General features: G+C 43.2%; 10 protein-coding genes and 1 pseudogene across 17 annotated transcripts; 7 read left to right on the top strand and 4 right to left on the bottom strand.

The window, feature by feature from the left end:
* Positions 1-46,553: 46,553 nt before the first annotated feature.
* Positions 46,554-48,275, bottom strand: LOC121998590 (myelin transcription factor 1-like protein). Of its 3 annotated transcripts, none has more exons than XM_042553574.1 (2): positions 48,161-48,275; positions 46,554-47,908 (listed from the first exon to the last, which is right to left on the bottom strand). In XM_042553574.1, exon 2 carries the CDS (start codon positions 47,821-47,823, stop codon positions 46,924-46,926), a length of 900 nt encoding a protein of 299 aa, XP_042409508.1. In that variant the 5' UTR covers positions 47,824-47,908; positions 48,161-48,275; the 3' UTR covers positions 46,554-46,923. The 3 variants fall into 3 exon arrangements, with proteins under 3 accessions (XP_042409508.1, XP_042409506.1, XP_042409507.1); XM_042553572.1 differs by having other exon boundaries at positions 48,094-48,223; XM_042553573.1 differs by having other exon boundaries at positions 48,072-48,223.
* A 136-nt stretch (positions 48,276-48,411) lies between these two features.
* On the bottom strand, positions 48,412-50,357 carry LOC121998594. Of its 2 annotated transcripts, XR_006116543.1 has the most exons (3): positions 49,563-50,357; positions 48,704-49,467; positions 48,412-48,511 (listed from the first exon to the last, which is right to left on the bottom strand). XR_006116543.1 is itself a non-coding variant. In XM_042553578.1 (2 exons), the coding sequence occupies exons 1-2, from the start codon at positions 50,228-50,230 to the stop codon at positions 48,819-48,821; spliced, it is 1,317 nt and encodes a 438-aa protein (XP_042409512.1). In that variant the 5' UTR covers positions 50,231-50,357; the 3' UTR covers positions 48,584-48,818. The 2 variants fall into 2 exon arrangements, 1 of the variants encoding a protein (XP_042409512.1); XM_042553578.1 differs by lacking the exon at positions 48,412-48,511 and having other exon boundaries at positions 48,584-49,467.
* Positions 50,358-64,642: 14,285 nt separating this feature from the next.
* On the bottom strand, positions 64,643-68,662 carry LOC121998592. 2 transcript variants are annotated; one of them, XM_042553577.1, is made up of 6 exons: positions 68,470-68,662; positions 68,215-68,325; positions 67,654-68,035; positions 66,148-67,557; positions 65,883-66,029; positions 64,643-65,416 (listed from the first exon to the last, which is right to left on the bottom strand). In XM_042553577.1, exons 4-6 carry the CDS (start codon positions 67,532-67,534, stop codon positions 64,851-64,853), a joined length of 2,100 nt encoding a protein of 699 aa, XP_042409511.1. In that variant the 5' UTR covers positions 67,535-67,557; positions 67,654-68,035; positions 68,215-68,325; positions 68,470-68,662; the 3' UTR covers positions 64,643-64,850. The 2 variants fall into 2 exon arrangements, with proteins under 2 accessions (XP_042409511.1, XP_042409510.1); XM_042553576.1 differs by having other exon boundaries at positions 66,148-67,561.
* A 409-nt stretch (positions 68,663-69,071) lies between these two features.
* LOC121998591 (G-type lectin S-receptor-like serine/threonine-protein kinase B120) lies at positions 69,072-72,557 on the top strand. Its single transcript, XM_042553575.1, has 7 exons — positions 69,072-70,645; positions 70,721-70,834; positions 70,912-71,102; positions 71,185-71,395; positions 71,465-71,699; positions 71,780-71,930; positions 72,022-72,557. The coding sequence occupies exons 1-7, from the start codon at positions 69,391-69,393 to the stop codon at positions 72,343-72,345; spliced, it is 2,481 nt and encodes an 826-aa protein (XP_042409509.1). The 5' UTR covers positions 69,072-69,390; the 3' UTR covers positions 72,346-72,557.
* Positions 72,558-80,063: 7,506 nt separating this feature from the next.
* LOC121998595 lies at positions 80,064-81,159 on the top strand. The gene is made up of 2 exons (XM_042553579.1): positions 80,064-80,642; positions 80,895-81,159. Exons 1-2 carry the CDS (start codon positions 80,157-80,159, stop codon positions 80,898-80,900), a joined length of 492 nt encoding a protein of 163 aa, XP_042409513.1. The 5' UTR covers positions 80,064-80,156; the 3' UTR covers positions 80,901-81,159.
* A 10,884-nt stretch (positions 81,160-92,043) lies between these two features.
* Positions 92,044-93,869, bottom strand: LOC121998596. The gene is made up of 2 exons (XM_042553581.1): positions 92,948-93,869; positions 92,044-92,866 (listed from the first exon to the last, which is right to left on the bottom strand). The coding sequence occupies exons 1-2, from the start codon at positions 93,666-93,668 to the stop codon at positions 92,214-92,216; spliced, it is 1,374 nt and encodes a 457-aa protein (XP_042409515.1). The 5' UTR covers positions 93,669-93,869; the 3' UTR covers positions 92,044-92,213.
* A 39-nt stretch (positions 93,870-93,908) lies between these two features.
* LOC121998597 (probable protein S-acyltransferase 7) lies at positions 93,909-95,850 on the top strand. The gene is made up of 5 exons (XM_042553582.1): positions 93,909-94,609; positions 94,679-94,843; positions 94,918-95,178; positions 95,250-95,483; positions 95,566-95,850. The coding sequence occupies exons 1-5, from the start codon at positions 94,364-94,366 to the stop codon at positions 95,776-95,778; spliced, it is 1,119 nt and encodes a 372-aa protein (XP_042409516.1). The 5' UTR covers positions 93,909-94,363; the 3' UTR covers positions 95,779-95,850.
* An 8,564-nt stretch (positions 95,851-104,414) lies between these two features.
* Positions 104,415-108,633, top strand: LOC121998598. Of its 4 annotated transcripts, none has more exons than XM_042553584.1 (8): positions 104,415-104,683; positions 104,768-104,920; positions 105,616-105,721; positions 106,390-106,572; positions 107,206-107,679; positions 107,759-107,842; positions 107,938-108,030; positions 108,484-108,633. In XM_042553584.1, the coding sequence occupies exons 2-7, from the start codon at positions 104,861-104,863 to the stop codon at positions 107,994-107,996; spliced, it is 966 nt and encodes a 321-aa protein (XP_042409518.1). In that variant the 5' UTR covers positions 104,415-104,683; positions 104,768-104,860; the 3' UTR covers positions 107,997-108,030; positions 108,484-108,633. The 4 variants fall into 4 exon arrangements, with proteins under 4 accessions (XP_042409518.1, XP_042409517.1, XP_042409520.1 ...); XM_042553583.1 differs by having other exon boundaries at positions 108,491-108,633; XM_042553586.1 differs by having other exon boundaries at positions 107,941-108,030.
* Positions 108,634-108,701: 68 nt separating this feature from the next.
* LOC121998599 (outer envelope pore protein 24, chloroplastic-like) lies at positions 108,702-113,076 on the top strand. The gene is made up of 3 exons (XM_042553587.1): positions 108,702-109,191; positions 109,265-109,630; positions 112,832-113,076. Exons 1-3 carry the CDS (start codon positions 108,841-108,843, stop codon positions 112,910-112,912), a joined length of 798 nt encoding a protein of 265 aa, XP_042409521.1. The 5' UTR covers positions 108,702-108,840; the 3' UTR covers positions 112,913-113,076.
* Positions 113,077-113,609: 533 nt separating this feature from the next.
* On the top strand, positions 113,610-116,473 carry LOC121998600 (phosphopantothenoylcysteine decarboxylase-like). The gene is made up of 3 exons (XM_042553588.1): positions 113,610-113,729; positions 115,558-115,909; positions 116,002-116,473. The coding sequence occupies exons 2-3, from the start codon at positions 115,601-115,603 to the stop codon at positions 116,290-116,292; spliced, it is 600 nt and encodes a 199-aa protein (XP_042409522.1). The 5' UTR covers positions 113,610-113,729; positions 115,558-115,600; the 3' UTR covers positions 116,293-116,473.
* A 15,445-nt stretch (positions 116,474-131,918) lies between these two features.
* Positions 131,919-136,660, top strand: LOC121998602 (annotated as a pseudogene).
* The last annotated feature ends 5,129 nt before the right edge of the window (positions 136,661-141,789 follow it).

Consider the following 141,789-nt stretch of genomic DNA (forward strand, 5'->3'; position numbering starts at 1 on the left):
CCCATCCACCAGGCCTTGTGTGAGGGCATTCATCATGGTTTCTGAGGTGGCCGTTGGAATGTCCATCGCCACTTGGTTGAACCGCTGGATGTAAGCTCGAAGCGATTCACGGGCTTCTTGCTTGATGGCGAACAGGCTCACGCTCGTTTTCTGGTAGCGTCGACTGCTCGCAAAATGGTGGAGGAAGGCCGTTCGGAAATCTTTGAAGCTCGTGATGGATCCGTCCGGCAGCCTCCGGAACCACAGTTGAGCCGATCCCGAGAGAGTGGTAAGAAAAACTCGGCACTTTACTCCATCTGTGTATTGATGGAGAGTAGCTGTGTTATCGAACTTACCCAGATGATCATCCGAGTCGGTTGTCCCATTGTACTCGCCGATCGTCGGAGGCGCGTAGTGCTTTGGCAGAGGGTCTCGTAGGATAGCCTCTGAAAACTAGCGATTGATCCGCTCGGGCGATGAGTCCGCTCGGGGGACTTTCCCCTTCCTGTCATCTCGCCTAGGCATTTCATCCGAAGAAGATCCCCTATCCCGGTGGGCTGCCACGGCTTCAGGGGTACGGAACAGAGCCCGATGAAAGGCGACGGTGGCAGGTGGTGCTTCCGCTCGGCCGCCAGACGCTGAAGTTGCTTGCTGCTCCGGCCGCTCAGCTGCTACCTTCTGTTTTTGCTCCACAAGCTTGGAGGCCCTTATCTCAATCAGAGCATCGAGTTCCTCAGTTGAAAGTGTCACCGCGTGTTGTCGTCCAGCCTCATCCATTGTTTCGGATCGGATACAGGAGCGTTCCCACAGACGGCGCCAAATTGATCCTGTCCGAACCGCTGAACCAAAGGACGCTGGGCACGTGGCGCGCTCCTATTCGCTGGTGTAGGTCTCCGTCTGGCCGCACGAATCTCCGGCGAACCTGCACTGAAGTCGGGCCGGGAAGGAGTTCCCGACGGCGACCCTCCGACGCTCAAGTCAGGTAAGTGGCGGAAAAAGGAGCTCCCAAGCTTGTACAATGCGTACCTCCGGCGAAGTCTACGGCTCTTTATATAGGGTGATGAAAAAGTTCCTACACTCCTATCGAGGTGCGTGCGTGTCCGCAGCCCACGCCTCGGTGTGTACCTGTCAGAGAGCTTACCTGACGCCATACTGCGACAGTCCCATTGCGCCTTCGATGGGACAACAGGACACCTCGTTGTCAGACTAGGAGTATGGCCTAGCCATATGATTCGACGGTTGTCAGAAGATGTTCCCCCCTCTTTACTGTTCATAATCCGGGGCGTCCGACCGGCTGGACAAGGAGTCCGGCCGGCCGGCCCTTCCTCCTTTTACGCGTTGGCCGGACGGCACTCACCTCGCGTTCGGTCCGCCGTTGACATTGGTGTGCTGGGGAGATTTCCAGTAGGCGCTATGTAGAGACTGTTAACAGTGTCATTGTTTCCTGGTCCTTCCGCTCGGCTCTTAACTACTGTTTCGACAGAGCGTCGGAACCCCGACCCGGTCAGGGCGCCTTTTACTACAGAATGTCCCTTAGTCGGCCGATCGGTCTGGTCCATTTCCAAGTCTGGTCGGCTCACCCTTCTTCGGCGGGCTGCTCGGCCATTTGACCTCTACGTGGCATTGACCCCCTCTTTGGAGGGTCCGGGCTCTTACCACCGGATCAATATCTAAGTCTATCTTGAGGTTATTGAGCCATTCAGCTTTTTATGACTACCTCAGAGGCTTGCTGATCCTGTCCGAACCAAGAGTCAGCGGACGCTGGGCACGTGGCGCTCTCTGCTGGATCCTCGAGTACTCCGGCGAACCTGCAACAAAACCGAGCCGGGAGGGGTGTCCCGGCGACGGTCCTCCGACGCTCAAGTCAGGCGAGGAATGACAAGAAGGTAGCCTCAAGATGAAGACGTGCATACCTCCGGTGAAGAAATGGAGGCCTTATATAGACCCCTCGAAGAAGCCTGGGCGCGCCAATCAAAGCAGCCACCTGCATTTGACCATGCCCAGGCATGAGTCTGTCAGAAGGGCCATGCCCAGATATGGACCCGTCAGAAAAGGCGTCCATGAGGCCATACTGCTACTGTATCAACCTTTCCATGATGTGACGGCAAGATCCTCCATCGTGCGATCTTATGTACGGCCTAATCATCAGACATGCTTCTGCCGATATTCCATATCCCGAGCCGAGCGCATAGGCCGCTCGGCCACCTTCTTCTCCCCTCGCCCTTATTTTGTCCGGGCGGGTTGCCCGCTCGGCTCTTTGGCCCCTGACGTTCGGGCTCCCGGTCGGCCCTTCGATCCTCCTGCCTTGGCGTCGGAAACCCAAACCCATGGATGGGTTATCTAACTCCGCTCGGACATACCCGGATGATCGGCTCGGCCATTAACCGCTTAGTCAGCCCTTCATCGGTTCTCAAGCTGAGACCCTTCAGGAAGTGGGTTCCCCATTCTTACTGCGGATCACTTGCCTTCCCTTCAAGTCTAGTCGAAGGAGGCCGTGAGTCCGACTGACTGGACTATATGTGTCCGAGCGGGCGGTCATCGCCTTACCGTCGCCTATAATATTCTTTGAGCCGTTCGGCCCTTATGGCGGATTCAGCCGCTCGGCTCTTCGTTTTGAATGCCTCGTCGGTCAATGTGGATGCTTGCTTGTCTAAATCTTCTCGAAAATTGCGCAAATCCTTCCCATTAAGTCGCAACACGCGCAGTATGACGCGCATTAATTGCGCCTAGTGGCAAGGCGCCACGTGGCTCTTCCCACGTGGCGGCGATGCTTAGTACGATGGGACGCGATTGCTTTGAAATGGACGGGCGGATGTTGGCCTCGCCTTTCGTGACCTGCATCCGACGGCGGAGGCCGACCAGCCTCGGCAGTATAAAATCTTCTTCTCCTCCCTTCACCGCATGCTTGCTTGCGCGTTGCCTTCTGCTTCGTTCTGTTGCTGCGGCCTCCGGCGATCTAGCGTCTGTTTTTAGGCGGCGATCACCTCATCGGTGATTCTTTCCACCCGTTTCCTTCCCAGTGAGTCTTCTTCCTTCACTTACTAGGTCTTCTCTGCTCATTTCGCCCCTTTCGTTTCCCTGCCTTCGATTTCTTGCTATTCTCTTGCCTCTCCGAGATGGCAAGTTCCTCTGGACCCGTCACTCACGTTCACGGTCCCTGGTATATGACCATGGAGAGTCGGTTTGATGAGGAGGGTGCCCGGCGCCTCGTTCGGACGTATGGGATCCCTGATGACCACGAAATAATTATAGCCAGCCCGTCCGATCGGCCCCATAACCCGCCGATCGGCACCATTTGCTTTTTTCTAGACCAATTCCAGGGCGGCCTTAGATTTCCTACCCATCCATTCATTTTGGAGGTTTGTAATTATTTCCGCATCCCTCTCGGCCAGCTTGTGCCGAACTCCTTTAGGTTGCTGAGCGGGGTGGTTGTCCTCTTTAAGCTGCATAGTATCCCACTTGACCCCAAAATATTCCACTTCTTCTTCTACCCCAAACAATCCGAGTTGGGCACTTTCATTTTCCAGAGTAGAATAGACTTTAAATTTTTTGATAATATGCTGACCTCCAACAAGCACTGGAAGGAATTTTTCTTCTACATCCGACTTCTCGAGCGGCCGGCATTTCGAACCAAATGGCAGACCGCTGTGCCGACTCAGCCGGAGCTCGGCAAGTTCAGAAGCAATCCAGCCTATCTTCATGCAGCGAATTGGTTGTCTGGTCAGCGATACAAGATCGACCAGTTGCTGCTCAAGGGGGTCTTATATATTTTTGGGTTATCTCCCGTTCGGGCCAATCTTCCCTACCGTATGGGTAAGAGACTCTTTACTCCTTTTACCTTTTTTATCTAATTGATTTTAATTTCTCCTATTGCAGTTGAAGTCATGTGGCGCTCCAAAGCTACCGCTCATCTGGCTGAAGGCCGTGGAGATCGAGGCGGCCACCAAAAGGAGCTCGCCCGGCGGGTCTCATCCCAGCCCGGCGGATCACGGGAGAGGGGCGCGGTCCGCCCACAAGCGGTCTTGCCCCATCGCTTCAGCGGAGGTTGAGGCGGATCCTGTTTCCTCGGCCCCCGCTGGATTCACCGCTAGAACTTCGGCGAAAACGTCGAAGAGACTCCGTCCTCCGCCACCCCAAGAGGAACCACGAGCCGATCGGCGTTGTCCGTCGCTTGCCGTCGCAGATCGGGACTCTGTGACATCGCCTCTGCGCCCAGCTCTCCTCCCGGACTCGTCGCGCTTACATCGGTTGGGCGAAACTTCCACCATAGGGAGTCCTCGCCAGGCGACTGCAGGTGAAGAAGCGCCGACCGGCCACCCAACCATCAAGACCACCCTCCGATTCCCATCGGAGGAATATTTATTGTCCGTCGATCGGCCCTCAAGTCCCGTTCACGAAATAACCTTGTGGGTCCGCTTGCCAAGCTTTTGAGGGCCTAGATTCAAGCGGCCTCATGGCGCCAAGCGACTCGGCGACAACAACATGCAACGAGCCACTCGGTATTCATTTTCTTCTGTTCCATGCCACTATTTGATTCTGATTTCGTTATTTCCTTTACACTTGGGCTGAGCAAATCGCCACTAGCTCGGCTGGCCGAGCTGGAGGGTCTCCTGGAAAAACTTCAATTGTCGGGGTCCGTCGAGCGGGGAAACAAACCCTCGAGGCCGAACAGCAGAAGGCTGCCGATCTGGCTGCGGAGGTGGCCCGACTCGAAGACTTGGTGAAGAAACGGGACGGGGACGTGAAGCGCGCCAGTGGCCGGAAGAGGCGAGCGATTGCTGATCTGGATAAAATGAAAGTCGAAGTCCGGGCCCTAGATCAGCAATCTAAGAAACTAGAGGCCGAGCTGAATGCCGAGCGGGAGATCCGTTCGGCAGAGCGCACAAAGGCCGAGGTGGACTTGAAGGCAGTACAAGACACCTTAACCGCTTCCCGAGCGGCCCTCAAAAAATATAAGGAGTCGACTAGCTGCAGCGCGCCAAGAATACCTCCACTCGGAGAGGTTCGGCGTAAAATTCGGTGACAACGTCTCTTCCACCTTCGCCGAAGCGGTCAAAGTCACGATGACATACTTGAAGAAAGGGGGCCACCTTCCCGAGGGAATGCATATTCCCGCCTCCGACCTGGCGGCCATGATTGATGATATTCCGGACGCCTTCTTCAACTTTGAAGACCCTGAGTGAGGCGGGTTATTTCAAGTACCTTCTGTATTTCATCCGCTCGGCGGATGTAAAATTTTTGTACCTGCCGTTCGGCATAATTCTTCTAATGAAACTCTGTTCCTTTGCTTGTTTTCCTACTCATCGTCCCTGATGTTCTTTGGTTTACTTATCGTTGATACTTAGAGTCAGTCCTGCTCGTAAGAGTTCTCCTTCACGCGTCCGATCGGCTTGGCATATTGCATAGAGCTCGAGCGAGGTGGCCTACTCTCTTTGCATGTATCCTGCCTTTGTGAAGTCCACAAACGCCGAGTATCGAAGGACTAACTCCCAATCGGGCCTGAACGTTTTAATATTTGTAGTTTCCACGATTTCTTACTCTGGCATTCGTTATTCCGCTCGGGATGTTTATAGCCGATCGGCGCGGCTCTCGATTTTTAACGACGGTGCTCGTCGGCGCGGATGTTTTTCGGCGCAGATGTTTATAACCGATCGGCGCAGCTCTCGATTTTTAACGACGGGGCTCGTCGATCTTTCCGCTCGGTTTTTATAGCCGGTCAGCGCGGCTCTCGATTTTTAACGACGGTGCTCGTCGGTCTTTCCGCTCGGTTTTTATAGCCGGTCGGCGCGGCTCTCGATCTTTAACGACGGTGCTCGTCGGTCTTCCGCTCGGAGGGTTTATAGACACCCGGCACGTCTCTTGATCTTTAACGACGGTGCTCGTCGGTCTTCCGCTCGGAGGGTTTATAGACGCCGGCTCGTCTCTTGATCTTTAACGACGGTGCTCGTCGGTCTTCCGCTCGGAGGGTTTATAGACGCCGGCTCGTCTCTTGATCTTTAACGACGGTGCTCGTCGGTATTCGGATTTATAGGCGGTCGGTAGCGGCTCTCGATCTTTAACGACGGTGCTCGTCGGCGCGGATATTTATAGCCGGTCGGCGCGGCTCTCGATCTTTAACGACGGTGCTCGTCGGCGCGGATATTTATAGCCGGTCGGCGTGGCTCTCGATTTTTAACGACGGGGCTCGTCGATCTTTCCGCTCGGTTTTTATAGTCGGTCGGCGCGGCTCTCGATTTTTAACGACGGTGCTCGTCGGTCTTTCCTTCGGTTTTATAGCGGTCGGTAGCGGCTCTCGATCTTTACGACGGTGCTCGTCGGTCTTCGCTCGGAGGGTTTATAGGCACCGTCTCTTGATCTTTAACGGCGGTGCTCGTCGGTCTTCCGCTCGGAGGGTTTAGAGTCGCCGGCTCGTCTCTTGATCTTTAACGACGGTGCTCGTCGGTCTTCCTTCGGAGGGTTTATAGGCGCCGGCTCGTCTCTTGATCTTTGCGGCGGTGCTCGTCGGCGCGGATATTTATAGCCGGTCGGTAGCGGCTCTCGATCTTTAACGACGGTGCTCGTCGGTAGCGGATATTTATAGCCGGTCGGCGGCTCTCGATCTTTAACGGCGGTGCTCGTCGGCGCGGATATTTATAGCCGGTCGGCGCGGCTCTCGATCTTAAACGGTGCTCGTCGGCGCGGATATTTATAGCCGGTCGGTAGCGCTCTCGATCTTAACGACGGTGCTCGTCGGCGCAGAATATTATAGCCGGTCGGCGCGGCTCATCGAGCTCGTCGGCCGGTAGCGGATATTTATAGCCGGTCGGTAGCGGCTCTCGATCTTTAACGGCGGTGCTCGTCGGTAGCGGATATTATAGCTGGTCGGTAGCGGCTCTCGATCTTCGCGGTGCTCGTCGGTAGCGGATATTATAGCGGTCGGCGGCTCTCTGGTTTCGTCTGGGCTGGGCGGTTAAAACTAATTTGACACTTCCGTTCGGCGTAGCTCTTTGCCTTTCACCCGGCTTGGATAATGCCCTCCGGCCGAAGGCTCAGGGTCTACCGTCGAGTATTTTGGCTCGGATAATATACCTCCGTCCGAATGGTGCGGGGCCTTCGATCCTCGGCGCTTGGCTCGACCCATTTACCTTCGTTCCTCGAGCGCTTGGCTCGACCAATTTACTTCCGGCCGAACAGCACGGGTTATTTGCTTACAAGTCTTAACCATATAAACCTCCCGGCCGATCGGCTCGGGGGCCTTCGCGCTACGATGATAATGCCTTATATTCGCTCCTTTGACTTTTCATCTCTGCATTTCAAGTATTTAGTCGAAAATGAAATACGGGGTGATTCTGGTGATACACCTTTCACCCTTGGTAAGGTGGAGGTGGTTCGCTCCACGGCCTATCTAGGCTGCCGTCCGTCCTCATCCTCGAGATAATACGAGCGGAGCCTTTCGATGATTTTGAAAGGGCGCCCATGGCGCTTCAAGCTTGCCGACGTCGCCGACCCTTTCTTCCGGACAAGATCGCCGACTTGGAACGATCTGGAATTACGCTGCGGTTGTAGTTTTGCTTCATCCGTGACGGTATGCCATCCGAACAGACGCCTTTGCCCTCTCCTCTTCTACCAAGTCCAGCTCCATGTTTCTTCGTTCGGTGTTGTCATCATCATAGCTCCGGATCTGACGCCGACTTCGACCGGTATGACGACCTCACCGCCATATACCAAATGGAGCAGTGTGACTCCCGTCCCTTCTTTTGGCGTCGTTCGGATAGCCCACAAGACGCTCGGCACTTCATCCGGCCAACTCCCTCCCAAATGGTCGAGCCGAGCGCGAATACGAAGAATCTCCCGGTTGGCGACTTCAGCTTGACCGTTGCTCTGAGGATAGGCTACGGACGTGAAATGTTGCTCAATGCCGTAGCTTTTGCACCAATCCTCTAACATCTTCCCTGTAAACTGCCGCCCGTTGTCGGACACTAGTCGGCGAGGGATGCCGAACCGACAAATGATGTGTTGCCAAATGAATTTTTTAACCATCTGTTCAGTGATCTTTGCCAGCGGCTCGGCCTCCACCCACTTGGAGAAATAATCTACCGCCACTAGTAAAAATTTCCTCTGCCCGGTCGCCATCGGAAATGGACCCACAATATCCATTCCCCATTGATCGAACGGACATGAGATGGTTGATGCCTTCATCTCCTCTGCCGGTCGGTGGGAGAAGTTGTGATACTTCTGGCATGAAAGGCATGTAGATACTGTCTGAGCGGCATCTGTTTGTAAAGTTGGCCAAAAGTATCCGGCCAAGAGGATCTTCTTGGCCAATGAGCGTCCGCCCGGATGACCCCCGCATGATCCTTGATGTACTTCCTGGAGGATGTAAGCTGAGTCCTCCGAGCTTACACATTTCAGCAAAGGGCGCGAGAAAGCTTTCTTGTAAAGCTGATAGGGGTGTCAAAAATGAACCCGACCCGACGACCCAACCCGAGTCGACCCGAAAAAAATCGGGTTCGGGTTGGGCATTTTCGGGTTCGGGTCGGGTTCGGGTTGGAGGGTTGGAGAGTAAAAAAATTTCGGGTTGGGTCGGGTTGGGTTCGGGTTGACCCGGGTTGACCCGGGTTGGCTTAAATATAGGGTTTTGTGGGTTTTTTTAGAGTTAAATCAAATTTTATTTTAAAAATTTAGATGTTTTTATGTATATTAATATCATGTTTGTATGATAATGATGGAATATTGAGATAAAAGTGAAGAATTATAGGGAAAATAGCCCAAAAAAGTCGTTTTGAATCGGATTTTCGGGTTATATGGGTCGGGTTCGGGTTGATCGGGTTGGTCGGGTTCGGGTTCGGGTTGAGGTGTTTTGGGTTGAACTCGGGTTCGGGTCGGGTTCGGGTTGGGTTAAAAAAAAAAAAACTCAACCTGACCCAACCCCACCCCACCTAAAGCTGATCTCCGATGAGTGTGAACCGACCGGCTCTGAGGAGCCGGGCTGCATATTCATCGGATGGTGTGGTGCCGAACGGAGGAATTCTATAATGGGTGTCCTCCAGTCACTTGAAATGTGAGGCCTTGCATCAGATAGACATGCGCCACGGTAGCGTTTTTCAATTGGTTCTTTGAGCGGCGGGCGTTATTGAGCTCGCTAGTTTGGCTAACTCGTCGGCTGCCTGGTTTTCGTTTCGGGGATCTTCTGAATAAGCACCTCTTGGAAAGTAGCTTTGAGTTTTCAAAGGCCTCGTAGTAGAGTTTGAGCCGAACACGAGTTGATTTCAAAGGTCTTGGGAAAGTTCTTTGACCAGCTGTGAATCGAATAGAGTGTCACTGGCTCCCACATCTGCGTCTTTGCAATCCGGCTATGAGGGCCTCATACTCTGCCGTTGTTAGTAGCTTTGTAATCTAGCCGGACGGATAGGTGCATCTTTTCTTCTGAGGTGAGTAGTAATATTCCGATCCCACTTCCAAGCCGAGTGGAGGATCCATCCACATATATTCTCCACATAGCTTCAGGCTCTGGCCTTTGCACTTGGTCACAAAATCGGCCAAGGCGCCGAGCGGGGCTGATATTGGATGTCAAATTCACTCAATTCGGTCGTCCACTTGATAAGCCGTCAGGACGCTTCCGGCTTCAACAGCACTCTTCCAAGTGGACTGTTCGTCCGGACAATAATGGTATGGGCCAAGAAATACGGTCGCAGGCGCCGAGCGGCAAGAACCAAAGCGAAAGCCAACTTCTCGAGCCCGGTGTAACGAGATTCAGCGTCTTTTAAAATATGGCTTAGAAAATACACCGGCTGCTCTTCGCCGTTCGCCCTCACAAGTGCTGAGCCCACAGCATGCTCAGTTGACGACAGATACATATAAAGTGACTCACCCCCGATCGGCTTGGCTAACACTGGCAGAGAATTAAGATATATCTTCAACTCTTCAAATGCTCGGTCACATTCTTCATCCCACTGGAACTTAGCAGCCTTGCGCAGAACCTTGAAGAATGGAAGGCTCCGGTCGGCGGTTCTGGAGATGAATCTGGATAAAGCAGTTATCCGACCGGTCAACCTTTGCACTTCTCTTGTATTTCTTGGGGGCGGCATGTCTTGCAGTGCTTTAATCTTGCTGGGATTTGCTTCAATTCCCCGCTCGGTCACTATATACCCCAGAAAATGCCCTCCTTTGGCTCCAAACAGGCACTTTTGGGGGTTTAGTTTGACTCCATATTTGCGCAGCGTTCGGAAGGTTTCTTCCATATCCTTGAAAAGAGCGGCCGCTCGAACGGATTTGATAAGAATGTCGTCCACAAAAACTTCCAGATTCCACCCGATCTGCTCCTTGAAAACCTTGTTCATCAAGCGTTGATAGGTGGCTCCGGCATTCTTCAATCCGAACGGCATCACATTGTAACAATATGTGCCGTCAGCCGTTACGAAGCTTACTTTTTCTTGGTCTTCTCGGGCGAGCGGTACTTGATGATATCCTTGGTAAGCATCAAGCATGCAAATTAGTTCGCAGTCGGCCGTGGAGTCCACCAGGCAGAGGATAAAAATCCTTGGGGCATGCCTTGTTTAAATCTCGAAAGTCGATGCAGACCCTCCACTTGCCGCCCGGCTTGGAGACCAAGACTACGTTGGCCAGCTCGGGAGCTGCACCTCGCGTATGTGGCGGCCTTGAAGTTTTTCTACTTCCGTCCGGATGATGGCATTCTGTTCGGTCCTTTTTTTCTGCTTTCCGGCCGGGCGTCCGGTCGGACATGCAATTCATGTTGCGCTAGGCGCGAAATCCCGGGTAATTCATGTGTCGACAGGCGAAGACATCATGATTTCGTTGGAGGCATTGGATCAACTCCTTCTGCTCTTTCCCCGGATCGAGGCGATAAAAGTCGTGGCCTCCGATCGGGTCGGATGGATCTGGACTTCCTCCTTTTCATCATAAATTAAGCGGGAGGTTTCTCGGTTATGGCATGTACCTCAATTCGGGGAGCCTTCCGAGCGGAACAAGCCTCTGCTTGGATCATCTCTATATAGCATCGTCGAGCTGATCTCCCCGCACTTCTCCTACTTTGTCCTCCACGGGAACTTTATCTTGATGGAAGGTTGAGACAAGCGCTCGGAATTCGCGGCCGTCAAATCCCAAAATGACGTTGTAGGATGAGGAGAGTCGACCACCACGAAGTTAAGCATCTGGTCCTCTGGCTCTTCTCCCGGTGAGGTGGCGGTAGGTTGTCAGGCCAGGTGAACTTCGTTACCCGTAAACCCGTAGAGCGGGGTTATCATGGGCAGCAGCTCGGCTCGATCAATTTGTAACTGATCGAACGCCTTCTTGAATATGATGTTGACCGAACTCCCTGTGTCAACAAATACGCGGTGAATGGTGTAATTTGCTATTACCGCTTTAATGAGCAGCGCGTCGTCGTGGGGCACTTCTACTCCTTCTAAGTCCTCGGGTCCGAAAGTGATATCCGGTCCACTCGCCCGCTCCTGGCTGCAACCGACCGCGTGGATCTGAAGTTGCCGGACGCCCGCCTTTCTGGCTCGATTGGAGTCTCCTCCGGTCGGCCCGCCAGCAATAACGTTGATCTCGCCCCGGGAAGTATTGCTCCTATTTTCCTCCTCCCGAGCGGACGGTCGTGACCGTTCTCTGGACGCCCGGCGATTCTCCTGCCTCGGGGATCGGTGCCGATCGGGTGTCTGCTGATGTCGCCTCTCGGTGCGGGTTCGGTCAGCTTCATGAGTCCTAAGTCTCCTGTCGATGGGAGGAGACCGTCGCTCGGCTTTCCTGGGAACAGGATTGGACACAAAGGGAAGGCTTCGGCAATCCCTCGTGTTATGCGTATCCGTCTGGTGGTAGGAGCAGAACATAGGGGTCCACCTCTTCTTTGGCTTGGGCCGAGTGGCAGCCACCTCTTGTACGTGAGATCTGGCGTGTGGGGATCGGATTGCTTCGGCCCTCGGTCCTCTAGGCGGCTGCTGAGCGGCTTGCTGTTTCCGCTCGGCATGAATAGGTGCCCGCTCGGCTGGAGCTTCCTTTTTCCGAGCGGCTTGCGCTTCTTCCACATTTATGTATTCGTTGGCCCGATGCAGCATGTGATCATAATCTCGGGGCGGCTTTCGGATGAGCGATCGGAAGAAGTCCCCATCCACAAGGCCTTGCGTGAAGGCATTCATCATTGTCTCCGATGTGGCCGTTGGGATATCCATCGCCACTTGGTTGAACCGCTGAATGTAAGCTCGAAGCGATTCTCTCGGCTCTTGCTTGATGGCAAACAAGCTGACACTTGTCTTCTGGTAACGCCGACTGCTGGCGAAGTGGTGGAGGAAGGCCGTTCGGAATTCCTTGAAGCTCGTGATGGATCCGTCCGGCAACCTTCGAAACCACCGTTGAGCCGATCCCGAGAGGGTGGTAAGGAAAACTCTACACTTTACTCCATCTGTGTACTGATGGAGCGTGGCTGTATTATCGAACTTACCCAGATGATCATCCGGGTCCGTTGTTCCATTGTATTCGCCGATCGTCGGAGGCACGTAGTGCTTGGGCAGAGGGTCTCGTAGGATAACCTCCGAATGACGATTGATCCGCTCGGGAGGAGTCCGCTCGGGAGCTTTCCCTTCTGTCATCCCGCCTTGGCATTTCATCGAGGAAGATCCTCTATCTCTTGAGCTAGTATGGCCGAGTGCGAAACAAGGCCGATGGAATGCGGCGGTGGTTGGAGGTGCTTAGCTCGGCCATGAGGCCAGAGATGTTGCTTCTGCTCCTTGCTCGGCGGATGCTTTTATTTTGCTCCATGAGTTTGGCCCTTATCTCGACCGGGCGTCGAGTTCCTCTGTTGAAAGCGTCACCGTGTGTTGTCGTCCACCTCGTCCATTGTCTCCGATCGGATGCGGAGCGTTCCCAGACGGCGCCAATTTGATCTGTCCGAACCAAGAGTCGGCGGACGCTGGCACGTGGCGCTCTCTTCTGGATCCTCGAGTACTCCAAACCGAGCCGGGAGGGGTGTCCCGGCGACGGTCCTCCGACGCTCAAGTCAGGCGAGGAATGATAAGAAGGTAGCCTCAAGATGAAGACGTGCATACCTCCGGTGAAGAAATGGAGGCCTTATATAGACCCCTCGAAGAAGCCTGGGCGCGCCAATCAAAGCGACCACCTGCATTTGACCATGCCCGGGCATGGGTCTGTCGAAGGGCCATGCCCAGATATGGACCCGTCAGAAAATGAGGCCATACTGCTACTGTATCAACCTTTCCATGATGTGACGGCAAGATCCTCTATCGTGCGATCTTATGTACGGCCTAATCATCAGACATGCTTCTGCCGATATTCCATATCCCGAGCCGAGCGCATAGGCCGCTCGGCCACCTTTTTCTCCCCTCGCCCTTATTTTGTCCGGGCGGGTTGCCCGCTCGGCTCTTTGGCCCCTGCCGTTCGGGCTCCCGGTCGGCCCTTCGATCCTCCTGCCTTGGCGTCGGAAACCCAAACCCATGGATGGGTTATCTAACTCCGCTCGGACATACCCGGATGATCGGCTCGGCCATTAACCGCTTAGTCAGCCCTTCATCGGTTCTCAAGCTGAGACCCTTCAGGAAGTGGGTTCCCCATTCTTACTGCCGGATCACTTGCCATATACTCAGCTTCTATGGTGGAGTCCAGAAAAACACCTATGCTTATCACTCTTCCATAGTTATGACTTTACCTCCTAAAGTAAACACAAAACCCCGAGGTTGACTTATTATTGTCCCTATCCGATTGGAAGTCAAAATCCGTGCAGCCCATAGGGACCAAATTAACTGCCTTGTAAGCTAGCATATAATCTCTAGTGCCTCTAAGGTACTTCAATATATGCTTTACTGCAGTCCAATGTCCTTGTCCAGGGTTACTTTGATATCTGCTAACTATGCCCTTTGTAAAACAGATTTCTCATCTCGTGCATAGCATACATTAGGCTTTCGACAGCCGAAGCATAAAGAACTGCCTTCATTTCCTCTATCTCCTTTGATGTCTACAGAGACATTTCTTTAGATAAAGTTACTCCATGCTAAAAAGGTAAGAAACCTTTCTTGGAGTTTTGCATGCTTAAAACGAGCAACGATTTTTTTGATATATGAAGCTTGGGATAAGTAAAATATTCTTTTCTTGCGATCCCTTATTACTTTGATCCCAAGAATATATACATTCTCCCAAGTCCTTCATATCGAATTATTTGGACAACCATACCCTTACTTCTGACAACACTTTGATATTGTTTCCAACTACCAAAAATGTTATCTACGTATAGTACAAGAAATACCACCACGTTTTCATCACACTTTTTGTATACACAAGACTTATCCGGTTACTAAATAAATCCATAGGTATGGATTATTTTGATAAATCGGATGTTCCAAGACCTTGAAGCTTTGCCTCAGTCCATAGACTGGTTGAGCTTGCACACAAGATGCTCTTTGCCCTTTGCAATGAACCCTTCTGGTTGCTTTATATGGATGCTTTCTTCAAGACTTCCATTAAGGAATGTTGTCTTGACATCCACTTGCCAAATAGATAAAAGAATCCGGATAGACTTAAGCATGGCTCCCAGTGAAAAAGTTTCCTTTTTCATCAAGCCTTGTTTTGAAAGTTTCCACCTTCCTGTCTATCCATCTTTTCCTATTGTAGACATATTTTTACCCAATGGCTTTTACACCATCTGGTGATTCTACAAGCTTCCAGATTTTATTAAAATACATATATTCTAATTCTGTATTCATTGCTCTTTGCCAAGATGCTGTATCTTTATCTTGGAGTGCTTCATCATATGTCCGGGATCAGACTCATGTTCATTTGGGATCAAGTCCAAAAACTCTCCCAAAACATGAATTTTTTAGGTTTGCTGGATAACCCTCCCACTACGATGAGCCACTGTCTGTGTATCATTTATGATACGTGTTACAGTTTCTTGTGATATTTCATCTTGTACAGTTGGTACTAGATTAGACATGTCCTTTATAATTTCTTTAAGAACAAATTTACTTATGGGCTTGTGGTTTATTACATAGTCCTTTTCTAAAAAATGGTCATTGATTCTAACAATGTCCTTCTGATTTTTAAGACTATAAACCTACTTTCGTTTCTTTAGGATAACTCACAAACAAGTGAACTCCTGCCCAACTTATCAGTGTCTCTCATGTGCTAGACCACCCAAATCTGAATATGCTTCAGACTAGGCTTACGCCCATTCTGCAATTCTATGGGAGTAGAGAGTTCTGACTTTAGAAAGTATTATGTTCACTTCTATTTCTAGTGTATATCCTTAAAACAAATTTGGTAATCATCAATCTACTTATTTCCATAAGAGTCTTATACCTTCTTTCTACTACACCATTTTGTTGGGGTGTTCTAGGTGCAGTTAGTTGGAATTGAGTCCCGATTTCTGATAAGTGACTCCTAAATTGTCCCAAGAGGTATTTGCTACTACGATCTTACCATAGTGACTTGATACTTTTACTTTAACATTTCTCCGCATCAGCCTTGTACTCTTTGAACTAATCAAAGCACTTAGTCTTGCGGCACATCAAGTAAATGTATTTGTATCTTGAATAGTTGCCTATAAAATAGATGAAATATTCGATACTACCTCTTGTCTGGATAGTCATAGGATCACACAAATCAGAATGAACCAATTCCAACATATCTTTGGCTCCATACCCCTTAGTCTTAAAAGCTTCTTGGTTATTTTTCCTTCCAAGTAAGACTCGCAGGTTGGAAAGATTTCCAATACTAATGAACCCAAAAGTTCATCAGCTACCAATGAATCCTACTCAAGTTAATATAACCTAGCCTTAGATGTCAAAGATATAAATGGTTCATTTCTGAAGGTTGCTTTCTCTTATTAAAGTTAGAAGATGTGTTATAATTTCCATTTATTGCATCGTGGGAGTTATTGGATTATAAATTGTCAACCAACATACCAGAATAGATAACTTCTCTATTTTTCTTGATAACAACTTTGTTATCACAATATCTATTCTATAATAGTTTAGAAACTGAAATCAGGTTCTTTCTAAACTTAGTATGTAAAGACAATTTCTAATAATCCATATTTTATTCCTATCAGAGGATAAGCATCTCCCACTGTAATAGCTACCACTTTTTACAGTAGTGCCCATGTAGACGGTGATTTACCTTTCATATAGTTATCGGGTTTCCTGGAACCCCTGCAATGAATTGCAGACATGCTCAGTGGCTCCTGTATCTACACACCAGGTACCGGTAGATAATACCACTAAACATGTATGAATAAAATACACCTATCTTGTTCTTAATTCTAAGAAGACAGTCTACCTTAATGTCCAAGTCCTATTTCCAATCATTACAATTGGGACTACTAAGTCTTTTCTATAGTATAACAACTAGGGGATTGACAAACATTTTAAATCCTAAGAGTCACAAAAATATTTGGTCAAGATCAACTCCTTAAAATTCCCATGAATTTTGTATGCCACGATAGTGTGGACGTATACAAAATCAAAGAGGAGATTTTATCCATTAATTTTATTATCTCATCAACTTTACTTTATGACGAATAAAATTAACAGTTGATCTGTCTTTGATCAAATATTTGGTCAAACTTTTGAATTTAAAATAACATTGATTCCTCAAACAATATTATTTAAATTCACCAACACCTCAAACACCGTAAATTTTGCATGCCACGATAGTGTGGACGTATACAAAATTTAAACATTTGTAAGAGGAGGGTTTTACCCATTAATTATCTTGTTAATAAATCTTTATGACAAATAAAATTATCTCAAACACCATGAATTTTGTATGCCACGATAGTTTAGACGTATACAAAATCAAACATTTGTAATAGGGGTTTTTAATTTTATTATCTTGTCAACTTATTTATTTGACAAATTAATAGTTGGTTTTCTTCGGTCACACAAATAATAGCAGTGACTCCGATGGGGAGGATACTATTAGACGTGCCTAAGTGTATACCATTATTTGACACTAAGTCCATTAATAAGATTGTGCCCCTTCCGATGGGGAAGATCACGCGCTCTTAATTAACTTCCTATAGTAATCCAAAATGGAAGTTTAATCTAGTGATCCGCAAACAAGCTCATCCGATATGGAGGAAGGCACTCAGAGTCAACGCGCAAGCTTGTTGCATCACTTATAAACCAGTTATTTAAAGTGAGGAATTTTGACTATGCTAGCCTACTTAATATGCATACTAACAAGCACACACAGCACAACATAAAAAGCAATAAATAGAAAAACTAATTTTCAACTATTATGGCTTTTATCTATTGCTGTCCTCCGTGTGTCGCCTACCCTAGCTGCTGCCATCTTTGGCCATCGCCACCGGGTCTAGTTGTCGCATCCATCTTGCTCCTTATTCCGCTGCGCCTCTGATCCTCAAAAGGTTCCAGGCCTTGCAAGATTCGATCCGCGACATAAATAGAATTTTACATTTTTCGATCCTATATTCCTCGAAGGAATGTACATGTATCTAGATCAAAAAATAAAATCCTAATAAAACTAAATACAGCTCCTGCTGTATTTTATAATACAATCATGCACATACAATAAAATGCCCTTAACATGTCCAAGGGTCCAATCACACACACAATATCTATAAGCCATAATAGTTGGATCCTGCATCCACAAAGTTAGCACATCCTACTATTATCCTGCCTAAATTATGTATGACATGTGCATAATTAAACTAATACCAAATACACAGAGGCAAAACCCTAGCTCTGATACCAATTGTTGGTTGCTACTCGGAAAGCCTAATAGTTCCATTGTACAAAAATTTTGTACAAAGGTCTTAACCTTTTCCTAGCTACCATGTGTTCTTTTAAATTAAACTTGGATCACCTGCGGAACTTAACACGTTTGATCCAAAGTTTAATTTATTTGTTCTTTTAGGTTTAGACTTGGATCTCCTGCGGAACTTAACACTTTCGATCCAAATCACCTAGGTTATTAATTCCATTAAATATTAATTTCCAAAATTGACTTCCAGGACTGCATGGCGAGGCACATGGCCTTCTTGGATATAGGAACAACCACCACCGCCTAGACAAAGCCCTTTAAGGAAAGCTAATATTTAATTTCCTTAAATAACTTTAGGTCAACCGAAAAGAACAATCAAATCACAAGAAAAAGAAAAACAAAAGAACACAACATCGAAAACAAATTCGAAATACTAGAATCGCATGCCTCTTGTATTTGGTATTTTTACATGGAGATAAAACTAACATGATGCGGAAAACTATATTAGTTATACCTTCCTTTGTGAACTTTTAATGACCTCTTGATCTTCTACCGTATTCCTCTTCTAATCCCGGACGTTGTGTGGGCAACGATCTTCCGAGACGAGAACCACCAAACACCTTCTTCTTCCTTGCAAGTTTCGGCCATCAAAACTTCTCCTAGGATGAAGAGGTTCGGCCACCACCACCATGCTCCAAGGGATGCTAGAAACAAAGCTTTCTTTCTCTCCTTCTTCTTCTTCTTCTTCTCTAAACTTGATTCGGCCACCATATGAATCTCCACAAGAAGGATGAGGTTCGGCCATCAAAGAGAAGAGAGGAGGAGAGGATGGCCGGCCACACCAAGGAGGAGAGGATGGCTGGCCACATCAACATGGCCAGCCACAATAATCTAAGCAAAGGAAATTTAATTCAATCAAGAATTAAAACCTTCCTAATTTGTTTTCGAAAATTTTTAAAAATAAAATTTCTCTAATAATTTTTATCCCTTCATAATTGGTTTATAAAAAGGAAATTTAATAAATTAAAATCTTTCTTTTAAACATGTGGATAAAAAGAAAGTTATCTCTAAAAATTAAAATCTCTTTTAATCTACAAATAAGGAAAGATATTAAATCTTTTCTTAATCTCTTGTAGAAACTTATAAAAGAGAATATTTAATTTTTAAACTCTCTTTTAGATCATGAACATGGTTAAAAAAGAAAGTTTTCTTAAAATTTAAAATCCACCTTTTAATCAACAAATAAGAAAAGATTTCAAATTTTAAACTCTCTTTTAAACATGTAGATGATTTACAAATAAGGAAAGTTTTTTTACCAAAAATTAAAACCATCCTTTTAATCTACAAATAAGGAAAGAGATTAATCTCTTCTCTTAATCTTTTGTAGAAAGCTATACAAGGGAATTTTTAATTTTTAAACTTTCTTTTAAAACCATGGTATCCACATAAAAAATAATTTTAATAAAAATCCTTTTTAATATTTTAGTGGTCGGCCACCTAAGCTTGGGACCCAAGCTTTGGCCGGCCACCAACTTGGCTCATCCACTTGGTCTTGGCCGGCCCTAGCTTGGGTTCTAAGCTAGCTTGGCCGGCCCCATTGGATGGGTAAGAAGGTGGGTATGTGGTGGGTATAAATCTCTATATACAAGAGGCTACGATAGTGACCGAGAGGAGGAATTGGTTTTGGTCTCCCGATAAAATTAAGCATCCCGTGTTCACCCCGAACACACAACTTAATTTTATCAATAATAATTCATTCCACTAAAAACTATTATTGAACTACCGCACCAATCCCAAATTATATTTTGGGCTCCTTCTTATTATGAGTGTGTTAGTCTCCCTGTGTTTAAGATGTCGAATATCCACTAATTAAGTGAGTTACTGACAACTCATTTAATTAATATCTTAGTCCAAGAGTAGTACCACTCAACCATATCGTCATGTCGGACTAAGTCCACCTGCAGGGTTTAACATGACAATTCTTATGAGCTCCTCTTGGGGACATTCTCAACCTAGATTACTAGGACACAGTTTCCTTCTATAATCAACAACACACACTATAAGTGATATCATTTCCCAACTTATCGGGCTTATTGATTTATCGAACTAAATCTCACCCATTGATAAATTAAAGAAATAAATATCAAATATATGTGCTTGTTATTATATTAGGATTAAGAGCACACACTTCCACAATAACTGAGGTCTTTGTCCCTTTATAAAGTCAGTATAAAAGAGACGACCTCTAATGGTCCTACTCAATACACTCTAAGTGTACTAGTATAATTATATAGTTAAGATAAACTAATACCTAATTACACTACGACCTTCCGATGGTTTGTTCCTTTCCATCTTGGTCGTGAGCTACTGTTTATAATTTATAAGGTACTGATAACATGATCCTCTGTGTGTGACACCACACACCATGTTATCTACAATATAAATTAATTGAACAACTATATTTATCATAAATGTAGACATTTGACCAATGTGATTCTTATTTCTAGATAAATGTTAATACCAAAATCTAGGCTTTTAGTATATATCCTAACAAGTAGTAGACTCCCCTTCTTCGTATAATGTTATTCTAGGGAGGCCCGCCCTGCACGAATTTAGGGCTGCTGTCTCGACCTTTCACCAAAAAATCAAGTTTCCTGTGGGCGAGCAAGTCGGGGAAGTTAAAGGAGAACCGAAGGTTTCTCGGCGGTGCTATATTGACATGGTCCGAGTGGAGTCTCGGAAACATCAAAGGATGCAGGACGGAGGTGTTCATGTTGTTCAAGAGGAGCCTCTTCCTACAGCTAAGGAACCCATCCCTTGGGAAGAAATACAACTACATGCTGATAGACCCGAGAGTCTGACCAGGGTGGCGAGTGACCTTCCCCCTTTCCTCAAAGAAGAACTGATTCAGTGTTTAATCCGCAATCGGGATGTCTTTGCTTGGTCTACTGAAGAACTTCCTGGGGTCAAACCAGAGGTGGCTGAGCACAAGTTGCATCTGTTACCTGACTCCCGGCCCGTGAAGCAAAAGAAAAGAAATTTCTCAGCTGATCAGAATAAAATAATAAGAGCCGAGGTAGATCAGCTCAAGAAAGCAGGACATGTTCGGGAGGTTCAGTTCCCATCCTGGCTCTCCAATGTCGTTTTGGTGAAGAAGCCCAACAATAAGTGGAGAGTATGTATCGACTTCCATGACCTCAATCGGGCCAGCCCCAAAGACTGCTATCCTCTACCCCGGATTGATCAAATGGTAGATTCCACAGCCGGATGTGAAAGAATATGTATGCTGGACGCCTAACAGGGGTATCATCAGATACCTCTAGCCCGGGAAGACCAAGAAAAGGTTAGTTTTATTACGGCTGACGGTACTTTCTGTTATACTCTCGTGCCCTTTGGCCTCAGGAACGCCGGAGCCACATACCAACGAATGATGGATAAAATCTTCCGGGAGCAGATCGGGCAAAATGTGGAGGTCTATGTAGACGACATACTCATCAAATCCCCGCTGGCCGAAAACTTGATCAAGGATGTGGAGGAAACATGCAGAACTCTCCGACAGTATGGGCTGAAACTCAATCCCTTGAAATGCTTATTCGGGGCTAAAGGAGGAAAATTCTTGGGTTACTTGGTGACTGAGCGAGGAATAGAGGCCAATCTTGAAAAAGTTCAAGTGCTCAAGGATATGTAGCCTCCTCAGAATTTAAAAGAAACACAGAAGCTGGTCGGTAGGATAACAACCCTATCAAGATTCATTTCTAGATCTGCAGATCGGGCCGCTCCTTTTTTCAAAGTGCTAAAGAAGGCCTCCAAGTTCCAGTGGGATGAAGAATGCACTAAGGCTTTTGAAGAGTTGAAGAAGTATCTGAAGACCCTGCCCTCTCTTTTTAAGCCTATAGTAGGAGAACCTTTATGGGTTTACTTGTCAGCCACCCCTGAGGCTGTAGGGGACGTGCTCGTTAAAGAGCATGACAATGTACAAAGACCAGTGTATTTCTTCATCCATTTATTGAAGGGAGCCGAGTCTCGATACACGACACTCGAGAAGTTGGTTTATGGATTGGTTCTTATGGCTCGGCGGTTACGACCTTACTTTTTATCGCATCCAATCACAGTTTTAACCAACAGCACCATGGGAAGAGCACTGACTAACGTGGAAGTTGCAGGTTGGCTTATTAAATGGGCCACAGAGTTGGGAGAATATGACATACAGTACCAACCGCGTACTGTTATTAAGGCATAGGCCTTGGCAGATTTTTTAACAGAAGTACATCAAATCAGCCCTGAAGAAACATGAAAGATCTATGTGGATGGGTCTGCTAATCATCATGGAAGCGGGGTCGGGGTCTTAGTAATATCTCCTCAAGGGGATATACTCCAGGTGACAGTGCGATTCAATTTCCGAGCCACGAACAATGAAGCAGAGTACGAGGCTTTATTGGCTGGATTGCAAGCAGCTCGGCATGTTGGGGCAGCTCGGGTAATCATCTATTCAGATTCCCAGTTGGAAACTGTGTCCTAGTGATCTAGGTTGAGAATGTCCCCAATAGGAGCTCATAAGGATTGTCATGTTAAACCCTGCAGGTGGACTTAGTCCGACATGACGATGAAGTTGAGTGGTACTACTTTTGGAGCTAGATATTAATTAAGTGAGTTTCAGTAACTTACTTAATTAGTGGGCATTTGCTATCTTAAACACAGGGAGACTAACACACTCATAATAAGAAGGAGCCCAAAATGTAATTTGGGATTGGTGCGATAGTTCAATAATAGTTCTTTAGTGGAATGAATTATTATTGATGAAATTAAGTTGTGTGTTCGGGGCGAACACGGGATGCTTAATTTCATCGGGAGACCAAAACTAATTCCTCCTCTCGGTCCCTATCGTAGCCTCTAGTATATAGAGATTTATACCCACTGCATACCCACCTTCTTACCCATCCAATGGGGCCGGCCAAGCTAGCTTGGAACCCAAGCTAGGGCCGACCAAGATCAAGTGGATGAGTCATGTAGGTGGCCGGCCAAAGCTTGGGTCCCAAGCTTAGGTGGTCGGCCACTAGAATATTAAAAAGAATTTTTATTAAAATTATTTCTTATGTGGATATCGTGATTTTAAAAGAGAGTTTAAAAAAATTAAAAATTTCCTTTTATAACTTTCTACAAAAGATTAAGAGAAGAGATTAATCTCTTTCCTTATTTGTAGTTTAAAAGGATGGTTTTAATTTTTGGTAAAAACTTTCCTTATTTGTAAATTATCTACATGTTTAAAAGAGAGTTTAAAATTTGAAATCTTTCCTTATTTGTTGATTAAAGGAGAATTTTAAATTTTAAGAAAACTTTCCTTTTTAACCATGTTCATGATTAAAAAGAGAGTTCAAAATTAAATATTCTCTTTTATAAGTTTCTACAAAAGATTAAGAAAAGATTTGATATCTTTCCTTATTTGTAGATTAAAAGAGATTTTAATTTTTAGAGAAAACTTTATTTTTATCCACATGTTTTAAAAGAAAGATTTTAATTTATTAAATTTCCTTTTTATAAACCAATCATGAAGGGATAAAAATTATTGGAGAAATTTTATAAATTTCCGGAAGCAAATAAGGAAGTTTTAATTTGTGTTTAAAATTTTATTTGCTTGGAAATTATATTGTGTGGCCGGCCAAATAAATTGGAGAAGAAATTTTATTTTTAATTAAATAAATATTTCCTTTTCATGGCAAAAGAATTAAGGAAGTTTTTATTAAAATTTCCTTATTTGCCAAGACCAAGGATTATAAAAGAGAGAGTAGAGGAGGCTTCAAGGAGAAGGACTCTATTCTATTTTTTTCTCTCTCTTTTCCTTGGTGGTGTGGCCGACCCTTTCTTCTTCTCTTCTTCTTCTCTTTGTGGCCGAACCTCTTCATGCTCATGGAGTTTTAATTGGTGGCCGGATCTAGCTTGAGGAAGAAGGAGAGAAAGTTTACATCCCTTGGAGCTTGGTTGGTGGAAAAGATCTTCATCTTTTGGAAGCTTTGTGCTTGGCCGAAATTTGAAGAAAGGAAAAGAAGGTGCTTTGGTGGTTTCTCATCTCGGAAGATCATTGCCCACACAACGTCCGAGGTTAGAAGAGGAATACGGTAGAAGATCAAGAGATCTTTCTAAAAGGTATAACTAGTAATTTTTCTTTCCGCATCATACTAGTTATTTTTGGAAATAATACCAAATACAAGAGACATGCGATTCTAGTATTTCGAATATGTTTTTCGATGTTGTGTTCTTTTGTTTTTTTCCCTTGTGATTTGATTGTTCTTTTCGGTTAACCTAAAGTTATTTTAGGAAATTAAATATTAGCTTTCCATAAAAGGTTTTGTCTAGTCGGTGGTGGTTGCTCCCATATCCAAGAAGGCCATGTGCCTCGCCACGTCAGTACTGGGAACCAATTATGGAAATTAATATTTAATGGAATTAATAACTTAAGGTGATTTGGGTCAAACGTGTTAAGTTCTGCAGGAGACCCAAGTCAAAACCTAAAAGAACGAATAGATTAAGTTTTGGATCAAACGTGTTAAGTTCCGCAGACGATCCAAAATTTAATTTAAAAGAACACATGGTAGCTAGGAAAAGGTTCAGACCTTTGTACAAAATTTTTGTACAGTGGAACCTCTAGGTTTTCCGAGTAGCAACCAACAATTGGTATCAGAGCTAGGGTTTTGCCTCTGTGTATTTGGTATTAGGTTAATTATGCACATGTCATGCATAATTTAGGCAGGTTAATAGTAGGATGTGCTAACTTTGTGGATGCAGGATCCAACTATTATGACTTTTAGTTATTATGTGTGTGATTGGACCCTTGGACATGTCAAGGGCATTTATATGTGTGTGCATGATTGTATTATAAAATACAGCAGGAGCTGTATTTAGTTTTATTAGGATTTTATTTTTGATCTAGATACATGTACATTCCTTTAATGGAATATAGGATCAAAAATGTAAAATTCTATTTATGTCGCGGATCGAATCTTGCAAAGCGTGGAACCTTCTAAGGATCAGAGGCACAGCGGAACTTGGAGCAAGATGGATGCGACAGCTAGACCCGGTGGCGGTGGCCAAATATGGCAGCAGCTTGGGATGACAACACACGGAGGACAAATAGAGATAAAAGCCATAATAGTTAAAAATTAGTTTTTCTATTTATTGCTTTTATATTGTGCTGTGTGTGCATGTTGGTTTACGTATTTAGTAGGCTAGCATAGTTAAAATTCCTCATTTATAAATAACTAAGTGGGAGAGGGATTTTTAAGTAAATCCCATGGTCTCCATTACTGGTTTGTAAGTGATGCAAACAAGCTTGCGCGTTGGCTCTGAGTGCCTTCCTCCATAACGGATGAGCTTGTTTGTGGATCACTAGAACAGACTTTCATTTTTGGATGACTATAGGAAGTTAATTAAGAGCGTGTGATCTTCCCCAACGGAAGGGGCATAATCTTATTAATGGACTTAGTGTCAAGTAATGGTATACACTTAGACACATCTAATAGTATCCTCCCCATCGGAGTCACTGCTATTATTTGTGTGACCAAATTAATCCAACTATTAATTTTATTTGTCAAAAAGTTAGGTTGATAAGATAATAAAATTAATGGGTTAAAACCCTCCTTTTACAAATGTTGAATTTGTATACGTCCACACTAACGTGGCATGCAAAATTCACGGTGTTTGAGGTGTTGGTGAATTTAAATAATATTGTTTGAGGAATCAATGTTATTTTAAATTCAAAAAGTTTTGACCAAATATTTGATCAAAGACAGATCAACTATTAATTTTATTCGTCATAAAGTAAAGTTGACGAGATAATAAAATTAAGGAATAAAATCTCCTCTTCGATTTTGTATACACAAAATTCATGGAGATTTTAAGAAGTTGATCTTGACCAAATATTTTTGTGATTCTTAGGATTGAAAATGTTTGTCAATCCCTAGTAGTCATACTATAGAAAAGACTTAGTAGTCCCAATTGTAATAATTGGAAATAGGACTTGGACATTAAGGTAGACTGTCTTCTTAGAACTAAGAACAATATAGGTGTATTTAATTCATTAGTTGAAACATGTTTAGTGGTGTTATCCACCAGAACCTGGAGTGTAGATACAGATGCCATCAATCATGTCCGCAATTCATTGCAGGGTTCCAGAAAACCCGGCAACTAAATGAAAATTAAAACACCGTCCACATGGGCACTACTATAAAAATGGTAGCTATTGCAGTGGGAGATGTTTATCTTTTGATAAGAATAAAACATGGATTTTTGAGTAATTGTCTTTACGCACCAAGTTTAGAAAGAACTAGTTTTTCAGTTTCTAAACTATTCAAAGAACTTGATATTCTGCCTCTTTTAATAACAAAGTTGTTATTAAGAAAAAGAGGGAAGTTATCTGTTCTGGTACGTTGGTTGGCAATTTATAAATCCAATAACTCTCACGATGCAACAAATGGAAATTAGTAACACATCTTCTAACTTTAAGAGAAAGTAACCTTCGGAAATGAACCAATTATATCTTTGGCATCTAAGGCTAGGTTATATTAACTTGAGTATGATTCATTGGTAGCTGATGAACTTTTGGATTCATTAGTAGTGGAAATCTTTCCAACCTGTGAGTCTTACTTGGAAGGAAAAATAACCAAGAAGCTTTCAAGTCTAAGGGGTATGTTGAAATTGGTTCATTCTGATTTGTATGATCCTATCCAGACAAGAGGTAGTATTGAATATTTCGTCTATTTTATAGACAACTATTCAAGATACAAATAAATTTACTTAATGTACCGCAAGACTAAGTACTTTGATTAGTTCAAAGAGTACTAGGCTGATGTGGAGAAACGACAAAGTAAAAAGACACTATGGTGAGATCATAGTGACAAGTACCTCTTGGGAGAATTTAGGAGTCACTTATCAGAAGTAGGGATTCAATCCAAACTAACTGCATCTGGTACACCTCTACAGAATGGTGTAGTAGAAAGAAGGTATAGGACTCTTATGGAAATAAGTAGATTGATGATGAGTTATTTTACCAAATTCATTTTAAGGATATACTCTGGAAACGGAAGTGAACATAGTACCTTCCAAAGTCAGAACTCTCTACTCATATAGAATTGCTGAATAGGCGTAAGCCTATTTTGAAGCATATTTGGATTCGGATAGTCCAGCACATATGCTGAAGAGAGACAATGATAAGTTGGACAGGAATTCACTTGTTTGTGGGTTATCATAGAGAAATGAAAGTAGGTTTATAGTCTTAAAAATCAGAAGGTCATTGTTAGCATCAATGACCGATTTTTAGTAAAGGACTATATAATGAACCACGTGCTCATAAGTAAATTTGTTCTTAAGGAAATAATAAAGGACATGTCTAACCTAGTACCAACTGTACAAGATGAGATACCACAAGAAAACTGCAACACGTATCACAAATAATACAGAATTACAGAAAGTGTCTTGTCGTAGTGGGAGGGTTGTTAGGCAACCTAAATAGGTTTATGTTTTGGGAGAGTTTTTGGACTCGATCCCTGGAGGACATGAACCTGATCTCTGGTCATATGATGAAGCACTCCAAGATAAATATGCAACATCATGGCAAAGAGTAATGAATAACAGAATTAGAATATATGTATTCTAATAAAATCTGGAAGCTTGTAGAATCACCAAATGGTGTAAAAGCCGTTGGGTGTAAAAAGATCTATAATAGGAAAAGAGGGATAGACAGGAAGGTAGTAACTTTCAAAGCAAGGCTTGATGAAAAAGGAAACTTTTTCACTGGTAGTCATGCTTAAGTCTATCCAGATTCTTTTATCTATTTGGCAAGTGGATGTCAATACAGCATTCCTTAATGGAAGTCTTGATGAAAGCATCCATATAAAGCAACCAGAAGGGTTCATTGCAAAGGGCTAAGAGCATCTTGTGTGCAAGCTCAATCAGTCTATGGACTGAGGCAAAGCTTCAAGGTCTTGGAACATCCGTTTTATCAAAGTAATCCAGACCTATGCATTTATTGAGTAAACGGATAAGTCTTGTGTACACAAAAGGTGTGATGGAAACATGGTGGTATTTCTTGTACTATACGTAGATAACATTTTTGGTAGTTAGAAACAATATCAAAATGTTGTCAGAAGTAAGGGTATGGTTGTCCAAATAATTCGATATAAAGGACTTGGGAGAATGTATATATTTTTGAGATCAAAGTAATAAGGGATCGAAAGAAAAAATATATTTTACTTATCCCAAGCTTGATACATCGGAAAATCCTTGCTCGTTTTAAGCATGCAAAACTCCTCGAAAGGTTTCTTACCTTTTAAGCATGGAGTGTCTTTATCTAAAGAAATGTCTCCGATGACATCAAAGGAGATTGAGGACATATAGGCAGTTCTTTATGCTTCGGCAGTTAGACAACCTAATGTATGCTATGCACGAGAATAGAAATCTGTTTTGCCAAGGGCATAGTTAGCAGATATCAAAGTAACCCTAGACAAGGACATTGGACTGCAGTAAAGCATATATTAAAGTACCTTAAAGGCACTAGAGATTATATGCTAGCTTACAAGGTAGTTAATTTGGTCCCTGTGGGTTACACAGATTTTGACTTCCAATCGGATAAGGACAATAATAAGTCGACCTCGGGGTTTTGTGTTTACTTTAGGAGGAAAAGTCATAACTATGGAAGAGTGATAAGCATAGGTGTTTTTCTGGACTCCACCATAGAAGCTGAGTATATGGCAAGCCTCTGAGGTAGCCATAAAAGCTGAATGACTTAATTACCTCAAGATAGACTTAGATATGATTTCTAGTTTGTCCAAAGATTATTACAATTTATTGTAATAATGGTGCAGTAACAAACTCGAAGAAACCATGAGTCTATAAGGCAAGTAAACACAATAGAGCGCAAGTACTACCCAATACGAGAAATTGTATAACGAGGAGAAGTTGTTGCTGCCTAGATTGCATCAGATGATAACCTAAGGTCCTTAAGGCAAGAGCTTTTTGAAAGGCATGGGAATTAGATGTATGATAGCAGATATGGCAGCTTAGTCTTTTAGTATAAGTGGGAGATTGTTAGAGTGTATACTAAAAGCCTAGCTTTTGGTATAAACATTTATCTAGAAATAATAATCACATTGGTCAAATGTCTACATTTATGATAAATGTAGTTGCTCAATTAATTTATATTGTAGATAACATGGTGTGTGGTGTCACACACAGAAGATTATGTTATCGGTTCCTTATAAATTATAAACAGTAGCTCACGACCAAGATGGAAAGGAACAAACCATTGGAAGGTCGTAGTGTAATTAGGTATTAGTTTATCTTAACTATATAATTACACTAGTACACTTAGAGTGTATTGAGTAGGACCATTTGAGGTCGTTCCTTTTATACTGGCTTTATGAAGGAACAAAGACCTCAGTTATTATGGAAGTGTGTGCTCTTAATCCTAATATAATAACAAGCACATATATTTGATATTTATTTCTTTAATTTATCAATGGGTGAGATTTAGTTCGATAAATCAATAAGCCTGATAAGTTGAGAAATGATATCACTTATAGCGTGTGTTGTTGATTATAGAAGGAAACTGTGTCCTAGTGATCTAGGTTGAGAATGTCCCCAATAGGAGCTCATAAGGATTGTCATGTTAAACCCTGCAGGTGGACTTAGTCCGACATGACGATGAAGTTGAGTGGTACTACTTTTGGAGCTAGATATTAATTAAGTGAGTTGTCAGTAACTTACTTAATTAGTGGACATTTGTTATCTTAAACACATGAAGACTAACACACTCATAATAAGAAGGAGCCCAAAATGTAATTTGGGATTGGTGCGGTAGTTCAATAATAGTTCTTTAGTGGAATGAATTATTATTGATGAAATTAAGTTGTGTGTTCGGGGCGAACACGGGATGCTTAATTTCATCGGGAGACCAAAACCAATTCCTCCTCTCGGTCCCTATCATAGCCTCTAGTATATAGAGATTTATACCCACCGCATACCCACCTTCTTACCCATCCAATGGGGCCGGCCAAGCTAGCTTGGAACCCAAGCTAGGGCCGGCCAAGATCAAGTGGATGAGTCATGTAGGTGGCCGGCCAAAGCTTGGGTCCCAAGCTTAGGTGGCCGGCCACTAGAATATTAAAAAGAATTTTTATTAAAATTATTTCTTATGTGGATATCATGATTTTAAAAGAGAGTTTAAAAAAATTAAAAATTTCCTTTTATAACTTTCTACAAAAGATTAAGAGAAGAGATTAATCTCTTTCCTTATTTGTAGTTTAAAAGGATGGTTTTAATTTTTGGTAAAAACTTTCCTTATTTGTAAATTATCTACATGTTTAAAAGAGAGTTTAAAATTTGAAATCTTTCCTTATTTGTTGATTAAAGGAGAATTTTAAATTTTAAGAAAACTTTCCTTTTTAACCATGTTCATGATTAAAAAGAGAGTTCAAAATTAAATATTCTCTTTTATAAGTTTCTACAAAAGATTAAGAAAAGATTTGATATCTTTCCTTATTGGTAGATTAAAAGAGATTTTAATTTTTAGAGAAAACTTTATTTTTATCCACATGTTTAAAAGAAAGATTTTAATTTATTAAATTTCCTTTTTATAAACCAATCATGAAGGGATAAAAATTATTGGAGAAATTTTATAAATTTCCGGAAGCAAATAAGGAAGTTTTAATTTGTGTTTAAAATTTTATTTGCTTGGAAATTATATTGTGTGGCCGGCCAAATAAATTGGAGAAGAAATTTTATTTTTAATTAAATAAATATTTCCTTTTCATGGCAAAAGAATTAAGGAAGTTTTTATTAAAATTTCCTTATTTGCCAAGACCAAGGATTATAAAAGAGGGAGTAGAGGAGGCTTCAAGGAGAAGGACTCTATTCTATTTTTTTCTCTCTCTTTTCCTTGGTGGTGTGGCCGACCCTTTCTTCTTCTCTTCTTCTTCTCTTTGTGGCCGAACCTCTTCATGCTCATGGAGTTTTAATTGGTGGCCGGATCTAGCTTGAGGAAGAAGGAGAGAAAGTTTACATCCCTTGGAGCTTGGTTGGTGGAAAAGATCTTCATCTTTTGGAAGCTTTGTGCTTGGCCGAAATTTGAAGAAAGGAAAAGAAGGTGCTTTGGTGGTTTCTCATCTCTGAAGATCGTTGCCCACACAACGTCCGAGGTTAGAAGAGGAATACGGTAGAAGATCAAGAGGTCTTTCTAAAAGGTATAACTAGTAATTTTTCTTTCCGCATCATACTAGTTATTTTTGGAAATAATACCAAATACAAGAGGCATGCGATTCTAGTATTTCGAATATGTTTTTCGATGTTGTGTTCTTTTATTTTTTTTCCCTTGTGATTTGATTGTTCTTTTCGGTTAACCTAAAGTTATTTTAGGAAATTAAATATTAGCTTTCCATAAAAGGTTTTGTCTAGTCGGTGGTGGTTGCTCCCATATCCAAGAAGGCCATGTGCCTCGCCACGTCAGTACTGGGAACCAATTATGGAAATTAATATTTAATGGAATTAATAACTTAAGGTGATTTGGGTCAAACGTGTTAAGTTCCGCAGGAGACCCAAGTCAAAACCTAAAAGAACGAATAGATTAAGTTTTGGATCAAACGTGTTAAGTTCCGCAGGCGATCCAAAATTTAATTTAAAAGAACACATGGTAGCTAGGAAAAGGTTCAGACCTTTGTACAAAATTTTTGTACAGTGGAACCTCTAGTTTTTCCGAGTAGCAACCAACAGCAAGGTGCTCCTAGCCGGGTATTTCTGGCCTACTTTACAGAGGGATGCTCACAAGTTGGTGAACACATGCTTGTCCTGCCAGAAATATCAAAACTTGACCCATCGACCTACGACCCTGTTGAGAACGTCTATAGTATCCTATCCTTTTGATCAATGGGGTATGGATATAGTAAGACCTTTTCCGATGGCACCAGGTCAAAGGCGATTCTTACTAGTGGTTGTGGACTATTTTTCCAAATGGATAGAAGCAGAAGCCCTGGCACGGATCACAGAAGATGCTGTCATTAAATTTTTGTGGAAAAACATCCTTTGCAGATTTGATATTCCTCATAAGCTGGTGTTTGACATTGGGAGGCAATTTCAAGGACAAAAAATACAAGCCTGGTGCAGGGGATTTGACATAACGCAAGCTTTCACTTCAGTAGCTTATCCTCAAAGCAATTGCCAAACCGAGGTTATTAACAGAGAAATAGTTCGAGGTTTGAAGGTCAAGTTAGATCATGTTGGTGGCAATTGGGTGGAAGAGCTGCCAAGCATTCTGTGGGCTTATCATACAACACCTCGGGAAAGCACAGGTCTGACGCCATTTCACTTGGTTTATGGCAATGAGGCAGTGGTACCCATAGAAATTGGAGTACCGTCGGTCAGAAGGACATTATACGATGAAGGAAATGCAGAACGGCGGTTAGCTGAGCTGGATTTTATTAGCGAGACCCGCGACCAAACGGTGGCTCGGCTGGAGGCTTATCGACAAAGAATGAGACAGAATTACAATAGAAGAGTAATTCCTCGATTCTTTGGAGAAGGAGATTTGGTCTGGAAGTAAATCAAGCCAGTAGGGGACGTGACCAAGCTAGCACCACAATGGGACGGACCTTATAAGATCATTAAAAAGTTGGCTTCCGGAGCCTATTATTTACAAGATGACCGAGACAAGAGGGTAGATCAACCCTGGAGCGCTAATTACCTACGACCTTATCAAACTTGAAGAGACAGGCCTATAAGTATAGATCGGGTGATAAGCCGAGCTGTGACTTATCGCAAAGATTGAGTTAGCAGACCGAGGAAGAGCAGATCGAAAAAAACGAGGAATATGAAAGAAGATTATATGTAAGACTTTATGGCAAAGCTAAGCAATTTAAAGCAAGCATTGGAAGATAAACAAAGAAACAACAAAGTAGTTTACGAGCAATTTTTGAATAATCATGTACAAAAAGTCAAAAAATGTCACTCGAAAGGAGCAAATATCTCATCCGGTATTTCTTGGATGATCCGATCATGGTCTAAGAATTTAGGAGGGGGAAGGGACTTTAAGTAGTCTTGCTCGTGAAGTTGTCGCAGAGCCCCGCCTGCCCCATAGATAGCAGATGTGGAAAAACGATGTCCCACCTGAGCACAAAATTCTGGGGAACGCAGATACATAGCACGATTTTGCAAGCAGCGATCGTTCTCCCCTTCTCTGTAAATTGCCAGAGCTGTCGACACGCCCTCTGTGGTGGCCCTAGCTTGAGCCAGCTCACTTCTGGCAGTGGCTAATTCTATTGCTTGGGAAGCCAATTGGGTCTCTTGAGATTTCAAAAGGACCTCTTGTGATTTCAACTTTTGAGCTTGATCCTGTACCAAAGCCTCGGCAGCACGTAACTTTTGAGCTAACTGGTCCATAGCTCTTTGATGCTCTGAAGCCTGCTGATTCATACTTTGTTGGTGTACATGATCAGCCTTACTTTGCTTTTCCTGGAGATCCTTAAATTCATGGTTGGTGCGGGCCAAGGATACTTCTAGGCTATTCTTCTTTTTGGTTAAGTCTTTTATCTTGGCCCTTAGAGCATGGCTAGCCTGAGCAGGATCATTCAGTTGTAATTCCAGTTCAGCAACCTGGTCGCGCAGCATCTTATTTTGATAATGAGTAGCATGGAAGCAATGGTTCACTATTAGAGATTCTGCGCAGGCCTGGAACGTACGAGAAATATATGATAAGAGCAGGAAAAACAATAGTTGGGAAGTTTTTAAAGCTTACCTTGATATATAATTCTGCGAAGTGGTCCATTTGAGCCGGGGAGGACAAGCAATTCGTATGCTGCAAGCTTTCTTCCCATAAAGTGGCCAGACGACCTTTTATCTTGAGAGAGCTGGTGGGAACATCTGATTGAGACCATAATTGCTCCTAAGAAGGAAGGGTAGTACAATAATTATGATAAATAAGCGGAGGGGGTCCTGAAGGACCCGCGGCCGAGCCTGGAGGAGCTAAAGGCTCGGCAGTTGAACCAGAAGGAGTTGAAGAAGGCCCTTGACGAGGTGCGGCCGACAGGATAGTGGAAGGTCGTTCTGAGGGGCCAGCTTCATCGTCCCGAGTACGCGGTGAAGGGGAAGGATGAGCCAAGGGGGGCTCGACCTGATCATGGGATGAAGTAGGGGATCAGCTGTATGGCTCGGGATGGGAGGTGGAGTCACTTGAGGGGACGGAGGAAAAGCAACTGCATTTGGAGTAGAAGGGATACGCGATAGGCCGGGGTCAGATATCGGGAGAGGGGCTTGGCGCCGACGTCTTTGAGATAGCGGCTGATCGTCAGAGTCAGAATCATCGGAAGACGACCGAGACCTGCGTCTAGAAGGAGTCGGGACATTTTGGCTCGTGCGTTCATTTGAGGCGCGTGCCCTGCGAGCCGCCTGAGAAGCCTCCCTGAAAGCAGGACTGGCAAGGGAAATGTTGCTCGTTCTTCCGCCAAGGCCCCTAAGCCTTTCATTAAGGCCCCGACCAGGGATATAGGTGGATCTAGGAGCACTAACAGGGGGCAATGGTGTTGGTGGAGCAGGCCGGGCTGTACGTGGGGCCCGAGGGCGAGCAGGAGCCCGAGGATGAATGGGAGTAGCCGACCGAGGTGGATGAGCAGCCCGGGGGCGAGAGGGAGTGGCCGATCGAGGGGCTCGAGCCGTCCGAGAGCGAGTAGGAGGGGCCAGCAAAGAAGGTAGAGCAGCAGGAGACCCTCGCCGAATGGGTCTGCACGGAGGATGGGCCGAGGAAGCCCCACCGATTGAGGACGAAAACGAGTGGGGAAGTGCTCTTCTCTCCAGGATAATTCGCCCTCGCCTCATTATCTCCATGTCACTTAGAGGGAGAGGATGAACCTCTGAAACATAGGTCAGGATTTCAGCTGCACTGGGTAAAGGGTGGAATTATTTTCCTAGGCCCCCAGAAGAAATAAAATATTTATGCAGTAATGACAGAGCAGAAAGAAAATCTTACCCAGGGAGCGAGGCATCTCTTGGGTCAGATGGCTCAGGTGAAAGTAGGACAACAATTCCTCAGATAGTAGACGCATTAGATTAATACGCCAGCCGGCCAGGCGAGACAAGGCTTCCAAATAAGAAGCGTCTAGATGGAACTCTCCCATTTCAGGAGAAGAGGGAGGTAATTGTCTCCATCGCAGGGGCCAGTTCACATCACGGGGAAAGGCAATGAAGAAAAATTGGCCTCTCCAACTCGGGTCAGAAGGCGGTAGAGACGAGAAAAAATTAGTTTGAAGACGGGGCTGGAATTGAAATGTGCCTTCTTCTTGGTGCTGTAAGGTGAAGAAGCAATGAAATAAGTAGGCGGGCCAGGATATTTCGCACACTTCACACAGAATTACAAAGTCACAAAGGATTCTTATTGAATTGGGTGTCAGTTGCCCTAGAGGAATCTGAAAATAGTGGCCTATATCGGTAAAGAAGGGATGGATGGGAAGACGGAAGCCAATCACAAATTGTTCTCTGAAAAAGGTGCTGGAGCTAATAGGGGGATCAGAGAATCGAAGTACTCCAGTTGGGATGATCACTTACACGTCATCCTCGACCCCATAGGTGTAGCGTAGGTCATCTCGAGCACATTCATTGAAAGAGGAATAGCCGGGGTAAAAAATCGACACCAAAGAAGAAAGAAAAGAAGAGGACGCCATGAGGAGTAGAAACGAAAAGGAGGGTTAAGCGAAGAAGGATCTGGTCGAATATGGCAAGAGCAGGAAGAATGCAAGCAAAAGAAAGAAGAAAGGGATATCAAGCGTGACTAGTTAAGAGGGAGAAGAATATTTATAGACGTCGCCTATCAGAGGGTGAATTTCGTCAGACCATCATCTATCGGTGTAAAATAGTGGGCGGGAATAATGAGAGCCATAGGATCCGTCTCGGGAGTAACGCTCAAGGGCATATTCGGAAGAGCACCAGCGCGATATACGAGGATCTCGGGAAAAGATATCTGCGGCTTTTAGAATGTTTAGATTTTCCTGAACTGGAGATAGTTCGCAGATTTTCGGTCTTCGTCAATTCAGACCTGGATTACGAGGCACCCCGGTCTGTGCGTAATCACTAATTTCTGACCTTCGATTACCCAGGCCGAGGAATCGATTACCCAACCCAGGCCTAGGATGAGACGCAGGTTGGGAGTAAAACCGAGACCAAGGAGTGGCCAAGGTCTAAGATGAATGGGATATAAAATAAGCGGCCAAATTGTAAGCAGAGCCTTGGGGTTATTTCAGAAGTGAAGTATGCAAGATTATCAGCAAGAGAGCCACATTACAAATAAAGTTAGAGAACAAATGAAAATCCGCAAGCAAGAGATATCACGTGGAATATAAGCATGTTGGAATAAAGAAAAAGCAGTGAATAAGTTACCAAGAAAGTTGATTTGTACATCAAGAAAAAATACTTAAGAAAGCAATACATACAACCAGATTAAGGTTTTTTGTCAAGAGGAGGAGGATTATCTTCGGTAGGGCCAGCTATGTGCTCAGTAGGACCAGAAGCAAGATCAACCGGAGGCTCGGGTAAGAGAAAGAAGTCGTCATCATCCTTAAAAGAGGGGAAGGACCCGTCGGGAATTTCATTCATGATGCGACCTATGTCTACAAAATCCTCCGAAGGGACAGATAAAATCATATTCTGTTCCAGCATTTGACGAGCTCCTCCACCCACACCGCAGCATACCATGAAGTGCATTACATCTCTCATTTTCTTTATGAAAAAGGGGGAGGTGACATATGCTTGTCTGTAAGCCCTCAACCTACCCACTTCGCTTGCTTTATAATCAACTAGCTGTGTCTCTGCTTTCTCCGTGTTGGCGCAGGCTTGAGTCAAGGCTTCATGACTTCGGGAGACCTCCTCTTGAACTTTCAGAAGGTCGACTTGCACAGCTTTGAGAGTTGCTTGGCTGGCCTCCCATTGGCTTTGAAGTGTCTTCTCCCGGTCAGCACTAGAAGCCAGTTGATTTTGGGCCTCTGCCAGGGTCTTTTGAAGATTCTCACGGGTTTCTTGCAAGTTAGCCAATTGGGCATCCCTCTTCTCTAGCCCAGCCTCTAGCTCTTGGCACTTTTCTACCTCAGAGGTCAACTCCGACTCACTGGTCTGCAAAGCTAGTTCCAAGGCCTTGATCTTGTCGAAAGCCGCATGAGAAATATCACGGGCCGATCCGGCAGATTCTCCAATCAAGCGAATATAGTGAGCCAGATCCCCTGGTGTGGGGTTGAGAGGATCGCGAGGAGTCAGGGACAGCTCTATTTCTTCCAGGCGAGCTTTCAGCGCTTCATTGTCCCTCTGTAAGCTACAGGCGTGCTGAAGGGCACTTAAGTTGGCGGAGCAGGCCTGGGTCAGGTGTCAAGTATAAGAAGAAAAGAAAGGTTATAAAAGATTGTAGAAAAGAAACGCATGTGTAAAGAGACTTACAGCAACCATTTGACAAGCCGCATAATCTAGCCCCCCCCCCCCCCCCCCAAAAGAGCATTCTTCCAAAATTTACGATTGCTGGTGCGCCAGGAGGCTGCTAAATCGCCCTCTAACTCGATCAGAGCAGTAAGGGGATGAGCCCCATCAGTAGTTTCTGCATTTACCCCTGAGCCTGTGGAGGAAGGCACGCGCCAAAAATCAATAAAGGAGTATGTCTTGTGAGTTTTCCTCCGAGATCTAGAAGTAGAGGCAGGAACATCTAAGGGAAGGGGGGCAGATGGAGTGTCAGAGCTCCCGGGCTGGTCCGTTAAGGGTAAAGATTGCTGACCGGGAGAAGAAGTTGATGCTTGCGAAGAAGCTTGCGCAGGAGCTATGCCTTGACCAGAAGCCAAGACTGATACGTGGGGTGACGCGGTGAGAACTTCAGGCCCCATAATGCTCTCTCGGGTAGGAGTAGCTGCTTTGATTTCCAAGGGGCGGAGAGTAGCAGATGAGCGACGGCTAGGCGGGATAGGTGGAGGTGACACTTGAATAGCTGGAGTCACTCTTTTCCGCTTGCGTTGAAGTTTCAGGCGCCCAGCCGGTTGGGGAATTGACACTTACATCTCCGCAACTTGCTCCACGGTGGCCTCCCTAGCCTGTTCTCCAGAGGCTTCCTCAATTTGCCTTGGTAGGGACAGCTCCACCTGTTCTACCGCGACCGGGTCTTCAGCTAGAGCCGCATCCGGGGGAAGAGCTGAGGAAGTTCCTTCCTGGGTCGCCGCTGGCAGAATGAGAGATGGAACAGGAGCGGACTGCGAAGAAGTAGGGCCAGACCGGGATGAAGCTGCTACACCTCGTCTAAGCTCCTCACCTAGATTTTTCAAATAAAAGGAGGACCGACGCTTAACATCGGACGAGTAGGCTCGGTACATGGCAGCCTCTGCGATAGAGAAGAAAGATACCTCAGTTAGCGAATAATATATAAGAGGAAAACGGTGTCTCACCAAACGGAGCCCCGAGGTCCTTCTGAACAGGGTTGAGCCCAAATAAATATAGAAAGCCTTCCAACAACAACACCGAAAAGTTAACAAGTACGCCTTGGAGTGCTTCGGAGGCAGGGAGACAAGCAGGTTGGTGCTGGTGTGTAAGAAGGTAGGCAGGGAGGTCTGAGCGCCATTGTATGGGCCCGACCAGTGGTTGAGGGGCCCTGACAAAGAAAAAATGGGATTTCCACCCCTTGTTCGAAGAGGGCATGTCGGCAAAAAACTTATAGCCGGGTCTAGCTTGTACCATGAATACGCCCGGCTCTGAACATTTGAAAGAATAAAAGTGGTGAAAGAGATGAACAGTCAAAGGAAGCTCATATACACGACAGAGAATAATAGTGCCGCAAACTGCCCTAAAGAAGTTAGGAGCGAGCTGAGAAACGCAAACGCCAAAATATTCGCTCAGGGAAGAAATGAAGGGATGAATGAGAAAGCGAAGACCTCCCAGAATCTGATCTTTGAAAATGGTCATGAAACCTTCCAGAGGGCTAGCAAGATGCTCTCGAGATGTGGGAACTCGAAGTTCATAAGCATCAATAAGATGCAGGTCCGAACGAATCACTGATAGGTCGTGGTCATCCATATCTGAAATGAAGCAGGAATACCAAAGAGTGGTCTTACCATCAGCCATTGTCAGGGTAAAGGGGGTTGAGGATGAGATTAGTCGAAGAGGAGAAGAACGCTAGATGGAGGAGCTTAGAAGAGGAAAGGTGTGGACGCCGGTGAAGTAGAAGCGACAGGAAGTCGGTGAAGTAGAAGCGACAGGAAGCCGGTGAAGTCGAAGCGATAGGAAGCAAGTGGTTAAAACGAGCAAGGCAATGACTGCGGACGGCCTTTAGGGTTTATAAAGGCAGGGTTTATAGGGAATATCGAAAAAAGAAGAGTATCTTTTTGGGTAAAGCACTTAAAATCGTCTGATCGTCGAAGAATATACTCTTATGGGAAAGCGTGTACAAAAAGGAGTGGTGTGGACGGCGTCACTCTGCATAAGCAATAAAGGCAGAGGACAGGTGTCGACCTCCGAGGAGCTATATTAATGATGGATGTGATAAGGAAGTCATGATATGAAGCAAGTATACGGAAACGCTTACCACATTCTTTTCTAGAGAATCGTGAAAGAAAAGTAGCGGGAGAGGAATTCAAACGCAGAAAGGCAAAGGCTAAGTAAAGTGTTAATATGGCTATTCCCTCAACACTACTAATAATATGTTTCTTGATGACAGACGATGTGGGAGCTCCGCGAGCGAGTGCGGATCGGGAGTTTGACCTCCAGATCAGCAACCTATATCCAGATCGGGAGTTCGACCTCCAAATCGGTAACTTACAGCCGGGTCTGGAGTTAGACCCCCAGGTCGGCTACAGGTGTCCTGTCTGTTGAATCGATCCGCAGGTTTGCAACACTCATCTTGACCAGGAGGGCAGCTGCTCGGTCGGCTGTTCCAGACTTTTGCCTCAGTGCAAGTTATATGTGAGCTCTGCTCTCACGCCCAACGACCGATCTGCTCGGTCGGCTGTTCCAGACTCTTGCCTCAGTGCAAGTTATAAGTGAGCTCTGCTCTCACGCCCAACGACCGAGCTGCTCGGTCGGCTGTTTCAGACTCTTGCTTCAGTGCAAGTTATAAGTGAGCTCTGCTCTCACGCCCAACGACCGAGCTGCTCGGTCGGCTGTTCCAGACTCTTGCCTCAGTGCAAGTTATAAGTGAGCTCTGCTCTCACGCCCAACGACCGAGCTACTCGGTCGGCTGTTCCAGACTCTTGCCTCAGTGCAAGTTATAAGTGAGCTCTGTTCTCACGCCCAACGACCGAGCTGCTCGGTCGGCTTTTCCAGAGTCTCGCCTCGGTGTGAGTTATAAGTGAGCATTGCTCTCACGCCCAGCAACCTTCCCGGTTAGCTCAATCACTTTCGAGGTCAGTATCTTTTACATATAAAGTAAAGTATAACATGCCTTACAGGTATTGCGGCTTACTACTATAATTGCCCGGAATAAGGAAAGAGTGAGGTACGCGAGGTGCGTTTGTTATGTTTTCTAAGAGGCTAAAAGAATGCAGGTATTTTATAGCGATACAAACACAGACAAAAGGAAAGAATACAGTCATAAAGTAGAAAGTTGGCCTCATTTCATAAAGAGGAATTCATGGAAAGGAACATTTAGTAGTGCTCTCAATAGTTGAATTATTGTTTATTAATTATTTAAGACCAGTAGGGGATACAGGTGCTGTTACAGTCAGGAGCCACTGAGACAACTAAAGCCCGAACAAGAGTCACTGAGACAACTAAAGTCCTGACAAGAGCCACTGAGACAACTGAAGCCCGGGCAGGAGTCACTGAGACAACTAAAGCCCTGACAAGAGCCACTGAGACAACTGAAGCCCGGGCAGGAGTCACTGAGACAACTAAAGCCCTGACAAGAGCCACTAAAAGAACTGAAGCTCGGACAGGAGTCACTGAGACAACTAAAGCCCGGGCAGGAGTAACCGAGACAATCAAAGCCTAAACAGGAGCTACAGGAGTTAGTTAAGGGTTGTGGGCACTGCCCTGGGAAGGAACATCCTGAGGGTCAAGAGCCACTGGGACGTTGGAAGCTCGGGCCAGCTCTGCTTGAAGGGATCTGATGACGGTCTGCTGCTGAGAGATGGTGTATTGTTTATCATCAAGGCACGTACGGAGGAGGGATAACTCGGCCTCATGTTCTCGCTGCAGACGATCCTGGAGGCTAAGTTGGTGTTGCAGGTCAGACTAGTATTTATCTTTCATCGCCTTTTCTGCGTGAACGCGAGATTTAGCAAGGCGATACAAGGCCTCTGCGTCCCGCAAGGAAGCGAGTTGACGCTCTCGATCCAGGGACATATTTTTCAGTTCGAGCTCCTTCTCTGCAAGCTGTTGGGTGAGGTGATTTAGCCGCACTTGGAGGGATGGCTGATCAACCTCGTCGGAAGAGGGTGAATGCATTGTGTCAGGGAGAAATTAGGAGAAGGCAGAGTGACGGAAAACAGGAAGAGAATGAGGGAAAAGAAGGATACAAGAAGAGAGCGTCTGGAGGCCTTTTTAAAGAGAAGATTAGACACCGTACCCCAGGCAACCACTAAAGTAATTATACATGCACTATACCCCAGGCAACCACTAAAGCAATTATACAGGCACCGTACCTCAGGCAACCACTAAAGCAATTATACAGGCACTGTACCCCAGACAACCACTAAAGCAATTACACAAGCACCGTACCCCAGGCAGCCACTAAAGAAATTACACAAGCACTGTACCCCAAGCAACCACTAAAGCAATTACACAGGCGCCGTATCACAGGCAACCACTAAAGCAATTACGCAGACAGGGTATTCCAGGCGATAGGACATAAAGGGTGGTACGGTATGTATGACAGGAGACAGAGAGCACAGAGGGGTGTAGGGGTCTAATCAGTCAAACTTGGGTCTTCCTTCGACTAGACTTGAGGGGGAGGCTTGTGATACGGTGCATATTTAGTGGGGTCGATAAGATGATATGACTTGAAGTCAGGTTAGCGTGGCTGGTCAATAGTCCAGCTAACGAGGAGGTCAAGAGGGTTAAAGGTCAAGCCAGCGTGGCTGGTCAACAGTTCAAGCTGACAAGGAAGGCAAGAAGGTCAAAGGTCAAGCCAGCGTGGCTGGTTAATAGTCCAGCTAACGAGGAGGACAAGAAGGTCAGAAGGGGCTCAGCCCTGATAGTGAGTAGTAAAGGAGTCCATGGGCCACGAATAGTTGCAGGAGACTACTGGCAGGTCTGCTTTCAGACCCAATGTGCAGGTCGGGACGATCATACCATGAATAACAACAGACGGACGCAGGTCAGAGATCCGACCCAACATGCAGGTCGGGACGATCTTACCATGATAACAACAAACGGACACAGGTCAGGGATCCGACCCAACGTGCAGGTCGGGACGTTCATGCCATGGATAACAACATACGAACACAGGTCAGGGATCCGACCCAGCGTGCAGGTCGAGACGTTCATGCCATAGATAACAACATACGAACACAGGTCAGGGATCCGACCCAGCGTGCAGGTCGAGACGTTCATACCATGGATAACAACAGACAGACGCAGGTCAGAGATCCGACCCAACGTGCAGGTCGGGACGATCTTACCATGGATAACAACAGACGGACACAGGTCAGGGATCCGACCCAACGTGCAGGTCGGGACGTTCATGCCATGGATAACAACATACGAACACAGGTCAGGGATCCGACCCAGCGTGCAGGTCGGGACGTTCATACCATGGATAACAACAAACAGATGCAGGTCGGGGAGCTGACCCATCGTGCGGGTCGGGAATCAGTAGATCGTCGAGATGTACATACTTCGAGGGACAGACGAAGGTGGGTCAGGAGGCCAGACACTACATGACAAATAGGCCTGCAAGGAATCGTAACCACTTGTCAGAAAACAATCATCACATGTCAGGGCATATTCTAACAGTGAGAGGCTCATACTCCTCTTGGTTCCTCCGCCGGCCTATAAGAGAAAGTCACGTGTCGACCACCGCCAGACAGAGTCTGACACCCGACATTCCCTGACATTTGCCAGGTTCCAGAAACCTCAGTTGTAGTATAAAAAGGGATGTTTTGTCCCTTACGCATGTACGCTCACTCGTCATTTCTTATCAGTCTTTTACTTTTCATGCTTTCTCGGTGATTTCTGGGGGAAAAGTACCTAACTTGAGCGTCGGAGGGCCTGACCCGGGGACTTTTTCCTTGGTTTCTGGTCTCTAACGACCGGGTGACTCGTCTGAGTGTGTGTAGAGCAATAGCGTCATCATCCTGGTCCTTTCCTTCTGTATGATTACCCGTGTGCACCTGTCCAATGGGTACCTCGCTGATTCAGCATCGCGACAACTCTTCGTCAACTTTTAGCACAACAAGGCCCGCCTCCATCTGACTCAGCTTCCGGACGAGATCAGCCGTAATGTACCAACCTAAAAGGATTCAACCGTCGCCCGTGATGAGTTGTTACCAATTGATTTTCACATATAAAAGATTTAAGATCAAGACTGAGTTCTCTTCAAACCTATGTGAATAAGATTGGTGTACTTAGGTGAAAATTCAAACCGGAAGGTATTTTCACTAAAAGCTTATTGCAACTAAGCCTCAGAACATATCTTTGTTTTCGACCAAAAATAATTTGAATTAGTAGGGGATTGTTGAGTTTTAATTCAAACTATTCCTTTTGTTTCTTTTTGGTAATGCATATGTGTATGCATTTAGTACCACATTGCTAAGCTAAGAAGGAAGGCTTTATATATGGAGTCCTTCCATCCTTGCTTAGCAAAGTTAAGGGGGCATACACGCATGCGCGGGTCGAGCCCAAATCAGGTGGGTTCGGGGGTTCGAGCCGGAAATCCATAAACCGAGCGCAACGCACGCGATCATCGCGCGCAGGGGGGTGCAAATCCCCAGCTCGTGGGCCTCACGCTTGCAGGCGGCCTTGTTAGTTTTTGCCAGTGTCTGGTTTGGTTCTGTCCCTCGCACCTGGTGGTTTGGTTCTGTCCGCGTGAGGAAGCGAAGCGACGCGATGCACCAGGTTGGTTCTCTTCGCGTAAGGAAGCGAAGCGACGCACCTGGTTGTTCTCTCAGCGTGAGGAAGCGACGCACGCTTTGGGAAGCAGTGCTTCAGAGTGAATAAATATGCAGTCTGCTTTCTGATTCTTCACTCAAGCAATCTATGCGCTGCTTTGCTTTCTCTTCTTCCTTCCTTTCCTTGTTCTGAGTCTGAGACGACGCGAGTGGTTGTCGAATCTTGGAAGGATTTTGCCAGAGAGCCTCTGCACTGTAGGCGGCAATAAATTCTCTAAAGACAGTCGACACGCCGACGCTTCAACCGGAAGATATCAATTTCTAAATCTTTCTCTTTTATTTACCTATTTATTGCATGCTTGCTATTTTTGTGCAATTTACTACTGTTTAGTACTCTCATACAACAACAGATACTTCTCGTCGTATGCTTCCTCTAAGTAAAATTTATGCTCAATGCCAACCAGTTTCCACCCGCTATCCTCTTTTACCAGTTCTAATTGCTCATTCAAGTTTTGTTAAACCAACTAGTTTTACACAGGTAGTCAAAGATCCAAATTGGCATGCTGTGATGGCGATAGAGTTTGGTGCTCTTCTCCGTAATAAAACATGGACCTTAGTTCCTCGTACTTCGTCTATGAATATTGTAGACTCTAAATAGGTTTACCGAATTAAATATCACGTAAATGTGTTTATTGAACGCTACAAAGTTCGTCTTGTTGCAAAAGGTTTTAGTCAACAATCAGATATTGACTTCAATGATACTTTTAGTTCGGTGTCAAAATTATAAATATTAAATTATTACTGTCTATTATTATTATTAGCTCCAATTAATCAATATAATAATTAGATATTTTTAATATTTTTCTTCACAATCAACTTTGAAAAAATTATTTCTATGTGGAGCTACAAGAGTCAGACCACAAGTTTGAGGGAGTCGGGTTAATCGTGTAGCGGGAGTTGGATGCCCAGTCAAAAGGATCTGAATAAACCTTTAGATCTCCACATCTATTTGACTCTTGATCATAGACTTGACTTTCTACCTTAACCCCTCCACATGGAAACCTCCATTACCAACCACATCAAAATATATAGTGTTTAGGCCGTATTTATTTTAAAAAAAATAAAAATACTCTTGATTTTAATTTCCAGAATGGCATCAGCGATTAATTAACCTTTTCATTATTTCTTTTCACCTGGAGTTAAATAACAGATTAAGAATCTAATTAACTAACTCATTCATTAACACTCGACTAATAATAATAACAAATTTCGCTTGCATATAATCACCGACAACAATTATTAATTCTCAAATATACAATTATACATGCATTCCACGTGGAGACAAATGGACAGAAGCGAATATTCTCACGCCACCGACACTGCCTTTCCCAATATTGGTTTTGTAATTTTTTTTTAAATGGAGCTTAAATATTATTATATTAATTTTATTCTAAATTGTTATATTAATATTTTTCCAAATAGTTTGTTTTTTTAAAAAAAAGACCACATCCTATTCCTATTTAGACGGGACGACCCGGCGATTAATTATGTATTTATTGGTTTATTTTTTATAATTAAATAAGTGTTCGAAGGATTAATTCCATACGTGGAAGTTGTAACCATGTTTCTCGTGTTTGAATAATAATTTAATAGCCAACATAATAATTGGATTGCACAAACCTATTTTTGTCTTTAATTAATTGGCTAATGTCACGCACGATGCCCCTTTTAATTTAATTTTCCCCTTAATACGCCATCCAATTTAATTATTATTATTATTACCTTCCAAACCTCTCCATGGAAGTCATATTAATTAGTAGGGTGCCTTATATATTTTGCTATGAAATTGAGAAAAAATAAACATGGAAATGTTAATTAGATAGAGTTGAATATGTGTATAGTTTAGTGGGTTAAGAAAGGATGTGTTAAGTTGGCGTGTTAGATTAGATATTGATTGATATTGATCTCCAACAACCTCAAAAGGTGGATGGGAACCAGCTCACAACAATATCGATCGATATCGATATGATTGCACTCACCAAGAACTAACAAGGGTGTAAGTGTAACCACCCAACGTCCTACACGAACTTAACTTTATGAAATTTCTAGCTAATTCGATTTCATCATGCTCGAACTTAACTTTATGAAATTTCTAGCTAAATGGATTTCATCATGCTTCGCGAAAGTTTGGCCACTAGCTCGGCTTTGACTAAAGAAAATGATGGAATCATGATCATGGAAGTATGGAACCATCTTCCCAATAGCCTAGCGTATCATATGCACGAGGATCTAGAGTTAGAATGAGAGTATCTCCAATACCAAGTTTTTGAATAGGTCTGTGAAATAGAAAAAAATCATTATAGATATAAGGTTTAAAGCTTATGGTTCAAGAGCAATAATGAAATTTAAAATTATTTTTTTATTTTAAAATTGATATAATATACTTGTAATCATGCAATTACATATTATTAATGAGAACACATAAAAATCATTTAGAGTTTTTTTTATAGAGATGCTGTGCCATGATGCCGGTAGCTAGTGTACATGAATGCTATCCCTTTCTTGGTCATTGTTGGGCCGAGCCCATTAGGCAAATCCATTATTGTCATGCAACTAGACACAAATCTAATAATAAAGCCGTTTGAGTAACTACTTTTAGTATTCGGTGACCTGAAATTTGAAAATATGTTGAACTAGTCGTTCATCAGCTTACTCATCCAACTGGGAAGGAATATGTTGCATCTTGACATCAGAGAGAAGGAATGGTATCCATTCTACTTTCTTCCAACACTGCTGCACAAGCAAAAGTTCTAGTAATTCCACAACAGTAGTTTGCTTGAATATTAAGAAGAAGAAGAGGACATGAGAATGTTCTTCTAAAGCTACTCTTTCATTGACATCTGGATCTTATCTAGAGAAAACATGCCATTGGGAATGCTTGGCATTAACCCAACACATATGCAAAGCATAATTGAAGTAGAGCAAGAGCACACCTGAATGAGAAAGACTAGTAAGAAAGCACAGTCTACTAACTTAGATCTTTTACATGACAGAATGAACTCCAATCCATATTCCAACCCGCCCGGCCGCATTCTTTACTTGTCGGGTTAAGGTCGATAGAACATTGCGTGAATCTTTAGCTGAATGGCTCTCTGCTACATTGTCATTTGCAGCAAGAGAAACATCAGAGAGTGTATGCCAAAGTTGTGTTTGACTTATCATTTCTCTGCAAAGATATCGCGGTATTTTGAGCATTACCTATGCTCTGGATGAGAGCTTCATTGTCAAGTGGAAGAAGGTTGTTCTTTCCTAGATTTTCATTGGTTTGTCGATTCACTCGAACATCCAACACTCCTGCTGTAAGAAGGTTGCCCTTTAGCTTTGAATGATTGATAGCAGAAACATCTTGCTCCAATTTCTCAACAGAAGATCCTCTTGTGGTTAGGCTATTGTTATAGTCGATATCATTTTGTAGATCAGCAAGATCAGTGATGGTAGAATTATTACCGACATTGCGGTTATTCCTATCTCCAGTTCCGTTCGATCGGTCGCGATGGCCTTTTTCATGTGCCTCTAGTAAAGAATCTTCCTCAGGGTCTTGGTCATCCAGGAACTCAGCCTCCTCGACTTGTTCATCTTTTTCTTCTTCATTTCCAGCATCGTCTCCATCCTCAGCTTCATAATCCTGCTCATCTTCTTGCTCATTATCTAGCTCATCAATCCCATCTTCCGGAATCTCTTTGGCCACTTCATCGTCCATAGTGTGCTGGGATTCTCCGTCTTCTTCGCCTTTCTGGACTTCTTCTTCATTTTCTTTATCCTCGTTACTGACTTTACCTTCAGAAACGATGGCCTGGTCATGCGGGAGGGTTTTCCGGCCAAGGACTGTAAATTCCGAATGGCTGTCGACGACATTGTTTAAACTTCTCGATCCGTGTTCATCCGGTCCCTTCTTCTTGTCAAAAGAGTGTTTCAACTGATAAAGCAACCAGAAGAACACAAGAGTCAAGATGCAAATCTGAAGGAAACTGTTTAACCTCATTCCTTTGTTCCTTTGATTCCTAATGGAAGCCTGCCGCATCATGAAGATCACTGATGCCCAGGAAGGTTTTGTGATGCCAGTTTCTAGCTTTAGAATCACCCAACGCACGGCAATCCTAAATAAAAACCTAGAAAAAAAATTACCAGGATGAATAAACTTGCTGCATAAAAAAATCGCTCTTTGTTTTTTTTTTTTTCTCACAGAACAGGAGGAATATAACCCAAATCGATCAGATCACGTCTTGTTCGTCTACGGAAAGAAGAAAAAGGGTAAAGATCCATGAAGCTCACAAGACAGATGCAGCAAAAGGACCTTTCTGAGCTGAAGAAAAGGAAGCATCTTGATGAAGAGAGAAACGTAACAGAGTGAGGTGCCTCACCTGAAGAAGTCTCCTTTTCTCCTATCAGAGCTTCTCCATCCATGCTGGGATTTAGGTCAACACGTTGCAAAAAGGTTGGAACCGCCAACCCAGCGGCCCCCTCACCCCGGCCCCACAAGTATGAGAGGGAGTAAATCACGGTGAATACGGGCCCGGCTATGACATGGTGGTCTCAGGTGTTTTAGCACGGACAGATATTGATGTTATCGCATTTGCTGCCGCAGACCCTCGACCTCTCGACCCATGTTGCATGGGATTTAGGTCAACACGGTGCGAGGGGAAGAGGGCGAGATGGCTTCCTGCTACAGTGGATTTACAGCAGAGACAAAGAAGTGTGCGTCTTTAATGGCACTGCAAGTGACGGTGTAGGAATTTCTTTATTATCAGTTTTCAGATATATACAAACAAAAAAAAACAAAAAAATTACTCTCTAAATTTACAAATTAATCAGTAAAATATTACAGTAACTTTGTCCGTTTATCCATTACAGTTTGCAATTGCAACTGGTTGATTAAAATTGGCCAAAGAAAGAAAGCGGATTACAAGATGAAGAGCTTCTGTTAGCAGCATTGCCGACGCCATGACTGTACTGTACAAGGAGAGGAGGAGATGATAGAGAAGCTACTTGTTTGTTGGTGTGTTCGTGGTGGGGTTTGGGTCACCGCAGCAAGTCCGGCGCGCTCAGCCCCTTCCTCAGCCTCTGCGAGAAAAGGCGGCAGGCGTCCATGCTCAGGTCGACGGCGGCGGCCAGCGCCACGAACACCGCCGCGTCCTCCGAGTACCCGATGTGCTGCGCCGCCACCTCCACCGTCGGCCGCCCGCCGCGCCCTTCCCCCGCCACCGTCACCGACATCACAAACCCGCGGTGGCTCGAGGAGTGTCGGCTGGGGCCGGTTGCGCCAGTCAGGTCGATGACGAATTGCCCTCCCTTTACGGTGCTGATGGTGGACTCCGATAGGTTGATGCTGGTTCCTACGGTGTCGTCCGGGAGGAGCGCGAAGCGGTAGCCGAGGTTGTCGCCGGCGCCGGCGCCTCCGCGCTCGCGCCAGGCCTCGAGACGCCCCCACGGGGTCCAGGTGCCGTCCACGGGGCGGAGCACGAGCCATGCACCAGGGTTGGAGCGGTTCACTCGGTCGGTTCCGGGGGTGGCCACGAAGGGGGTCACCATGGAAGCGAGAGCCACAGGCGACCCGGAGAGGTCGTGGATGGTCACCGACCAGCCCTTCCGCTCCTTCCCCGGCTGTTCCCGCTCCGACCCGAACGACGAAAGCCATTTCCTGCTGCTCCGTGACTCCGAAACCGCCGCCCTGCGACCAATTGCGACGAACCAAGAAATCAAAATTAAATTTTGAAGGAAAGATAGGAACACAGGATTGATGGAGGGGGCGAGTGACGGCGAGACCTGGAGCATATGTCGCGATCGACGGCATTGCGGCAGCTAAATTTGCAGGTGAAGACCGGCTGCCTCATTTTACCCTTTACTTGTAGAACCTGAGGGCTACATTCCGGCACGCCATCGAACTCGAACACAAACCGAGGGTCGGGCTCGGCCTTCACCGTCAGATATAACTGCGCCTCCGATGACCAGGAGGAAGAAGGCGAGCCTTTTCCGATCTTTGCCGTCTTCTTACCGATGGAGACCCACCCGCTGTGGAACTCCATCGCCTCCCTCGTCCCGCCGTCCTTTGCGATTCCCTTCAGGTCCAGCCGCATCGTGAACTTGCCAAGAAGCTTCCCGGAGCTCAACCAGAAGGAACCCCCCTGCGACTGCGAGCCGGTGTAGACGGAGACATTAAGTTTATCGCGGCTGGCGGAGGAGGCGAAAAGCGACGACTTTCTAGCGATTCTATCAAGATCAGCCTTGGATAGGTGGAACAGGCCAGCAACGGAATCCGTGTTGTCTAAGATGGAGTTTCCATCGGAAGCTATGATCGGAACGTTGGCGGTCTGTTGAGGGAACTTGCCAAAGCGGATCTTCGCGAAGCAGGGGGAGGCGGAGGGCGCCGGCGGCACAAGAACCTTTAGCGCGAGGTTACCGACGATTATCCGAACAAAAGGGCATCGGTCCATGGAACCGTCCGCTGTGAATCCGTCGAGCTTTTTCCTCGGCTTCTTCTTCTTCTTCGTCGCGATGGAGCAGCAGAGAGAGAGAGAGAAGTGAAGGGGAGAGCGTTAAAGGAGGTACGACACGAGACAGGCTGGCAGAGTTGCACTTGATTTAGACCATTTATTAATTAAATTGTGATAAAATTAATTACGCAAAACTTGAGATATTTTTAATAACAATATATATATTCTATATTTTTATTTTTTTATAATTCAGATTTTAATTTTTCTAAAAGATTAATAGTTGAAGTCAAAGATTTTCATGTCAATGAAACAAATAAAATTTTTATTATTGTTTGCCGTATCAGCTGAAAATTTATGTATAATTTTGCATGCAGTCTATTGACAAATAAATAAATCTTTGCACGTAGTTTTTATCCATGAAAATCTCTATTTTCACTCCTTAGTCAAATATCTTTATCTAATTGTTCATAATTTTCTTAAGTACAAAAAGTCTAAAAATCAATATAAATCTTCTTAAATTGAGTATATTAATTTAGAATCTAGTATATTTTCTATCAAATTGAGTACAATTCTATTTTCACCTTAAAATATACTCGATTTTAGTTTAATGTGTTGAATTTAATAGGATTATACTCATTTTTAGACTATTTGTACCGAAAAATATAAGGATTAATATTGATAGAAAATATACTCGATCCTAGTATAGAGTACTAGATTATAGTGTAAAGTGTTGAATTTAACATGAATTATACTTATTTTTAGACTTTTTATACCTAAAAATTAAGAGGGACAATTTTGATAGAAAATACACTCAATTTTTAATATAAAGTACTGACTTAAAGAAGAATTATACTTGATCCTGTCCGAATCGCCGAACCAAAGGACGCTGGGCACGTGGCGCTCTCCTAGTCGATGACGCAAGTCTCCGAAGCTCCAGCGAGCCTGCACAGAAGTCGGGCCGGGAAGGGGTTCCCGGCGGCGACCCTCCGACGCTCAAGTCAGGTAAGTGGTGGAAAAAGGAGCTCCCAAGCTTGTAGAATGTGTACCTCCGACGAAGTCTACGGCTCTTTATATAGGGCGGTGAAAAAGCTCCTACACGCCTATCGAGGCGCGTGCGTGCCAGCAGCCCATACCTCGGTGTGTACCTGTCAGAGAGCTTACCTGACGCCATACTGCGACAGTCCCCTTGCGCCTTCGATGGGACAACAGGACACCCCGTTGTCAGACTAGGAGTATGACCTAGCCATATGATTCGACGGCTGTCAGAAGATGTTCCCCCCTCTTTACTGCTCATAATCCGGGGCGTCCGACCGGCTGGACAAGGAGTCCGTCCGGCCGGCCCTTCCTCCTTTTACGCGCTAGCCGGACGGCACTCACCTCGCGTCCGGCCCGCCGTTGACATTGGTGTGCTGGGGAAATTTCCAGTAGGCGCTATGTAGAGACTGTTAGCAGTGTCATTTTCTCCTGGTTCTTCCGCTCGGCTCTTAACTACTGTTTCGACAGAGCGTCGGAACCCCGACCCGGTCAGGGCGCCTTTTGCTACCGAATGTCCCTTGGTCGGCCGATCGGTCTGGTCCATTTCTTCCAAGTCCGGTCGGCTCACCCTTCTTAGGCGGGCTGCTTGGCCATTTGACCTCTACGTGGCGTTGACCCCTCGTTAGGGGGTCCCGGCTCTCACCACCGGATCACTTGCCTTTCCTTCGAGTCTAGTCGAGGGAGGCGAAGTCCGACTGACTGGACTGCCGATCTGACAGAACAACGATCATTGCATTGGGCCGCTCGGCCAGGACTAATGATGCTCGTCCGTTCGGCGATATCTGGTCCGTGCCTTGTGGTCTCTTGAACTCCATGTCCTATGCTCTCCCCTACTGTTCATCACGTGCACTGCGCACGGTAAGGGGAGCTCATTAAATGCGGCCAGTATCCCGCTGACACGTGGCGATCATGTGTTTGTCAGCGTATGGCGGTGGCGTCACTTCCGATGGGACAGCCGCCGTTTGAAATGGACGGCTGGATGATGACCTCGTTATCGACGACCTGGATCGGACGGTGGAGGTTGCTCCCGGGCGGCGATATAAAGCCCGCGACTCCGTTTCCGCCGCCTTGTTGCTTCATCCTCCTCCGGCGCTTCTCTGCTCGTTTTTTTCTCCGGCGACCTCGCCCCTCCACTCTTTGGCAAACCTCAGGCCCTCGTCGATCATCTTTCTTGCTTGTAAGACCATCTTTCTTGTTCCCCAACGTTTTCTGCTCTTTGTTACTCGTTTTCTTCAGTCGGTTTTCCTCCCTTCCTTGCTTGAACCTTCTCTTTTGGTCCCGTATTCTCGTCTTTTGCCTATGACTAGCACCTCGCAGTCGACTGGCGGCGCTCCGGGTCTATGGTACACGACCATGGAGAGCCGCTTTGATGAAGAAGACGCATTGCGTCTCGTTCGGACTTACGACCTACCGACCGACCACCAAATAGTGTTAGCCACACCGGCCGATCGGCCTCATGAACCGCCGCCCGGCTCCTTTCTTTTCTGCCGAGACCAATTTCTAGCCGGACTGCGTTTTCCACCCCACAAGTTTTTCTTAGAAGTTTGTAATTATTTTCGCATTCCGCTCGGCCAGGTAGTTCCCAACTCTATTAGGCTGCTGAGCGGAGTGATAGTTTTGTTCAAACTGAACGGCATCCCCTTAGAACAAAAAATTTTCCACTACTTTTTTTATCCCAAGCAGGCCGAGTGGGGTACTTTTGTTTTTCAATCTAGGATAGGTTTCGTACTCTTCGATAACATGCCGAGCTCCAACAAACATTGGAAGGAGCATTTTTTCTATATACGTTTTCCCGAGCGACCAACTTTTCGCACCAAGTGACAGACGGCTATGCCAGTGCAACCGGAGCTCGGCAAGTTTAGAGGCGACGCGGCCTACCTTCATGCAGCCGAACGGCTGGTTGGTCAGCGTTATCATATCGACAAGCTGCTCCTTCCGGGAGTAATGCACATATTCGGCTTGTCTTCTACCACAGCCGATTTGCCCTGCAGCATGAGTAAGTTCCCTTATCTTCCCGTTTGTTTTGTTCTAACTTATTTATTTTTTGCTTCTGCAGCTGAAGTCATGTGGCGCGCCAAAGCTACCGAGAAGCTCAAATTGAAGGCCGCTCAGATCGAGGCGGTCACGAACAAGGAGGCCGCCGAACGGGGCCTTTCTCCAGCTGATCCGGCCGGCGAGGAAGGGGAGGGGACACCAACTGTCCCCGAAGCCTCAAACGCCCCTGCCTCTCACGATGAGGCCGCGGGCGACATAGAACCTCCTACCGAAGCCGAGGTGGAGGGTCGTTCGGCTGATGACGTGCCGCTACGCACTCGGAAGCGCCGACGACCGGAATCCGCATCTGCCTCCACTACACTTGACGAGTCACAGCCCGAGCGGGGCGCGGAGGCACCGGTGCTGTCCGGGACGGTTTCCCTCGAGAGTACTCCGACCCCTCGTGGTTCTCCGAGGGCCAGCTCTGAGGTGCCGCCGTCCAGCCCTTCAAGAACTTTGCGCCGTATCAGGCGCTTGGGCAAGCTTCCCTCCTCGTCCACCGGTGGGCCGTCTGGTAAGGCCGACGCTTCCAAGAGCGAGCTGAGCGGCCAGAATTTAATTAAAACCGTTCTGCGCCTTCCTTCGGAGGCGTACATGGCTGCTGCCGATCGGCCTGTGGTCCCCGAGCAGCAGATTACCTTGACAGGCCCTCTGGCCCAAGCTTGGGTGGACGCTCGGCGTCGAATAGCCAGGCTGACCCCCGGACAGCTCGGCGACAGCAATCTACAACAGGCTATCGGGGTATGCTCTGTTTCTTTGTTTGCGTATTTAAATTATGTTTTTAACCTGTCCACATTTGCTAGCAGAACTGGGTGGAGCAGATCGCCATTAGCGATCGATTGGCCGAACTAGAGGACGAGTTGAAAAAACAAAAAGCTGCGGGGGGTACCGAGCAGTCGACAGCCGCTCTGGAGAAGGCCAAAAAACTACTGGATGCCGAACGGAAAAGGGCTAACGATTTGGCGAGCAAGGTCGTTCGGCTTGAAACGATGATCGAGCAACGAGATAAGGAGATCAAAACGGCGACCACTCGGAAGCAACAGGCCATCAACGATATGGACCGCATGAAGGTGGAGATCAGGGGGCTGGAACAACGCATCAAAGATTTGGACGCCCTGCTTGCCACCGAGAAAGAGAGCCGCTCGGCCGATCTTCAAAGATTTGATGGAGATTTGAAGGATCTTCAGGCCGCCAGCGACGCTGCCCACGCCGCGCTCAAAGAATATCAAGAGGGGGAGTCGGCTCGCTCCGAAGAAGGGAGGAAGGCGTTCCTCCGCTCGGAAGACTTCGGAGAGAAGTTTACCGACAAGATATCCCTTACTTTCGAGGAGGCGATCAAGGCGGCGGTGGGCTATCTGAAGACCAAAGGCCACCTGCCTGCCGATCTGACCATCCCCCCCGAGGACCTTGCGAGCGTGATGGACTCCATCCCGGACGCTCTTTTTGATTTTGATGTGTGAGGAGCGTTTTCACGAACTTTTTTGTATTCCCGCCGTTCGGCCCAACTTATCTCTGTAATGACTTGTTTGATTTACCTAATGAATCATAGATGACCTTCTGCTCCTTTCACTTCTATTTTAGCAAGGCATTTTTCCTTCGTCACGCCAAAGTGTTCTTTATATCCTTTCCGCTCGGCACAATGGTTCTGTCCGGCTCAATTCGATCGTCTTAATGACATCTATCATGCGACCGCGCAGCCGCTAGGCTTTCGAACGTAACCGCTCGGCATTTACATGCCAATATCCCTAACTTTCACTGACCAACTTTTTCTTTGTGCCTTACCCCAAAGGGGTTTTCCGTACATTTTTGATGAGCGAGCCGCTCAGCCGTATAACCAGGCTATCGTTGATTGTATCATGTGACTGGCTATCCGCTCGGACGTTTATAGACGATGGCTCGTCTCTCGATATTTAACGTCGGAGCTCGACGGTCTTCCGCTCGGACGTTTATAGACGCCGGCTCGTCTCTCGATATTTAACGTCGGAGCTCGACGGTCTTCCGCTCGGACGTTTATAGACGCCGGCTCCTCTCTCGATATTTAACGTCGGAGCTCGACGGTCTTCCGCTCGGACGTTTATAGACGCCGGCTCGTGTCTCGATATTTAACGTCGGAGCTCGACGGTCTTCCGCTCGGACGTTTATAGACGCCGGCTCGTCTCTCGATATTTAACGTCGGAGCTCGACGGCCTTTTTCGGCTAACTTTTAAACTGATTATATACGCCCTTCCGAGGGGCGAGGGGTCTTCGTTATCGAGCGTGCGGCTCGTACAATATACCTCCGGCCTAACGGTCCGGGGCCTTCAATATCGAGCATGCGGCTCGTTTAATATACCTCCGACCTAATGGTCCGGGGCCTTCAATATCGAGCGTGCGGCTCGTACAATATACCTCCGGCCTAACGGTCCGGGGCCTTCAATATCGAGCGTGCGGCTCGTACAATATACCTCCGGCCTAACGGTCCGGGGCCTTCAATATCGAGCGTGCGGCTCGGATATTTATATGCCACTGCCGAACGGCACGGGGTCTTCACACAGTAAGCCGTTCGGCGGAGAATGCTCAATGTGTTTTCATCTTTTTGCTTCCTGCATTACAAGTACATAGGCGACCAGCATATACACAAAAACGAATTACATTCGTGCACCTCTCATCCAGCTCGATAAGGCTGGAGATGATTTGCACTCCACGGTCGATCCAGCTGCCGCCCGGCTTCATCCTCCAAATAATATGCGCCCGAGCGGAGCTTTTCAATAACTTTGAAGGGGCCCGCCCACGGTGCCTCCAGTTTGCCGACGCCGCCGACCGGCTTGACTTTCTTCCAGACAAGATCGCCGACTTGGAATGATCGGGGGATTACACGGCGGTTGTAACTTTGTTTCATCCGTTGCCGGTACGCCATCAACCGGACGGATGCCTTGGCTCTTTCTTCTTCGACCAGATCCAGCTCCATGTTCCTCCGCTCGGCATTGTCCTCATCGTAATGTTGGATCCTAGCGGATTCGACGCCGACTTCGACCGGGATGACCGCCTCGCCACCGTACACCAAATGGAACGGCGTGACACCCGTCCCTTCCTTCGGCGTCGTTCGGATGGCCCATAAGACGCCCGGCACTTCATCCGGCCAACTTCCTCCCAAATGGTCGAGCCGAGCGCGCAGAATACGAAGAATTTCCCGATTGGCCACTTCGGCTTGCCCATTGCTTTGGGGATAAGCTACGGACGTGAAGTGTTGCTCGATGCCGTAACTTCTGCACCAATCCTCTAGCATCTTCCCTGTGAATTGCCGCCCATTATCTGAGACCAATCGGCGAGGGATGCCGAACCGACAGATGATGTGTTGCCAGATAAATTTTTTGACCATCTGTTCGGTGATCTTGGCTAGCGGCTCGGCCTCCACCCACTTGGAAAAATAATCAATCGCCACTAGCAAAAATTTCCGCTGCCCGGTCGCCATCGGGAATGGACCAACAATATCCATTCCCCATTGATCGAACGGACATGAAACTGTGGATGCCTTCATTTCTTCTGCCGGTCGGTGGTTGAAGTAATGGTACTTTTGGCATGAAAGGCACGTTGACACTGTCCGAGCGGCATCTGTTTGTAAGGTCGGCCAGAAGTATCCAGCTAGTAGGATCTTCTTGGCCAACGATCGTCCGCCCGGACGTCCTCCGCACGATCCTTGATGTACCTCTTGTAGGATGTAAGCCGAGTCTTCCGTGCTCACGCATTTCAACAGCGGGCGTGAGAAAGCCTTTTTGTAAAGCTGATCGCCGATGAGTGTGAACCGACCGGCCCTCCTTCTTAACAGCTGGGCTTCGTTCTGGTCGGACGGCGTGGCTCCCGAGCGGAGGAACTCTACGATGGGTGTCCGCCAATCGCTTGGAAATGTGAGGCCTTCCATCCGGTCGACGTGCGCCACCAACAGTACTTTTTCAATTGATTGTTGAATGGCGACCGGCGTTATTGAGCTTGCGAGCTTGGCTAACTCATCAGCTGCTTGATTTTCTGCTCTGGGTATCTTCTGGACAATAACTTCTCTAAAATCGGCTTTCAGCTTCTCGAAGGCTTCAGCGTAGAGCTTGAGCCGAGCACTATTGATTTCGAAGGTACCAGAGAGCTGCTGAGTGGCCAACTGCGAGTCCGAGTGGAGTGTTACCCGACCGGCTCTCACATGCCGAGCTGCCTGTAAGCCGGCTATGAGGGCCTCATACTCTGCTTCGTTGTTGGTAGCTTTATAATCCAGCCGAACGGATAGGTGCATCTTTTCTTCTTGTGGGGAGAGCAACAATATTCCAATCCCGCTTCCGAGCCGAGTGGACGACCCATCCACATATATTCTCCACATAGCTTCCGGCTCCGGCTTTTGTACCTCAGTCACAAAATCGGCCAAGGATTGCGCTTTGATTGCCGAGCGGGGCTGGTATTGGATGTCAAATTCATTTAGCTCTGTCGTCCATTTGATGAGCCGTCCGGATGCCTCTGGATTTAGTAGAACACGTCCGAGCGGGCTATTGGTTTTGACAATAATGGTATGTGCCAGGAAATATGGACGAAGGCGCCGAGCGGCGAGGACCAGAGCGAAGGCTAGCTTTTCGAGCCCAGTGTAGCGAGATTCAGCATCTTTTAAAATGTGACTAAGGAAATACACAGGCTCCTCTCCGCTCGCCCTCACCAATGCTGAGCCAATTGCCTGCTCGGTCGAGGATAGATAAATACAAAGTGGCTCACCAATAGTCGGCTTGGCTAATACCGGGAGCGAATTTAGATATGCCTTCAAATATTCGAACGCCCGGTCGCATTCTTCGTCCCAGTAAAATTTTGTAGCTTTGCGCAAGATCTTGAAAAAAGGAAGGCTCCGGTCGGCGGTTTTGGAGATGAATCTGGATAGAGCGGTTATCCGACCGGTCAAACGCTGCACTTCCCTTGTATTTATTGGGGGCGGCATGTCTTGTAGGGCTTTCACCTTGCTGGGATTCGCTTTGATTCCCCGCTCGGTCACTATGTACCCCAGAAAACGCCCCCCTTTTGCTCCGAACAGACACTTCTGGGGATTTAGCTTGACTCCATATTTGTGCAGCGTTCGGAAGGTTTCCTCCAAGTCTTTGAAGAGATCTGCCGCTCGGACGGATTTGATGAGAATGTCGTCCACATAAACTTCTAGGTTCCGCCCGATCTGCTCTCTGAATACTTTATTCATCAAGCGCTGATAGGTGGCTCCCGCATTCTTCAATCCGAACGGCATCACATTATAACAATAAGTGCCGTCGGCCGTCACGAAGCTGATCTTTTCTTGATCTTCACGGGCGAGCGGCACTTGGTGATAGCCCTGGTAGGCGTCGAGCATATAGATTAATTCGCAGCCGGCCGTAGAGTCCACCAGCTGGTCTATCCGGGGCAAAGGATAAAAATCTTTCGGGCAAGCTTTGTTGAGATCCCGAAAATCTATGCACACTCTCCATTTGTTGCCCGGTTTGGAGACTAATACTACGTTCGCCAGCCAGCTCGGGAACTGAACCTCGCATATATGGCCGGCTTCCAGAAGCTTCTCCACCTCCGCCCGGATGATGACGTTCTGCTCGGCGCTGAAGTCTCTTTTTCTCTGCTTTATCGGCCGAGCGTCCGGTCGGACATGTAACTCGTGCTGCGCTATGATCGGCGAAATTCCGGGCAGCTCATGTGTCGACCAGACGAAGACATCATGATTTCTTCGGAGGCATTGGATCAGCTCTTCTTTCTGCTTCTCCTCCAGATCGGACGCAATAAAGGTTGTGGCCTCCGATCGGGATGGGTGAATCTGCACTTCCTCTTTTTCTTCATAAATTAAAGAGGGTGGCTTTTCGGTGATGGCGTTTACCTCGATCCGGGGCGCCTTCCGAGCGGAATTGGCTTCTGCTCGGACCATCTCGATGTAGCATCGCCGAGCTGCTAACTGATCTCCTCATACTTCTCCCACTTTGTCCTCCACGGGGAACTTGATCTTCTGATGGAAGGTTGAGACGACCGCTCGGAATTCGCTGAGCGTCGGTCGTCCCAGAATGACGTTGTAGGACGAGGGAGAGTCGACCACCACAAAGTTTGTTGTCCTTGTCCTCCTGAGCGGCTCTTCTCCCAACGAGGTAGCCAGCCGGATCTGTCCGACCGGCTGAACTTCGCTACCCGTAAACCCGTAGAGCGGAGTTGTCATGGGTAACAGCTCGGCTCGATCAATTTGCAACTGATCGAATGCTTTACTGAAGATGATGTTGACCGAGCTTCCTGTATCTACAAAAACGCGGTGGATAGTATAATTCGCTATTACCGCTTTGATGAGCAGAGCATCGTCGTGGGGCACTTCAACTCCTTCCAAGTCCCCTGGCCCGAAACTGATCTCCGGTCCGTTCGCCCGTTCTTGGCTGCAGCCAACGGCATGGATTTGGAGCTGCCGGACGCTAGCTTTTCTTGCTCTGTTGGAGTCTCCTCCGGTCGGCCCGCCAGCAATAACGTTGATTTCGCCTCGAGAGGCATTGCTTTTATTCTCCTCTTCCCGAGCGGACGATCGAGACCGTTCTCTGGATGCTCGGCGATTCTCCTGCCTTGGGGAACGGTGCCGATCGGGAGTTTGTTGCTGTCGCCTATCAGCTCACGTCCGATCGGCTTCTTGAATTCTCTGTCGCCTATCGACTGAGGGAGACCGTCATCCGGCATTCCGGGGCACGGGATGAGACACGAAGGGAAGACTTCGACAATCCCTTGTGTTGTGCGTATCCGTCCGGTGGAAGGAGCAGAACATCGGGGTCCATTTCTTTTTTGGCTTGGGTCGGGTGGCGGCTACCTCTTGCACGTGGGACCTGGCATGGGGGGATCGGATTGCTTCGGCCCTTGGTCCTTTGGGCGGCTGATAAATGGTGTGTTGCTTCCGCTCGGCTGGAGGAGCCCGCTCGGTTGGAGTTTCTTTTTTCCTAGCCGCTTGTGCCTCTTCCACGTTGATGTATTCGTTCGCCCGGTGTAACATGTGATCATAGTCTCGTGGCGGCTTTCGGATGAGCGATCGAAAGAAATCCCCATCCACCAGGCCTTGTGTGAAGGCATTCATCATGGTTTCTGAGGTGGCCGTTGGAATGTCCATCGCCACTTGGTTGAACCGCTGGATGTAAGCTCGAAGCGATTCATGGGCTTCTTGCTTGATGGCGAACAGGCTCACGCTCGTTTTCTGGTAGCGTCGACTGCTCGCAAAATGGTGGAGGAAGGCCGTTCGGAAATCTTTGAAGCTCGTGATGGATCCGTCCGGCAGCCTCCGGAACCACCGTTGAACCGATCCCGAGAGTGTGGTAAGGAAAACTCGGCACTTTACTCCATCCGTGTATTGATGGAGAGTGGCTGTGTTATCGAACTTACCCAGATGATCATCCGGGTCGGTTGTCCCATTGTACTCGCCGATCGTCGGAGGCACGTAGTGCTTGGGCAGAGGATCTTGTAGAATGGCCTCCGAAAATTGGCGGTTGATCCGCTCGGGAGAGGCGTCCGCTCGGGGGGCTTTCCCTTTTCTGTTGTCTCGTCTTGGTATTTCATCTGAAGATGATCCCCGCTCTCGATTAGTTGCTACAGCTTCAGGAGTGCGGAAGAGAGCCCGATGGAATGGTACTGTCGCTGGTGGTGCTTCCGCTCGACCACCAGACGCTAATGTTGCTTGTTGTTCCGGCCGCTCGGCTGTGGCTTTCTGTTTTTGCTCCACGAGCTTGGCGGCCCTCATCTCGATCAGAATGTCGAGTTCCTCGTTCGAAAGCGTCACCATGTGCTGTCGTCCAGCCTCGTCCATTGTTCCCGTTCGGATGCAGGAGCGTTCCCACAGACGGCGCCAACTTGATCCTGTCCGAATCGCCGAACCAAAGGACGCTGGGCACGTGGCGCCTCCTCGCTAGATCCTCGAGGGCTCCAAAGAAGTCGGGTCGGGAAGGGTTCCCGACGACGACCCTCCAGGTAAGTGGTGGGAAAAGGAGCTCCCAAGCTTGTAGAATGCGTCCCACGGTTCTTTATATAGGGCGGTGGAAAAGCTCCTACACGCCTATCGAGGCGCGTGCGTGCCAGCAGAGCTTACCTGACGACATACTGCGACAGTCCCATCGCGCCTCCGATGGGACAACAAGACACCCCGTTGTCGACTAGGAGTATGGCCTAGCCATATGATTCGACTACCGTCGAAGATGTTCCTCTTTATCGCTTATAATCCGGGCGTCCGGATGGAGTCCGTCCTACGGCCCTTCCTCCTTTACGCTACTGGCCGGACGACACTCACTCGGCCCGCTGACATTGGTGTCTGGGAAATTTCAGATGCTATGTAGAGATCATAGCGTGTCATTTTCTCCGGTTCTTCCGCTCTCTTAACTATCAGCTTTGACAGAGAACCCCGACCCGGTCAGGGCGCCTTTTGCTACTGAATGTCCCTTGGTCGGCCGATCGGTCTGGTCCATTTCTTCCAAGTCCGGTCGGCTCACCCTTCTTAGGTGGGCTGCTTGGCCATTTGACCTCTACGTGGCATTGACCCCTCGTTAGGGGGTCCCGGGCTCTCACTACCGGATCAATACTCATTTTTGAACTTTTTGTACTCAATTTTGGAATTCCTGTACCTAAAAAATCTGAGGTGCAATTTAGGTATCAATATTTGTATGAGGGAGTTGAAACAAGTAATACTTTGCATACAGGAAGTGGAAACAAAGTTTTTTGGACATGAGAATTGCATGCAAAGTTAACATTGTGATTAGAGATTTTTCTCTAATTTACCAAAAATTTATTATTGCTAAGGAAAATTAAAAGAAGGATGTTTCAGGTTAAAAGAGGGGGAAAATATCTAGTAATATTTTAGTTTTCGTATTTAAAAAATAATACTTAATCTATTTGACTAAAAGTTAAATGTGAAAAAAAAAATTAATTTTATAGAAAAAATAGAATCATCGGATGATGTCCTTCGTCGCTCACTCTGATCTATAGTTAATGTCGATTTATCGGTACGCTTGCTCTCGATGTCATGTAAAATAAAATTTATCAAGGTTTGATATTATTGGTGTTACCCTTACTATTTAGTAAGTCATGAATGATGTGAAATTCACATGAGTGCATGAGAAAATAAAAATAGCTCGAAGAAAATTTATATTCGTGAAAAAAAGAAAATTATATATTCATTTATTTTTGTAAAATCTTATATAACCATAGACAGAGACAAATAAAATTTTAAATTGAGATAAAAATGAAAAAAAAATTATTATACATTATTTTTAAAAATTATAAAACAGGGCGGCAAAAATATACATTTTAAACTATTTAATTTTATTTTATTCATATAATTAAATATTAATCTTTATATATTTTTAGAGATTACATACAATTATTAATTTTAATTAGTAAATAAATCGACATGCACAGGTTGAAAATATCAATTAGGTCTTGAATTGTCTATAATTAATTTAGATATTAACAAACTAAATAGAAATAGACCTAAATTATTAATAAATTTAATTTGATTTTTTACTCTTACGATTATAAAAAAAATATCAAAAGATAAAGATATAATTATCTTTTATAAATTTTTTAACATTTTACATTAGGAAAAAAGATTAAATATTATTTTTTAAATACAGAAAAATAAAATACTACTGGATAGAAATATAGGAAAGTTAAATGTATATTTCCCTTAAAAGAATATCAGAACAATAACTTATCTCTAATATTACAATAATTTTAATTAAATTAATTTTTACGTTTACTACATTATTTTATTTTAAAAAAAGAATATTTTTAAAGTGAAATATATTTTTGATATTTTTTTCAATATTAAATGTTAATGATGATGGGAAAAGGCCATTATATTATGTATGAATCTTTACTACTGTTTTTAGTTTAAAAGGAATAAATATTTATTTGGCAACTGTTATAATAATATTAAAGTAATTTCATAACAATGATATTTTTACAAAAAAAAATGAAATAAGAATATTTTTAAAATAAAAATAAATTACTCTTTTATTTTTTTAAAAAAAAGGCAATCAAAGTAGACAATAAAACGCTTCTTTTTTATTTTTGCCCATTAAAAATGGTTTTACATTGTTAAACTGGAAAAACTAAAAACAAATCAGTATTTGGATTACAAGTTTCAGTTTCAAATAGATTGAAAAGACCTTTTCATTCAAAAAATCACATTTTCATTCCACATAATTAAAAACATGCATACTTCATAGGGGAGACGAGAGGATAACAGATGAAGAAGAATGGTAAAGAATGGGGAAAGCAGGATAGAGTTAAAAGAATCTTCTTTGTTGTTTACCAATAAGAAAGAAGAGGATGATGATAACGAAGACGTGAAGAAGTAATTGATCTCGTTCGGAGGCTGAGTCGGATGGAGGTCGGTCGAGGTGTCCCGATGGTTGACGGAAGGTCGTAGAAGATGATTCGGCTCCCACGGGTGGCTGACGCTGCTGCAGGACCCTGCGCACACTCAGACGATCTCCCCTCCCACGTTAGAGACCGAAACCCAGGGAAAAAGTCTCCGGATCAGGCCCTCCGACGCTCAAGTCAGGTCCTTTTTCCCCAGAAAGAACAGAGAGAAGCAGAAGGAAAGACAGTTGTGGAAAAAAGTGACGAGAGAGTATGTGCGCGTACCTTCATACGAGGAATTTCTCGCCTTTTATGCCTCCCCCTTCTGGAGCCTGCCATCCTGTCAGAAAAACGTTAGCCGCTGGGCTTTGTCGCCTAGTTCTGGACACCTGTCGTGCTGCTATTTGTCGCGCAAGCATCTTTCCGTTTAGGAACCTCCGCCTTCGTACATGATTTTGTCCTGTAGTGGGGGACAGCTGGCAGGCTTCTACTGGTTATGAGGGCATCTTTTCGTCTTAGGAACCTCCACCTTCGCCCGCGTCGTTGATATGTAATGATTCTCCTTGACGGACCGTTGAGGTTCTCCGCACCCGTGCTACACAGCTCCTCCGATCCACTGTGACCTGCCCCAGCCTGCACCCGTGGTTTGCATTTCCGGGCCTCCAACTCGCAGACCTGCAGCCCCAACTGTCTAGACACAGCTACGCTGAGCAGGTCTGTAGCTCGGGCTGCTTCCAATCAGCTCTGCCGCTTCCGACCCGTCAGCCTGTGTGCCGCCTGACGTCTTCCCTCGCCTTCCGACTGTTTTGCCCCCTTGATCGATCAGTCTGCCTGACTTCTGACTATCGCACCTGCTCGCCTTTAACCGCCCCGTCAGCCTAACCATTGACTGTCACATCACCTTGACTATTGACCACCACATCCTCCCGACTTTTGACCGCCATATGATCTTGACTTTTTTAACCCTTTCCTCTTGGGCCCCTCCATGATCAACCGTATCAGTAACAAATACTTGACAATTCATTACTACATAAAAGTTCCATCAACAACTCTACTTAAAAGTCGATAAAAGCACAATTATATGAAGAAACAACTAAATTAACAGCTCAGTTCAATAAGACTGGCAAGAGATTATTTTCCACAAGGCGATAACTCGATCCTAGAGTATCCTTTTTATTGGTACTTGAATTGGCGACTGAACTCATCATTCTCAGAACGATCCATCACTCTGGATTCTCCGTAAAGGATTATCCGAAACCAGATCTTGCGGTTTCGCACTCAGAAGATTATTGGTTGGCTTGGAGGTTACAGACTTGTGCTTGTTCCTGGATGATGTAATCAATGAGTTCAGGGCGCTGACAGACTTCGTTCGCCCGTATGATGACTTGTTTCCATGAAGCAAATCTTTGTGTTTTGATCTAAAAGCACGGTCGAACTGATGAGACGAGAAGGATCGACTTGAACGGTCTGTGACATCCTTTGCGCCACTTGCGCGAATGGGCTGCCTGTTGTAGTAAGCAAGACGAGGCAAAAGATAATGCAAACACTTCTTAAGTTGCTCGTCCCCGACATTCTTCTGGGCAGGATTGCCTTCCAGGATAACTGCTTGCAAGGAAGCATAATTAGCTGCCAGTTGGCCAAGACCTTTTGAAGTTGCTATTCGATTTGAGCGCAAGTCGAGAACGGTTAGTTTGAGGAGACGATGCAGGCCTTCAACTTCACTGATCTTGTTCCCAGCTAAATACAGTTCCTTTAGTGATGAACAAGGAGCCAACCCTTCGAAAGAAAAAAAAATAAGCAGGAACTAACATTAAATTGCCAAGGAAATACAATGATTTCAAGAAGTTGCCGTAAAAAAGTTACTTCTCAATCACAACAGAAAAAAAAAAATAATGAATTCCAGGTTTAGCAGAGAGGACCATAGATCTCATGAAGCACATAAGTACTACAAAACATTTATTGCAGGCAATTTTTATTGATGTGTACTAAAGGTATCTTTTTTTAAGTTTTTCACTTAATCACTTTACGTGGAATGGATAAGCATTTTCTTTGAGGAACAGTTCGTTGCAAGTAAAGATGCAAAATATGCTAAGTTGATCTTTAGTTTCTTTTTATATTATGTAAATTGTATCAAGACGATGAATGAGTACATACATGTTTCAATGATATAAGAATGTAGTAACGGAGTCATATTTTTTTTTTTTAAAAAAAAACATTATTAAACAAACAAACAAGTTCATACCATGGCCAATCCTACTTATTTTGTTATAACTCAGATCCAGTACACGGAGACGTGTAAGTTCTTTGAGACCTTCAATGGCTGATATATGATTCTTTGATAGATTTAACATGTGAAGACCCTTTGGAAGAGATCCTGAAGTTATCCTAACTGGAAAAAAATGGCAGATTATTAAACATAGAATGAAAAAAAGCGCCAGATAAAAATATTGTGTGCCAAAAGGCAAAACAAAAATGGTCCAATGAACTTGAATGCATCCAATTCATACCTATAAAGTTGCCTGATAAATTCAGCATCTTTAAATTAACAAAAGAACTGAGAACGGGTATTGCAACCAAGCCAAGATTTGTCATCTGTGCACTCGATGAAGCAGGACTAAGGGATGAAATGTAATTGTAAGCTGCTATCATTCCAATACTACTTTTAGCATCAAGCTTTTTGCTTCCCACTTTGCTAGCTTTCTTACTTGGCACCTTGTCAGAAATTAGATGAGGATTTTTACCCAATTCTTTGACATAGTTACAATTCTGAACATCAAGTTGACTAATCCAAGATGCAATCCGATTAATATTACAATTTTCAGGACTCGACCCATTCAAATTTTCAACAGAAGGTTCTTCAACACCAAAAGTCACTGCACTATCAGGTTGATCACTGCAATCAGGGCAATTCTCATCAGCCGAAGAAACATCAAAAATTATCTTCTCAGAACAACTCCCCCCCTCTCTTTCCTGATCCTCAATCTCCTTGGATTCGAGATTATAGTTGGAATGGTGGCATGTCTCTCCAGAATCCATATCACAAGGTGAACCAATGATGTCGACCAATTGATTACCACTATTAGACTTCATAATTGAACATTTACCGTCTTTGTCTGAATCTGAAAGCTCATTACTCTCACTACAATCAGAAATGTAATGTAATTCAGTTTTTTGCACAACTCTAGACGCAGTTGCTGCGTTGCCATCTAAAAACAGGCCTCTCCCAAAATCTACGGATAATAGGTTTTCAAGTGAGTTCGAATGAGGCCCCATTGGTTCCAGCTTGAGAGTGCCATCATTGATGTCAATAGTCTGTCCTCCAAGGTTAGTTAGAGAACAAGACTTTCTACTAATGAACTGGCCATTTGATGATAATTGTTCATATGAAACATAGTCAGGAGATTCATCGTCAGCATAGTCATTATACTCCGCATTGGACTGGTCATGGATCCCAATGGAAAAGAGGCATTCATGTTGAACTGGTTCAGCAAACTCAGTGAATTCAAGAATCTGCTTCTGTGAGCAATTTTCATAATCAGTGTGGTATTCATCTAGTTTCTTACCACTAATGCTACCAGTTTGGTTTATCCCATGAGATAAAAACCTTGCTTCTGATTCATTCTCCTGAATCATAATATTATAGGGAGAACCTCTTTCCTTGTCCAAGATATTTCCAACAGATTTACTTTTTATAATTTTTGCCTTAAGAACAACTGCCTTCTGTGCCTTGGAATGGAGCTCTTGACTATCTTCAGAACAATCATCTTCTTTACAATCAGTATCGAGCAAAGATGGGGCTGTTATTTTCTCCAGTTGGGATACAGGATTGCTAAATTCATCTGCAGCAAGCTTAATTTCTTGATCTTCAGAATATTTTGCAGAATTGCATTGCATTGTTCCACTAGCCTCTTGAACAACTTTCTAGTATTCAGAACATATATTTCAGTGCTAACATAGACACACACGCGAGACAGAATCTATAAGAAACAAAAACAAGGATCTTTTCCATGTACCTTCGATTTATGAATCGGCAAAGAACTGAAGAGTCGGGAAAACTTGACCATTTCACTAGTGTGCAATGGAGGGACCAAGATCACGTAGTATAAGTTATATGCGGCTAACTAAAAGGAGGGAAATAATCTACTGCCCGAATCGATTCTTAGCCCATCTCAACATTAGCCGTAGTCGAGAGAGCGGCCTACTAGCGCACGGCAAAGTCTCCAAATGCTCGATGCCTTTGATACCCACAACGAAATCAGTATGCTTGCATTACCATCAAAACCCCACACCCACAAAGAGGTGCGAGAAGAATATGGTTTTTCAACAGCGGCCAGAGTGTAGGAAGGCTTTTATCAACTAGAGAAGGCTAACCAACAAAAAGGACCGGTAAAAATCCTGCAACCACAAAATCTGTGAGGTATGATTAAAAGCAAGGAGCTGATAGCAACAATCATGTCGCAATATCTAAATAAACACGAGATTGTAGATAGACTCATGAAACTTCTGAACGGAAAAAATTGAATGATTTTCTACATGAAATACTGTCAAACTATTTCCATGATGAACAAGCATACCCCAATAGCATACAAGTTTACAAAACTAAGCAGGAAAGTCGCCGGAGGCGAGCAAAACCCTTGAGAGCTATGTCGAGCTTCTCCGCCAAAGATTTACCGGATTCTTCGTAACTTCAATCAGAAAAAAATAACAAAAGATTAAATTTTATGACGAAATAGATATCTTCTAATCAAAATCTGGCAAAAACAGGATCCTTTCGAAACAAAATCATTATCAAAAGAGAATCGCAAACGGAGAAAAGAGATCGCACTTACCTCCTCCAGATTGGATCGCGAAGGGAGGAGAACGAAGCGAGGCGGATTCGACAATAGGAGACGTGAGCGAGGAGAATTCGCTTAGAAGACAGGCAGCCGCGGCTATTTATGGAAAAAACCTAATGGGGGCGATTCAAGGATAAACCCTAACCACAGAGCAATCGCAGGGCAGGCATTCCCAGCAGTCTCAATCATAATCCCATCAAGAATTGTTCAAATTTCCCAATAATTAATTAATTAAATTAAATTAAACTAAATTAAATAATTGCATAGGTCTGTTCTGCAAAACTGCATTATCAGGAGAGCATTAAATTGCACTCGCCAGATTGTGATCCAGGGCAATCTGCACAGGCCACAAGTTGCCACAGAAAACAAAAAAAATCTAAATCTATGATAGAGAAACAAGCGTTGACGATTGTTGACTGCTCCAGTTCTTCCTTCCTTGTTAGGTTTTGACCATATGGTCAAAACATTGGGCACGAGGGTACGATTCTTCGTTTCTCTCATCTCCGACTGGTTGATTAGGCGCACCACAGGCGGAATCCTATCTACATAATCCTTTTTTAAAGACCTCAATCTCTATCATTTTCACTTTACCAAATGAGAAAAAAATTGTTCTGTCCCGGTAAACATGAATAAATTATCGAAATTCTTCCTGTTCTTACCAAATACTGTCTTTTTAGATCGAGATACTGATAAAGGCAGCTTCTTTATGCAAAAGAATTGGTTTAAAAAAAGGTTCTTGGCCATTATTTGTGCCGCTTTTAGATAGGAGAAGACTTCGTCGTCGCCATGTTCATACCTGCACAACCTCTTCCTTTATGATCAGAGAGATTGCTAGATTCCTCATCGTAAAGGAGGAAGAAGAAGAAGAAGCTTGATCAGTGCTTCAGTAGAATTTATTCGCTGTCGTGTTCCCCCATGGCTCCTGCTTGGCTGCTCTCGCTTGCGATAATATTTTTGTCACCGCTGATTTCGCAAGCAGCGGACACCATCAATCCCGGAGAGTTCCTTCGCGACGTGGATAGGCTCATCTCGCCGGGGAGCATCTTCGAGCTGGGATTCTTCAGTCCTGGGCAGTCGTCCCACCGCTACGTCGGAATCTGGTACCACGACTTCTCCACCGACACCGTCCTCTGGGTCGCCAACCGCCGGGAGCCCGTCCTCGACCATGGAGGCGCCTTCGGCATCGCCGCCGACGGCAACCTGGTCGTCCTCGACGCCGCCAACCGCACCCTCTGGTCCTCCGGCGGCGCCACCCTGCCTTTCAACAACTCCGTGGTCCAGCTGACGGATTCCGGCAACTTGGTTCTCAATAACTCCGGCGGCGTCCGGTGGCAGAGCTTCGACCATCCGAGCGACACGTACATGCCGGGGATGAAGGTGGGCCTCGATCTCATAACGAGGGAGAACCAAAACATGACCTCTTGGACGAGCGAGAACGACCCGGCGCCGGGGAACTTCTCGCTGAGCATGGACCCGCGCGGGTCGACGCAGATATTCATGTGGGACGGAGACCGGCCGCGGTGGCGCTCCGGGCTGTGGAACTCACAGATCTTCATCGGGATAAAGAACATGGTGCCGCAGTACATCTACGGCTTCAAGCTCAACAACTTCGTCCAGGAGCACAGAATGTACTTCTACTACGACCAGTTCAACAGCTCCCACCGCTACGTCCTCTCCTGGGACGGCCTCGTGAAGCACATGATCTGGAGGAACGACACCAGCGAGTGGTTACTGTATTGGTCGCAGCCGACGACGCCGTGCGACATCTACAACAAGTGCGGCAAGAACGCGGGTTGCACCGACGAGGCCTCTCCCATCTGCAGTTGCCTCGCAGGGTTCCAGCCGGCCTCCGGCGACGAGTGGGACGCCGGCAATTGGTCGAGCGGCTGCGTGAGGAAGACGGCGCTAGGTTGCTCCGCCGCCGGAAGCGGCGGAGATGGGTTTACCCGACTCAGGAGTATAAAATTGCCGGACACCTCGGACTGGTTCCCCGACCTTCTGGACACCTCTTCATGCCCCGACAAGTGTTTGAGGAATTGCTCCTGCACGGCCTATGCCTACGTGACCGGCATCGGGTGCTTGATCTGGGGGGTGGACTTGTTGGACATCCAAATGTTTTCCGGCGACGGCGGAGAGGACTTGTTTCTCCGACTCGCCGGATCGGAACTCAGTGAGTCACCTCCCCCAACTCGCTCTTCTTCTCACAATCATATAATTCTAACCAATTTCATTCTCTCTGTTGCAGCAACCAGCAAAACAAGAACTCAGACAATAATCATAGCGGTGATCGTCGTATTAGTGGTTTCGATTTTCTCGGGATCCCTCTTCTTTCTATGGAAGCGCAGGAGGAGAATTCAAGGTATCCATGGCAAATTCCACTCGTTTACTCCTTCGATCAGCTTAAACTGCTGTTCAAAATATATAATTCCTCGACAGAACGAGTATCAACGTATTCGAGCTTCGGCGGAGCTGCGAGTGTCTCAGACTCGATCAGAATCGACGAGGAGAGAAACGAGGAGGAGTTGTCTGAGTTACAATTGTGGAGTTTCGACTCTGTCCTGTTCGCCACCAAGGGATTCTCAGACTCTGAACTGATCGGTGAAGGAGGTTTCGGCCCTGTTTATAAGGTGCATCTGCATTTGTTTGTCTAATTTCAAAAGCAAAAGGAGAAAAACAATTTGTGATTAAATTATCGTTGTGAGATTACAGGGAACAAGTTTCGATGGCCAAGAACTAGCAGTAAAAAGGCTTTCTAGGAGCTCAGGACAGGGCATCGAGGAATTCAAGAACGAGGTGAAGCTGATCTCCAAGCTTCAGCACAGGAACCTTGTTAGGCTCTTGGGTTGTTGCATTCATAAGCAGGAGAAGATACTCATCTATGAATACATGCCCAACAAAAGCCTAGATGCTTTCCTGTTTGGTTAGTCTACTGCTGGCTGTAAGCTCCTTCAACTTCATCTGTCTTGATCACTCATTAAGATCGATGCAGACTCGACGAAGAGAACCCTTCTGGATTGGAACACAAGGTACACCATCATCGAAGGGATTGCCCGGGGGCTAGTGTACCTCCACAGGGACTCAAGGCTACGAATCATTCATCGCGATCTGAAAGCTAGTAATATCTTGCTTGACAAAGAGATGAATCCTAAGATATCAGATTTTGGCATGGCGAGGATATTCGGAAACGACGATGAGACTAGCACAAAGCGAGTGGTCGGAACATTGTGAGTGATCATGACACTATATCTTGTTCATTCAATCACCTTGTTCATGTAAACTTAACTAGCTCCTTGCACGAACACAGTGGTTACATGGCTCCTGAATACGCGATGCAAGGCTATTTCTCGACGAAATCTGATGTCTATAGCTTCGGAGTTTTAGTACTGGAGATTCTCAGTGGAAAAAGAAACAACTCATATCGTCATCCTGAATGGGGCTTAAACCTCATAACATTAGTAAGCACCCTTTTTCTCCTATAATTCTTCTTCCCTCAAGCATGCATTCATCCATTCATTCAGTGAGTGTCACACTCGCACCTTAATGCAGGCCTGGAAGCTTTGGAACGAAGGAAGAGCGATGGAATTCATCGACCCTGTCATCAAGGAATCAGCTAACTCGACTTCTCTCAAATCATCGGTGACCAAATGCTTGAACCTAGCACTTCTATGCCTGCAAGATCACCCGAATGACCGACCGAGCATGGCAGCAGTCGTGGTAATGCTGGAGAGTGAGACTGTGGTTCCTACACCCCCGAGACCGCCAACGTTCGCCACGGATAGAAGCTTCAGTGAGACTGAGGAGTCATCGACCGTAGAGCTGAAGGCCATATCATCAGCAAGCGTTTCAATCACTATGCTCACAGGAAGATAGAAGTATTCCAATACATGACATGAAAGTCACTTAGCTAGTTTTTGATGGAATCCAACTGTTTCTGTGATGATGATACTAAACTAGACATAAGGAAATGCAAGCGGACCATGGCCATTTCGTGTAGAGAATTGGTTTGCAGTAACATCGAGCCAGGAAAAACAGCTTGCCTGCTGTCTTTGGTTTGACTCGTTAAATCCATTGAATTCGTCGATCGGGGTGTGTATGAGCGAGTTCGCTTGGGGGTGGGTCGAGTTTGCAGCGCTTTCTTCTCTTGTGGTCCAGAAGTCTTCCGCCATAGCCAGTAATGGCATATATTTCCATCGCCATGATCAGTCTTGTCAAACCATGTGGGTCGGTTTGAATTGGGCAGGCAGAGCGAGAGCGATGTGAAGGTCAATTTCCTCAGTATCCCAGTAGGGATTAATTCCATTCGTAACTGTCTGTGCCCCCACTCAAACACTACTATGTACACCACCAACAATAAAAAAATACAAAAAAAAAAAAAAAATTCCGCTACGGCAGTACCGTCTCCACACATATAATATATAAAAATAAATAAATACTAATTCATAAGTACTAGACGTATGGTCAAATAGATACATATAGTCAATTTTAAAAAATCAACTTATAATTATTAAGTTAAAGATGCCCATCATTTATGTTATCTCTTAAAAACTACAATATATTATTGGGATTTGATAGTGATATAATCTGAGTATAAATAGAATAAGGTAATTTATCAAAAGAGATGTATTTAGATTTTTAAATTTATTAAAAGAAATATATTATTTTAACATTTATCAAATGACGCACCTTTTTATCATGATCTTCTTATTCTATCCTCCTGATAAATTTAATTAATTTCCTTTTTCTTTTCTTTGTCATTTCTCTCTCTTCTCTTTCCTACTATGTATGCAACTTATCTTCTCTTTCCTTCTTCTTTTTTATCTTCTCTTTATTTTTTTTTTTCAATTTTTTTCTCAAACATGTTATAAGAGATCAAACTCACGTTGGGCCTGATATCTCTCTATATCATGCCCAATGTGGGCTTGATATGGAGAGATATCAGGCCTAACAACAGGAAAAAAACACAAAAAAAAAGAGATATTTAGATTTTTCAACACCTCTGGTCTACTACTAGAAATGTCGAAAATAACAATGGAGAGCATATTTAGACTCCTTGCAATTTTAGAAATCTACAGGATCTGAAATGATTGCAATCTGATGTCTCTAAGTCGATTAGTAGGTTTTGACCGAAACTTACTAATGGACCTAGAGAGCTCCGATTGCACCCATTTCAGTTCTTGTGGATTTCTAAAATTGCAAGGAGTCCAAATATGCTCTCCATTATTATTTTTGGCATTCTTAGTGGTGAACCAGAGGTTTTGAAAAACCTAAATCTGTCGTTCTTTTTATTTTTATATTTTTTTTTTTGTTATTTGGCCTGATATGAAGAGATATCAGGCTCATGTTGGGCCTGACATCTCCCCATATCAGGGCCAACGTGGGCCTAATATGGGAGATATCAGGCCTAATAACAAAAAAATAAATAAATAAATAAATAAATAAAGAGAGATTTAGGTTTTTTAAAACCTCTGGTCCGCCACTAGGAATGTCGAAAATAATAATGAAGAAAATATTTGAACTCCTTGCAATTTTATAAATCCACAGGAACTGAAATGGGTGCATTCAGAGCTCTCTAGGTCCATCAGTAAGTTTCGGTCAAACCCCACTAATCGACTTAGAGACCTCAGATTGCAATCATTTCAGATCCTGTATATTTCTAAAATTGCAAGGAGTCTAAATATGTCTCCATTGTTATTTTCGACATTTCTAGTAGTGGACCAGAGGTGTTAAAAAATCTAAGGGGGCATTTGGTTTGCGTTTTCCATGTTGTTTTCTGTTTTCATTTTCTGAGAAAATGGAAAACGCGTTTGGTTTGCTTTTCCCACGTTCATTTTTAAGAAAATGAGAGAGTGTTTTCTAAGAAAATGAAAAACGCAGAAAATCATTTTCTAAAAAATGAAAAACGCGCGTTTTTCAGAAAATGAAAATGGGCCAAACCAAACGCACCCTAAATCTCTCCTTTTTTTTCTTTTTTGTTTTTTTCCATGTTGTTAGGCCTGATATCTCTCCATATCAGGCCCAACGTGTGTTTGATCTCTTATAAAATGTTTGAGAAAAAAATTGAAAAAAAAAAAGAAAAACAAAGAGAAGATAAAAAAAGAAGAAGGAAAGAGAAGATACGTTGCATGCATAGTAGGAAAGAGAAGAGAGAGAAATGACAAAGAAAAAAAATCAATTAAATTTATCAGGAGGGTAGAATAGGAAGACCACTATAAAAAGGTGAGTCATTTGGTAAATGCTAAAGTAGTATACTTCTTTTGGTAAATTTAAAAACCTAAGTACATCTTTTGGTAAATTACCGAATAGAATAAGTACTGGATGTATGATGGAATAGATACATATAGTCAATTTGTAAAAATCAACTTATGATTATTATGTTAAAGATGCCCATCATTTATGTTATATACTGAAAACTATAATATATTATTGGGATTTGATAGTAATGTAATCTAAGTAGAAATAGAACGATAGTATAACACCACTTTGATGAGGTGAGGTTAGACTTAAACTTTATCTTTTTAGAAGAATTTGTTTTGTATACTGTGTTCACAAAACATAATAATCATCTCTCAAGATACAATGAATTTATCTTATGATAACAGCATTGCAAATCACAAACTCTCCAAATTGAAAAAAACTTTTGGAACTCTTCGAATGTAAGTATGGAATGCAATGCTTATTTTGAATTGAAATGAATTGAGTGTGAAATAAAAAGAAGAGAGAACTTATTTATACTAAAAGAAAGGTTATAAGAATTTCTTGGTTCAATTAGATCTTAACTATCAAACTTAAATTGGATGATTTAGCTTGCATCCCTTCCCAAGAAATATAATGTCTCTTCATTTAAATGTCAATCAATGGTTGAGATTAAATCATCCAAAGAATACTTATACCTTCTCAAATCGATGATCCAGATTTATCAATCTTCATCTAACGATTTACATTTAATTTTTCATTCACATTATATTTCCAACATATACTCCAGTCAAGGAGCTATGTGTACATGTAGGATCCATTGATTTTGTTTCATCGGGGTGGATAGTTGATTGGTATATGAGATATTATCATCTGGGTCAATTCTGACTAATAATAGGATCCTGTCCTCCCTATGCACTAATCACTACTCAAGTTAATAATCATCTATTATTTATCTTCTTTTATATGACATAAGAATGGACTACGAAAAATACTTCAATCAATATAATCACTTTTTTTTACCATCAGATTCATTTGTTTTAAAAAAACATATAAGTGGTATTGTCCGAATCGAATTAATTCTCAATCGAATAGAGTAGGATATATTTAGATTTTTTTTAAAAAAAATAAAATTGATTAAATAATGGATAATTGGGTATGAAGAATTTAAAATTCGGGTAGGAGATAATTTAATAAAATCTTACTCATGTCTCATCCGAATATCTGATTAATAATAAATTTATTTATTTTTATTTTATCAATAATAATAAATAAATAAATAAAATTATTATTATGGAGGATATATGAGGATGGATGTCTTATGTCTAATCCTTTAATAGCTACGTTACGTTGAAGATGAGGATGGAAATTAAATAGTATGATACACGTGGTAAAATAGTATAATACACGAAGATAAATATGAAATATATAAAATATGATCAAATGCAATTCATCGTTGTCATCACTAGATAAGAGGGAGACCTTTTGCATGCGACAGGTTTTTTAGGCTACGTTTGATAGACTACGTTTAATTGGATATAATATAATCTAATTTGTAATGTAATATAATATGTAATTTTAATTATATTACTATATTTGTAATATAATATATATAATTTTTTATTACAAGATGATTATATTTTTTTATTTGATATTTATTATTTTTTATAATTAGTAATATAATTCATATTATTATAAAATGATAAAAATATCCTGTGACTTCTACCGATGGTTGATGCATCTCTGTCGGAGCTGCGAATTCATTTATAAATTACAAATGAAATAAAAAAACTGCACCTAACGAATTCCTTTTTAAAAAAAATTTATTGACCATTTTTATCATTAATGTGGAAGGAATCATCGAGTTGGCGTCGCATGTCCATGAATACTAGTTAGTCCGGCTGAGCTTGTTCGGGTCAGACTAGTCCTCCCGAGTTCATTTTTCAAGAAGAGTACAGTTCAAGTTAGGCTACGTTGTGATGATCTCGGATCAGATTGGACGGTTCTTACCAAGCTAATTTAAGGGCCGTTTAGTTCTTTCCTAAGAATAGGAATCAGAATGAAATTATAGTATTATAGAATAGAAATGAGTATGAATATGGATATCACTCTTAAAAGTAATATTTAGTTAATTGAATATTTTCTATTGGAATAAAATCAAAATTTCTTTTTTTACCCTTAAAGGAAAATAAGAGAAAAAAATAGATGTGAGGGAAAGTATGATGAAATAAAATGAGATGAAAAAGAATGAAGACAGAGAAAGTGAGATGAGAGAAAATGAGGAAAGAGAATATGATGGGAGAGAGCATGATGATAGAAGATGCGAGAGAAAATACAATGAGAGAGAATGAAGAGAGAGAAAGTGTAATGAGAAAAAAATGAGGAGAGAGAATGTGATGGGAAAGATTAAGGAGAGAGAATGTGTGATGAGAGAGAAAATGTGATGAGAAAAAATAAGCGAATGTGATGAGAGATAATGAGGAGAGAGAAAGTATGATGAGAGAGAAAATATGTTAAGAAAAAGGAAGAGAGTGTGATGAGAGAGATTGAGAAGAGAGAAAGTGTGATGAGATAGAAAGCATGATGAGAGAAAATGTATGATGAGAAAAAAAAAGAGTGTGATGTGAAAAATTGAGGAGAGAGAAAGTGTGTGTGATGAGAAAAAAAAAAGGAAGAGAGTGTGATGGAAGGGATTAAAGAGAGAGAAAGTGTAATGAGAAAAAAAAGAGGAAAGAAAGTGTGATGAGAGAGATTTAGGGGAGAGAAAGTAGGTGATAAAATGAGGAGAGAGAATAAGGAGAGAGTGAGTGATATGAAAGGAAAATTAAATAAATATATTTTGATATTTGATATTAAGGGAGAAATTTTAGTTTTGGGTCATGAGTATTTTTGAAATAAGGGAATATTTTGATTGTTGAAAATATAATAATGACTCATTGAAGGGGGGAGATATGGGCATGAGTCATTACCCAATTATAAGGATTCATTCCCTTATTTGTATTTCCATTTCTATAATCTAAACATCAACAATGACAATCAATAATTATTTTTCTCATTCCCCACTCTTATTCCCCTAAACCAAACACCCCCTTAATAAGATGATTGATAGGAGAATTAAAGAGTCACCTGTTATAGGAAAGATAACCATTTCCAGAGCCCATAATAATAATAATAATAATAATAATTGATACGGAGCATAATGGTAAGGTCTAGTCAAGGAGACATGACAGTCAGAAGTCAAGGGGACGTGACAGTCAGAAGTTAAGGGGACGTGACAGTTAAAAGTCAAGGGGACATGACAGTCAAAAGTCAAAGGAATGTGGTAGTCAGAAAATAAGGAGAGGTGACAGTCGATATACGAAACGGGACCACCCAGGGTCATCTGGTGTATGAAGCTAGAGCGGGGCCTACCGGTCCGACCAGGTATGCGGCAGGAAGTGCGGTCAGGACCAAACCTGACCTGGCTTTACCGATTAGGGGGTGTCAAGCTAGCCTATGTAAGCAAACTTATCACCCTCCGAGGGTCGAAGTCATAAAGTCCTGCAGAAGGGGACTCTGATGGCGCCCTCCCACTCGACCAATCTATTCATCAGCACTCAACAGATCAGCCAGGGTTGTTTCAATCGCACCCGAACGGAATAGAAGGCTACGCGATAACAGGTCAGGGAATCGTAACCACCTGTCAGAGAATATCTGTTGTATGTCAGGGAATATTCTAGCGGTTGGGATCATCTACAAGTAAAACCTTCCTCCGGTCTATAGGAAAAGACCACGTGTCGTTCACCACTCGACAAGTCCTGACACCCGACATGCTCTGACAGGGGTCAGTCTCCAGAAGGCACGTATTGTCATATAAAAAGGGGCGTTATCTCCCTTGCACAAGTACGCTCACTCGTACACTTGTCTACTTTTCTTCTTCCTTCATACACTGTTCTTTGGGAAAAAAGTACCTAACTTGAGTGTCGGAGGGCCTGCTCCTGGGACTTTTTCCCTGGTTCTTGGTCTCTAACATTTCGTGTGCTTGTCTGAGTGTGTGCAGAGGTCTGATACTGTCCGCCTAGGCCCAGCAGTTCTTCAGGGCCACATGGGGATCCGTTCTCTGAAGCTCGTGCAATCGCAGCATCATTGTCTCCTCCTCATCAATGCCAACGATATTTCATCCGATCTTCGTTTGACTCATACTTCGGACAGAATTAATAATAATAATAATAATAATAATAAATAATAGCACTAATTAAAGAAGGAGATGGGTTAGATATAAAGATATATCTGTTAGGGACAAAATTGACCCCGACATGAGACAATTCAGCAGGAGTCAATATCTCAAACCAAATCAATCATATTTTTTAAAATTTATACATATAATCCTTAATTAAAAAATATTAACTTAATCAAAATTATTTTAATCCAATTAAAATTATGAAAATATGATTGAAATTATCATAATATTACTATAACAACTATTCAATAACGATTGCTATATTGTTTTAAGTTCAAAGCAAGGAGTGACTAATTAAGTGACTACAATAATGTTTTAACAATAATATTATAATTATTTTGAGCTTATTTTAATTATTTTTATTAAATTTAAATATTTTCTATTAAATTAATAAAGAGTTTTTAATTCAGCGAAGGGTCACGCAGTCAACACAGGCCCCAGGTTACCACTCTTCGATTCGCAAGACACGGACATCGAGCGCACCGGAGGACCCACCCCAACTTCAGAGAGGAGGCACCTTTTGTTATTAGATTAATAGCCGACCAGCAAGGCTTGTTTAATCAAATTGGATTGGGCTTCCAGCTCGTTTTAGCTCTCAAGTGATTTCCCTAAAAGATTCTCTTGCGAGTTGGGACAAAATGGTTCATATCAAGTCCCTCAACTGTCTCTGTGCTTCACTTTGCTCTCCATGTGCCCCACACTGCTCCCCCCATCTCCCTCGTACCTTCACTCACTCCCCTTCCACCGAAACTATTTTCCCTCATTCAGCACAAAAGCTAGTAAACACACTGCTACTTAAAATTATGTCTATTACAGTGGAAGAAGCACTGGTAGGCATGTGAAGGAGAGCAAGGGCACCCTTTCTCTACTTGATTATTATTGGTTTGGTGAAGAAGAATCATAACTAATTGATCTTGCCTTTCTTCACCTTCTTTACTCTGTTAATAATGACAAATACAAAAGTTGCTATAATTTTTTGTTGGAATGCAAGGAAGGTAGTACTATGATTGCTTCAATAGTATTTCAAGATATACATCACCAATAGTTGAGCAGTTCCATTAGTATTAACAATTGGAGTGACTGACATTTATTGATGTAATTGGCAATTTGTGTGGGGAATATTATTATTTTAATGTGAAATGGACAAACAAGTTAGTTGATCAAAAGCTGCCTCAGGATTTCTTTGTTCTTCCTCTTTGAATCCTTCCTTCTCTTGCAAAGATGAAAGATTCCATGTCTGAACTCCAAACCCCTCCTTAAACCCAATTCGATGGCAAAGGCGTCGCCTTTCCTCGCGCGTCCGGCTTTTCTGCCTCTATTGATCCTGCTCGCTCTTGTTTCCGGCGGCGGCGGCGACGCCGGTGGGTCCTTGCGCGGCCTGCTCCGCAGCTACGGCCTCCCCGCCGGGCTCCTCCCCAAGGCTGTCGATTCCTTCGACCTGGACGCTGCCTCTGGCCTCCTCGAGGTCCGGCTCCGCGGCGCCTGCTACGCCCGCTACGGCGGCGGCGGCGGAGACCTCGCCTACTTCGACAGCGTGGTGAGCGGCAACCTCAGCTATGGCGCGCTCGGGGAAGTCGTCGGGTGGTCGCAGGAGGAGCTCTTCCTGTGGTTCCCGGTGAAGGGCATCCTCGTCGACGATCCCGCCTCCGGCGTCATCCTCTTCGACATCGGCATGGCCCACAAGCAGCTTTCCGCGTCGGTCTTCGAGGATCCGCCGGACTGCCAGCCGGACGCCGAGGCGATCTCGTCGGAGAAGGTAAGAGAACCTTAGTCAAAAATCAAAATTAAAGATCGAATCTCGACCCAACTCCAGAAAACTCCTCTTTCCCGATCAGAATTTGGCATTTTCTCCTCCCAAATTCCAGTTTCAGAGCCGCCCTCTGCTCGCATCAATTTTGTGCTACAGTTCCAGATTTAACTGACCATGCATCGAGTAACAATGATTTAACTGATCACTCAACGCAAAACCTCACCATATCTCTCAATCGTTTCAATCTTCGCCTTGCAGAGCTAGCTCGACGGCCGGAGGAGAGATAGATTCCGGCAGCGTTGACAATAATAACTAGATCCCCCCTACAACTCCAGAATCTTGTCAGCGTACTCGTCCTTCCACTGCAATCTTTCATGTGCCATTGTTGGAGTAGCAGAATTCAACGTGGTCTCCTTCTTCCCTTGTCTTCCTTTCCACATGCGTGATAGTGTACAAACAAATTTAAAGCTAGCTCCGTTTGGTTGAAATATATAAATTTCGTTGGTTTTGCTTGCTTGGCTCATTGGGATCCAATTAACACTGTTTGCTGTTTTAATTTAGGGGTGTCTATGGACTTCTCGATCGAAGTTTCTTCGGATTAGATGCAAGAAAAGGTTTACGTATAAAAGTAGAGGGTTGGAGGTTGAGGAATGGACCATTTTCAGAAAAAAAAAAAAAAAAGTTAAAAAAGTAGACTCTCTTTTTTCTTGGCAATCGGCTAATTGTTCAATTAATAAGATTTGAGTTTGCAGTGGCATGCAAGAACATTTAATATGGCTTTATTGGCAGCGCCTGACCCGGAGTAGATTGTGCAGTCGCAATAATGGAGGTGAGGACGAGAAATAACAAATGTCTCGATGACAAAATGTCTCTTACCGAAGAAAAATAAAATGAAAATGCACCTGCGGGACGGGCAGATGGTCAAGGTGTTACTATCAAAAAATTTAAAGGTCAATTCTACAATGGTAACGGTTTAAAAAGTAAAAAAGTCATTTATGATTTACCACTCTATAAATCAATATCCAAAATTAACATATGACTTTTTCATCATTAAAATAATATAAATAAAATGACACCTAATATTTAATAAAATTGTTAAATAGACATCCTTTCGTTATTTATGAAAATATTTTTATTTTTAATATTATTATAACCACTACAATTAATTAGTACAACGAATATTAATAACTACTACCATACCATACCATACTCTAGTTTAGTTGTTGGGCATAGTATAAATGGTGGATGTAGGTAGTGTACGTCAGGGTCAAAGTCTCAGCTGACGAGACGATCAAAGGATAGAATTACAAGTTGGACAATAGCAAGCCTCGATAGTGATCAAGAACTAGGCTCACGGGTCAGACACAGCTAAGGACTGAGCCTACAGGTCAGGCAAAGGCTAGGAAAGGAAAGCCTCTGACGCCGAACAGGCCTAGCGTACAGGTCGGAACGTACAAGGCATGGATAACTGACGACAGAAGCAAGTCGGAATACAGACTCGGCGTACAGGTCGGGACGTACGAGCCATGGATAACAGTAAATAGATGCGGGTCGGAATACAAACCTAGCGTGCAGGTCGGAACGTATAAGTCATGGATAATGGCGGAGAGAAGCAGGTCGGGATACAGACTTAGCGTACAGGTCGGAACGTACAGGCCATGGATAACGGCGGACAGAAGCAGGTCGGGATACAGACCTGACGTGCAGGTCGGAACGTACAAGTCATGGATAACAGCGGACGGAAGTAGGTCGGGATACAGACCTGGCGTACAGGTCGGAACGTACAGACCATGGATAACAGCGGACGGAAGCAGGTCGGGATACAAACCTAGCGTACAGGTCGGAACTTACAGGCCATGGATAATAGCAGACAGAAGCAGGTCAGGATACAGACCTGTCATACAGGTCAGAACGTACAGGTCATGGATAACGACGGACAGAAGCAGGTCGGGATATAGACCTGGCGTACAGGTCGGAACGTACAGGCCATGGATAACAGCGGACGGAAGCAGATCGAGATACAGACCTGGCGTACAGGTTGGAACGTACGGGTCATGGATAACAGCGGACGGAAGCAGGTCGGGATACAGACCTAGCGTACAGGTCGGAACGTACAGGCTATGGATAACAGCAGACATACCACGGAATACAGACCTAGCGTCCAGGCACTACAGGACAAACAAGCCAAGGAATCGTAACTGTCTGTCAGAGAATAATCAGTGTGTCAGGGAATATGCTAACAGTCGAGGCTCATCACTCCTTTGGTTATGTCGCCAGCCTATGAGGAGGTGTCGCGTGTCATTCACCGCCAGACAAAACCTGACAGCCGACATTCCCTGACACTCGCCAAACCCCAGAAACATCCGTTACAGTATAAAAATAGATGTTTTGTCCCTTATGCAGGTACGCTTACTCGTCATTTCTCACTAGTCTTTACTTTTCGTCATTTCTCTGTGTTTTCTGGGAAAAAAGTACCTGATTTGAACGTCGGAGGGCCTGATTCGGGGACTTTTTCCCTGGTTTCTGATCTCTAACGACTCGTGGGCTCGTCTGAGTGTGCGCAGAGCCGTAGTGTCATTATCCTGGTCGTCTCCCTTCGTCATCCGCCCGTGCGAATCTTTCTGAGGGGTGCAAGGTAGATCAGACGCCGCGACGACTATCCGTCAACTTCCAGTACATCAATTCTCGCCTTCATCCGACTCAGCTTCCAGACGGGATCAATCCGGTATGGAAGTAACGGTCTTGTTGATCGGAGGAAAAAAAAAAGCGATGAGCTAAGTAGGAAAATGGATTCAGTGCCTCCCTTTTCTCCACGCATGTGAAAAAGTAAGTCCATAGAATATTAAGACAACAATAAGAGAAGAGGTCCTTGACATAAATCCTCTGATATTCATGACAGCAGATGATCGAATGCAAAATAAAGAGGAATTACAGTAAACTTGAGTGAGTGTAATAGAGAGAAATCCTATGCTTTGGTAAGTAAGCGTATAAAATGTATCTCTAACGAACAGAACACCTTCCTTTTTATATCATTTTCGATAACCTCACAATAACGAGGCGACAAAGAATATTTGATGTCATAAGATGTCGGATAATGGAAGATGTACAGTCTGACATTTGTATAGTTATTCTTCGAGAAATCTTCTATTATATGTATATGAGCAGTCTCGTATAATCTTCGCAATAATGATAGAAGTTGTATAGTTACCTTCATAATAAGGTTCCATTAAATGCATATGTTGTAACCGAAGAAAATTATCTGACAGATAGTTGTTATTCTGACAAATTGTTGGATTCTCTGATAATATTGTCTCTTGGATTATAACTTGGACGGATACTTAGAAGAACGAGGTATCTCGACTGTCTCTATGTCTGACTAGCTTTGTAATGAGAATAACCTTATATAATTTCGCTTTGAAGAGGAAGTTGAATCCCGTAAGTATGACCGGTCATAAGCCTGATTAGTAATATGCTCATAGGTTCATGCTGAAGATATGATAAGTAATGAGGAGTAAAGTCCTGCAGGTCTGGTCAACTCTGACCAATCGACTATATAATGGGAGACTGACTATTCGATAACAAGGCGCTCAGACTTATAGGTATGATTGACCTTGTGACGATCTGATTTATACTAGAGATTGTACTACACTGTAGGACGACATTTATAAGCTGAAAGTAATACTACAAAAGTGGAGAACTGAACCTCATATACTCAATCAACTTCGGGGTTGTTCGGGTTTAATTTGTATATTTTGGCACTAAATAAAGAAATAGGTCTTTAAGCTCGCCCGAGTACATGGACGTTCGACCATATATTGAGAGTGAAGACCCATCTTAGATAGATAAGCCTAGTCGACCTTAGGCCGACTGGATATATAACATAATTATATTGTGCGGGTCATAATTTTGAGTGGCCCTTATGTCGACCTTGTTCACAAGTTGAGCATTGGATCCTTCAAGCATGACTGACCTTTAGACTGACCATCCTTATATTGAAGGCCTTAGCGCCGAGTGAGGAGCTAAGTCCTGATGAGGGTGATGCGTTCGCTGCCATGTCACCTGGACTTTAATTGCCGCCTCATCTTAACTTTGACTTCCACGTCACTTCTGGGTCCACTCGTAACATCCTATATCACTAACCTCCCCTTCAAGTCGATCTACTCGAAATAGGCCGATTGACTATAGACCCGAGTCCTATCATAGTCCGATCGCCCAACTTATTGGTCCAACCGAAAAAACATAATCCGACTGTCCAACCATGTTCTTGCTTGCACTTTAAATATTGCGATTAGCTTTTATCTTGGAAAGATGCATACTGATCCTGTTCGAACGCTGAATCAACGGACGCTGGGCACGTGGTGCTCTCCTAACTACTGACGTGGATCTTCGACCGGTCGTACGGACCTCCGGCGAACCTACAAGGAAGTCGGGCCGGGAAGGGTTCCTGGCGACGACCCTCCGACGCTCAAGTCAGGCAAGTTGACAACAAAGAGGTGACTTCGAATATCAAAGAACGCGTACCTCTGGTGAAGTATGAGGGCCTTTATATAGGGGTGTGGAGAAGCGAGTGCACACCTACCGAGGTGTACACGTGTCCTTTCCCATATCGTAGTATGGGCTTGTCAGAGGAGCTTACCTGACACCATACTGCTACAGTCCGAGCACGTCTCTGATGGGACAGCGGAACCCTCAATCGTAAGATTCTGAGTATGGCCTGATCGTCGAACATACCCGCTGTCAGAATATGTTCCTCTGTCCTTTTGTCTCTTCTGACCCCGTGCCGAGCGTCCGGCCGATCGGCATGTGCCTTCACGTCCGACCGGTCTTATATGCTGGTCCGCTCGGGAAATTCCCAGTCGTGTGCTTTGTGGAATGTTCACAGTGTTGCTATTTTATGTCTTCGGCCAAGCGGGCTACCCGATCGGCCCGGCGACCTTGTTCCCCATGAGCGTCGGAGACCCGACTCCCCGTCGGGTTACTTTCGATTCTGATGAGACCCCGTCCGGCCGGCCGGTCTCCCCTTCTCCGGTCGTCCGTTCGACCCTTTGACTTCCACGTGGCATTGACTTCTCTCAGAGTGGGGTCCTTGCTCTTACCGCCGGATCACATACCATGCTTTTGGCAAACCATCTAATGCGCTAATGATGCGTGGAAAGATATTTTGCAGCGTAACGATGTGATTATCTTGTACATCATAAATATCCATTTATGGGTAAGCACCACGTGTCCTACTATCTTATTCTTTGAAGCGACAACTGATGCACACCTTTCGGTATAGACCAACAATACTCCCTTCTTTGTAATCCAAGGATTACTAGTGAGTAGACAGTTTTGATCGAACAGTTGAGATTTGGAAAGTAGCTCATGACTTTTATTTAAAACCCCTAAGTGAAGAGGAAATCAATCACTTGTGATTCATCTTCTTTGACCTTCTCTCCGGTGATCTCCACCAACAACCTTCTTATACCCGGTGCTAGTAAGTTTGTTCCTTGATCTTCCTATGTTTTCCTCATATTTCCTCATGGCACAAGAAACATTCGCTCCTTGGTATACCTTCACTCAGTCTGATTTTGATAATTCTAATCGAGAGGTGTTTCACCTTCAATACTAAATTCTCAAAGACTATAATATCTGCATTCCAACTCCCCAAGATCATTCTCATCGGCCTTCTCCCTGCTATATGACTTTCTTTAAAGATCAAATTTTAGCCGATTTATGCTTTCCCATCCCCTCTTTTCTTTTTGAGATAAGTCACTACTTCCACCTTCCCCTTCAGTAGCTTGCCCTAAACTCATTCGACACTATGTGCGAGATATTCATTTTGTTCTGTATGACATTTTCGTGACTCCCCACAACTTCCATTATTTTGTTTACCCTAAAAAATTAGAGTGGGGGGGGGGGGGTGGTTTCTATTTCAATCTCGCCTCAAGGCAGTGTTCCTTAAGGAGCAATCTTCTTCAAATAAGGGATGAAAATCCCACTAAGTTCGTTTCCTGGCTTGCTGCATGGCAATCTACGCTTTCACCCATTCCAGATATTGGGAACTTTAAACAAAATTCAGCCTTCGTTTCTTAGTACTCGAAGAAGCTGAACGACGTATGATCCCGTCCGGAAGCTAAGTCGGATGGACCGTCGGGTGAGGTGGATGAAATGTTGACGAAGTCGCGACGTCTCGGAGGGGGGTGTGCTGAGATGGCTTCCGTGTTGACCAAGTCTTTAAAAGTCCTCTGGTCAACACTACCTGTAGCCAGCAACCGGATTGACCCGACCCCCGGTACCCCGATACTCGAGGCAGATCCAACGAATATATGAGTACAAGATTAAACCATAAAATAATGATATGTGCATAGAATATGAACAGAGAACGTACCCTGGCCCAGGAGGGCGCCCTCGGATGGGACGCGACTCAAGTTATCGCGACTCGGAAGAGTAGCCAACTCCCGATCAGGATGGAGAGCTAGATCTGACGACAAGAAGTCGAACTTGGCACGGAACCGAAAGACGAGCTGCAGGTCGGGAAATAATAGCGACACGCAGGCCGGGATAAGGCACCGACACGCAGACCGGGATACGACACCAGCAAGCAGGCAGAGACACTAAATCGGCGTGTAGGCCGGGACATGACTTCGACATACAGGCCAAAATGAAACACCGGTACGCAGACTGGGAAAACAACAAGAGCGGAATACGGATAGATTAGTGACGCCAAACAATAACTAAGGCACGAAGGCTGAAGCACCACCACACACGAAGCTGGAACGAGATAACGGCACGGAGGCCGGCACACAACGAAACGGAATCGGAGCCAGGACGAAATCGATGTAAGGACGACCGACACGTGGATTGTTGGCGCGCGGGGGCTGCTAGTCAGATAGATTACAGCGCGTGGAGGCGTGACGAGTCGAAGGAGGCGCCGGCAAGCAAGGCCGCGATGCCCGATGATTGTCGGCTAGCGGGGCTGCTGCGTAAGGACGGGGAAAGAGGGGAGGGTTTTATTCCGACGATGATAGGCATAAACGGCGGCTTGCACGAGAGCGAGAAGAGGGGTGGCTCGACTCCGACGAGAGGGTGAAAGGAAATGGAGAGGCGGCGAGTCAGTGGTGGTGTCGCGAAGAGGAGAAGGAGACGAGGAAGAGGAGGCGCGGCGGCTAGCTGTCGCGAAGGCAACATTCCGTTCGTGGCGACGACGGTGTGTCCAGCGGGAGAGGAGAGGAAGAAGAAAGCAGTGGCTGCCCTTGCGCGGAGAAGAGGGAGAGGAAGAAAGGTGGCGGTCAGCGGTGAGGAGAAGGAGAGGAGCAGAGGTGAAGGCCGGCGGTCGGCGTCGACGCCGGCGAGGATCGTGAGAGGGAGGACGTTTTCCGGTGGCGGCGACGCAAATCCACGAAGAAGCCGCCTAAAACCAAAACGTCGCCTCCTCCATGCGTTCTACAGTCTCCTCTTCTTAAAACCCTACCCATGCTTTTACCAAATTACCCCTCACTTTTCCCCTAATCTCTCCTCTGCCCTAAACCGTATTCACATCACAAGCCTCCCCCTAAAGTCTAGTTGAAGGAGACGCAAGTCCAACTGACTAGACCCATCCAAATGAAACACAGAATCACTACTGAATGCAGAGCCATATCTCAGGTCTGTCACATAGCGTCGAACGAGTAGCTGTGGACGACGGGTACCTGGCAAAGCGACGAAAAGAATAACCGCCGACCGAGCGACAAAAGACATATCGAGCAAGTGTCGAAAGAGCAATCTGGCGAATGTCGAGCAATATCGAGCGGGCAATTGGGCGATGCTAAGCAGAGCGATCGAGCGATTGCTAAGCGAGAATTAAAAAATAAGTACCAACCTGGCGATGAATGCAGGGCCCAGTGACTAGTGAGACACGAGCAACGAGTGTGTGACAGAACGACGAAAGAGACGCAGACGACAGTAGGGGCAAAACGACGAGTGAGCGGCAAACCATAACTGTCGACCAGGATATGAATCTTGAATAGAACGACAACCAACCCAGAATTCGATCGAACATCTGAAGGGTACCCGAGCAATAGGACGATCGAACGATCTGACCTGGCTATCAAAAAATGCTGAGCGAGTCGAAAGACGATGGGTGAGCGATATCAAACGAGCGACCGAGAAAATGTTGTTCGAGCAACAGTAGATCCCCTGAGTCGAATGGATCGTCGGGTGAGGTGGATAAAATGTTGACGAAGTCGCGACGTCTCGGAGGGGGTGTGCGCTGAGATGACTTCCTTGTTGACCATGTCTTCAAAAGTCCTCTGGTCAACGCTACCTGCAACCAGCAACCGGATTGACCCGACCCCCGCTACCCCGATACTCGAAGCAGATCCAACGAATATATGAGTATAAGATTAAGCCATAAAATAATGAAATATGCATAGAATATGAACGGAGAACGTACCCTGGCCTAGGGGGGCACCCTCGGATGGGACGTGGCTCGAGTTATCGCGACCCGGAAGAGTAGCCGACTCCCGATCAGGATGGAGAGCTAGATTTGACGACAAGAAGCCGAACGCGACACGGAACCGGAAGACGAGCTGTAGGTCGGGAAATAATAACGACACGCAGGCCGGGATAAGGCACCGACACGCAGACCGGGATACGACACCGGCACGCAGGTCGAGACACAGAATCGGTGTGTAGCCCGGGACATGACTTCGGCATACAAGGCAAAATGAAATATCGGTATGCAGACCGGGAAAACAACAAGAGCGGAATACGAATAGATCAGTGACGCCAAACAATAACCAAGGCACGAAGGCCGAAGCACCACCACACACGAAGCTGGAACGAGATAACGGCACGGAGGTCAGCACACAACGAGACGGAATCAGAGCCGGGACGAAATCGACGTAAGGACGGGGCGGCACGTGGACTGTTGGTGCGTGGGGGCTGCTGGTCAGAGAGGCTACAGCGCGTGGAGGCGTGACAAGTCGAAGGAGGCGCCGGCAAGCAAGGTCGCTGTGCCCAATGACTGCCGGCTAGCGGGGCTGTTGCGTGAGGACGGGGAAAGAGGGGAGGGTTCTGTTCCGACAACGATAGGCCTCAACGGCGGCGTGCACGAGAGCGAGAAGAGGGGTGGCTCGACTCCGGCGAGAGGGTGAAAGGAAATGGAGAGGCGACGAGTCAGTGGTGGCGTCGCGAGGTGGAGAAGGAGACGAGGAAGAGGAGGTGCGGCGGCTAGCTGTCGCGAAGGCAGCATTCCGTTCGTGGCGACGGTGGCGTGTCTAGCGGGAGAGGAGAGGAAGAAGAAAGTAGTGGCTGGCCTTGTGCGGAGAAGAGGGAGAGGAAGAAAGGTGGCGGTCAGCGGTGAGGAGAAGGAGAGGAGCAGAGGCGAAGGCCGGCGGTCGACGTCGACACCGGCGAGGATTGTGAGAGGGAGGATATTTTCCGGTGGCGGTGGCGCAAATCCACGAAGAAGCCACCCAAAACCAAAACGCCTCCTCCTCCATGCATGCTACAGTCTCCTCTTCTTAAAACCCTACCCATGCTTTTACCAAATTACCCCTCACTTTTCCCCTAATCTCTGCTCTGCCCTAAACCGTATTCACATCAACGTACAATTTAAGGTCCCCAAGTTACTGAGAGAGGGTCTGCTTTATTTGTTCGTCCTGTCCAAGTGTCACTTCGTTGTTCCTAAGCCTTACCAACTTGTCCATTATATTATCACTAATTAAGGTGTTTTTTATTTTATACAATGGATCCTTTCTATGAGGCTTTAGTTTCCCAGCACATTCAATTGGAGGATGAAGAGTTTGCTTAGTAGGAGTAATTTCTTTTGTCTGAGCGGGCGCATCAGCCGGCCAACCCTACTAGCGAGGCGTCTGGTAGTTGGACGACCGAATCTAGTGCAACGACTACAATAAAGGAGCTGCCCTTCGATCCTCTTTCGGTCTTCGAAGATTCCCCATCTGATCTGGAGGCACCACTAAAGAGGAGGCATAAGAGACGGCAACTCGACCCTTCGACCCAATTTCCTGAAGGGTGAGCATCTTCAATTGGAGTGCCCAGGGTCGTTTTAATCGATTCGGAGGCCTTAGGCAAATTTTGATTTTTTTTATAAAAATAATATTAATTTATTTTATATACAATTTATTTTTTTAATGAAAAAATTAATTTAAAAGTTATATTTAAGCTTGATAATATATTTTTTTAAAGATAAGATTGTTAAATTATTTTTTTTTATGAGATATTATTGAACATAAATAAAATTTTATTAATTTTAATTTTGAAAATTTTTTTCCAATCACTTTATATTAAGAAATATTATTAGTAGTATCCAATATGCTATTTGTGTATAAAAAATATATTTTTTTAATATTTCAAGTATTGATTTTATTTTGGATTTATTATTTATATTTTTTCTAAAGTATTAATTTCTAAGAAAAATTTAAGTGATTTTTCATTTAAATTTTTAATTAATTTTTTTGAGTTTTTATTTTTAATATTAATAATAAATCTATAGTTCAGATTTTTGATTAAATAATATATTTTTAAAATCCGGAATCAATTTGATGTTTTAAAAAATAATATACTATTTTATATTAAATCGAATGAATAAAATTTTGTCTTTTGAGCGTTGGGCGTATTGATAAGAGAGGAGAAAGACTCCAAGTGAGTGAAAAAGGACATAAGAACACCTATAAGAAAATAAAAGGGTATTATTAGGATATATATATTTTTAAAGATTAAAGTGGAAAAAAAAAGAATCAATTGGGGTTTTAAAAAAATTATATATATATTCCGGCCTTGAGCCGGCATTGGGAGTGCTTTCACCTCATCTCATACCAGTTCAGGAGGAAATTTCAGCCCATCTTTCGAGTGGACTTTGTCCGCTGTTTCCTCTAATGGTCCAGCCCGAGAGCTCACCTCTCAGTCGGGCGACTCTCCAGTTTCCATCTCGCGTTCATCGTCTGCTCTTCTACCCCTTTTGCTGAGGTGCAGCTTGCTGAAACTTTTTTCAATGAGCTAACATGCCTCTATCAATTTTCAACGGTCTGTTTCGACTATATCTTCTCCTCACGGACAGCGTCATATATGTTGTAAGATATTAAGGTCAATGGAGGGCCTAAACTTTAGTTGTTTCTCACTTTTATAAAACACAAATCTTAGGAGGGCCCATGCGGAAGATCTTCTAGGATCGCTATTCAAGTCAACTGTCTGATAAGAACAGATTTTATCTCAATTGTCGATACTCTTTGCAAAACTGACATTTTCAAATCTCATAGACTTATGTCCTTGCCGAGACATCATTACTCGGCAGAAGTTGCAGAACTTGTTCTTCAAAATTGCTCGTGAGCGTGATGTCTCTTCTTCCTCAGAGTACATACAGTAGGTAATCAAACAGAGGCGACAGCAGCATCATGTCGATGAAAAAGACAGAACCTTGAAGCATCTGGACAAGCATAGCGTTGCCGTTTTGATTTCTCTGGGGAAAAGTGACACGAGTAATAAATACAAATCTGACTGCGTGCCTACAATCCAACGATTCTGTGACCTTCTTTCGCTCGAATTGATCCTTGAGAAAAAAAAAACAGAAGAAGAAATTTTGACCGATTAATGGCTTCATGCTCTGCAGATCACCACAAAGCATGGAAGCAGAGCCCTCGGGTTCAGCAGGTAGAGCTCCTCGATGTTGGCGTAGAGCCCCACTTTTCCGGCCACCGAGTCGAATCCGGTCTGCCTCGTCAGCTCCTGGTAGTTGTCCAACGGCCTGTGGACTCTCCCGGCGATCACCCTGCACACCAGCAACGCCTTCTTGACGCCGCCGTCCGCGTCCCCCTCGCCGGCGTCGTCGATCGCCCCGAAGGCCCGGCCGCTGGTGGAGGTCGTGAACAAGCCCACCCCGCCGCCCTTGGCCGCGTCCTCCTTCCCGGTCGACGGGAAACCGTGGCGGACGATGCGGCAGACGTCGCACTTGTCGGAGGAACAGAGGGTGGAGGAGCCGCCGGCGCCGAGGCCGCAGGCGATGGTGGTTCCGTGGAACCGCAGCAGCTCGTTGCCGTCGGCGAGGCAGCGCGGGTGCTTCTTCGCCAGCTTGCTCGCCCTCGCCTTCACCGCCTCGCGGTACTCCTCGAAGCCGGCGAGCGTCTTCTGCGTGTTGTGGACCTTGAGGACGCGGTCGATGCGGATGCTGCTGCTCTCCGCCTTCAGCCAGCTCGCTCGGCAGATGATCTCCACGATCTTCCGCGACGAGTCGCCTTCCACCAGCTCAGTCACTGCACGTTCATCAATTCGATGACAAGATCCAACAACTGAAATGCTAATCGATGAACCAACTGCACTGCACTGCACTGCACCTGCGTGCTTGGAGAGGTGGTGCGACTCCAAAGCTTCCAGCTTGCCAAATTGCTCGCCGCACTTGTGGCACGTCAACCCACTGGAAGCCCTCTTCGCTTGCACTGTTGACTCTACTTCGTGGGGAAATCTCTGTTCCAGAACAGCATCATGGTGAGCTCCTCCTCCCCCATCGCCGAGCAGTACAGAGCTGGAAACAGAGGAATCCCCAAAGCACTTCCTCAGAGGAGTGGTGTTGGGTCCGCCCCTGCAGGAAGGGTAGCCAGGGCCGGGCGTGCCCGGGCGGAGAGTGCCCACGTAGGAATGGTGGTGATCGCCGTCCGGGCAGGCGCCGAAGCCTCCGGTGATCCTGAGCTCGCACCTGGAGTTGCTGAGGATGACCTCGTGGGTGATGGGGTTGAGGAACTCGCTGCTGCCGATCGACCGGGGGCTGCAGCTGGGGGGCTTCTCGAGGTGCCTCTTGCTGCCATGGATGACGTCCTTGAGGTTGGCTATGGATCTAGAGCAGCCGGACCTGCCTGGCTTCCTGGTGAGGATATTGCCCAGCTGATGATGGCCGTTCCCCCTGCTCTTGGGGTCGTACACATCGGAGCGGTCGGGCTTGCAGTGGAGCGACTTCTTAAGCGCAAACCACACGGCGCCGGGCATCTTCTCCTTCTCCATCTTCTTCTCCTCTGCTCCGCCTGCTCGCCTCCGCTCCTTCAACGCTCCTCCTCCTGCCATGGCACATCACACGCAACAACAAAGCTTTAATTGGTTCGATTTATCTTCCGTGTAATTAAGACCAACAGGCGTACATAGCAAGAGCAGTGCCAATACCATTTCATGAACGCTTCCATTTACAATCTCCGAGAGAGAGGGAGATGTCTTGGGAAGCCCGAGGCCATTAAGGACGCAATCAAAATCTCTGAGACCTCGCAACACCATGCTTAGAGGTGGAGGAGACCAGCGGCTGCCTTTTCAAGTCCATGGCAGGGAGAAGAAAATCCAAGCGAATGGACCACCGGAATGTGAATGACCTGGCAGAAGAATAGTCTTCTTGGGGGCCCACATGCCTTCCTAATCTGGCTCTGCATCAGCATGGCCCACGAGAGGGCAGTTTTAAGTGATAGAAATCTCTCGTTTAGTTAGGTTTGAGTTTGGAAGCTAATTAAGATTAATAATACACTGGTTAGGCATGGTCAAATAGGTCTTAAGCCATAGATAGAGACAGAAACCAACTTGAAGTTGATTATGATGACTTTCAAGTGCCCATATTAGTTAGATCATTTCATTAATTATGATCTGTCATTCTTCTCGTTGGGTGGAAATCTAGTGCCGGCAATAAATGTGTAACTGCTTCTCGCTTGCAGTTCCAAGTGGTAGTTAATAAGTTCAAAATTGAATTGCCACAGCAGGGAAAGAACTCTCTCAAAGCCATGGCCATGGAAGTTACCAGTGAGTTTGAGACCATAGACTTGGCTTCTTCTCATCAAGACAGCACCAGTAACCAAAGCCCTCAAGTAAATTGCCCTCCCCCAAACGACTGCACCAGAAAAGAAGCGAGTAAATTCATCAAATGGTTGAAGGCCTCAGTCCCATTTCCTCCTTGTTGCAGTCTCCTCTTCCAGTTGGGATCCTACAGTTGTGCGACCAGACTGTATCAAGTCTGGCCAGGGAAAAATGTAGGCAATCCTCTTCAAACTTGATACCCCCCTACAAATGAATACTTTCTTCATTCAATGTTACTCCAGGTATTCTTCTTCCGGGGACACATGATCTGCGGCCCCGACCCGCGAGGCCTCATCTTAACCGTCGTCGCGATCGCCCTCTCCGACTATGTCTTTTGTGCATACACAAATGGCACAGCACATTGTGGATCAATCAGAGCGGCTATCTCCTTGGCGCTCACCGCAATTGTAAGCACTACCAAACACTCCCATTAATTCAATCAGCCACTCTTGAGTACTAGAAGTGGAATATGATCGAACAGGCTATGGCCAATCTGATCTTGGCCAGCACCAAAGACCCCGGAATTGTGGCGAGGAACGAAGCCTCTTCACTGGAAGAACTCGGCATCAGTGTTGGGACAAGGAGCAGGATGGTCAGCATCGGTGGCACCATGGTGAAGATCAAATATTGTAGGATCTGCAAGATTTATCGGCCCCCGAGAAGCTGCCACTGTGCTGTATGTGACAATTGTGTCGAAAAGTTCGATCACCATTGCCCATGGATCAACCAATGCATTGGACTGGTAGCTAGATAGGACTTTTCTCAAAGATGAAAAGATTTGGTAAAACATTGATTTCTGATCCTTCTTTGCAGAGGAATTACAGGTATTACCTGGTGTCTGTATCATCAGCTTTGGTGCTCTTCGTCTACATATTCGCCTTCGCATGGTGGGAGATTAGAAAAAAATGGCTCAACGCTCGCATGGGCTTGCTTCAGTTACTTGGGGACGCACCTCAAACTTTTCTGTTGGCTCTTTTTAGCTTCATGGTGATCTGCTTCCTCGGAGGAATCACCATCTTCCATTCTTATCTTATTGCCTCAAATCAGGCGAGTTTTCTTTGAATATGTTGTATAGATTTCGATGATTACTGAGTGGTTAAATTAATTTATGCAAAATTAAAAAACTCAGACTGCTCGTGAGAATTTTAAGCAGAGGTATTCCCATGCTGCCAATCCTTACGACAAGGGAGTTCTGAGGAACATAAAGGAAGCACTGTTCGCAAGGTTGCCACCTTCTAAGTTGAATTTTAGAGCAGTGGTGGAAGCTGATTGGTGTTCGATCGCAAGATTGCTCGATGGAACTTGTGCAAGCAGAGCACTGGGAGAGGAAACAAATTATTAGATAATCAAGAAGCTTATGCGTTTTCTATTATTGTTTTTTTTTAGATTACGGAGGGAATAGATTTGAAAATTGTATTAGTCTCGAAGTTAATGAATAGATTGCTTAGTTAAAGTATTATCACTTTTTATTCTAATAAATAATGATTGTTGTGCTGGTGCAATTGTATCATAGTATAGTAGGGAGCGCCACTGTTACTTGTCACATAAAGCCTGGGGTGCGTGCTTCTAGGATGAAGTACCCCCTTTCTCAGGTAGTTGCCGAGTTTTGTAGTTTAACATTCTATCACAATATGTGATATTTCTGACATATATAATGATGGACATATAATATTTCTGACGTAATGATCAAGAATCGATTCTTAAGAATTAATGATCTGAGATTTATCCAATCATACGTTTGATGTATGTGTACTTACATGTACCTCCCTCCATATCCATAGGACCGACACTAAGGGGGTCGTTAATACAGCAGATCTACATGTGAAGGAATGGGGTAAATATGAGTATGATAGATTGGTTTGTTGGGATAGAAAATGAAGTTTAAAATGCATATAATTTTTTCATGCCAAAGGGCTGGAAGTTGCATGGAAATCTATGGTGTGGAAGTCGGAAATCATGCCAAAACATCGCTTCACACTATGGATGCTAACTCATGGGAGGTTGATGACAAAGGATAGAATAAAGTCTGAGCCAAACAAGGATTGTGTCATGTGCCAACAACAAGAAGAATCAAATTAACATGTCTTTTTCGAATGCCCGATGGTTCGTGAACATTAGTGCAAGGTGAAGCAATGGTTGAAAATCAAGCACAACTTCAAATCCTTTAAAGAGTTGCATCAAATTTTTTAGAGACATTATAAAAGTGGTTGTAGAAAGTTGAAGGCCCGACATTTAGCCATCTCTAGCTCAATCTATTATATGTGGGAAGCTATAAATAAGTGTCGGTACCAAGGCATTGCACCGGATGTGGATTATCTATTTTGGAAGGTCCAAATACATACCCACTAGTTTGTGGACTTGAAACCTCCTTAAAGCTCATCATTTGCAGGTTGAAGGCCCTGTTGGATGATGTTGAAGGTGTAATGTTGACTGAACATGAAGGAAACAAATGCTACATTGCTAATGTTGCTATTTTGGAGCTTACTGTGCTTGCTGTCCAAAGACTGCACCTGGATTTGGCTTGCATTCAAGGCTTTGGCTTACTGTCCGAATTTTGCATGTGGCTTTGGCTTGCATCCGTGCATGACTTTGTAACTACAATGAGTTTGATCTTGCACGTTTTAGTAGTTTCCTTGATGAAAGTGTGAATGCAAAGTCCAATTGTGGGCTTAAGAATGTGTAATGTTATGTGTGATTTGTGTTTGATTACATGCAAGTGTGATGTGTGCCCACCACATTAGGTGTCATGTGCTCATGTGGTGTTGGTCTTGTGATAAGAGAGAGGGTTGATTGTGGAGTTTACCTCAATTGTTGAGGATTAAACTCTTAATGATTATATGATTTTAACATGCGGTTTGAGAGTCTTACCTGTCAAACCGATTTATATATATATATATATATATATATATATATATATATATATATATATATATACCTATTTCCGTGAAAGAATGGTATAGCATCTCGGTCATGCACTTTTAGCTATGTACTTGTATTTACCTTCCTCCATATCCGTGAGACCGGCTCTAAAGGGGCCACTGATGTGGCGGTTTCATATTTTTTTTGTGAAAGAACGCCGGATTGATAGAACTGGGAGAGAGTAAATTATCTTTTGCCATGTGAAAGAGCTCTAAGCGCCCCTAAGATATAGCACAGATGGTGAGTGCATGACATTTCTGGCGTAATTGCTAGGGGTCGATTTTCAGAAACTCATAACTTAAAATTTACTCCACCATACGCCTAACACCCATGTACCTGCATTTACCTCTCTCCATATCTGTGGGACTGACATTAGGAGGGACGTTAATGTAGCGGATCTACATTTGTGAAAGAGCTCTCAGTCCGACTCTAGGGGCCGCTGATGTGGCGGTTCCATATTTTTGTGAAAGTGCTCTCAGTCGCCCTAGGGCGTAGTGCAGATGGTGGACATATGACATCTCTGGCGTAATGGCTAGGGATTAATTTTTAGGAACTGACGACTTGTTATTTATCCCACTATATGCTTAATATCTATGTACTTCTATTTACTTCCCTCCGTATCTATAGGGTCGACTATCTGTGGGGTTGACACTAGGGGGATCGTTAAAGTAGCGAATATATATATTTTTTTTGTGAAAGTGTTCTCAGATGGTCGACGATCAATTCTCAGGAATTAATGACCTGGGGTTTATCTCACTATGCGCCTAACACCTGTGTACTTACATTTACCTCCATCCATATTTGTGGGGCCGACACTAGGGGGTTGTCAAGGTAGCGGATTTTTTTTTTTTTGGTGAAAGAGCTCTCAATCATGCACCACCACCCTTAAATCGTGAAAGAACTCTCAGTGTCCCCTCGAGGCGATGCAGTAGTTGAGACATGGGGTGTTGCCACATGAGGTCTTGGGGTTGAAGCTCAGAGCGTTCAAGCATGTCTTAGCCACCTGCACTAATAGCTAGTAGTCATCCGTAATTTATCTCCTTGTTGGCCTAGGGACGGGTTGACGGGGACGTTGGGGGCGAGCAAATCACCTTTTTTATCACACGTTAAAGAGCTCTCAGTCACCCCTAGGGCATAGTGCAGATGGTAGGTGCATGGTATCTCTGACGTAATGGTCAGGGGTCGATTATCAGAAACTGACGACGTGGAGTTTACCTCACCATACGCTTAATGCTCGTGTACTAGCATTTACCTCTCTTCATATTCATGGGGTCGACACTAGAAGGTCGTTAAGGTAGCAGATCTATAGGATCGGTGGCGTCGATAGAGGGGGTGAATATATCCATCTTTTCATGTTTGTTCTTTAGTTTGTTCTATCAGAGTTGGTTAGTAACAACAGAAATATAACAATAAAGACACAAAAAAGAGCACCAACAGTTTACTTGGTTCCCAACTCCCTAGGGTTAGTACGTCAAAGGCCTAATCACGGGAGACATCTGTCCTCTAGTTTTTCTCCTTTTCGAAAACCTTTTGAAGGCGAAGAAACCACTTACAATTTGTTTTACAATCACAAATAATATAAAGACTTAGCACGTATGTAAAACAAACCAAACAAAAAGGATGACAGTCGATTCGGAAGTCCTGAGCTTCCCCGGTCGTAGAGCTTTGCAGCATAGGTTTCAGAGTGCATAGTCGATAGTAGTATTAAGAATGGATACTTTGAATGTAAAGCCTTCATCTTCTTTTATAGAGTTGGATCAGATCTTTATCTGGATGACTGGATCAACTCTTATCTGGATGAAGTCTTATTTGGATGAAGTCTTATCTCTATCCACATCATCTGACTTATCCTTATCCTCATTCAAATCATAAAGATGAATCAGATATTTTGTCGCATCATCTTCCATGTCAGCATTTCACAACTCAACAATTTGGACCGAACTTAGACCAAACCACTGGTTCGGTCTATTTCATCCATTTGCATTTGTCTGCTCTCTATTTTTCTTCCATCTCCAGGTTCTTGAAAAAAAAAATCATACAAACACAAACAAGCAACCTAGCATATGTCTCTATGTCTACCTGACCTACTAGGTTTACATTTAGCTTGGAAGTTCAACAACCTAGCTTATATCTATAAGTCTACCTGACCTACTAGGCTTACCTTTAGCTTGGAGGTCTCTTCTCCAAATTTACCACCTAAGCGTCAATCCCTTAGAATCAAGTCACATTCTTGTAAGTCTATCTAATCTATTGGCTTACCTTTTACTTGGAGGTCCCTCCTCCAAGTCTACCACCTAAGGGTCAATCCCTTAGGATCAAGTTTTACTCCTGTCAGTCTACCTGACCTACTAGACTTCATGCTTGGAGTTCACTTCTCCAAAACTTTCCATTACCTAGGGTTACCTCTCTAAGATTTTTCAGTGTCTAGCTTCATTCACTAGGATTTTCACCACCTAGCTTCACTCACTAGGGCCTAGCTTCACTCATTAGGACTTCCACTATCTGGCTTCACTAACCATGACTTCCACCACCTAGCTTCACTAACTAGGGTCTAGCTTCACTCACTAGGACTTCCATTGCCTAGCTTCATTCACCAGGACTTCCTCTTGCCTAACTTCCAGGACTAGTCACTTAGTAGATTTTTCACTTGCTTAACATCTAGTTAGGACTTACCCTTGTCAACCAAGTTTGAACTTTTTCTTACTAGTCATTTAGTCCTGTCTAGACCTCTCTCTTCCAAATATTAAGTTCTATTTGGATCAACCCTTGGTTAAACTGACTAGATACATTGTCAAATATCAAAACCCTGAAAATTGATTGCACCAATAATCTCCCCCTTTTGATATTTTATAATTTTCTTAAGTTAAATATTTGATCTTTAGGATTTTATACCAAAGTTGGGAGTCAAAATATTTTTAACTTAAGGTTACTCTCCTCCTTTGACACACATAAAAAAGATTACCTAAGGTTCCCTTAGTTTTGCACTAATAATTTTGAAAACACTTGAGAAATCTTTATTAAAGCATTTATTTTCAAATATTATTTTTGAAATAGGATCATTTTTGAAAATATCCCTTTTGAAATTACAGTTAAAAAAATACAAGAATTTTTAAAAAGTTTTTAAATACAGGTTTAAAGAATTTTGAAAACTAACTTTGAAAGAATTTTAAAATTTTGGTTAATCTTTCAATCATGACTCCCTCTCAATTTGACACTCTTTTAGGAATCCTTATTAATCACAAGAACACATCCTATGTATCTTAGGAGTTGATCCAAATTAAAAGAACAACTAAAGTATTTTTTAAAATATTTTCTAAATAATTTTTTTAAGGAAAGTATTTTTAAAAGTTTTCAAAAGTGTTTTTAAAAATATTTTCTATATCAAGGGTGTGGATTTTTGACAATAGGAGATAACGCCTTCTGACTCACCTCTTATAAAAATACTTGTCGATATTCAATGCAAAATTTAGAGGGATTCACAAGGTAATGAGGAGGCAAACATGAAGATAATTGAATGATTTGTGGGTGAAAATAATGGGGTTGCTAATGCCTATATCTTCTTCAAACCAAGGGGGTTGGCGGTAATTTGGGCCTCCGTGGTACGGAGGCCAGAGATATGCCAAAGCACTGACTCATTATTTGGGTACTAACACATGAGAAGTTATGGACGGCAGACAGGATGCCTTATGAAGAAAACAAAGCTTGTGTCCTTTGTCGGCAGTGGGAGGAGACAAACAGACTCTTGTTTTTTGAATGCCCATCTCTCGGGCCCTTTGGAAGAAGGTGAGGTGCCGGTTGGAAATTCAACACGAGGTCTAGAAATGGATGAGGTCTTCCAAGTGTTCGGACATCAATACAAAGGGGGAAACAAGAAGATTAAGGCGAGACATCTTAGAGTTCCGAGTATAATCTATATTTTGTGGGAAGTCCGCAATAGATGCCACTGTGAGGGGATGATCCCTGATTTGGAGAGAATGTTTTGCAAAATCCAGATACATGTGTATCGATTTATCGACTTATGAGGGTCGACCTATGCTTGTCGTGGTTTTTTTGTGTGTGTTGGCTGACATGGATGTTGTGTGCTTGATGTGGTTTGGTGTGTGGCCAAACATGTGCTTGATTGTAATATTTTGTGAGTGGGTTTTTGGATGACATGCCTCATGTAGAGGTTGTTGATTTGATGTACCTCATGTAAAGAGGTTGATGGGGTTGTTTCTTTTTGATGTATTATGGTAAACTTCATGTGGAGGCAATGACGTAGCTAAGATTTTTTATCAGGAAGGACAATTTTAAAAAATTCATAAAAGAATAAGGGAATAACTTACTCCTCTTGGAAGACCATTACTTTTGAGAAAAATAAAAAATATAAGATAGAGAGAAATAAGCAAAAAAGATAACTTCACCTTCATCGTTAGCAATTTCAACTAGTTTCAGTGAGCTCAACAACGACACAAAGAGAGCAAGGTAAGATAAAACATAACTATTCTTGTGGTGCCAACAAAATCCTAAAAAATGCAAGAAGAGGAAGAAGATATAGGGGCTGAGGGCTACTCAATCTTGTTGTTGGAAGAGGGCAGCAATTGGTGCTGCATTTCTTGTTTATCGGAGAAGAGAAAGGAGAAGAAAAGAGAGTTCTTGTGCTTTAGAAGAGGAGTGGAAAAAATTATAGGTTTATTTACATTGGAGAAGAGGAGAAGAAGCAAATGGGGAAGAAGAGAAAGAAAAAATAATAAAATCGAGGAATGGACGAAGGGGTTGCAATGTACATAGGAGGAGAGGGAGAAAAAACTAAAAGGTTTTGTCAAAAATATCCTAATTCCTTTTAAATCGACCGAACTCATTTAAACATTAAAATTGGTTTGGTTATAACTCAACTTCAAATCAATCCCAATTTAAACCAACATAATCTTTATTTCCATATCCACCCATTGAATTTAGTTCAAACCCGATTCAATTTTAATTTAACTTCCTTACTTCGTGTCTTATAATTTAGTTCAGCCATTTATTATTATATATTTTAATTTTAAAATTCAATAGTTAATATTTTAAATTGTTATATTTCCTCAAGTAGTACCCATGAATAGCTTACGTCATGAACTTTCCAAATAAGTGATCAATTGACAATGAATGATGATGAATCAACTACTCAAAATGAGAAGTATATATATATATATATATATATATATATATATATATATAATGTGAGAGGGGCAGTCGCACCCCCTCTGCTTAAGGTGGCTACGCCCCTGCGTGTAGGGGTTGCGGTGTGTATGTGATACCATATATGTAGAAGTTGATAAATAGTGGTTAACTTATTATGCATGTTTCGCTTGAATATAATTTCTTTTGAGGTCTTACCTGGGAAGTATTTTATACATGTACTTATTTCTATGAAGTGACGGGATATTCAAGATGAATATTATCATCTTTTATCGCATAGTATAGTATGAAGTGAGATAAATTTAATGGACGGTTAGGGCTGTAAATGAACCAAGCGTTCGTGAACATGCTTGGTGTTCGGCTTGGTAAAAGCTTGTTTATGTTCGTTCAATATACATTAGATTAATTAAACAAACAAGCTTGAACAGCTCGTTAAGCTAAACAAACAAGCTTGAACACATATGTGTTCAGCTCGTTAACGTTCGTGAACAACGTTCGTGAACAATGTTTGTGAACAACGTTCGTGAACAATGTTCACGAACAATATTTATTTATAAATTTTTTTTCAATATGCTAAATAAATAATAAAATAAAATAAAATAAATAAATAAATTTAAATTATCAATCTTAATAACCAATCAAACAATTAAAAGTTTCAAACAATCAAACAAGCTTGAATTGAGAGCTTGATAACATCTAAACGAACCAAGCTCAAACCAAGCTCAAGCCAAGCTCGAACCAAGCTCAAGCCAAGCTCAAGCCAAGCTTGAATTGAGAGCTTGATAACATCTAAACGAATCAAGCTCAAGCCAAACTTCAAACAAGCTCAAGCTCATAAAAAATAAACCAAGCCAAGTTTGAACACTCATTTCAAAAGCTTGGTTCATTTTAAGCTCAGCTCGGCTCGGCTCGGCTCGGCTCGGTTATCTTATCAAACAAGCTTGAACACCCCAAAGCTCGGCTCGGCTCAGTTTGTTTACAGCCCTATGGACGGTTGACCTTAGAACATAATCAACTATAAGTATTTTCTGATTTATTCTGATAATTTGTGACAAAATTTAATGAGACCAAATTAATTATTCTCAAAATTGATAGATATAGATTAAATATCTAGTCTCAAATAAAAAATATAAAAAGTGAGACGATATCCTTAAGTAACTAGGGTTCGAATGGTATATTAGAATCAAGCAATTCAAATTACTTATGAACCTCTAAAATTTGAGCGGGTTATCTTAATTATTTTTTAAAATTAATTATAATACTTAGTGGATCGCTTTAATATTTTTAAAATAGAGAGAGGCAATTTGTTTACCCAGCTCGTAACAGGAAAGTTCTGTGGGGTCCACGCACGTTGGCATTTATGTGCAACTGCTATACCTAAGGCACCCAAATTCTTAAATATTTCTTCTAATTTCATCAATTAAATATCTCATTCCTTAAACATCTTAAATTCTATAATTAAATATTCCATAAATAAAATATTTATAAAACTTACCTATTAAATACTCTTCTATCAAACATTCTAAATTCTACCATTAAATATATTTTTAATTAAAATGAGAAATCATCGTTTTAAGATGACTTCAAATCTCTTTTATAATATCTCCTTCCAATAAAATCTTCTCTGTAATATCTCCTTTAAATAAAAAATATTATTTTTAATTTAAAAAAAAATAAAGAAAGAAATCATCGTTTTAAGATGACTTCAAATCTCTTTTATAATATCTCCTTCCAATAAAATCTCCTCTGTAACATCCCGTTTAAATAAAAAATATTTAAGATCCGAAATATATAGAAAAATATCTCCTATAAATATTTCCTATTTTATAATTTTTGCTCTTTTTAGACGAGAGGAGGCCTATAAATTTCAAAATCGGCGGACAATTTTTTCACGATAATATGCATCTGCCATCACCGCCGTCCAATCGCCGCCTTTGGGGTTCGTAGTCTACGTGGCGCGATCAGGTCTCTGTACTCTCCACCCGGGAAGGAAGATCGACGACGTCATCTCCTCCAGCTTTCCTCCACTCCATCGGCTTCCCATGATCCCATCCCGCTCGATGCCCTACCCGCCCACGGCCCCCAATTCCAGCAGCAAATGCTCACCGTGAATCAGAAGCCTACGAATCAGAGAGGCCGAATCGAGAATCCCGCTCTCTCGCCGAAAGGTAAAGCGGCTCTTAATGCTCGGTGGATTATCGTTGTCATTCGTTGTTCAGTGTGTTTACTATGGTTTGCTGTGTGCTCATCAGGTCTTCGTTCTCTGTGATCGTGACTGGTATGCGATCGACCGCGTAGCGGGACACTGTGTTTTGTGCAAGATTCGATTTTTGAAGCCTTTGGGTATGAAGCGCAAGATGTCGAGCCGAGAAGTCAGGAAGGTTTCCCGTCAGGATATACAATTAGTAAGCAGACTTTTGAATTTGGTTCCGCGATGACCTAAAAACTTGTTCACTGGCTATCATTGCTTCTTTAAATCTTCTGGTCGTTGATTGTGAGCTGAAGTGGTTCTTGCATCACTTGCGTATTTACCTTGCAAAATTTGAACTCTTGAAATCTTTCTGTTGTCAATACGAAGTTGACTACATGATCTTATTCTGTAATATTCACATGGGTATGTCTCGTCTGTTCATTAGGTGTGCAATATATTTGAATTTAAATGACATTACATCTTATTATTAGGTCAGAAACAGGCAATTAAATTCTGTTCAATTGTTGTACTATTAGTAATCTGATTAAATGCATAACATCCTATTGGTGAATTTGCATATTCTTGTTAGAATAGAGTTCTATATTTTCTTGTTAGTTGTTACTCACTACCAGATAATATGATTTAGCTACCATGCTTTAGTGACACCCAAACTCTATTTTATGGCCAGATGGATGAGCATGATGAACAATTCTGTTGGCTTTATTCGATTTCTAATTCTGACTTGCCTGCTTACTTTTATACTTTAAGATAACTGCATAGAGATGATACGCTGATTATAAAATATAGGCACCTTCTTTGTCTTTTTTTTTTAATGTTAGAGATAAATAGTTGCTTTACATTCATTTTCTGAGTGAAAGGTCTGCTCCATCTTGCCTTATGAATATTCAGGTTCAGAATCTTATTGAACGATGCCTTCAACTACACATGAAACAGAAAGAAGTAGTGGACACTTTGTCTCTCCAAGCAAAGATAGAGCCTAGTTTCACTGAACTTGGTAATTCTGAACAAATCATCCTATTTTGTTGAAATTCATCATTTTTATGGGATTGTGTTTGTCGGATTATTTATGTGGATTCGACAAATTATTTGATGTATAGATTATTTCCACACTTGCGACATTCATATTTGTCTAGTGTTTTGTTGTTACTACGATCAATAATAATCTGTGTTTGTCCCAATTGTCAAGGGGTCAGCTACATGGACCTTGTCTTTACTCTTAAAAGGCTATATTTTTAGTGACAACCAAACCTATTTATATCGTTTTTAGTTATATTATCTAGAATTTTCTTTTATCTCTCTGTACGCCTTACATCTTCAATTGTTTTTGTTTAATTATTGTATCTGTAGGTCATCAACATATCCATGCATTCCTAACTTCCTTTTGCTACCATTTTATCGTCTTTTATAGTTTGCTCTGTGATAGCAATTTTTTGATTTTGTCATGCCAAGAAACTCCATTTATCTCAATCTTTGTTATTCTTTCTTATGCATGCTATTCCCTAACTGCCCAACAACCTGATTTAGAATGTATGACTGCAATACTATTGTCTTGTAAAAACTTGTTAATATTGCCATTAAAATCACCAGATTTGACATATTTTAATTGATTTAATTTTTTAATTAGTGTGTTTTAATTGAGCTTCATGTTTTATTGCTGTGCAGTCTGGCAAAAGCTTGAGGAGGAGAACCAAGAGTTTTTCAAAGCATATCATCTTAGACTGATCCTTAAAAACCAAATAATTGTCTTCAATAACCTTCTTGAGAAACAGGTTGAGCTTATGCGGAAAGCATGCCTTCCAGGAGATGCTGCCTTACCCTTTACCAATGGCTCTAATTCTCTAGCTTGTATGTCTATTTCATGTTTTTTTTATTGTTGTCGATTTCCTTTACTACTAAATTTGCCTTTATGTCACTGTATTTTAAATTCTCTAGTTAGACAAAGAGTCGAAGGTAAAGTGAAACGAAACACATAGCATAGTCAAATGTTAAAATTTAATAGTGATCTTGGAAAATTCCAATTGGTTGGATATTTTTGTACATAATTTGCTTTGCTTGGTCTCATCTATAATCAATCATTTGATCATGGCCTTCATGCTCAAGCCATTAGCACTGACTATTCTTGTTACAGGAAGAAGGAAGATTTCACCATTATCGAAGAACAATAGGATGCCATATGGAGTGTGATTTTTAAACAATAGGGACATATGAGAATGATATTAGGCATTGCAATTGTATAATGATACATGGAATATCATAGAGATAATGGATGTGCTAGAAAGATTTGGATGCTTGAATAGAGAACATTTGAGTCGGTAATAGGGCTATTCTGCTATTGAAGAGGCATCTTCACAATTTTTTTTTTTTTTAACTATTTAAATAAATCGGTTGTTCTCAGTTATTATCAAGAGAAGATTTAACCAGTTGCATGACATTATTTCTATTGTAGAAAAATCTAACTCTATTATTCTTTTTTTCCAGCTCATCAAACTCCATCGTGCTATTTGTCTCAACCTACATCCACTTCTTCAAGGCCAGATTCCATGCCTTTCAATGGCGATTTTTCAAGTGCTCTTGTAAATGCTGGGCCTTTGGGGCAACCTGAAAACTGTCTGGGCAATGCTCCATCAATTCTCGTTGGGAGCATGAATGCATCTACAAGTGTGTTTTCGTCACATAAAGATCGCATTGGGAGGATTCCAGGAATGAATGGGATGACATTAAAGCCAGAGCCAATCTATTCAATTGATGAATTTCCCTTTGGTAATGATAATGGCATCTTCGAACCACAACCACTCGCAGATGCTTCAGTTGGATCCTTTAGTAGCTCAGAGTTGACTGAACAGCATATACACAATTCTCTCCTCGATGTGGATACATCTTCACTTGGGTTTAGTCAGATGCCCAGAAACTTCAGCTTTTTAGATCTAACAGATGTCTTCAATAATTGCGCTGGTTTTTTCTAACCACAACGCACATATATTATATATTTTTAATGACATTCTAATAATTTATTTGTCCTTTTCTGTTCTAGATATATTAGAGAATTACTCAACGTCTCCTTATATTCCAGCCGATTCAAATAATTTTTCAAGTTCTCCATCAAGGGAATTTAAAGGTATTATGTTGCTATGTGCTTCCTTCTTTCCCTGTTCATGTCTAGGCATTTTACCACCTTGAATGATGTGTTGTGTCTCTCTTAATCTTTTTAAGAAGACTCCGGTGGGCTCGACACCAAATCTGAAGGAGTCAATTTTGAGGACTTTTTTTAACTGACTGACCGAATGCCATGTGCCATCGTCCAAGGTATTTTTTTTTCCCATCTGCGGACCAACCTACCTCCACTTTTTCATGAAGAGAATGAATCTTGATCACACGAACACAGAGATTAAATATAACAGGGAACTAGAGGATGCATTCCATTGCTAAACATTGCATAACTTGCTAGCAATAAAATAAGGGAATGATTCTTGATCACAGGAACAATTGCATACTTTGAACATGTGTGCCGGGAGATGCAAGCAATTGCATACAATTTTGTCAGACGTAGACACATCACATTATTCTGTAAATGTTGGCACAAGCATTGAAATCTCCATATTATCACACAATTCACGTACATAATGCCTGTTCATGCATCATCAACTAACTCAAGAATAGGCAAAGTACCATGATCCGAGTTTCTTGTGCAGCCATTTTTTTCTTACACATTCGACAGGTTGGCCAGGCATCTGTATATTCTAACTGACGCATTCTTAGTCTTCAGGCATCATTGAAGTTGTCTAGCTCGAATGCCTCCGCCGCTAAATGCATCGTACTCTTTGCTGCTGCTGCTACTTGAAGAATCCTTCAAACATATCTATGTATATAAGACACTTTCTATTATCAATGCATAAACGTTTTCTATTATATTTATCTCTACATCCATTGTAATGTTTGTCTGGACACACTTTCTCTGCTGTGGCGCTGTCTTTGGAGAGCACAGCAACAGTGAGAATGGCAGCACCAACGTGGTACTGCCCGTAGGATCTCATTAAAAAGCCTGTTCTGTATCTTAGCCAAGACAGGCGAACCCGGCCTGTCTTTTATGGGCGGGGCACACGATGCTCTACCACGATGAATGGCTGGTCCAACCAACCGTCGAGTTCCGACGATATAATGGGGGATTCATTGCGACCGCCGCCGGCTCCGCTCCCTCCTCCTTCAACTCCGTCTCGATCGGGGCTTCTTCCCATAATACATAAGGGGCAAAAAGCGGAGAGGAAGAAGATGAAGGCCACGGTGAAGGGCCGGTACGAGGTCAACAAGAGTGCCGCCGCCGCCACCCTCGCTCTCCTCGCCGGCGACGCCCGCCTTAAGGCCTCCGTTACAGAGGCCACATTCGCCAACGGCCCGTCCCTCGAAGACCTCGTCCTCTCCCTCGAGAAGCACGGCGCCTTCATCCTCGACTACAACGTCGCCGACAAGGCAAATTAACCGCCTCCTCTTCCCCTTTCCTCCGATCCACCCGCCAACTGTTTGTCGTTATTTTCTCGTTCAGGATGTGAGGTTTCAGTTCATGAACTCGTTCAAGGCGGCGGATAAAACCGTTAATTTGGCCTACACGCACGCCAGAGCGGCCAACCGAACCGTGGTGGATGGGTCGTTGCTGTTCGATCCGGCGAACAAGGTTTCGTTGTGCTATGCGTTCGGGTCGGGGAACTGCAAGGTGAAGTATTGGTACGCCCACGGGGAGCTTAAGAGGACGGTGCTGGAGCCTTGCTATGATGTGTCGAAGAACGCTTGGGATTTTGCCTTGACGAGGAAGTTCGACGGCGGTGACTCCCTGAAAGCGATTTACCATACGACAACTAAGAATCTTGGATTGGAGTGGAACAGGGATTCCCAGGAGAAAGGCTGCTTCAAGGTAATTCTTTGATTTTGAGAAGACACTTGCACAAGTTGAATTTGTGGTTTAAATGTTAGTATACTATCTGAATTCTTTATACTCTACTAATTCGGAGTTAATACTCTGTCTTTATCAAATATTTGTCGGCATTTTCTTAGCATGACAATATTTTGATTCCCATTATGTTCTCCTTGATGGAATTTCTGAAATTAATCAAAGCTTATCTCTAGTGTTTTGAGATGCATTCAAGAAATAACATGACTTGTCTCTTACAATCCAGCTGCTCCATATCTCTTTGAATTTTGATTTAGTATTTGAGTTAATGCTGCCATGTTGTGCCACTCTCCTTGTAAATCCAATCTTATTCTTCGTCTTTGGAAGAATGACTTATCAACATTGGTCATCTTGGTTCATGTTTCATGTCACATGACATGGTTCTGGGACATGTAGTTTTAGCAAACACACCTTATAAACTAGTCATATTGAAGTGCCAACCTTGGCAAAATGACTTATCGATATCATATTTTTGTCCGGGTGTTTCTTGCTAGCCGACCAGTGAAACACCTTGAAAATATGTTCAAATTTAGTTTGGCTTTGCCATGAGGGAAGATTGAATATTAAACCAATTTATTGTGTCTTTTCCTAATTTGTTATAACTCGTGAGTCATATGTACCTTGAATATATTTTCCAAGTTCTCATTTTTAACTGGTATGATTTGTAGGGGTATGCCCGATGTGGGTGCGTGTTAAAATATATTTTGTAAACATGCGTAGCAGAAAATAAAATAATAATAATTACTAATTATTACATCACAGACACCACACGCATACAAGGATACAACCTGTCAAACATGATCGCATAATTAAAATTTTACGAGAAATAAATTTACGCTGGGTATACCTTATGGATGATCTGTAACGAGAAGGCATCAATCGTAGCGACGTTATCGAATCTCGCCTCTATTCATATTCACACCGAGCTCCTCAAGACAACTCCTTGAGTACAAGCCTCTCCTTCGGAAGTTACTAGCCACAAACGAAAAAGAGGGATCAAGAGGAAGAAGAAGAGAAGCATACAAGGGAGAGTTTTTCTCCCTTGTGGTGATTACGACAACAAGAGGGAGCACCCTTTTGTTGGCGGTGGGAGACAGAGGAGAGGGAGAGGAGGATTGAGTTTTCAAAAGCCAATCAATCAAATAATGAAACTTGTATCTAATTCTCTCCCGATTACATCTATATATAATTCTCTTTAATGAGTTGGATTAGAAAGCTCAAATCCAACCTATTATCCTTAATAAAAAATTGGCTCATTAACTCCTTGGATTGGTTCACAACTAAATCAAGTTAGTTCATGACTAATTCATGATTAAACAAAATATGGTTCAACTTTACCAAAAGAGATGTAGCACATCCACGCTTCCATCATGACAAATATTTCCATATTTGTCTTATGTATGGTCCAATCAAACATTTTTCTCTTGATCTAAGAATCCTATTCTTTAACTTGCTTTACGTCTTTTAGAAACTCGTTAGTGTGTGCGACCCAATAAGTTCCCGGTTTATTTTAGCTGTCCATAATAACTATTTAATTATAGAATGATCATGAATGACACCTAGTAGTACATCGATCCCCAATTAGCCAGAAAATCATAGTTGAACTTAGAACTAATTCTAAATCGTTCAGCAGTTACATTGAGTCGTGCCTTGTTCCTTTCACTCGTCTTATATCCACTTGGTTCAGGACATGGTCTATGTGTCTGTCCCCACTAGATTGATTACGTCACACCTAGCCAAGTAATACTTTCTCGTTTTATGGATTCAAATTACTCGTATATGTGTCTAAAAGTTTCGCACTCTTAACATGTGATGCTTTGGCCACAAACTTTGAGTAATAATCCTAACGAGAGTGGTCATAGGGTATACGTCTCCTCGCAAGGAGCGGTGAATCCTTTGTGGGCTATCCAAACATCTCCGGGCATTTTGACTTATACCCAATCATCCCGGGTCCATACCTCAATGAGATGCTTGCTTAAGATGTCAAAGTATAAGTCTCCATGACTAAGATGACTTGTATACCTCAAGTCAAAGGAAGTTTGCACTCGAGCTACAGTAAGAGCTTCACAGACATATCCATATATATAGATAATCATATGAAGTCTTACAGCGAATCACTCCAATGAACTAGTTACCATGACTAGCATCCACGTTTATCTCGACATCCCAATGTCTCCGGCTAGTGAGAAAACAGTTGCTTGACGAACCAAAGAGTATAACCCGTGCTAGTTTTACAGAATTAATGATGTCCGAATATATCAATTCGATTACTAGGAAAATTCTAATACGTTCATAATTACATATATAAAGATAATCACTAGTTGTGATCCAATCATAATTTTTCTTATGTTATTAATTATATTACGGACATTCAGTAGTATAAGACAATCAAATATATAATATGTACTCAAATAGTGAATCTATATTTAGTAAAAATCATAAGACGATTGCTTTAGGACATCCTTCAAAATTTAACATGATAAAATTTAACATGATTGACAACATGATCTCTGTTATGATTCGTGTGATATTCTTCATCTACCATTGGTGGTGCCCATAGAAAGAAAGTTGCTATAACCTATAATGCGAGACACCTCGATATTGTCTCAAAAGATTCCGTACTTGTGGCTTTTAACACTCTTTAGCAGTAAACCAAAAAATTACAGTGAGTTCTTATTCTCCACTAGCACATATAAAATTACCCATGGTGCTGCAAGATTGGCCAATAGGGAATCAGTCATGTGTGAAGATGTAACACTGTGTAACCAAGATGCCTTTTTGATTCAAACTGCAGTCCTCACCTTGACCAACTTTTTGGTTTTTTTAATGTATGGAGTCTTTAGGCGTCCCTGAATTTAACATCTTATGGTTGTGGAAAATCCGATGTTTGTCTTTGCATGCATCTCTTTCGTCCATTCTGATCTACTAGCAGCTGTTCATATTTCTCATACTCGAGGATAGTCTATCTCAAGAAAAATCTGTTGACCGTCGCATTGCTATTTCTTCAAACAAACAAGACAGTTAACAATGTAACCGGTTTGCAGTTGCGGTGATTTTGTCACTCAATTTTAGATGAGGACGACTTGATTAATAGTTTGGATGCAAAATAAAGTGGCTTCTTCTTCTCATGAGTTTTTTTTTTTATTTGCTTGTTTGCGTCTTCAGATATCAGCATCGTTCAATCTGGCAGAGAAGCAGGGGACTCCCACACTGATGGTGGAGAGTACCTGGAATTATGAAATATGAGCATGCAGGAGGAGTGGTCTATTGAGTGGTAAATTATGTTAGTTTTTTATCCAATCGATTTTCATCAGTCACAACTTATTTCAAAGTGGATGTGTTAGTGTTTGTGTACGTGCACTTTTATCTCAATCAATTCAGAGGGAGCAAATCATGAGACTGTGTTTGTCTTGTTTGTAACTTTAAGCTCTTGAAACGAGAGTAAATGAATTTTGTTTGAAGATATTTACTTTTCTGGTATGAATCTTTAGCTTTCTAACGTATTCTCGTAATAAGGAGATATGGGACAAGATGTGGGACGTCTTCTAAATATTTTTTGATTGACCTTGATGGTTGATAGAAAATTTATAAATTAAATTTGTCATTTTAGATTTGATGTTATCTGATTTATTAATTTTTTAATTTATCCAATGTAGTTAAAACTATACTTTCCAAAAGTCAAAATTCTTTAATTTGTTAACTCTATTTATTCTTCTATAATTTGATAAGGGATCAAATTTTGATAGAGTCAAATCTCGATTTACTTCCCCACGCTAGACGGTGGATTTCACTTATTACAGCTATGGATCACCTTCATATGAGATAATTTCGGAGGCCCTCGGTGAAGATTATCACAATAGTTTTCTATTATATCAAATATAAAAACCCAAAAAATTGTTTTTGTATTTTTTTTTTTCAAAAATATCCAACTAGCTGCCCCAGTTCGATCCATTTAGCCTATATCAGACGCGAGCCCCTCCTGCGCCGCCTCCTCCTCTCTCTCGCTCGATCGATCGGTGGGACTTGCGCAATGCTCCTTCTCACTTCCGCCATTCCTTCTGAGGTTTGCATTCTCTGCTCCAACTAGTAATCGCGATCATTTTCGCTTCTTCTTTTGTTAACATCATGTATTGGCGATCCTTGATCTCGTTGTTTTGCGAGAAAATAAATCTAATTCTCTTCGATGCCTAATTATGTTCGGTTCCCTAGTTAATTTGATTGCCCAGTAAAATTTAGGTTAAATTCTTTATTGTTTTTTGAGAAATAAGGTCGAATGCAGGAGATGTAGTAGATTAATTGGTTGATCTGTGAACTGTTCCCTAATTTTGAAGCGAGTCAAATTTCTGTTCCTCGCTGGTCTTTAGAGCATCCTTAGAGCTCAGGAAAAAGCTAATAGTTGCTGCGCATTCAAGTTTAAAAAGTTTCTTTTTGGCCCACAACTTACCATGCGAGGCTACATTGGGATAATATAATCTCCCCCACTTCAGGCTTAATCGTGTCTATCAAGCTTCAAAATCCAACTTAAGCAAGACCAAATGGTGGCAACGCCATTCATTGACAACTCTTTCCAATACCTGACCATGCGCAGATTCGGTCTGCTATAATACAACTGCCACAACCTGAGATATAATAGTTGAATCTTTGTTTTAGAAAAAATGAAGAATTGTGGCATATATCATTAGTTTCAATATATATTAATTTCTTGTAATTAAGATCCATGCAAGCAGGAAGTATTTGGAGAATGACTAAAAGTTACTGATCTACAAATGTTTTCCTACTTCCTCACAAATTCATAAGAACGAACAAGCGATACTTTCTCGACTGGACATACTGTTGCTATCTATCCACACTCTTACAGGCATGAGAACAACTGAAAAGCAGTCCTATCCTTCTCATTTTGAATATACTACTCTCATTTGCTAGATGATGTTTGAGATAATAGAGTTGTCGTTCAATATCCACTGGTGCATTAGGACCTCATTGAAACTCTCTATATGACATCTGAACAGTGTTATTGTTCTATCTGAACCCTGATTTTTTTGTTAACTTAATCAATTTAATGATCTATCTGTTTTTTTTTTTTTTGCCATCTTAGCAAATGAAAAGAGAAAACAAGGCAAAACTCAGTGAACTTGTACCATACATCTTTCAGTTGATGATTGTTTTTGACAAAGAGGCTAGGAAAAATTGGGACTTCGATCATCTTACATTTTCCTAGTAAACAAGGCAAAGGATATCTTTCTTACTTTTTAATCCTCCAATGTCTTACCTTGCAAATAAACAAATGGGACGGTTGATGTCTCACTTCCCCTCTCCTTGGTACTTCCTTTCCGAGCTAGCTTATGTTCCATCTACATATCCTTCTTCCCACGTGTACACAATATTTTTAGTTTCAGTAATATATTGGTTTGTATGAGGAAAGACTTGTTGGATCCATTGCATGCCCTTTAAAATGAAGACTAAGGCAGTTTATGGTTTGTTGATTTGTTCACCCCTTCCCATTATTGTACAGTTTGTGGATTTCAAAGTTTCACCTATCTTTGAGGATATTCTTTCTTGGGAAAGTTTTCACATTCTTTTTTTCCCCCTCAAACCGTTTCAATGCTACCTGGTAGCAACATAGAAGCTGGTTGGCATGAAGTGTAAAATGGTTCCTAAAGTTTGTAGCATCGGGGAAATCTATACCAATCCCTCTGAAGACTGCATAAATATGATAAATGATGCTATTCTCAAAACTCAAGTGATCGTATGAAGTCATCATTTCTTTGCTCTCTTGTATATATAATTGAAATGGCTTTCCATCCACAAATTTTATAAGTTATGATTAATGCCTATTCAATTTGCAAAAGTTGATAATTGTTCACCTTTTTGTCCATTTGTATTTGACGCAGTGGAAGAAAACTTTTCCTTTAATGTGATTCTACCTCAGATAATATGGAGCATCACAATATTAAGCCTGCTAAACCGAGGATCCTTTTAGCTGTTTCTGGAAGTGTTGCTGCTATTAAATTTGAGATTTTATGTCGTTGCTTTTTGGAGTGGGCAGAAATTAGGGCTGTTGCTACCAAATCATCCTTGCATTTCATTGACAGGAGAACACTACCTAGTAATGTGCCTATTTACACGGACGAGGATGAATGGACTAGTTGGAAAATGATTGGAGATGAGGTGTTGCACATTGAGCTTCGTAAATGGGCCGATATCATGGTGATTGCGCCACTTTCAGCAAATACTCTCGCCAAGGTAAAAAGTGAAAGGAATAGGGACTATTTGTTGTATTTGTTTCATCTTTTTGTTGTTTTGAGTATATTTATTTATTTATTTATTTATCACAGATTGCTGGAGGGTTGTGTGACAACCTACTAACATGCGTCGTGCGAGCATGGGATTACCGCAAGCCAATATATGTTGCTCCTGCTATGAACACCTGCATGTGGAACAACCCTTTTACAAAGCATCATCTGGAAGTAATTAGACGATTTGGTTTCCGTTTCCTTTCCGTCACGGATCCCATTACCAGGACACCGGCGTGTGGAGATCATGGAAACGGTATAATGTTGGAACCTCATGTTCTATTCAGTATCGTGAGGCTTTCATACAAGTCACTAGCTTCTGGGCCAAGTTAATTCTTAATCAAGTGATCTTCTATGCAAATTCTGTTATTTGGTTCAGTTTGTAAACATGAATCTTCAGCTTGTTTGATATGCAAGCGAATAGTCATTTTAGTTATCTTGCTTGGGCTTTCTCTTAAACTTTGTCCTAGAGTATGTTGGACACAAATAATCTAATGCCGAAGATTTATGGGTATTAGTTGAATTTAAGTTATACTGAATTAAATTTAACCTGAGCGGATAATCTTAGGCTGTCAGCATGGGCTGATTTATGTAAAGTGCAGAACGAAAGATCAGGTCTGCAGAGCGGAAGACCAGTAGAGCAGAAAACTAAGTCAACAAAGCAGAAGACCAGGACAGCAGAGCAGAAGATCAGGGCAGGTCTGCAGAGCGGCAGACCAGAGCGGTAGGGTAGGTCTACAGAGCGGCAGACCAGAGCAGCAGACCAGAGCTGCAGTACGGAAGACCAGAGCAGCAGGGTAGGTCTGCAGAGCGGCAGACTAGAGCTGCAGTGCGGAAGATCAGAGCAGCAGGGCAGGTCTGCAGAGCGGCAGACCAGAGCAGTATATCAGAGAGGCAGCGCAGGTCTGCAGAGCGGAAGACCAAAGCGACAGATCAGAGCGGAAGACCAAAGCTGCAGGGCAAGTCTATAGAGCGGCAGACCAGAGCATCAGTACAAGTTTGCATAGCGGAAGACCAAAGAGGTAGAGCAGGTTTGCAGAGCGCCAGACCAGATCTGTAGAGCGGAAGACCAAATCTGCAGAACGGAACGACAGGGCTAGTCTGTAGAGCGGAAGACCAGGTCTGCACTTGATCTGGCAAAAGACAGATCGGGCGAGGAGACTGGCCGACCAGGAAAACTGACCGAGGCCTGCGAGAGTCGCAGTTTCCCTGAAACAGATTCACCCACCTCTGGCTGTGCTTCAAGGCTTACAAGGGTCGTCTGTTCCCAGGATACAACGGTAGACCGTGAATTCGACCAAGCATTGGTGGTCACGGCGAACTGAATGACACCTGATTGCTATCACGGGCACTCCGCCGAGCAGGAGCTGCACGACAGAGGAGGAGGAAGAAAATGGAGAGCCTTTATTATGCTGTGTGCGTAACTCTTTTGCCTGTAGTCACAGCCTCCTTTTATAGGAGCTCAAATGAACGACAACATTAATGATCGATTAATGATCATTACTCACCAAGCTATGAAACGTCCTGCATTAATCTTCCTTTAATGCATCCGCTATACAAGCAGCAAAAAGATTTACATGGAAAAATGTTAGTTGTTCCACTTGGACGAATTTTGTCCCGACCGGTCAGGCATTCGTGTGCATAGGTCGCGCTTGCCCACGAGTCAACTTGGTTCAATGTAAATTCGGGCCTTGGATTTGCACCCCACATGAGAGAGAGCCTCTCCCCATGCATTTGTTCACAATCTTAATGTATGTGAATCAATATAAACCTACAAAAATATCTTGAAACTTTCAACGTGGGACTAAAATCTCATTCATAATGGAGTCTTTTTCTTATTCCATTTCTTCTTCATCCACTTATTGAACAGATCCTACTTTTCGTAACAGGTAGCTTGAGACAGTTGTCTGGATCATATGAACCACTGTGAACAAGTTCGATATCGACTTCTTGTCCAATACCACAAGTTTACTTGAACATGAAAAGCGTTAAATCCTCCTACACAGTATTAAATTTCTTAAAAATTATCAGATTATGAGTTAATTATCACCAAATTGATTTATTTCAAAATTTACACCTGAACAGAAAATCAAAGTACCTTCGTCGACATCGACAACGTTGAGGATATCCATTCAAACTAAGTTTCTTCGCATTATCATAACTAGTGTCGCGGTGTTCAGCTGCTCGCACATCATGATCACACAGTCATTATCCATGTATAAAGATGATATCTGAATCTTAAATTTATGTACTTAGATAGAATAGATGTATGTATCTAATTAATGATATATAGTCTAGATATTTAAATACTATGTATGTGAAGAGCTAAAAAAAAAGAAGTCTTTTTTATAATACAATTCCTTATACGGCATCTCCTCTTCTCTTTCTAGTAAATTTTTAAGAGTTCATTGTCTTCTAATAAAGTGGTATTAGAGCTAATGACATCAAAATCCTTTGCTTTCATGTACCCCTAACTTACCAAAGTCAACTATGAAAATTGGTCACTTAGAATGAATGCTATTCTTGGATCTCAAGGAGTGTGAGATATTGCTGAAAATGATTTTGAAGAGCCATTAGATGTGACAACTCTACCTCAAAATCAAAAGGATGTTTTGGAGAAAGAAAGAAAAAGAGAGAGATCGAGGTGCTCTTACCATCATCCATCAAGATTTGGATAATGATATTGATCCTGTCCGAGATGAAGAGGTGGATGCTGGGGATGACGCTACCGCTGACTGGATGAAGACTCCTTAAAGCTTGGATCTTCCGATGGCGTGGACCTGCAAACACAGCGCCGAGCCGGAGAGGGGTTTCCTTACGATGATCCTCCGACGCTCAAATAAGATCCCGGCGGCAAGAAAACAAGAATGTAGAGCAACTATAGCTACAGTAGAGATGTGGCCATACCTCCGTTGAAGTCCATAGGTCCTTATATAGGGCTCTCCAGAGGCGCGTGCACAATCCCCGAGGCATGCACGTTCCTCAAAGCATACATGTAATGGACCTGTCAGAAAAGCGTATCTGACGTCATACCTCAATAGCCCGAGCATATCCCTGACGTGACAGTGGAAACGCCCACCGTATGATTCTCTGTCTGACCATGTCATCCGCCACGCAGCCTACCGGTGACACTAATCCCTAGGAAGATATTCCCAGATGCTCCTTTTGTCTGCTATTGGGTCGAGCGGGGTAGCCGCTCGGCCAATTATCCAACTGTCCTGGCTCCGTCTCGCTGAGCGAAGAAGCCATGTCTGTCAGGCCGAGGTTGTGAATCACTCTTTATGAAGGAAAGTAAATATATCTTTGACTATTTTACAAGAGTTTTTGTTGTTATCAATCAAATGAAGAAACTTGGAGATACTATACTTCACGTTCGAGTAATTGAGAAGGTACTATACTCTCTTAACACAAAGTTTAATCATGTTGTTATTGCAATTAAAGAATCCAAAGATTTGGAGATCATGACGGTTGATGAATTAAACGGATCATTACGGATTCATGAAGATGAACCATGGAAAGCAAGAACAATCAAAACATGTATTACAAGCAAAGACATGTAGAAAGCAAGACCAACTTGAAGACCAAAGGAAGTGTTTCTAGTAGAAATTGAGGTCAAGGACTAGATGAGCAACTTGAAGACCAAAGGAGGTTCAGTAGATGACCATGGTTAAGGGAGAGATGAGCAACTTTCTTTGTTTGATAAAAGAAATCAAACATTTGTAAGAGGTCATGGAAGAGCAAAAGGAAAATGTAATTATGTGAGGTATGATTGATTTCGTCGTGAAAACGATATCAAAAGAATTTTAAGTTCTAAATCCCCTCTAACTACACTAATACAGTATAGAAATGGCTCAGGTCGTCTCCTAACGAAAGCAACGATAGGATGGTAATCTAGGATTGTATATTACTCCTATTTTTGGGGATTTTTAATATGGAAATGGGGGTTCTGAATTTTGATTCTAAATCTAATAAATGAAAAGCAAAGCAAGTAGGAAACTAATCTAGTGCTGGAATGAAATCTAACTAAGTGTCAACAATTAATCTACAACGCATTGTCACTCTAAGTTATGACCTAACCATCAACACAATTAAACTAAGGAAGGAAATAGCAAAGCATTAAATGAAACATAATCTAATAAATGAAAGACAATGCAAGTAATAAAAGCTAAGTCTAACCTAACTATAATTGCATAAAATAAAAGGTAACATGAAATAAAGTAAACATTTAACGAACCCTAAAGCAGTAAAGAAATCTAATCTAACCTAACCTAATTGCATTCAATCAAAACTAGAACTTAACGAAATTGAAAGAATAAGACAAAAAAAGAATTAGACAAACTAAAATGCATCAAATTAAACATAATTAATGGTTGAAGTAATTAATCGAACACGTTACGTGCATGAAACTAATTAAGCATAATATGTGCAATTTAAACATGGGGAGTTAAGTTTGATACAAGCATTCAATCAGAAGCATCAACACAAGCAAATTGACACAATTAACATAATTAAACTAAGAAATCTAAACCACAATCCATTCATCCACTTCGATACCAACGACTACCCTCATCGTTACACGAAGGCCCGAAGATCGAACCCCGAACTCTGGTGAATAGTAGCATTCTGATGGGTGCTGGACACTTCGACAACGGTGATGGTGAACGAATCTTTCAACAAAGAACCCTTCTTCTGGAAGTGGACTAAAAATGAAGATGGACTGCTGTGAAATGGAAGAACCGCTACTCCTCTGGAATCTGTCGCCTGAACCCCAGTCGGAAGAAATCATCGGAAGGTGGATGTCTTGTCGGAGAAACCCTTTGCGACGAGGTGAAGATCGTTGTCATCGCTCGCAGCTTCCGCCAAGGATGCTTGTTTCCATCACCGCTTGGATCTAGAAGGTGAGGAGTGGACTGTGGATGGCCGACCGACGACAAGGGAAGAGAAGAGAGTCGCCGACCGATGGTGAGGAAGAAGAGAACAGTGCGGGAGGCGTTGAGGATCGCGAGCCCTAGCCACGTGTGGAAGAGGATAACGTGAGAGAAGATCTCCTGGGCACTGTGTCGTCCGCGTGAAATGAGAGGAGGTTAGGTTTCTTAGTGGATCAGGTTGTGGAGTTGAGGTTTTGGGTTAAGGGAAAAGATCCAGATCAATAAGAGAAGAGACTTCTTTCATGGGTTGGGCTTTTAGATAAGTGGATTGTTGTAATTAGATTGGGCTCTTATTGCTTGATCCAAATTGGAGTGAAATGAATCAAGCTCTTCAAATTAGCTCATGCTTAACCTTAGCATGGGGTCCAATTAATTTGACTCAACTCATGTCTATGGTTCCTCTTTAATTCCCTACAAAAATCATGAAATAATAGCAAAATTAGGAAAATAGTATAAAAAGCTCACAAATATATCCTAACTCATGAATTATAATATTAAGCAAGATTTAAGTGAATAAGAGGATAAAAAATATAAGTATGAGAGCTAAAATATTACATAAAAATACTAGTTATCAATGATCAGTTTGGACATTATTCTTAAGAGTGTCAATCAAACATGGAGGATAAAAAGACAAATCTAATGGAGAACAAGGAAGATGATGATGAAAAATCCTTGTTTCTTGCAATCAACGATGATTCTATTAGAAAAGCAGACACATGGTACCTTGATAATGGAGCTAGCAATCATATGACAAATGATAAAAGTAAATTTGTGGAGCTTGATATAAACAAGAAAAGCTTTGTAATATTTGGAGATAACACAAAGGTGAAAATTAAAGGCAAATGTATGATTCTTCTTGAGACAAAGAATGATGGTTGATGCAGTGATAAGGGAGAGCTCACCTGTCACGGGTCAATTGACACGGTGTCGGTCAAAGTCAAAGTGGTCAACGTCGGACTTACAATTATCCCGGCTAGCAATGGAGTGGCTGAGCGAACATCACCCAGTCGGTCGGGGCATCATGGGCTAGTCGGCAAGAAAACGATCCGCTTGGATTGCCCGTCCGACGCAAGGAATGACATTACACAGGAGTAGACAAGAAAGTAAAAGAGAACACACTGTCTATCATTAAATATGAGGAAGCTAAGACAAAAAAGAACACTACATTTATCATCAATGCACGGAAGTTAAGACAAATAAACCTTCCTCTGGCAATTAATATCATTAAATAAGGGCAGATGAGCGATCACAGGTACGCTAGGTATGAGGAAGGCAAGATTTTCTATTTTCTGGATTACTCATTCTCTTCCTGATTTTGACTTGAGCGTCAGAGGGCCAACGCCAGGGACCCCTTCTCTGGTTTTGATTTTGTTTTGCAGGATCGAGGTCTTCATCCCGTTAGCAGTCACCCCATCCTCTGCTTTCCAGCTTCCTTCATTCAGACAGGATCAATTTGGCGCAGTCTGTGGGAATGTTGTCTATATCCGAATAAGAAGATGGAAGACGTTGGATGACTTACAACAGTGACACTAACGCAAGAGGAACTCAATGCACTAATACAAGTTCGAGCGACGAAAATATTAGAGCAACAACAACAGGTGTTGCCCGATCAGTTAATGCATGAGCCCGTTGCCTCTGCAGCAAGTCGGTAGACTGAAAGAGAAAGAGAAGATCGAGCGGGTCAACTTTTCGCTCGGGAGCCAAATAGGAGACCGATCAACTCCTATGGGGACGCTCGTAATGCGCCAATCCCCTTCAACCGAGTGCTATCATGGGCTCCCCCAGAAGAAAGAGGTCGAGCGGATAGAGACCGGGGATCTTCCTCGGATGAGGTACCCGTGCGGAATGCATGAAAAGGAAAAGCGCCAAGAGAAGATGACTCACCCAAGCGGGTCAATGAACAATTTTCGGAGGGGATCCTAAATGACCTTCTGCCGAAGCATTATAACTCGTTGAAGATCGGAGAGTATAATGGAACAACCAATCTCGACGACCATTTGGCCAAGTTTGACAACGCGACCACCCTTCAACGGTGGTTCAAACGATTGTCGAACAACTCGATCTACAACTTCAAGTACTTTCAAGCAGCATTCCTACACCACTTTGCTAGTAGTTGCCGCCACCAAAAGATTAGCGTGAATCTATTCTCGCTGAAGCAAGGGCCCCGAGAGGCCCTGAGGGCCTATATCCAGCGCTTCAATCAGGTAGCGATGGACATCCCAACAATCTCCTTAGATGTATTAGTGAACGTCTTTACCCAAGGGCTCACCGAGGGAGAGTTCTTCTGATCGCTCATTCGGCGGCCGCCGAAGAACTTTCATCATCTCTAAAAGAAGACCAATGTGTGCATTAATGTGGAAGAAGCTCAGGCGGTAAGGAAGAAAGAGACGACCGTCGATCCCACAATAGCATCTGAGTGGCGTCAATCGAGCAGTCATCAACTACCTAAAGGACCCCAATCGGGATCCCCTTCACACCAGGAGACTAAATCACATGTCGTACAATAGGTGGCAGTCGCTCATCCAAGAGGAAAGAGATGGGCACCAATGTATTGTTAGGACCTTGATGCCTGCTAGAGGGGGTGAACAGCGACTCACCAACGTTTGCTTTCTACAATGGTTAGTATGCACAACGGAATACAAAAACAAATACTAACAAGAGCAAGTAAACCTAACACGTTGATTTAACGTGGTTCGAAGATAAAACTCCTACTCCACGGCTGTCTGTAAAGTGGAGGATCCTCATCCGTTGGTGGATAACTCCCCGGAAAACCTCCGGCTAGCTCACGTAGCTCTTTGTGGGTGGAGAAACCTCACCACAAACTCGGATAAGCACGCTAGGTACACAAGAGCACTTTGGAGACTCTGATAGGGGTTAACCGCCTATATTTTCGTCAACCATGGCTAAGCACCCCGAGCTCTCTTTAATAGAGCTTGGGAGGAAACACCTAACTATGTTTCTCGCCACCAGTCGACTGGTACAACCACCAGTTGACTGGTCCTAAGTGAAATTCGACTGTTACAAGCCAACGATCGGCTACCAGTCGACTGATAAAAATACCAGTCGAATGCTATAGTAACGCTGTAGTATTGCTACAGTACTACTATAGTATACACTGGAATTTTACCTTGAGTACAGTCTCATGCACTTGCCCTTGCCCCGCACAACCTAGACCTAGCCTTTTAGCCTCCTCCATCAGTCTTGTGTCCCTTGAATGTCTCCCCATCCTTCACGCCTTGCCTTCTGGATCTTCCATTGACTTTGTCATTATTGTCGGGTCTTCTTTTGCCAAGAGGTCGTGCCTCCAGGACTTCATCCATTACCAAGTCACACTTGGATTTACGTTGTTGTACTTATATCCTGCACACTCACAATGCATATTAAATACAACAATAAACCTAACTTAAATATTTGCTCAAACATCAAAACCTAGGGCACCTAGATTGCTCCAACATGTTTTGCACCTTCCACCAGTCGACGACGCACAACACCAGAGACTGTTATGACCTGGCAACTAGTAGATCGATTCCGCACGGATACGACCGTCGATCGCCACTTCCAGACCGACATCACCAAAGTCGATCTGTAGAATGAAGGAAGGAGGAGAGGACGACCGAGTCACGCCACTACCATAGGGACCAAATCCCTGCCCGAGCTTCTTCCGAACGGACCAGACCGTCCACAAGGAAAGAAGAGAACCGGAGTATTGTCGCTCGAGGGGAGATAGGAATGATCGCCGGCGGGTCGACTGGCGGAGATTTTAACCGAGCAAGGAAGTTGCATGCTCGACAGCTCGAGATACATGATGTTGGTTGTAGCAAGGAAAAAGTTGAGGGACCCGAGATTAGCTTCAGCCCTAAGGATTTGGAGGGAGTGGAGGCCCCCCACGATGATACATTAATCATCTGAGTGGTAATCTCCAACTATACAATCCATCAAAGTTTTATTGATATAGGGAGCTCGGTAAATATCATATACAGGAAGGCCTTCAATCAATTGTAAATTGACCAGAGTCAACTGCTGTCCATATTGACTCCACTCTACGGCTTCACGGGCAATGAAGTGTTGCCGATCAGCCAGATCAAGTTGGCCATTTCACTTTGAGAAGAGCCCCTGAAGCGAACAAGGACCACAAATTTCATAGTGGTAGATGCACCCTCGGCCTACAACATTTTTTTGGGTCGACCGACACTCAATGAGTTCCGAACAGTGGTGTCCTCCTACTGCCAGAAGATTAAATTCCTGGTAGATGATAAAGTAGGCGAAGTCAAAGGAGATCAGTTGGCCGCTCGACATTGTTACGTCAAGATGGTCAGAACGGAAGCAAGAGCTGCTCGGAAGACCCACTCTGGTCTATAAAGAAAAAGAAAAGTTCAGATCCACCATGACCGCCCGAAAGCAACTACCTTCATTACTGCCGATCTGGAGGACGAGAAAAAGATGGAACTGGTAGCTTGCCTCAGACAGAATCATCATGTGTTCGCTCGGACGACACGCGATCTTTCAGGTATTTCGCCGAGTGTGGCTCAGCATGAGCTACACGTCGGACCGAACGCTCAGCTAGTAAAACAGAAGAAAAGGGTCTTCAGCGCGGAGCAGAACTTGGTCATCCGAGTGGAGATAGAGAAATTGTTGGAGGTCGGTCACATACAGGAGGTACAATTTCCAAGCCGGCTTGCTAACATCGTATTGGTCCCCAAGCCGGGCAACAAATGGAGGGTATGTTATGCCGACCAGCGTAACACCATTCCAACTGGTGTACGGAGGAGAAGCGGTGGTCCCTATAGAGATTGGAATAGAATCCAACCGGGTGTGACTCTACGATGAAGGAAATGGTGAGCGAAGGTTAATAGAGCTCGACTTGGTGGATGAAGCATGGGATAAAGTGGTCGTTCAGCTAAGGCTTACTGATTACGGATGAAGCAAGACTATAATAGGAGGGTGATCCCGAGGTCCTTTCAGGTCGGTGATCTAGTGTGAAAGAAAATCAAGTCGGTCGATGACGTTATCAAACTCGTAGCTCCATGAGTGGGACCCTATAAGATCGTACAGAAACTCCGCTCGGGGGCCTATTACTTAGAAGATGAAAACGAGAGACGACTCGAGCGACCGTGGAGCGCAAATCATCTTCAATCCTACAGGCCTGGGTGAGAGGTACGTGACCAAATATATACCTTCTGGATGCAGGGCCAACATGAAATAAAAACCAAAGTTTTCTAGATTCTTGAGCCAATCAAGCCAAGTTAAAAGTTGAGCGGTGACTATAAACCCCTGTCTACATCAACAGTCGATCGACTACCTTAAATCTTTGTCGTCATCAATGGTTTAGCAGCGAGCTTACCCCTGTCGTCATCAATGGTCGAGCGACGACCTTAAACTCCTATCGTCATCAACGGTCGAAAATTCCTGTAGTCATCAACGGTCGAGTGACGACCTTCAACCCCTATCTACGTCAGTGGTTGAGCGACGACCTTAAAACCCTATCTACGTCAGCGGTTGAGCGGCGACCTTAAACCTCTGTCTACGTTAGTGGTCGAGCGATGACATTAAACCCCTGTCTATATCAGCGGTCGAGCGACAACCTTAAACCCTCGTCTACGCTAAAATGGTCAAATGGCAACCTTGAAAACAAAACGAATTAATTGACTAAGTAGATAAACCGTTGTCGATCAGAAGAAACATGAGGCCACACGAGTTTACCCGACACTTGAAAATCGAGTTGCAAAATCAAAATACAAGAAAATAAAGGCTAGCCGGGCGGACAAACATTCATTTAAACTTAAATTTTTACAGAGGCAAAACTCTCAACTGGCTCACTCCAAATAATCTAATACATCATTAGGCAGCGATGCAATCAGCTTGTCCCGACTAATGCCCTTGCTTGATAGAGTAGCGGGGAGGTAGCCGCCTTCTCTAAGTTGGCAAAATGTCCCTTCGATGGCAAGGTCGAACAGACGAAAGCCCGATTGGTTACTTTTTCGTTAAAAGCATCCGAGAGGATATAGGCTTGCTTCATGAAATCAAACCTACTCGACTCGGCTCCCTATTAAGTCTCTAGAGCCGCTCGGAAGGCCTCCAGCTCTTCCTTCAATTTGGTCAGCTCTTCATCCTTGGCGTCGAGTTGGGTCTTCGCTGTAGTTTGCTCGACCGATCACCCATCTCACTCGGACTTCAGTGTCGCTTCAGCCTCCTTCAAATTCTGAGCCAACACCCTATACTCTTTGCTTTTTATTTCTAGATCTTCAATGGCTTAGAGCTTTTTGGTATTGGCTGAGTGGATTTTTGACTCAAAGGAGGCAACTTGTTTATTGAGACGAGCCAGTTGTGTCACCTGCTCGGCGCTCTTGCCTTTCTCCATCTCCAGCTACTCAACGCTCTTAGCCTGATTGACCCTTAGTTACGCCATCTCAACATTCATCTGCTCCACTTGCGCTTGTGAAGCAGATGATTGGCCGCTCGACGCACACAGCTGCTTAACTTCATGCTCCATAAAAGTAAGCCTTTGGCACATGACCAGACTCTTTACCAAATACTGCAAGGAATAAGGAAATTATAAGCCGATCAGAGAAAATTAAGCACATACAAAAAACTTACCCCAGTGGACATCTGGGTATGGCTGTCCGCAAGCACCCTCGGAGGCATGACCGTTGCACGGGCTCGGGCGCCCGACCATATCTGTTCGAGCGACCCTTGAATGATTATCTGGTGCTCGGGGCCTCGAGATTCAGCGCCGTCCGGCTCACGTCATTCCTCAAACGGAAGATGGATAACCGCTGTTATGGGACACTGGCAGCTCAGGGTTGATTGGGCTGAGGTAGCTCTGCCGGACGATCGAGATGATGACGCCGGCCAGATGCCAAACTTTTGAATCTTCGATGGTGGTGGTACAAAGGCAACTGGCGGCGCACAAATGGTTCCTTGGGACAAACCAGATAGGAATGGTGTCCGATCAGATGATGTAAGGGGAACAGTCGCCATGGCGGGAGCTGGCGTTAGGTTTCAACCCGTTCGGCGGAAGGAAGGTGCAGGCTAGTTCTTGTGGATGTCCGCACAATGGAGGAAGAGGAGAGGGATGTAGCCTCCGCCCGACGCCTCTTGCGGCTTATCAATGGCTCTCCATAATAGGCCAAGTCCGACGCCTCCTGGACCAGAATCACCGGCAGCTGAGCGGGGGAAGGATTAGATGCACCAACCTCTCCATCACTGGGCGTCCGACTAGCTATCCCTTCGCTTGCTAGGGCTGGTGCTCCCTCGCTCTCTCCGAGCGGGTCTTCTTGCGAGCCGATCGGCTTTAAACCGCGACTCTCCAACTCATCCACGACTACCACATTGATCTCAGCATCCGCGAGCTTGGTTTTGTCGGTCAGACGTGCACTTAACATTACTTCAACTGCAAAAGAAATGGAAAAATCAGTTAGATTGAAAAGTTAAACTAAGAAGGGGCATACCTAGGTTGGACGAAAGCTTCATGGGGATCAAACTCAAGCCGAACACATAGAGGACTCCCTCATGCAACAATTTGTGAATATGGTATTTCTGTCCGACCAATTGTGAAGCTGCGTGGAGGTAGTCCGATCAGCTCTTGTATTTCTTGAGCTATGGAGGATTCGACACTTCTAATTTCCATCTGCTCGAGAAGTCCAACCGCTCAGGAAAGCGAACAAAAAAATAGTACTCCCTCCAATGCTTATTGGAGGACAACATCTTATTAAAGAAAATAAGGTCCACTCGGGCTTGGAAAAGAAAAGTCCTCGACTCGGATAATTTGGGATAATAAAAATAATGAAAGAGTCTGGGAGTAAGGGGAATGTCATGCAGGCGAAATAGAACAACGACCCCGTACAGTAGCCGAAAGGAGTTCGACACTAGTTGATGTAAAGAGATACAAAAATATTTACAAATGACTGAGAAGAAGAGGTGGATCGAGAGCCACAGACCGGCGGTAAATTGGTCCCTGAAAAATGTTACGAAACAGGGTGGGGGTTCATCCGAATGGTCAAAGGCCGAGGGAAGGCCAATTTGGTACTCAGAAGGAATTTCAAAAGCATCTTTCAAACTCTCAGCATCACCTCCGTCAAACTTGGACTCAAAGGATGTGTTCCAGAGTCCAGGGACAAAGGCAGGAGGCTGAGAGGAGCTTGTCATGAGAAATAAGAGTCGACAAGAAAGCCAAAAATTTGATTAAGAAACGACACTGCGAACACTAAACAGATTTGATAAGGGAAATGGAAGCTTACTAGGGAGATTGCTAAAGATTGCCGGAGAAAGATTGCTGGAGAAGACGCAAAGCACGGTGACATCATGATGCTCACTAACGAAGATGAGGACGACAAGTGGGGAAATTGGAGACGCACGCAAGTTTATAAACCTCACAGCTAATCGACCTCAATCGTTCGATTCGGCGGTCTGAAAACCTAGAAGTAGATCCAACCGTTCATTTCGAAACGGCGCACGTCTCGGGATCGGTGGATATCTACCTGTCACATCAGGCATGCGGCAGTAGTAGTAAACACATGTCCTTCGATCATCGAGAGCATTTAATGCACTTAATTACAAAGGTATGGTCGCATGCTCGACCATAATTATCAAGGATTTGCACGAGCTTCGAGAAATATAGGTGTCGTCAGCGAAGACCAAGACCGCTCGAAGAAGTGCGTTTGGAGAATTCTCCAAGTGTCACCGCTCATTGCCCTGCTCGGCATAGAGAGCCTCTGATCGTCCATTGGCCATGGTCAAACAGAGACTGAGTGGCGTTAGTTGATGTGCCGATCAGAAATTAGGGACCGAACATTCCGATCGGAAGTAAAAAATCACCAAGGACCAGTTGTCCAGTCAGTCGAACCTATAACCTCCTTTGACTAGACTTGAGGGAGAGACTTGTGATGTGGTGATAAGGGGGAGCCCATCTGTCACGGGTCAATTGACACGGTGTCGGTCAAAGTCAAGGCAGTCAACGTCGAACTTACAGTTATCCCGGTCAGCAAAGGAGTGGCCGAACGAACATCACCCGGCCAGTCGGGGCACATTGGTCGATCGGCAAGGAAACGAGCCGCTCGGATCGCCTGTCCGACGTAAGGAATGACATTACACAGGAGGAGACAAGAAAGCAAATAAGATCATGTCGTCTATCATTAAATATGAGGAAGCCAAGAAAAAAAGAACACTATATTTATCATCAATGCATGGAAGTCAAGACAAATAAGCCTTCATCTGATAATTAATATCATTAAATAAGAACAAATGAACGATCACAGAAAAAGGTATAAAAGGATACGCTAGTTATAAGATGAATCATGTTCTTCGTGCTCGTCCCTAGAAGATCTGTACCCACCGTTAGAAGAGCAATTACAGATACAAAAAGCTCTTCACAAATCCATAAATGAAATCTCAGCGTTTATGGATGTTCTTCTTCTTGTTTTCATGGACACACCTTTTACTTTTCTTTTCTTGTCTCCCTTAGTTAAATGACTTGGATGCATTTATAAAGGGAATCCCCCAAAGGGTAGTATGGTCATTTAACACAATTAAATGTGGGCAATATGAGCATCATGGGCAGTCCCCATGATCCAATGTTTCCATTATCAATATTGTCCGATTCTGACTTTGAATTTTACTAAAATTCTAGATCAGACCGACGCCTACTGTTCCCTCTATAAGGAATGTATCATCGCCTACTCCTCTCAGGAGAGTTTACTTTTTATCAAACAGGTCTTCCAGACCGTTTGAACTTTTATTCGGCATCCGAGATTTCAGGATTTTCCACTGGACGTCCGATCCCCGACCCGTCTAGTCTTCCACATGGTATTCGTGACCTCCAGGACTTTCACATAGTGTCCTCAACTCTAGGATTTTTGCCCGACATCCTTGACCTACCAAAACTTCGCCCAGTCTCCCGTACCAGGATTTCCTTGCCTATTTGCAACTAGAACTTTTCACTTGCTTTGTGTCTACTTGGACTTCTTTGCCTAGACTCAACTAGGACTTTCACATTATCTAAGATCACTTAGAATTTTTCTGCACATTTAATCAAACTTATCAGTATAACAATAAAACTTAACTTTGAACTTTTTGTCAATATCAAAACTCATATTCGATTATATGATGTTCTTTACACCGAGACAATAGAATTGCCGTTGAATATCCATGGGTGCATTAAGACCTTATTCAAACACTCTGTGTGACATCTTAACAGTGTTATTGTTCTATCTGAACCCAACTTAATAATCTGAATCATGTTTCTTTTGGTATAATCAATTTAATGATCTACCTGCTTTTTTGCCATTTATCAAATGAAAGAGAACAAGTCAAAACTCAGTGAACTTGTAGTACTATATACATCTTTCAGTTGTTGCTTGTTTTTGAAAAAGAGGCTAAGATAAATTGGGACTTTACATTTCGATCATCTTACATTTCCCTAGTAAACAAGGCAAAGGACATCTTTCTTAGCTTTTCATCCTTCAATGTTAAGTACCTTGCAAATAAACAAATGGGAGGATTGATGTCTCACTTCCCCTCTCATTTGTACTTCGTTTCCTAGCTTGCTTACTATACATTTCAAGTACTTGCACAATTCATATTCTTTTCACGGCAGAAACGTATTCATGCCAAGGCTCTTATCATGTTTAAATTTATTTATTAAAAATCATATCTCAGCTTTAGAATAATTAATTATATCTAAACTAGTTGGCTTAGTAACTCCTCGGAGCTCCAGGCTCCAGCTAAAACTATCAAAATTTACATTAATAAAAAATTGGCTAAATAATTTACTTGTATTTGAACTTTCACATACCTTTACACCAAGCATCTTCCATAAAATATATTACATTTTTAAAGAAAAAAGTTACATCATAATCAACATTTTAATAAATACCATAATAATTTATAAAAAAACAGAATTTAAGAAAATTATGTTAACAAGTATTTCTCATGCAAATAATTGAATTATATAAACATGATGAAAATATTATCTGGGCCGTTGTCTTGTAACTGGGCCGTTGCCTATATAGCATATTAAACGGATCATTAACTGGGCCGGAGCAGAAGCGAACTCCTCTGAGCTTCCCTGGATCTCCGATCTCTGTTTTCGTCGACAATTCTACTACGAGGCGACGGTGATGGCGGCCACTCCCGATCTCCTATTCGAATAGCTTTTACTTGGGTGATTATCAATCCGCCATCAACAGTAGCGACATTCCAAACCTCCCTGCCGACGACGCCCTCGACGTCATCGCCCATCGCTCCTACATCGCCCTCGAATACTACCAGGTTTGCTTCCCCTTCTGATGCTTGCTTGTTCTTTTCCTTTGGATTTGTTGTTATTTGTCCAAAGATTTTGGATCTCTGACTGCATCTTCGTTTTTTTTTTTGCGGTTTGTCATAAATGAGATCGATTCGTCAGTTCCTACGACTCTCCAAGCTGTCGAAGTGCTTGCTCTTTACCTATCAGGAAGTAAAGTTTGAGTTTTTCAATTCATTTCTTCTTATGTGGAGATCTGATCTTGAATTGGTCGGGCTAGATTTTTGAGACATTCTCAACATCCTTCGATCCAGAAAGTTTGAGCTTCAAAGTAGTCTTGATATTCTTCTTTTTTGTTCTTCGTATTGAAATTCCAAATCTAAATTTTAATTGGCAAACAGAGGACCTTTTCTTTTATTTTTTTCTGTTGTCAGATTATGCTCAACTTGAGATATAATTACTAATTTCTCTCATAAACATGTATTAACAAGTATTGAGAGATTTCATGAGTATATTCTCCATGATTTTGGATCATAATCATGAATGAACTTTAAATATGGACACCAAATAATTGACTAGATTGACTATATCTCTACTTTTATTAAAGTAAAAGACAGAATTCTACTGCAAATAGAACCAAATTATTGTTTCCCAATGAAGTTGACATATGAATTTGATGTTAATACAAGGTATTTTAGTCATAATAATACCAAAGGGCACATTGTGGTGGTTTGGTAAGGTATATCGAACCCTAAACTGCATATCGTATACCATACTGAAAATTTCAATATAAAAAATTTTATACCGATATCATACTGAAATTTTGGTATATCAAAATTTTAGTACAGTATAAATTTATACCATTTATAGTAAATTTTCAGTATTGATATGGTATACTAAAAATTTCAATATAAATCTCATACTAATATCGATACCAAAAAAAATTGGTACTATATAATACAGTACCAAAATTTTTGGTATACCGTTAAATCGGTATGGTCGATATATTTCGGTACGATATGGATGGTATATCAAATTTTTTGTAGTTTTCCACCCCTATTTGTTTAGTGGAATGAGGAACTTGGATCATTATAGCTATTATTTTAATTAAAAATACAATATTTAATTTTGACGTTATAATCTAAAGGTTTATGGATGAAAAAGCTAACTGTATATATTTGTTCTAATTTTGATAGGATGTTATAGATATGTCAAATTAAAAGTACTCAATGATTGATAAAATTCATCCTGATTATAATCTTTTTAGCAACTAACCTTATACTTTTGAACTATCTATTTAAATTTGATGAATATTATTTTTTTATGTGGTCTCTTATTTGTTGAAAATCCACAAATGTTGGAAATCCAAAGTTTTCTCCATGAATACTTTCTTTTGTAAACAAGTCATTATTTCCATATGTTTGAATTAATAGGCAGGAAGAAGAATGGTTGACAATAGAAATAGAGATAATGATTTAGAAATGTTTTGAAACAAGGATGAGATTCATAGGGAAGAATAACTAGTCAATGATGTTGTTGAAGCAGTTCAAAAAGGTAGCAGCAAAATTTTCCTTTTGTTTGGCACAGGTTTGTAATCTCAAGCTTTTAAGCATCTGGATTTAATCTCTTATATCAAGGGACAAGTGACTAAATTCTCCATGTAGACCTTTTTTTTACAATTGATTAAATTGGGGATACAAAATGTATTTTAAGGTTCAGGGATTTCTCAGTATATGGGGATTAAGCTATTTCATTATTTTTGTATGCTTCATCGTGATAAATATACCCTGATGGATTCTCATTGTATCGTATTTTTGTTATCTAGGAAGCTGCTATTTCGAGTATCTAGGAGTGGTTAAGTGATGCTGCAATAGGAAACAATCCTGACCTTTGTTTGATTGCTGGAATCATATACATGGACCAACAAGACTACAATGGGGCACTCAAACATACCAATGCTGGTGGAACAATCGAACTGTGAGTGACCACTTTCATCAAAGCTAAAGATGTGCTTATCTTGTATTATTTGGTTCTTACTATGCATTTTATACCTGTGGTTTATGTTCTCTTTTATATTTCACGCAAAAACTAAAACTTCTTGGCAAATCTGCTTGATGGTGATTTTCTTGAAATTGCATGCTTTGTTCATGAAAATTTACTGATCCATTTACTATTTGTATCTAAAATGTCTGCTTCTTATAAAGTTCCTTCAACTTTAAGTATAGTGAGTTTCCTTTTTTATATAGATTTTTTTGGGTTCTAACACATATTTGGCTGTGACAACTGGATGACCTTGTTTGTATATGATTCATAATAAATATATGACGTTTTTATTTACTTTCATATGTTCCCGAAGATTAAAGTTTTAGAATGTTAAAGAATCTAATTATATGTAGGTGTGATCTGTAATTATTTTCACCAGACAATTCTTTTATAAAACAGTAGAACAGCTAAGTAACATTGGATAAAGGTGGCCATTAAAGTTCAATGCAACTTCTTTATTATAGCTAACTGTTAATGGTTTCTGAAGTACGGTTGGGTTTTAATGCCTTTTGCAGCCATGCACTGAATCTTCAGTTATTCATTAAGATACATAGGTTAACTATGCAGAGAAACAACTTAAAATCATGCAACAAATTGATGAGGATCATACACTGACACAACTTGCAAATGCATGGTTAGATTTGGCTGTGGTAAGCCTAGTAATTAATGATTGCAGCAAATTTTGATATTCAGCTTTCATGAGTTCACCTAATTATTTTCTGTTTCAGGGTGGTTCTAAGATACAGGAGGCTTATCTAATTTTCCAAGACTTCTCTGAGAAATATGGAATGGTTTTAAATGGTAAGGCTGTTTGTTGTATTCACATGGGGCGATTTGATGAAGCTGAGTCCTTACTGCTTGAAGCACTAAACAAGGTAGATTTGAAAATATGTTTATTCGCCTCCGTCAATCAAGCACTTTGTCAGTTATATTTTAATGGACGTCATTCTAAATTCCATTGCAAGCTATACAATAGATGAACATGAGAATTTTGATTTCAGGATGCAAAGGATGCAGAGACCTTGGTCAACCTTGTTGTATGCAGTCTTCACCTTAGCAAGCCTTCCACAAGATTTCTCAAGTAAGCATGACACTGTTTTCTCTAACCATATTCTATGTTTCTCAGATTTGGATATGAATAACTTACCTAGGTACTAATCTAGATGCACAACATATCATTTTCTATTAGTGGCAATGTGGGGTCAAGTAGATATATGTTTCCAGTACATGATACACTACCAGGTCTGTGTCATGTCTACACTGGTTGGGGGGCTGCTAACAAAGACAATATTAAAGAAATTCTAGCATATAAAGGCATTGTTTTAGGGGACTAATGTTGTCACAGTCAAACGATTACCCAATTCTTAAGGCTTAGAGGATGTATACAAACAAAATGTTCAGTATCTAATACCTTGAGATAAGATCTAATTTATGTTTGTTCAGAACAGTGAGTGTATAAACTTGAATGTTCAATTTGGATGGCTTGACATAGTGAACAATTCTAACAAGAACATGACAAAATTTGATAGTCACGAAGTGGTGATTAAACATGTGGGGTGGTTTTCAAGTATGTGGGGTAATTAACTTTGTTTGAGTAAAATAAAAGTGGTCATTGCCCAATTGTTACCATCACAATTACGAAGTTATTTTTTTGTTTGACAAGGGATAGAAACAAGTATATTCTTTTCTATCAGAAATCAAACTCAATTACTAGTAAATACCTGTCTGATCCAGATATTGGTTGGAGTCATAAATCTCCAATGTAAATTCAACCCACTCCTAGTATATAATGCCTACTATCTGAAGCTTGTTTTCTTAATTTGTGTTGATCCTAAATCTTAGAGATAATTGTAGCTTGAATAGTAATTGTTCACTATTGAAGCAGTCACTTGAAGGTTAAATTGTCTTACTATAAGCTCTCATTTATAGTATCTGACACCAGCAATGTTCACTAAATTGAACTGCAATCTCTTCCAAAGGATTCGAGAATTGCATCTCTGGCACTTCCTGTGCCCTATTGATGAGCTGCTTTGTCTCGACTTGCAGGCCTAGTGGTGATCGATAAGCTTTGTCAGATTTCTTAAGATACTACTAGTTAAAGATAAATCTTGTGTTTGTGTTAATACTTTTAAGAAAATCATATCCATTTATTAAATTCAAAGTATATATTACTTTCGAGCAAATCAGACCCATTTACCAAATCACCCAGCTTCAGGTCACTTGTTCATTCCCTTATTCTTTGATCATGCAGTCAGCTGAAGCTGTCACATCCGGACCATATGCTTCCTAAACGCCTAGCAGCAGCCGAAGATAACTTCGATAGAGCTGTTCAATCCATCACATGATTCTACTTGATCTTTGCTTTATTCTCGCCTTCGTTTTTTGTTCTTGTTTTGTGATTGATACTTTAATGTGCTTTATTGTTGATTTTGTCATTGAGTTAGTTACAATGAAATGGAAAACAAACAGGTGATAAATTATAGAAGTTTTTGAAGGTATAGTAGTACCTACAATCGTGCTAAAGAGGTCAGAACTCACAAATTCAATCTCCATCTCATAAAAAATACCTCTAGCATATAAACTACTAAAAATGAACTCACTTAAGCTTCTCCCAAGTCATAATTCTCATCAAACAACCAGGTGCCATCATATTATTTTAAGTTGAATAGCATTTTTCAAGAGGTAATCATGAGTTGTGGATGGATGTAGTGCACCAATCACTATTGAACTTGAACATTAATTAGAGAGCAATTGTACATATCAATTCTTCTGTTTTGGAACAAATTGATTGCAGCTGCATGGGAGGGTGGATTTGGGTGATTAGTTAAGGTAAGATTTCTATGATTAGGGCTGCGGAGTGTTGCACCATTACCAGAGTGGATCATGGAGCTGCAGAACAGCCATCTCAATGAAAAAAGTAAGTGGCAATGATAAATTAATCTGATGGATTTCGGAACTCAATCACTTCTTTTATTGAGGATCATCATATAGCATCTCCCCTTCCACCTCCTTTAATAATTGGACGGTACTAAATAGTTAGAATCTGATCAGCTAGAATGACATTCTAGCTGGTCAGGTTTTAACCATTAAAATTTTAATGTTAAATAGTTAGAATTTGATCAGTTAGAATGTCATTCTAGCTGGCATCTAGCCTGTTAGATTTGCTCTTCCTTCTTGAAAAGGTGACTATCGGTCATTCCTCGAATCAAGCCTATAGTGACAAGTAGTATCTCCTCAGTTGTTGACTTTGTATTTATTAAGCAGAAAAAAACACAATCCAATAAAAGTGATTGCATTATACAATGAAAGGATGAACACTTTAGATCACATAAATCAACCAAGGGATCATCACAGAACTCAAACTAGTTCTATCCTCTTTAAATTAAGATCGCCCGAATACTATTCATTCCTTGAATCAAACCTTGAGGGTGGTGTCTCCTATTTTAATCTCCTCATTATTGAGAGCTATGCGTATTTAATAATGTCTAATTAATTTTTTAGTTGAATCTGGTCATTAAGATTTATGTTATTGCATGATTTTATTTTTAGGATATTATTTATGTTAAAGACTTAACAATTGACGATATTATCACATACTTGTTTTGCTCATTACAGTTTAAACTATTTTTCCTTCCATTATGTAAATATTACATATCTGTTTATCTAAGAACAAAAAACTTGATTATTTGAAATTATGCTATTATTATTTTTTAATCGTGCATGTAGTTTAGGGCACTTAGGTGATGATAGTATAAACCTTAGCAATAATTTTCACTAGTTTAGCTAGTTGACATCCTCCAATCCTATACTCATATTTTATGCAACATAATGATAGTAAGATATTCTTGTCCTTCTTAAAATTCCACAAAAATAAAAGCACACGCGAAGTAAAATAACAACGACAATATATTACCTATTAAACTCATTATGTTTAGATAATACATATAATGAAAGCTCATGTAACAATATCGGAGAAAAACAAAAAAAATGAAGAAGTATACAAACCATGAGCACTTCCAACATAATTTGTATGGTTCTTCTTGATTGCCATCATCCACTTGTTTGGCGATTGTCAAGAAGAGATGATGAAGTCATAATGATGCTCGCAACGATGAGAAAAGGCAAGATGATGAAGAGCGCAAAGACCATGGCGTAGTTAACCGAATGAGTTTTCTCCGTCTCATGAATCCACTGTAGAATGTAAAAGAGAAGACCGAGCGGAACGACTACCATAATACAAGTATAAGACACCATTTCTAAAGTAGAAAATTGAGATGAAAACTTGGAGGTCAGATGATTCTCTTAAGCTACTTCCCCCATTCCCTATTTGTTGTTTTATCTTCTCCTTAAATTAAGAATAAAGGGGAAATTTTTTTAAAAAATATTGACAAAAAGAAGGTTGTTTATTGGATGAAATTGAAAAGGAAGGAAATATTATGGCTTGCTTGTTTTGATTATTATATCTTAAACTATATTTTCTCTTGCAGGTTGAAAATAAAATAAAATAACCGAATGAAGATTAATTTTCTTTCCTTTTCTATTTATTCCAAGTAATAAGATAAAATAGCTAGTTAATTCTTTCCTTTCTTTCCCAACGCAGCAGCCACATCACCACTCGGACAAGTCTCTTGTTGATCAGATACTGATTACTCCGACCGATCATTGTAGTTGATTTCCGCTCAGATATTGTAGACAAACCTTTTGACACATTAGTATTGACTATCTTGACTTTAATCTCCATCTCGACATTTGATCTAAGTCGGACGGATCCCCTTTATCCCTGCATCAATTAACATTTAAGTCTTCACAGAGATTAGATGTAGTCATTAATTCATGATTTACATATGCAAAAAATATTTTTTAAAAAAACTCTATTTTATAAGTGATGCGGTGATAAAGGGGAGCCCATCTGTCACGGGTTAATTGACACGGTGTCTGTCAGAGTCAAGGCGGTCAACGTCGAGACTTACAGAAAGAGCCTCGGCCAAAGATGGTTGTCTGGTTATCCCAGTCAGACAAATGGACATCATGGGCTGCTCAGACAAATGGACAACCTATAGTTGGTTGTTTCGATCGGCAGGAAACGAGTCACTTGGACCGCCCGTCCGGCGCAAGAATGACACTACATAGGAGGAGACGAGAAAATAAAAGAGAACACTCCGTCTATCATCATTAAATATGAAGAAGCCAAGACCAAGAAAAACACTCCATTTATCATTAATACACAGAAGTCAAGACAACGAAGCCTTCCTCTAGCAATTAATATCATTAAATAAGGATGAACGATCACAAAGAAATGTATAAAAGGGTACGCCGGGTATGAGGAAAGGTAAGATTCATCTATTTCTCAAATACTCATTTTTTCTTCTTGATTCTAACTTGAGCATCGGAGGGTCAACGTCAGGGACCCCTTCCTTAGTTTGGTTTTGTTTTGCAGGATTGAGGTCTTCATCCTGTCAGTAGTCACCCCATCCCTGGCTTTCCAGCTTCCTTCATTCGGACAGGATCAATTTGACGTCGTCTGTGGGAACATGGCTTGTATCCGAATAAGAAGATGGAAGACGCTGGACGACTCACAACAGTGACGCTGATGCAAGAAGATCTTGATGCACTAATACAAGCTCGAGTGATGAAGATATTGGAGCAACAGCAACAAGCGTCGGCTGATCGGCCAACGCATGAGCCTGCCGCCTCTGCAGCAGGTCGATAGGCTGAAAGAGAAAGAGAAGATCAAGCAGATCAACTTTCCGCTGAGGAGCCAAATAGGAGACCAATCGGCTCCTATGGGGGCGCCCGTAATGCGCCAATCCCCTTCAACCGAGCACTATCATGGGCTCCCCTAGAAGAAAGAGGCCGAGCGGATAGAGATCGGGATCTTCTTCGGATGAGGTGCCCGTGCGGGATGCACGAAAAGGAAAAGCGCTGAGGGAAGATGACTCGCCCGAGCGGGTCAATCAACAATTTTTGAAGGAGATCCTAAATGACCCTCTGCCGAAGCATTATACCCCGCTGACGATCAGGGAGTACAATGGAGCAATCGATCCCGATGACCATTTTGCCAAGTTTGACAACGCGACCACTCTTCACCAGTATATGGACGGGGTGAAATGTTGAGTCTTCATTACCACTCTATCTAGATCGGCGTAATGATGATTCAAACGGTTGTCGAACAACTCGATCACAGTTTTAAGGACTTTCAAGGTTGGTATTCCTACATCACTTTGCTAGTAGTCGCCGCCACCAGAAGACGAGCGTGAATCTGTTATCACTGAAGCAAGGATCCCGAGAGGCTCTAAGGCATATATCCAGCGCTTCAATCAGATAGCAATGGGTATTCCAGCAGTCTCCTCAGATGTGTTGATGAACGCATTCACCCAAGGGCTCACCGAGGGAGAGTGCTTCCGATCGCTCATTCGGCGGTCGCCGAAGGACTTTGGTCATCTCCAAAAGAAGGTCAATGAATACATTAATGTCGAAGAAGCTTAGGCGGCAAGGAAGAAGGAGATGGCCACCGAACCCACAGGAGCATCCGAACGGCGTCAACTGAGCAGTCATCAACCACCTAAAGGGCCTCGGTCGGGAGCCACTCCACACCAAGAGACTCGACCACATGTCGTACAGCAAGTGGCGGCCACTCATCCAAGAAGCAAGAGGTGGGCACCGATGTTTTACACCTTCCACCACTCGACAACGCACAACACCAGGGACTGCTACGACCTGGTAGCTAGCAGGTCGATTCCGCGTGGATACCGCCAACGATCGCCACTTCCAGATCAGCGCTACCGAAGCCAATCTACAGAACGAAGGAATTCAGAAAGGACGATCGGGCCACGCCACCACCAACCACAAAGGGACCGAATCCCTGCCTGAGCCTCCTCCTAACGGACCAAACCATCCGCAAGGGAAGAAGAGAATTGAAGTAACGCCACTCGGGGGGAGATAGAAATGATCACTGGTGGGTCGACCGGCGGAGATTCTAACCGAGCAAGGAAGTTACGTGTGCAGTGGCTCAAGATTCATGTTGTTGGCTGCAGCAAGGAGAAAACTAAGGGACTCGAGATTAGCTTCGGGCCTAAGGATTTGGAGGGAGTGGAGGTCCCCACGATGATGCATTAATCATCCGAGCAGTAATTGCTAATTATACAATCTATCGCACTTTTATTGATATAAGGAGCTCGGTAAATATCATATACAAGAAGACATTCGATCAATTGTAAATTGACCGAAGTGAACTGCTGCCCATGTCAACTGCGCTTTATGGCTTCACGGGCAACGAAGTGTTGCCGATCGGTCAGATCAAGTTGGTCATCTCACTCGGGGAAAAACCCCTAAACCAAACATGGAACACAAATTTCATAGTGGTAGATGCGCCCTCGGCCTACAACATTATTTTGGGTCGATCAACACTCAATGAGTTCTGAGCGGTGGTGTCCGTCTACTGTCAGAAGATCAAATTCCCGGTGGACGGTAAAGTAAGAGAAGTCAAAGGAGATCAGTTGACCACTCGACGTTGTTACGTCGAGATGGTCAGAACGGAAGCACAAGCCGCTTGGAAGACACTTTGCCTCGAGGTGAACGCCATCATTGAAAAAAAAAACCCACACTGGTCTACGAAGAAAAAGA

The sequence above is a fragment of the Zingiber officinale genome, chromosome 6A (assembly GCF_018446385.1).
Source record: "Zingiber officinale cultivar Zhangliang chromosome 6A, Zo_v1.1, whole genome shotgun sequence".
NCBI classification, from domain to species: domain Eukaryota; kingdom Viridiplantae; phylum Streptophyta; class Magnoliopsida; order Zingiberales; family Zingiberaceae; genus Zingiber; species Zingiber officinale.

What these genes read in the sequence shown, in the direction of transcription:
- LOC121998591 (XM_042553575.1), top strand. Translation starts at nt 69,391, where the DNA reads ATGGCTCCTGCTTGGCTGCTCTCGCTTGCGATAATATTTTTGTCACCG. An exon ending in ACTCGCCGGATCGGAACTCA is followed by an intron (nt 70,646 to 70,720) that starts GTGAGTCACCTC and finishes TCTCTGTTGCAG; the next exon opens with CAACCAGCAAAACAAGAACT. An exon ending in AAGCGAGTGGTCGGAACATT is followed by an intron (nt 71,700 to 71,779) that starts GTGAGTGATCAT and finishes GCACGAACACAG; the next exon opens with TGGTTACATGGCTCCTGAAT.
- LOC121998594 (XM_042553578.1), bottom strand. Translation starts at nt 50,230, where the DNA reads ATGGACCGATGCCCTTTTGTTCGGATAATCGTCGGTAACCTCGCGCTA. An exon ending in GATCGCGACATATGCTCCAG is followed by an intron (nt 49,468 to 49,562) that starts GTCTCGCCGTCA and finishes AATTGGTCGCAG; the next exon opens with GGCGGCGGTTTCGGAGTCAC.
- LOC121998592 (XM_042553576.1), bottom strand. Translation starts at nt 67,704, where the DNA reads ATGGTCAAGTTTTCCCGACTCTTCAGTTCTTTGCCGATTCATAAATCG. An exon ending in TGCCGATTCATAAATCGAAG is followed by an intron (nt 67,562 to 67,653) that starts GTACATGGAAAA and finishes TCTGAATACTAG; the next exon opens with AAAGTTGTTCAAGAGGCTAG. An exon ending in AATAAGTAGGATTGGCCATG is followed by an intron (nt 65,417 to 65,882) that starts GTATGAACTTGT and finishes TTTCTTTCGAAG; the next exon opens with GGTTGGCTCCTTGTTCATCA.
- LOC121998598 (XM_042553584.1), top strand. Translation starts at nt 104,861, where the DNA reads ATGAAGCGCAAGATGTCGAGCCGAGAAGTCAGGAAGGTTTCCCGTCAG. An exon ending in CCCGTCAGGATATACAATTA is followed by an intron (nt 104,921 to 105,615) that starts GTAAGCAGACTT and finishes ATGAATATTCAG; the next exon opens with GTTCAGAATCTTATTGAACG. An exon ending in TCCATCAAGGGAATTTAAAG is followed by an intron (nt 107,843 to 107,937) that starts GTATTATGTTGC and finishes AATCTTTTTAAG; the next exon opens with AAGACTCCGGTGGGCTCGAC.
- LOC121998596 (XM_042553581.1), bottom strand. Translation starts at nt 93,668, where the DNA reads ATGGCAGGAGGAGGAGCGTTGAAGGAGCGGAGGCGAGCAGGCGGAGCA. An exon ending in CCACCTCTCCAAGCACGCAG is followed by an intron (nt 92,867 to 92,947) that starts GTGCAGTGCAGT and finishes ATGAACGTGCAG; the next exon opens with TGACTGAGCTGGTGGAAGGC.
- LOC121998600 (XM_042553588.1), top strand. Translation starts at nt 115,601, where the DNA reads ATGGAGCATCACAATATTAAGCCTGCTAAACCGAGGATCCTTTTAGCT. An exon ending in CAGCAAATACTCTCGCCAAG is followed by an intron (nt 115,910 to 116,001) that starts GTAAAAAGTGAA and finishes TATTTATCACAG; the next exon opens with ATTGCTGGAGGGTTGTGTGA.
- LOC121998597 (XM_042553582.1), top strand. Translation starts at nt 94,364, where the DNA reads ATGGCCATGGAAGTTACCAGTGAGTTTGAGACCATAGACTTGGCTTCT. An exon ending in CCTTGGCGCTCACCGCAATT is followed by an intron (nt 94,844 to 94,917) that starts GTAAGCACTACC and finishes ATGATCGAACAG; the next exon opens with GCTATGGCCAATCTGATCTT. An exon ending in ATCTTATTGCCTCAAATCAG is followed by an intron (nt 95,484 to 95,565) that starts GCGAGTTTTCTT and finishes TAAAAAACTCAG; the next exon opens with ACTGCTCGTGAGAATTTTAA.
- LOC121998590 (XM_042553572.1), bottom strand. Translation starts at nt 48,203, where the DNA reads ATGGATGGAGAAGCTCTGATAGGAGAAAAGGAGACTTCTTCAGGTGAG. An exon ending in CTTTTCTTCAGCTCAGAAAG is followed by an intron (nt 47,909 to 48,093) that starts GTCCTTTTGCTG and finishes TTTTTTTTCTAG; the next exon opens with GTTTTTATTTAGGATTGCCG.
- LOC121998595 (XM_042553579.1), top strand. Translation starts at nt 80,157, where the DNA reads ATGGCAAAGGCGTCGCCTTTCCTCGCGCGTCCGGCTTTTCTGCCTCTA.
- LOC121998599 (XM_042553587.1), top strand. Translation starts at nt 108,841, where the DNA reads ATGAATGGCTGGTCCAACCAACCGTCGAGTTCCGACGATATAATGGGG. An exon ending in ACTACAACGTCGCCGACAAG is followed by an intron (nt 109,192 to 109,264) that starts GCAAATTAACCG and finishes TTTCTCGTTCAG; the next exon opens with GATGTGAGGTTTCAGTTCAT. An exon ending in AGGAGAAAGGCTGCTTCAAG is followed by an intron (nt 109,631 to 112,831) that starts GTAATTCTTTGA and finishes TTGCGTCTTCAG; the next exon opens with ATATCAGCATCGTTCAATCT.